The sequence below is a fragment of the Antechinus flavipes genome, chromosome 3 (assembly GCF_016432865.1).
Source record: "Antechinus flavipes isolate AdamAnt ecotype Samford, QLD, Australia chromosome 3, AdamAnt_v2, whole genome shotgun sequence".
Lineage (NCBI taxonomy): Eukaryota > Metazoa > Chordata > Mammalia > Dasyuromorphia > Dasyuridae > Antechinus > Antechinus flavipes.
In genome coordinates this window covers 243,083,027-243,208,505 of record NC_067400.1, presented here as the reverse complement: position 1 = coordinate 243,208,505, position 125,479 = coordinate 243,083,027, and the positions used below count along the sequence as shown (strand labels likewise).

The following is a 125,479-nucleotide window of genomic DNA, read 5'->3' as shown; positions in this document are numbered from 1 at the left end:
TAGCAGAATAGTCAAGGAATCCAGTGTCACTGCATTGAAGAGTAAGTGAGGAGACTGGAAAAGTAGAAGAGGGCTATGTTTATGAAGGTCTTTGAATGTCAAATAGAGCATTTTGTATATTCTCTTAGAGACTTCTCAGAATAATAACTTTGGGTAATTCAGGATTCAGCCCCAAGGATCTGTTTAATCCTTAGGCTCTGGGAAGAAAAACAAAGATTTACTTTTCCAGCAGAAAATACCTGAGATAACCCCTTGACCTTTACTCAACTGCTTAGAGAAGAACCTGACTAATTATTTAATGGCCTGGAGATATTTGAGAAGCCTCCAAACTGGCTATCTCTATTTGTTGGTTGAGAAAGCCTGAGGTAAACAAAGTCTCCTTAATTATTTTAGAAACCTTTAACCCCTCTGGCTTAATCAATTACTTACCTCCAAATAAATTTCCTTATTGTGAGAGATTATGTGGTTTCTCATAAAATCATTAACTAAGGTAGATTGAACCTATAACCTAAATTTTAGTATATGAAGGTCTGATGGGTTTGGGAAAAATGAAATTCTTTGTACAAACATCACAATAGAGTGCTCATATCAGCTCAAGCAAGCATGAGCAAACTTTATAACAAGCTAACCACAATAAATTTAGGCAAACACACCTGCAATAAGTCAATTTTATAGGCTTGACTAGAATTTAGCAAACCTTTGTTACTTCCACTTGAGCAAGCATTGAGCAGATAGTGAAAATTAAATGGATAAGGGGAGGGGGTCATGGGTTCCTATGGTCTACTATTTAATCGCTTCTAACTCTGTAATCATTGGCCACCTCTCTGAATTCTCAGGGCATGGACTGCCCACTTCTCTCAAGATTCTAATAAAACTTCTAATCTTCACTTTGAGAGATTTTTGGTCAGAGGTCATACTGTCCCACAATATGATTAGGAAAATCACTTCAGTGACTGAATAGAGAATGAATTGCAATGGGGAGAAATACGATGGAGGCTTATTGCAATAATTCAGACCTGAGATGATGAGGGCCTCTCATAGAGTGATGGCAGTGTCAGAGCCACAGAGAAGAGGGCACATACAAGAGATATTGTGAACTTGAGATAGGCAAGCATTGGCAACAACCTGGATAGGAGGGAGAGCAGAGGGAGGTGAGATGGGAATCTAGGAGGCTTTAGGGGAAAAGGTAATGAGTTCTGTTTTGGATATATTGAGTTTAAGATATTTACTGGACATCCAGTTCAAGATGTCTGAAAGGCTTTTAGAGATGAAAGGCTTTTGGAGATGGGGTATTAGAGATCAGCAGAGTGACTGGGGAAGGAAAGGTAGATTTGAGAATCATCAATGTAGAAATAGTAATTAAATCTGTGGGATTTAATTTGATCTCCAACACTGAGAAGAGGATCCTTGGGATTTGGGAGCCTAGTTTTCACATACTTTTTCTTTTCAAAGAGCTGCTTGTTAAACATTTGCTTTCAAATAGAATTTTGAATTTTTCAACAACTTTCCAAAACTCCATAAAAAATTGTAGAGAAGAACAAAGAATAGGTTTGAAAATACTTGTTGGGAATCATAAATCATTATATATCATAAATAAAAACTATGACCAATTTATGCTGTATCTTGCTTGGATGTGTGTGTGTGTGTGTGTGTGTGTGTGTGTGTGTGTGTGTGTGTGTGATTTTCCTTTTTAGACTATGAGCTCCTTGAGAGTAGAGATGGTCTTGAGGAGGGATGAGTAGGGATCTCCCAAACTCACTTAATGAATGCTAGTTGATTGACTGACTTTGTAAATTTCTTTCAGGGGAGATATTTTTATCAAGGATTTCAGGGAAATGTTTTGTAACAACTATTTCTCCTATAATGCCTTAATAAATATTTGTTTCTAAAATGTAATTAAATCTGGTTAATTGATATCAACTGATAATTATGAGATAAGTGAATCAGGGAGATTTGCATGTTCCATTATTAGAAAAAAAACATTCCTATTTTCTCAGGCTTACCTTTATAAGCCTGAGGGGAGATGTAGAATCTGGCTTGTGAGGACCCAGATTTTGAGTACAAGTTGGGAATTGGGAGAATGGCTTCAAAACTTGTCTTACAACAGGTTAACATTGATCAAGAGTTCAGGGAATAACCAAAATAAATACAATGCCTTTGTTCATGTGTAACCAAATTAAGGGGTAAGGAAGGAAACAAAAGGAGTTTTTAAAAATTATTATTATTATCAAGAAACCAAAACTGAATGTTAACAGTAAACATTACTCAAATAATGATTTGATGATTTATCACACAACTTTTGCCTAACATCATTATTTGATAGTGATGGTACATTAATCATCTTTCCTTTTTCCTTAGTTGAATGAGTATTATAGTGTTCTCAGACATAATTTAAGACTTATTTAAATCTTTTTCTTCACTAAAGTCCTTCTTTTATGCCTCATTTGTTATGGAGCTGACTCTTTGTTCTTAAGGGTTAAACCAGTGGAACATAAGCTCTTGATAGGTCCTATCCATCAAGCTGGAAGAGCTTGGAACTTACCTGATAATGTTTTGGGTATTTGAGTGGTTCAAAGAACAGCCTAATTAAATTTGGAGAGACACTTCATCTGGATAGTTGAATTGTAACACATTTTTTAGCTACAGTATATTTATGCATTCCAATTTCTTTAACTTCTCCAATTGAAAGTTATTTACTTTGTTTCCAATTTTAACCATCACAAAAGAATGCTTCTGTAAATATTTTGGAATATTTGGGAACTTTTTTTCTTTTACCAATGACTTCCTTGGGGTATAATAAGACTTCCTCAGCAATGTGACATAACTTTTGTTATTGCCTCCTAGGAGTATAATACAGGTGACTTGGGGGTGGAAGAACTTTTAGGTACCACCACTTAAAAGCATCCCACCTGAATCGTATATGTAATTTGGGGTTAGCATCAGACTGAGATAATTTGTTGTTACTATATATATTGAAGATTCCCTTGAAGATGTTCTTAAGTCAGTTCTGTGCCCTAATGTCCTTGGTCCCATTTTCTAGGACTTGCTTAAAAATTTGAATAGATGAAAAATTGACTTTCTAGAGAAGACACTCAGTCTATATTTAAATTAGAGTTAAATTTTTATAAAAATAAAGCTGTACTGGGGACTGTTTTATGAGTTTCTGATAATTTTGAAATATTATGTAAAATTTTGGATCATGCCCAGAAGTTTGAAAAGTTATATATATTGAATATATTTTTAAATGACCATATAAGGAAACCTTTCTTGAAAAAAATCTTTTTAAAAATTACATTTGAGAAGAGTGAAATGATATAGCAATATAAATCTTGTTAGTTTCCATGTTTTAGGAGAAACATATGCAAAGGTGAAAAATTATTGGACTCTGGAAACAGGCAAAAAATAGGGTTATTCAAAAGAAACTTCATAGCATGATGGCATACTAAATTTCTTTTTAAATGCCAGGAAATTTTAAATTATATTATTTAAAATAGTTATTTATCCAGAAATAAATGTGATAATACATGTCCTTTAACTCAAATCTAGTATAATACTACCAGTAAACACACCCTTCCTCATGACACTGGAGCTTCCTGGGCTTTTTCAACACCAAAATAAACCTCTCTGTCAAGTCCTCCTCCTCCTATATTTGCATAGTATTTTCTTATTGGTGTATAACTTTCCCTTGCCTTTTAGGGAGTATTGCTGGTCAACTTAAAGTGTTTTGGATGGGGTCTAATGCAATGTCTACATTTACCAACCAATCATATATTTGCTCAAACGATTCCCCAAAGAATTTTTAACCAATGAAGAGAAAAGCTCTTAATGCTTTGACTAGTAAGAGACAGATTTTCTTACTGAGAAGGGGGAGGGAACAGCTGCTGCTTCTATCAGCTCATTTAGAATTTGCCTAGTGACTTTTATTTCACTGAGTATTTTAGAGGGAGATTCTTCTTTCTGACTCTCAAAATGGTTATCAAAGTTTTTATTGCCACATCTTCTGGGTCCATAGCGGTGAGTTTTTGATGGCATTTATGAGACTTTCTTCTTATTTTTCTGAATTACTCACAGAACTATAGAGGCTGTGAGTATGAGGAGACTGGATTTGGGCTTTAGGTTCATACCGAGAGCTATGAAAGGAAAAGGGGTAAATGGGGCATAAGAGCTGTGCATTTGGCTTGTGTTTTTATTTTATTTTTCTAGGTTTTGAAAGAGAAATGTCTGCAAAATGTGGTTCTCAGATAACTCTATATGTAAGGAAACTTTGAGAAAAGGTTTGCTGATGAAGAATTTCCTACATTTAGTATGATTAACATATTGTATTTTCTGTAGTATTTCTTTCATTGATTTTTTTTAAAGAATCAAACATGTTTGAAATTGCAGATAAATCACACTTGTAAAAATATTTGAAGCAGACTATTACAGTGAATTCTGGGTATAATTTCTTTTTCATAGTTTAAAGAAATTGGAAATATTTCACTGTTGTGTCATATAATTGTTTATAGGTCATAAAAAACAAAAACCTAAGGCCTCATTCTCATACTTTATGATATCTGAGTAATGCAAGTCAAAATCAATAACATTGTAATAATTTTGCTTAATATACTTGCACTAAGGCTTGAATTATAAAGCCCTACTGCAAAATTTTCATTTTTCATTTAAAATAATTTAGAATTTTTTGGTTTTAATCTCAAAACTACCATATTTTCATACCAGCATTTCAAAATAAGTCAGAAATGCTGTGAATGTAAAACAGGGTTGCAAGTTCCCAGGTTTTAAGAGCCGAGAGGAGCTTGTTTCTTTTTATATCCAGTGTCTTGATGATCTCAGATTGCAGCAGTTAGTGATGAGTCTTGCTGAACAAACTACATGCTTTGTGTATATAGTTCTTAACTATAAATATTGAAAAGTCCTACTTCCACCTCCTGAAACTTCAATATTAGAGTGAGAAAGGTGAGACAAAAAGAAAGTAGCTCTATATAGAACAGTGGTCTCTGAAATAGGGCTGGAGTCCCTCAGGAACCATTTTACTTTAGGAATTATGGACAAACTCCATGTCCAAAAGATATGGGATAAATCAATTAGAAGATGAGAAAATCTGTATCATAAGGTTTATCTCTCACACAAATATACCTACTCGCATTCCCTAGCCTTCCTCATCTCACCTCTCCCTTTGCTATGGAAACACTAAGCCTTTCTCAACAAAAACTTGCTGTGCCTCTCAGGGAATCTAGGTTTCTTCAGAAGCTGTTGTGGAAGTGACTTGGAAAAATTCCATCCTCTTCACCTCCAGACCATTGGAATGTGACCAACTTGGACTCTGCACTTAGGGATGGTGACCAGTGATTAAAAGCTCTGTCTCCATCTTTTTCATTTTGGCTGGGATACCATGATTTACATGGAATGGGCAGACATGGATGAGTTGTGATCTTCATTGCAGATCTCATTCCATTCATTATTTTTCTTTCAAAATATATTTATTTTTCTTCCAAAATTTCCCGTTACTGTTAAAGGCATGACCATCCCTCCATTCACCAGGGTTTTGACAACTTGTTTCATCGTTGACTCTATATTTTCTTTACCTTATATATTCAATCAATTGCCAAATCTTGTGGTTTCTATCTCCACATCCTTGATATCAGTCTCCTTTGCTATGTTATTAAAGCATTTCCTCATCTTTTCCCTGGACTTGCAATAGCCTTCTAATAGTTCTCTGTTCTTCCAGTCTCTCCCTTTTTAAATTCTTCCTTTGAATAGTTGCCAAATGATTTTCTTAAAAAGCAGATCTGACCATGTCACTTTCTTACTTTGCTAGGGAGGGGGTGAAATTCTGAAAAGAAATAGGTGCCTTCAGGAGGTATCATTCACCTCTGTCACTCCTACTCCATTCTCAAAATACTCAAGCTGCAAGTGTCCCTGACCTCTTGCTTGAATTTTAGCAGTTGATTTATATACACACTTGTATATTTGTGTGGTGGAGGAGATAAATAGCTAAAATCTAAAGTCATTCTAGTTGAAGCTCCACCCTCAAAGAAGGATCTAATCATTCCCGAGATGGACTGGTCTTCCAGAGTAGCAGGCTGTTGGAGGGGAGGGGTAAGGGGAAACATGGAAAGGGGTAAATTCTATTTGCTATACTTTTTCCTTAGGAACTTCATCCCTTCCTTAGCAGAGCCCCTAGGGTACTTGGCTGTAATGCAGACTCATCTTTATGGGATCAAGTGGGAATGACTACCTATTTCAACCATCTAAAATGGGCTCTGAAGCCTTTAATAGATTTAGCTGACTTTGTAACAATAAATCCTTAGCTCCTCAAGCCTTTGGAACTCAGCCGTTTGGAGTATCTCAGCACTGGATCCTTTAGATCATGTCCTCAGGAGCCATTGCTCTAGTGATTCATCAGGTTTTTGTTTGGATTTCTCATAAAACCTTTTGTATTTCTTGATGGTGAAGACTCCTGAACCCCCTGCTCCCTCATAGAAGGAAATCATCTTCCTTCAAGAAGTAATGGTAAGATAAATGTGGAGGTTTCCTCTGAATGAATTCTGTAATTACTTTTTGAATTCTATGAATTATCCCTTTGATAATTTGTTCTAATATTAAAATTGTTAATTTACTTGGTTAATATTGTCACTTTTATTGTATTGGCAAAACCCAGTAATGAGCATTGAATGTTCTCCCATTTATTTTTAGTTTTTCATTCTTAAAAAAAATTTTTTTTACATTTAAATGTATACATGTATATGTATATGATACATATTTAATGTTTTTTCTTTACTAATCACATGTAAAAGCCATTTTTAATATTCATTTAAAAATTTTTGACTTCCAAATTCACTCCTTCATTTCCTTCCACCCACTGAGAAGGCAAACAATTTGACATATTATACATCATCACATCATGCAAGACATATTTCCATATTAGCCATGTTGGAAAAGAGAACTTAGATTAAAAAGAAAAAAAAACCCAAAGGAAATTGAAAAAGTATGTTTTCATCTTAATTCAGACTTCATCAGTTCTTTCTCTGAAGATGGAAAGCAGTTTTCATAATAAATTCTTCAGAATTGTCTTGGATTATTGTTTTGCTGAGAATAACTAAAATCTTCACAATTGATCATCATACAATATTTTGGATATTGTGCACAATGATTTCCTAGTTCTCCTCACCTCATTTTGCATCTGTTCATATAAGTTCTATTCTGAAACTATTATGCTCATCATTTCTTATAGCACAATATTATTCTGTCACAATCATATACCAAAACTTGTTCAGTCCAAATGATGGGAATACCTTCAATTTCCAATTCTTTGCTACCACAAAAAAGAGCTGCTTTAAATATTTTTGTATATATAGAACTTTCCCCTTTTTTCTTTGATTTATTTTAGACCTAATAATGATATTGCTGAGTCAAAGGGTATGCAAAGTTTTATAGCCCTTTGGGCATAATTCCAAATTTCTCTCCAGAATGGCTGAACCATTCTTTCCAACATTCGCAATTTTCTTTTTCTGTTACATTAGCCAATCTGATGTTCTGGAGTGGGACCTTGAGTTGTTTTAATTTGCATTTCTCTAATCAATAGTAATTTACACCTTTTAAAATTTTGACCAAAGATAGCTTTGATTTCTTCTGAAAACCACCTGTTCACCTTCTTTGACTATCAACTCATGTAAATTTGACTCATTTTTCTATATATTTCAGAAATGAGGGCTTTATTAGAGAAACTTTCTGTAATTTTTTTTCCAGTTCCTCTCAGAAATATTAAAATACTTAGAATTCAGATTAAAAAAAAAAAACACAAGTATCCAGGAAGAATTCAAGTATAGAGGAGCTATAGAAAGCAAAGGATATAGGCTCACAGCAAAGAATAACTTACTGAGCAAAACTATATATAATGTTTGAGAGGGTGGCTCTTTAATGAAATAGAAGATTTCTAGACATCTCTGATGAAAAGACCGGGATATATAGAAACTTCTTAAGTTTTAAGTTCAAATATATTAGGTAAGAGAAACACAAAAAGATAAATGTGAAAAAACAATAAAGTACTTAAAATGCTGTTTTCATTCAAATATGAAGAAATGATATATGCATGACCTCTGAATCTTATCATAAAAGGTTATAGAGGAAATCTAATTAGACAAGACCTAGCAGTGATTTTGTTATGTCTTGATCTAAAGAGAAGAATGGAAAAAGACGGGCAGAGGAACCCACAATAGGAAAGAGGAGAAGGGAAAGAAAATTAGGAAAAAATATTTTATATGATCAGGTACAGAGTTAAACACATCAAGACAAATAAGGAGGCAGTGAAGAGAGTTGTCGACACTTGAACCTCCCTTTTCTCCCAACTGTCAAAAGAGGGAAAATTTACATACAAAGTTGGTAGGGAAATACATTTCACTAAGCAGGGAAATAGCAGGAAAAGGGGAAAAGCAAGAATGAAGACTAGAGAGAGGGTAAGTTAAGGGAGGAATAGGTATTAACTGAAACAGATTTTAAGGTTGAACAAAAAGAAAACTCTTTTTTTTTTTCCAGATAACAAAGAATGGCAGTCTGAGGGGGAACCCATCAATTAAACAAAAAGAAAACTTTTTTTTTTTTGAGATAACAAAGAATGGCAGTCTGAGGGGGAACCCATAAATTAGGTAATGGCTAAAGAAATTGTGTCAGAGAAATCTGATGGAATACTATTCTATAAGAATTGATAAAGGGGTTGATTTCAGAAAAACTCAGGAAGATTTTTGTGAATTGATGTGAAATTATATAAATAAATTTAGGAGAATAATTTACACTTTCTTTTCTTCCCTTTTAATCTCCCCTTTGCAATCTCCTCTCTAAATTTAAGGTTTGTTTTGCTTATGACTAATCTTTCCTTGAACCTAACCTTCTTCTTATATTGCATTTTTCCCTTTTCCCATTTTTGTGTCTCTGTTGGGGGCAAGTGTATTCCTATTCCAAAATCTGTGTTTGTACTACTATGTTAATTCTGCCATCTTTTGACCAGTTTAGATGAAAATGAAGTTCAAATGATTCCTGCTTTCCTAGTCCTTCCATTGTTATAAAGAATTTCCCCATTTTTCCTCCTATTTTCCTCTGCTACATCTTTCTTTTCCCCAACCTTCTTTTTTTCTTACAACATCTTCAAAACAAAATAAAACTATTTATAGGTCTTCAATTTTGATTGATTATATTTATGACTCCCTGTGACATTCTGGTTCTAAAAAAAATTCTTTTAACATCCCCCTTCTCCTAATTAGAATATAAACAATTCATCTTTTAAAGTCCTTGTATTTATCTTTTTATTTTTCTCCTGATTCTTATATTTATATTTCAGAGTTTCTTTTCAATTCTGTTTTTTTTCCCATCAAGAATGTTTGAAAGACCTTTATTTCATTGAACATCCATTTTTCCCTTGTTAGTTTTATATTCAATTTTACTGAGTAAATTATTCTTGGCTCCAAGCCTTTGTTTTTTATCTTTTGGTCTATCATATTTTATATTTTTGGTTCATTATAATGATGGTTTCTAAGAGTTGTAGAATTCTGATTATGTTTCCTTGATTTTCAAATTCTTTCTTTATGATTGCTGGTAGTATTTTTTTTTTTTTAAATTTTATATTGAAGCTCAATGTCATGGCAGTGATTTTTTGGAAAGTTTTGTTTTGGGGTGTCTTCCAGGAGGCGTATTTTTACATCAGAATAATTTTCTGTAATGATTTCCTGAAATATTTTAACAATGTTCTCTTTTTGATTCTATATTTCAGATAATTTTATGATTCTTGAGTTTTCTTTACTTGATCAGTTTTCCAGTTTAGTTTTTTTTTTAAGTATGAGGTATCTTACATTTTCCTTTATTTTCTCAATCTTTTGACTGTATTGTTTTATAGATTCTTGTTTTCTTCTGGAATCATTACTTTTCATGTTGTTCTTTAAGGCAGTTTGTTATTAAAGATTTCTTTAATCTCTTTTTTAACTGTTAAGCCATGCTTCTTCTTCATTTCTTTTTTAATGTCTTTTTTAAAAAAAAACTCTTGCATTATTTCTTTGAAGAATTCTAATTGTTTTTGGAGGAAAACTTTTTTCTTTGAAGTTTTGATTATAGAAGTTTGTGACTTATTGCTTCCTCAGTTTGTATTCTAATCATCTCTGGCAGCATTAATGTCCATTAGAACAGCAACAACAGCAACAACTCATTTTGTTTTCTTCTTTCCAAGGAAAATGAGCTCAACATTGATATGGGGCTCTTCACAATAACTGAACTGCCCTTGAGAGAGATGGCAGCATTTTCTGGGATGTCAACAGTCTGATTACTAGAATGGTCTTCGTTCTCATCACGGACAGGCCAAGAAACAAAAGTTTGTTTTTAAAAACTACATTTTTTGGGACAAAGGAGGGATCAAAAAGGTGTTTAAATTGTTTCTTGAGGTGGATGAATCAGTGGCAATGACAGATAAAAGTCACTATGGTTCATTTTTGTATTCTCTGCTTTAGAGTTAGATTTAAAAGACTAAAAATAGTTTTAAAAGGATTGAAACAATACAAAAAAGGAAATTTAATATGCACCTATTGGTAAATTCAAAGTATTGATTCATAAATACTTAAAGAACTGGCAGTAGGTGAACTGCATGATTCTTAAAAGATCATGAGAATGTAGTTTGGGTTTAGAAAAGGGTGAATCTTATCTACTTTAAAAAAAATAGTAAGAACTTTGATGACAGTTGAAAATTGTAGGCCAATACACTCAAATTCCTAGAAGATTTCTACAACATATTAGTAAAGTAAACAAGCATGTGTAGACTAGGAAGTGGCTATCATAGAGACTTAGCATAGCTTCATTAACAATAGATTGTGCCAGAATAATCTTTCTCTTTTATTTAGGGTTACTATTCTGGTAGACATAGGTGAATGCTATAGATGTAACTTTTTTTTTTTAAGTGAAATTTATTGATGTTTTTATTTTTATATCACAGTCATTTCTGGATGTTGTCTCTTTCTCCTATTTCTCCATTCTTCCCACCTCCTCTCCCCAGTATTGAACCCTCCTTTGTAACAAAATAAAAACAACAGATAGTGACAATTTATGCAATATCTGCTTCTGTAGGCATCCCTTTTTTGAAGTGGGAGGTGTGTTTTGTTATTGGTTCTCTGGGTCTAAGATTGGTCATTGAGATTACCTAGAGTTTGATTTCTTTTTGTTATTATTTCTGTTTTTGTCTGTCTATCTTCTTTTCCTGGTTCTGTTTTTTTTTTAATTCTTTATCAATTCATAGAAGTCCACATTTTTTTCCCATTCTTCATATTCACCTCATTCCTAGTGTCCAATCATTCTCCAAGCAGTAGACACCAACTTTTTTTTCAGTTCTTTGATATCACAAAAATAATATTTAGATATACATTAGATTTTTATTTCTGTCTTTGAATTCTTTTAGAATATATACTCAATAGTGGGATAGATCAAAGAGTATGAGAAATTTAGTAACTTTGCTATCTTAACAGCAAATTTTCCCCAAAGTTGTTGGATCAATTACAATTTGTCAATTGTATATTAACGTGCCTGTCTTCCAATATCACTCCCCTCAAGTCTTTTTTGTTGTGTTGTTATCTTTGCTAATTTGCCAAGTGTGAGATGAAACCTCAAAATTGTTTTAATTTATATTTTTGTATTAAAGATTTTGCATACTTTTTATTATAGTTATCAATAGTTTGCAGTTTTTGCTTTAAATTTTTTTTTTTATATCCTTCAGTTACTAATCTATTGGGAAGTGGTCCTTGGTCTAATATATTTGTATTATATATCTTGTTTACACAGATTTTAGTAAAGCATTTGATAAAAATCTCCAGTGCTATTCTTGGGAACAAGATGGAGAAATATGGATTTGAACCATTGTATTGTAAATAGCATTTGTCTGAAGTTAGGTGGGGTGAGAATTGTTGACTTCTGTGGTTTGAATTGTGTATGTTCTTGCCAGAGAGTGGTGGCTGATAAATTGTGAGATGCTGAACAATCACATTAGGAATTAAGGATTAGCCTTCTTTGTAGTTTGTTCATTGGATTGTTAACTTGTTAGGATTTTTGTGTCTCATAGAGAGAGGACATGGGGGAACAGTTGATAAATTTTAGCCCTTAGGCCAAATGTATCCATTGTTCATTTTTATATGCCCCTGAGCTAAAAATCGTTTTTACATTTTATGGATCAATCAATCAGTAAAGATTTATGAAGTGTTTGCTATGTTCTGGAGCTATGTTAAGCACTAAGGATACAAAAAAGAGGCAAAAAGACAGTTCTTGTCCTTATCAATTTGGAGACACAAATATATTTGAATACATGAAAATAAATATATACAAAGTGAGTTATAGACAAGATAAATAGGAAATAACAGGGAAAGTACTGGAATTAGGACAAGCTGGGAAAGAATTAATATAAAAGATAAAATTTTAGTTTGGACTTAATGGAAGCCAGGAAGTCAGTTGGCAGAGTTGAGGACAGAGAACATTCTAGGCAAGGGGGAAATGCCTGAAAAATACGCTTAGCAGAGAGGATAGAGTATCTTGTTAGTGGAACAAAGAAGGCAAGAGGAAAGTGTTATTGAATTGAATACAAGTCAGGGAGTTAAAGTATAAGAAAAATGGAAAGGTAGCAAGGGACTAAGTTATGAAGGGACATGTTGAATATCAAACAGAGCATTTTTTATTTGTTCCTAGAGGCAATAAAAAGCACTGGGATTTATTGAGTGTGTGTGTGTGTGTGTGTGTGTGTGTGTGTGTGTATGTGTGTGGTGATCAGACCTATTTTTTTAGGGAAATCATTTTAGTGCTTGAATGGAAAATGATTTGTGGTGGAGAGAAGCAGAAAGACTCACCAGCAGGTTATTGCAATAATCCAAACCTGAGGTGATGAAGGCCTGCACTAGAGTAAAGGAAAAATTGGGGAAAGAAATGACAGTGATGCAAAAAAAATCATGGAAAAAAAGAGTCAACAGCTTGGGAATACAAAAATACTGAAGAAAAATAATACGTAAAAAACAGAAAAGGGAGAGGATTCTGGGAAGATAAACAAGTAGGTCAGAAAACTCCAACCTCTCCAGATTTCTCCCACAAACGAGACAAAAATAGCACTTCACGGCAAAGTTGAAGCAGGTAAAAATAAACAAGAGTTGAGGCAGAACAGTATTCCTTCTGGGACAACTAGAGAAGATCCAAAAAAGGATATCTGGAAGGAAGTTTGCACCCTGTGAAGTGTAAACCCTCTAGAGTAAATCCAGTAAAAAGCCCTGGAGCTAGCTAGGTAGGGAGGTAGTCTTGGCTCCAGCCCAAAGGAATGTTCTCCTTCCCACAGTGTGGGGAGTAAGATGTCTGAGTCTGGGAAGATTAAGAGAACCTCTGCTGATAAGGGACATCAGGTTCAGCCATGCTGCCTAAATGCAGTCCTGGGCAAGAAGGAATTAGCACATTCCTGTTAAATGCAGGAGCAGTGGGGAAGGGACACTGTTGTCTGAGTGAGTGTTGTCTCACTTACAGGAGAGCGGAGTTCTTGGTTTCTATTCCAGGCAAGAGGAGAAAACTGAAGGAGGACCCAAGGCCAGAGGCACCATCCCCCACACCCCAGGACTAGAGATGATTACACTAACAAGCGCTATAAATAAATTTTTAAATAGAGCAGACAAAGAAGAAAGAACCTAACCAGAGAAAGTTACTATAGAAATAGAGAAGACTGGGGTTCATTTTTCAGAAGACAATGCCCAAGAAAAAAAAAAGCCTCTTCTAACCCCCAAAAATTAATGTCAGATGGTCACTTGCCCAAAAAACAATTCATAGGAGAAACCAAAAAAAACCTCTAAAAATCAAAATAATTCATAAAACTCAAAAATACTCTAAAAATAAAAAAATTAAATAATACAAATATATTTTAAAAGTGCAGATTAATGGGAAAAGGGATAAGGTGTATAGATTAATGGGAAATGGGATAAAAAGAGATGGGGTTGAGAGAAAGAGTATAAGAGATATCCTTGGAAGGATTTCATACATCCTAAATTGGATATTCAGTTGAAATATTAATCTAAACATGCCTAAAACAGAATTCATTCTCTTTTTTCCTAAATCTTCCCTGCCTCCTACCTTAGTACTATTTTTTGATGGCTCTTCTGAATCATTTGATAGATTCCTAGCTTAGTTCCATTGTCTTTTCAGGAATGCTGATGTAAAATGATGCTAGAGGAATCCAATAGGAAATACTCAATAACCTAGCCCAATGATCTCAATCCTGTTTTTTTTTAATTTTATTTTCTCTCTTTTTCTAATCATTTTTTGAAACTGTATTATGCTCTCATAAAACCTATGATCCAGTAGGGGAAAAAAAAAACTTTACTAGACTTTACCATTTCTTCAGGATATCTTTATATTTCCTTTGTTCAGCAAACTCCCAGGAAAAGCTGTGTTCATTGTTTCTACTTCCACTTCTCTCTTTGCCATTTAACTTCTAATCTTAATACTCAACCAAACCTGTTCTCTCAAAAGTTATCAATGATTTCTTATTTTTTATTATCCTTGAACTAAAACAATGAAGAAACATATTCATTTACAAACACAAAGAAAAACAAAATAAAAAGAATTGTATATAAAAGCACAAATCTTTACTATGTAAAGCTTATAGGTTTTTAAAGTATATAAAAATTCAACACAGGAGTCTCAAAACTGTCCTTGTCTGTGTCTCCCTTTAAGATTCTTCTAATCTTTCATTTGCTTTCATTACCCCTCATTAAGCATTAAAAATCTCATAACTAATATATATATATAAAAGCAAAACAAATATATGCAATTTTTCAAATTTTGTGGAACAATTCTATTGATCATTTAATTGTCAAATCCATTATCTTTTCTCAGTTCTAATCCACCTCAATCAATTTTCTTCATTTGACATATAATATTTACTCTTGTCTCTTTAGAGTAATTTTTCATATTTGGGATTCAAGTATTTTAATGTGGTTGTGTTCTTTTACTCTTGTTCTTTATTTTCTTTCATTATTTCTCATTGGGTCTTTGTGACTTTCCATTTGAATTCCATTTATCTTTTGTATTAAATTAATTAGTCTTTCATTAGAGTGGTTGATTTCTTAATTTAAAACTAATTTTTAATCTTATTTTTTCTGAATTTTTTGATGGCTTTTCTAAACCATTTGATAGGTTCCTAGCATGACTCCATTATCTTTTCAGAAAGACATGCAGAATTGATGAGCTCTTCATCTACTTAAGGGATTTTGAGTGAAACTACTTTTTTTCCCTTTTCTTTCTTTTTTTTTCCCCAAAGAACTCATCTGGTTCTTTTTCTGAGTGTTTTTTAGAATTTTTTTTCCTGTTTTTTTTTTTTGTCTACTTTTATAACTATCAATTTTTTCTATGAGGTTCTTGATTAAAATATTCAATCCTTTCCTTTCAAAAGGTCCAGAATAGCTATATTCCTCCCCTGAATCCTTAACTAGAGTTGACCAAGATCTGTTATGTTACCCTTAGAGAGTGAGAGTGACCAATTGGGACTTGGCTGGAGGAAGACTGTGTAATTTGATAATCATCAAATTACTCTGTAGAAAGACTTATTATCTACCTTAATTAGTCCTATTCTCTTACCTTTATTGATCTTCCATCTCCAACTGCTTTTCAGACATCCCAAATTAGATGTACAGTTGAAATATTAACCTAAACATGCGCAAAACAGAACTCATTCTTTTTCTTCCTAAATCTTCCCTGCCTCCTACTTTATTACTGTAGAGAGCAACACTATCCTCCCAGTTCCTTCGGTTCTAAATTTAGGAGTTATTCTCTACTCCTTATTTAATATTTTTCAATCTCTACATCCACGCTAGTTCCTAAGGCTTGTCAATTTTACCTCTGCAACATCTCTTACATATGCCCCTTATTTAAAGTTGTTTGAAAGGAAATTTGGGAGAGCTAAAATGAGTCCCTCCCTTTCCTCTGCCATCCTGGCTTTGCCTCTCAGAAAGAAAGACTCTTAAGAAAAAGCTGATGTGTTACTGGGTTACCTTGATCAGATTCCAAGCCCCAGCTTACAATATCTGACACTTAATGAATTCTTCCTTGGGAAAATACTAAACTCTCACTCTCTCTCTCTCTCTCTCTCTCTCTCTCTCTCTCTCTCTCTCTGTTGAGCTAAATTATCTTGTTCCCAGTGGAGAGCTCATTCACACTCTATGTTGTCTGGTAAATTCTTATCTTTATTACTTCTCTGATTTCTATTTGCTATGGGCTTGGATAAATAGGTTTATTTGCTATTTATATTCTTTGAAGAATTGGAATTTGGGTGCACCATTCTTCTGAAGGGTTAGTGTTTAGAAACTAGATTTGAACCTAGATATTATTTTCTATAGATTAACAATATTTAAGAGGGCAGATGGATATATAATTCTAGTCTGGAACACTTTTCCTCTTTGAGAAGAGTAGAAAGGCCAACCTTATGGCTATAGTATTCTGCTTTCCTTTCTGGCAGAAATCAGTCTCCCTTGGAGAACAATAGTCAGAAAAGATTCTAGAGATAACTAGTCATCTCTTCTTTTGAGCTAAATCTAGAAAGACCCATATAAATATATATAATCTACAAGGGTAACTCATAGCATCTATATGCCCTATCCGTGGTATTATTTAAAAAACTAAAACATATGACTATTTGTCAATTGAGGAATGATTCATATTCTTTTTTTTAACTTTCTAGTATTTTTATTTTTAATTTAAAATTTTTTAAATTATAGCTTTTTATTTACAAGTTATATGCATAGGTAATTTTACAGAATTGACAATTGCCAAACCTTTTGTTCCAATTTTTCCCCTCCTTCCCCCCATCTCCTGCCCCTGATGGCAGGTTGACCAACACATGTTAAGTATGTTAAAGCATATGTGTCCTAACAGTTATTTTGCTGTACCAAAAGAATCGGAGTTTGAAATAGTGTACTGTTAGACTGTGAAGGAAATCAAAAATGCAGGCGGACAAAAATAGAGGGATTGGGAATTCTAAGTAGTGGTTCATAGTCATCTCCCAGAGTTCTTTCACTGGGTGTAGCTGGTTCAGTTCATTACTGCTCTATTGGAACTGATTTGGTTCATCTCATTACTGAAGATGGCCATGTCCATCAGAATTGATCATCATAAGTATTGTTGTTGAAGTATATAATGAGCTTCTGGTCCTGCTCATTTCATCCAGCATCAGTTCATGTAAGTTTCTCCAGGCCTTTCTGAAATCCCCCTGCTGATCATTTCTTACCAAACAATAATATTCCATAATATTCACAATAAATATTCACAAAAATACCACAATTTGGAATGATTCATATTCTTATAGGTTGACAAAGTTCTCTATATATTTGATTTATGACACCTTTATCTGAGAAACTGTCTGTAAAACTTTTCTGCCCCCAGTTTTCTGTTTTCTTTCTAATGTTGATTATGTTGTTTTCATTTGTTCAAAATCTTTGTGATTTAATGTAAGCAAAATTATTCATTTTATATCTTGCAATGTTATCTCTTATTGATTCATAAATTCTATCTATTCATATAACTGATAGGTAATGTGTTCCATATTATTCTAGTTTTCTTATATCTCTTTTTGTATCTAGGTCATGAATTCATTTTAATATTATATTGGTAAGTGGTTTAAAATATTGATCTATACCCAATTTCTGAGAGATTGCAATTTTCCCAACAATTTTTTAAACCACATATTGTATTCTTATCCCAAAAGCTTAAATATTTACTTCTGTCAAACACAAGGTTACTATAATTATTTACTGTTATATATTGTATGTCTTCTTTGTTCCATTAATCAGCTTTTCAGACAGTTTTAATAATTATTGTCTTATAATATAGATTATTATCTGGTACTTCTAGATTCTTCTCTAGCCTTTATAAATATTATTTATTCCTTTTATATTCTTGACCTTTAGTTCTTTCAAATGAATTTTGTTGCTATTTTTCTAGCTCAGTAAGTTTTTTTGGGGGGAGTAATTTAATTGGGACAATATCAAACCAAATAGATTAGTTTAGGTAGAATTCTCATTTTCATTATATTGGCTCTGCCCACCCATAAACAATTAATATTTCTTCAATTATTTAAATCTGAATTATTTGTATAAAAAGTACTTCATAATTATTCCCTTGTAGTTTCTGTATTTGTTTTGGCAGGTAGATTCACAGATATTTTATGTTGTCTTTGGTTATTTAAAGGTGGGTTATCTCTTGCTATCTTTTCCTGCAGGTATTTGTTGGTGATTTATAGAATTGCTGATTTATGTGAGTTTATTTTATATCCTACTACTTTGCTAAAATTATTGTTTCAACTAACTTTAGTAGAATCTCTAAGATTTTATAAGTATATTATCATATTGTGTATAAAGAGAAATAGTTTTATTATTTTATTGTTAATTCAGATTTCTTCAATTTATTTTTTTCTCTTATTGCTACTACTAGCATTTCTAACACAATATTGAATAATTTGGTGATAATGGACAACCTTGTTTCAGTCCTGATCTTATTGAGAATGTTTCTAGCTCATCCCTATTATAAATAATACTTGTTGATAGTTTTAAGTAGATGCATATTATTATTTTAAGGAAAAATCTTTTTATATCTGTGCTTTGTAATACTTTTTAATAGAAATGAGTATTATATGTTGTCAGCAGCTTTTTCTGCATCTACCGAGACAATGATATGTTTTTGTTACTTTTGTTATTGATATAATTAACTTTGTAATAGTATTTCTTATATTCAGTCATACTTGCATTCCTGGTATAAAACCAATTTGGTCACAATGCATAATCTTTGTGATATATTGTTATATATCATCATATGTGGTCATTTTTGGTAATCTGTTTATATCTTTTAATTAAATGTATTTTAGCTTTAACTTTGTCTGAGATCATGATTGCTACCCCTGCTTTTTTTTTTTTTAACTTCAGCTGAAGCATAATAAATTCTACTCAGTCTTTTATTTTTGTTGTATTTTAAAATTTTAAAATGTGTTTCTACTAAATAATATTTAGTCAGATTCTGGTTTATAATCTATTCTGATGTCATTTATTTTATGAGTGAGTATTCACATTCAAAGTTATAATTACTAATTGTGTATTTTCCTCCATCCTGTATTTTCTCACTATTTATTCTTTTATCTTTCTCTTTCTACCTTCTCCCTCCTCAAAAGTTTAATTGACTTCTAACTATTGCCTCCTTAAGCTACACCCATTTCTTAGTTTATACAGCAAGTCTTTCTCTTGCTTATTTTCTTACTTTACTATTTCTCAGTAAGGTAAGAAGATGTCTGTACCCTTCTAGAAGCATATATCATTCCTCTTTCAACCCTATTCTGTTTAGAATAAAGTTGTAGCACTACTAATCCACCACTGCCCTTCTTGTCATCCATAGTGAAGGTCTTCCATTCATGCCTTATATGAATGAGAAAATTGCTTTGTTTTACGTCTTACTACCCAATTTTATTCTTTAGGATCTTCCCACAATATTCAGCTGAACTCCAAGTCTTCTATCTATGTATCCTTTTTCAAACTACCCTAGTAATATAACATTCTTGAATTACAGATTATATTTTCCCACTTAAGAAATAAAGTCTGATCTTATCAACTCTCCTATATCTGTCTTTCATTCTTAATTTCTTATGCTTCTCCTGATTATTATAGGTCATATTTTCTCTTTTGTTCTGGTGTTTTCTTCACAAATATTTTAAGTTGCCTTTAAGTCATTTCATATCTATTCTATTCCTTGCAAGATTGCACTCAGATTTGCTGGGTAAATTATTCTTTGTTTAGAACCCAGCTCCTTGGGCTCTTTGGACTATTATATTCCATGCCTTTTGGTCCTTTATTGTAGAAGCTGCTAAATCTTGGGTTATCCTGACTTTTGCTCAACAATATTTAAATTGCTTCCCTCTCTCCTCAGTTGCTTGTATTTTCTCCTTGATTTGGGACTTAGATAAAATTCCTGTGAATTTTCATCTTTCATATTTCTTTCCTGTAGTGATCAATAGGTTTTTTTCAATTTCTCTTTTACCCTAATTAAAACTTCAGATTAATTTTTTACTAGCCTCTTGAAATATAATGGCTAGATTATTATTTTGATCATAACGTTCAGATAGTCTAAGAATTCTTATATTGTTTCTTCTCAATCTCTTTTCCAGATCAGTTGTTTTTTTGTACTGAGATGGCTTCCATTCTCTGTTATTTTTTTCATTCTTTTGATTTTTAAAAATTATTTCTCAGTTTTTTATAAAGCATTAGCTTCCCCTTATGGAATTCTAATTTTAAAGGAGTTATTTTCTTTCATAGGATTTTGGATCACTTTTTCCAATTTCTTTACTTTCTTTTCACAATTTTCTTAATTTTCTTGCATTATTCTTATTTTTTACCTATTTTTCCCCAACATCTTTTTTTGATTTTAAAAATTCTTTTTAAGCTCTTCCAAAATTTCTTTTAGGGTTAGTGACAATTTTAAAATATTGTTTTGGAAAAAAAAGTATTGTTTTGGAAGCTTTAGAAGTGACTGTTTTGATTTCACAGTTTTCTTCTGAGTCTGAACCCTTATCATTCTTGAAATAATAGCTATCTGTTGTCAGGTTCTTTCTCTTTGGCTTAGTCATAATTTTTTCTTATTTTTTAGAGATTAAATTTATATTGGAAGCATGCTCTAGTCCTCAGGTGTGGGGGGTAATGCTTCAGATTTCAGGTTTTTTTTTTTTTTTTTCTATTGTTTTCGGAGCTCTGAGACCTGACCTCCATTATTCCTTGCTACCCTTGATCTGACACCATAGTCCCCAGTGATTTTGTCATATCAAATACTGTTTTTTTCTGTAGTCTCTCCAATGGCTGCAAGCTTTGGCTTACCCCTTTGCCCTGGATCTCAAAGCAGGGACCTGCTTTCCTGTGAGTAATCATAACTATCAGGGTCCCCATCTACTTACAACTATACTCACCAGTGTATCTTTAATACTTCTTGCCATGATCATACCCAGGGATCACTCTTGGGAAGTATAATTGGGCCCCACATCCAGTGACAGCAAGTGGAGGGTCCTGAAATCTGCCTGATCAATTTCCAATACCTACATAGTCTGGGTACCCAGGTCTTTCCTAACCTCCTCCCAAGTTGTCTTAGGCTTGATTGCTGCTTTACTGCCACTTTATTTCTACTACCTTAACGTTCATTTTGAGGCATTATTTTAAATTATTTTGAGGGAATTTGGAAGAGCCAATTAATTCTCTGCCTTATTCTACCACCTTCCTAGAATCCCCTTCTTTAATAATTTCTAATAACATAATAGTGTCCTATCATATTCATAGGCCACAGTTTGTTCATCTATTTCTCAAATGACACATATTTAGTCAGAATCAGCAAAAAAAAAAAAAGCCATAACATAAATAGTATTGTAAATATGTGTCAACTTCCTCTTTCTGTGAATTCCAGGAGTATTGACTTAGAGATATTGCTATGTCAAAGAGTATGTACAATTAATAGCTTTTTGGGTATAATTTCAAACAATTTTCTAGAATTACTAAATGAGTTCACACCTCCACCAATAGTGGATTAATGTGTTTGTTTTCCCACAAACCATCTAGCATTTATCATTTTCATTTTCTGTAATTTTGCTAATCTGATAGATGTGAAATAGTATCTTAGAAATGTTTTAATTTTCTTTTTTCTAATTATTAATGACTTAGAACATTTTAAAAATATGGCCTTTTATAGCTTGAATTTGTTCTTCTGAAAACTTTACCATATCTCCCAAATTTGGTATGTTTTTGTCTTCTTGTCATCTCCAATGATATGTATAGCTTCTAATTTATTTAATTTTTGAGATTAAATTAGTTATTCAGTCAATAAAGATTTATTAAAGTCCTACTATGTGTCAGACTTTGTGCTAAAAAAATATTAAAGTCCTACTATGTGTCAGACTTTGTGCTAAATGCCAGAGACAGAAAGAAAGGTAAAAGGCAGTCTTTGTCCTCAAGAAACTTAACGGGGCAGAAAACAAGTGAACAAATATGTACAAATCAGCAGTGTATTTGGATAAATAGAAAATAACAGAGAGAAAGCACTAAAATTAAGATTGGGAAAGACTTCCTGTCCAAGATGGACTTTTTTAGGGATTTGAAGGAAGTCAGGAAAGCTAGGAGACAGATGATGAGAGAGAACATTCTAGGAATTGGGGATAGCCAGAGAAAATACTTGGAGTGAAGAGATACATTGTCTTTTTTGTGGAGCAACTAGGAGGACAGTGTCACTTGGTTGAATAGAATATAGGGGTGAGGGACATATGGGAAGGTAGAAAGTATAATAAAACTGGAAAGATAGTGGAGATCTAGGTTATAAATGGCTTTGAATGGATTTAAGATATTGTATTTGGTCCTGGAAGTGATAGGGAGGTACTAGATTTTTTCTTTTTTTTAATATGGAGTGATATGATTGGACTTAGACTTTAAGAGAATAATTTTGACAGTTGAGGCTGGATTGGAGTGAAAATAGATTTGTGGCAGGCAGAACAACCAACCAACGTCTTTTTATCTCATTCATATATATTCTGATTAGAAGATCTTTGATATCTTTGGAGAAAGTAGTTTCAGTTGAATATTGAAGTCAGAAACCATATTTTAGAGGGTTAAATGAGAGAATGAGAGGAAGTAGAAGTTACCTGTTGTAGATACCTTTTCAAGAAATTTTGCCTCTAAGGGCAAAAGAATTGTCATATAATAGTGATATAAATGGAAATATAGGAATTAAATGAAATTTTTTTGAAGATGGGAAGGCATGGGCATGTATATAGGTATGAAGGAATCACTAGACTGAGAGAGATTAAAGATACCAGAGGCTGGTTAACAGAAGGGACAGTCTATTAGGGAAGACAGTATGGAATTAAATCACTTGTATAATTAGAGACATTTGCCTTGGTGAGGCATAGTGTCACCTCTTCATATAAGACACAGGTGAAGGAGGAGTTGAGTTGCAGAAGGTATCTGAATGATGTGAGATGGAGAGAAGAAAAGTAAATAAACTTGGTTTTTTTCTTCTAAAATGATTTTTAAAATTTATGATGAAGTTACTCAGTTTCCACTTAATTTTTAATTTTTTCTTCAAAGATCCTTTATTAATGTAATTTTTTTCTTTTTTTTTTTTGGCAAGGCAATCAAGATTAAGTGACTTGCCCAAGGTCACATAGCTGGTGAGTGTTAATTGTCTGAGGCCATATTTGAATTCAGATCCTCCTGATTCCAGGGCCAATTGTATCTACTGCACCATTTAACTACCTATATACAATTTTTATAGCATCATGGTCAGTAAAATTTATATTTAATACTTCTATATGTGTGTATTTGTGAGATTTTTACATCCTAACACATTATCAATTTTTGTAAAAGTGAACTACACAGGTAAGAAATATATATATATATATTCCTTTCTATTTTTATTTGTTACTCTCCAGAGGTCTTATTTCTAACTATTCTAAACTTCTTGTATGTACTTCATTTTTTTTTTGGGTTATGTTTTGGCTAGATTTTTCTAGGTAAGTTGAAGCACGCCCTATAACAATTTTGTTCTCTATTTCCTTCTTTAAGTAATTTAACTATTAAGATTTTAGTTATGACAGTAGATGCATATATTAGTAATAATGATATTAATTCATTGCCTAGTACCTCAGTACTTCAGTACTTTTCAGCAAAATATAATTCCTTGTCTCTCTTTTAATTTGGCCTTTCTATATTATGACTTTGAGATCGTGATTGTTATAGATCTCTATGTATCTTTCTGTTTCAAGTGTATTTCTTATAATCATTTCTTTTCTGTTCTGATCTTATTTTCTGTTTTATGGGTAAATTCATTTCATTCACTTTCACAATTATAATTGTTGTGTATTTTTCTTCATCTCATTCTTTTGTACTTTTCTTTCTCTTTGTTTTCTGTCCTCTTTTCAAAGAGTTTGTTTTCTGACTAACCCTTCCCTTATTCTACCCGCAAGGTAGTACAATGGATACAGGCCTACACCTGGAATCAAGAAGACTTTAGTTCAATTCCAGCCTCAGACATTTGCTGATAAACCTGGGCAAGTTACTTAACTTCTATCTTCTTCAATCTCCTCAATTGTGGAATGAGGTTAAGAATAGCACCTACTTCACAGTATTGTCATCATTTGTTGTCAGATTTGTTGTCAAATATTCCACTCAGCTTGGGTCTTTTCATCAAAAATATTTAGAATTCCTCTATTTTATTAAAAGCTCACTTCCCCTTGCAAGTATATATTTAGTTTTGCTGGATGAGTTATTTTTAGTTGTAAGTCTAGACCTTTTGCCGTCTGGAATATCATATTCCAATTTCTTTGCTTTGGGTTTCTTTCAGGAGATATCTAGTGAATTTGTTTTTATTTATATTGTGCCCTCTAGTTCTAAGAGAACTGGGCAATTAAAAAATTCTTGAAGTATGATTTTCTGGATTTCCTAATGCTTTTCAATTCATATCTACTTAATCTATTTTTCAGGTTGGTTGTTTTTACTGAATTTTCTTCTATTTTTCCCCCTCAGTATTTTGATTTTGTTTTAGTATTTCTTGATGTTTCATGAAGTCATTAACTTTTCATAATTTTTGAGAGTTATTTTCTTGTAAAGGATATGTGTCTCATGTCCAAATTTTTAAGTTTCTTTTCATATCTTTCCCCCACAATTCTTATTATCCACCCCTTTCTCCTCTATTGTTAATTTGGTTGATTTCAGCTTAACACCCTTCCCCCCCACCCTCACAATTCATATCTTTTGGAAATTTTTGTTGGACTTGTGTCCAAGCTTTATATTTCTTTGAGTTTTTTAAAAAGAAATAAATGTTTTAGATTTATTTTCTTCTGGGCTCATGTCTTGAGATTTCCTGTTACTATTATGTTACAATATATTTTAAACTTGCTTATTTTTTCCATCCTACTTCTTGACTTTGGACTTATTCCAGAGCTCAGCACACTCCTGGGCTATATGTCTGGGCTGAACCTTTGACCTTCTAGGTTCTTCTGTTGTTTCCTTGATGGTATCAATTAGTATTTTATTCTAGGATTTCAGGGTTAGCTCAGTCTGGGCACCTGTAAGATGTTAGATTCAAGAGTGATATATATGATCTCAAAGCAAAATTTTATCGTCCTACCCCTTTTTGTTTCTTGACCTAGATTTAAATTTAAATTTAAAAGAGTTCTATCAGTTCTACCATGGTTGGAAAGTTAAGTAGACTGTTACTAGATTCAGACACAAATGTCTGGCCAGACATTTTATCCAATGTCCTCAGAATTCTGTTTTCCTCTGCTAACTTGAATTGGAAAAATGACTTGTGTTTTTGTATTTTGTTTTTTTTCTCTTGGATTTCCCAATCATGATTCAGTCTGGTGTATTTTCTAGATTTTTGTAGAGGATTTGCCATTCTGACTTAGTCCATAAATTCCTTAGTCCATTTAGGGGCCTTTAAGTATTAAATGATTTGTGGGAGGTCACCACCTAGAAGTCTGACTTGAACCTAGAGTTTTCGGACACTGAATCCAAAATTCCATTTTCCACATTGTCTATCTTATAAGATATACATTGACAAATAAGCTAAAATTTTAGGGGAAAAAATAAATTAATATCTTTGGAGATCAAGAGGTCAAATGATTTGTCTATTGACTTTTAGTCAGCTTCCACTATATTATGCTGCCTATAATTTACAGGTTTGACGTTGCAGAATAGGCTATATTTTCTATCCATTTTAACTTTGTCTTTTGGAATTTATAGATGTTTATTTTAATCCTTATAGCTCAAAAGGAATTGCATTTTTTAAATAATTTTTTATAGACAGAACCCATGCCAGAGTAATTTTTTACAACATTATCCTTTGCACTCACTTTTTTTTTCCGATTTTTCTCCTCCTTCCCTCCACCTCCTCCCCCAGATGGCAAGCAGTCCTATATATATATGTTAAATATGTTACAGTATATCCTAGATAAAATATATGTGTGCAGAACCGAACAGTTCTCTTGTTGCACAGAGAGAATTGGATTCAGAAGGTAGAAATAATCCAGGAAGAAAAACAAAAATGCAAACAGTTTACATTCATTTCCCAATGTTCTTTCTTTGGGTGTAGCTGCTTCTATCCATCATTGATCAGTTGGAATTGAGTTAGATCTCTTTGTCAAAGAAATCCACTTTCATCAGAATACATCCTCATACAGTATCGTTGTTGAAGTATATAATGATCTCCTGGTTCTGCTCATTTTACTTAGCATCAGTTCATGTAAGTCTCTCCAAGCCTCTCTGTATTCATCCTGCTGGTCATTTCTTACAGAACAATAATATTCCATAACATTCATATACCACAGTTTACCCAGCCATTCTCCAATTGATGGGCATCCATTCATTTTTCAGTTTCTAGCCACTACAAACAGGGATGCCACAAACATTTTGGCACATACAGGTCCCTTTCCCTTCTTTAGTATCTTTTAGGGGTATAAGCCCGGTAGTAGCACTGCTGGATCAAAAGGTATGCACAGTTTGATAACTTTTTGAGCATAATTTCAGATTGCTCTCCAGAATGGTTGGATTTGTTCACAACTCCACTAACAATGCATCAGTGTTCCAGTTTTCCCACATACGCTCCAATATTCATCATTATTTTTTCCTGTCATCTTAGCCAATCTGACAGCTGTGTAGTGGTATCTCAGAGTTGTCTTAATTTGCATTTCTCTGATCAATAGTGATTTGGAACACTCTGTCATATGAGTGGAAAAATTTCAATTTCATCATCTGAAAATTGTCTTTTCATATCCTTTGACCATTTATCAATTGGAAAATGGCTTGATTTCTTATAAATTAGAATCAATTCTCTATATATTTTGGAAATGAGGCCTTTATCAGAATCTTTAACTGTGAAATGTTTTCCCAATTTGTTGCTTCCCTTCTAATCTTGTTTGCATTAGTTTTGTTTGTACAAAGGCTTTTTAATTTGATGTAATCAAAATTTTCTATTTTGTATCAGTAATGGTCTCTAGTTCATCTTTGGTCACAAATTTCTTCCTCCTCCACAAGTCTGAGAGGTAAACTATCCTATGTTCCTCTAATTTATGTATAATCTTGTTCTTTATGCCTAAATCATGGATCCATTTTGATCTTATCTTGGTATACGATGTTAAGTGTGGGTCCATGCCTAATTTCTGCCTTAGTAATTTCCAGTTTTCCCAGCAGTTTTTGTCAAATAATGAATTCTTATCCCAAAAGTTAGGATCTTTGGATTTGTCAAACATAGATTGCTATAATTGACTATTCTGTCTTGTGAACCTAACCTATTCCACTGATCAACTAATCTATTTCTTAGCCAATACCAAATGTGTTTGGTTACTGCTGCTTTATAATATAGTTTTAGATTAGGTACAGCTAGACCAATTTTTTTTCATTAATTCCCTTAGATTCTTTGTTCTTCCATATGAATTTTGTTCTTATTTTTACTAGATCATTAAAATATTTTCTTGGAAGTCTGATTGGTATAGCACTAAATAGATTAGTTTAAGGAGTATGGTCATCTTAATTATATTCGCTCAGCCTATGCAATAGCACTTAATATTTTTTCAATTGTTTAAGTCTGATTTTATTTGTGTACAAAGTTTTTTGTAATTTTGCTCATATAATTCCTGACTTTCCTTTGGTAGATAGATTCCCAAATATTTTATGCTGTCGACAATTAATTTGAATGGAATTTCTCTTTGTATCTCTTGCTGTTGGATTTTGTTGGTGATGTATAAATATGCTGAGGATTTATGGGGATTAATTTTGTGTCCTGAAACTTTGCTAAAGTTATGAATTATTTCTAATAGCTTTTTAGTAAAATCTCTGGGGTTCTCTAAGTATACCATCATATCATCTGCAAAGCGTGACAGTTTGGTTTCCTCATTGCCTACTCTAATTCCTTTAATCTCTTTCTTGATGCATTGCTGAGGCTAGTGTTTCTAATACAATATTGAATAATAATGGTGATAGTGGGCAACCTTGCTTCACTCCAGATCTTACTGGGAAAGGTTCCTGTTTTTCCCCATTGCATATGATTCTTACTGATGGTTTTAAATATATGCTCCTGACTATTTTAAGGAAAAGTCCATTTATACCTATACTCTCAAGTGTTTTTATTAGGAATGGATGTTGGATTTTATCAAATGCTTTTTCTGCATCTATTGAGATGATCATATGGTTTTTGTTTGGTTATTGATATAGTCAATTATGCTAATAGTTTTCTTAATATTGAACCAGCCTTGTATTTCTGGTATAAATCCTACTTGGTCATAGTGTATCCTAGGGATGATTTTCTGTAATCTTTTTGCTAATCTTTTATTTAATATTTTAGCATCAATATTCATAGGGAGATTGGTCTATAATTTTCTTTCTCTGTTTTTAGCCTACCTGGTTTAGGTATCAGTACCATGTCTGTGTAAAAGGAGTTTGGTAGGACTCCTTCAATCCCTATTTTTTCAAATACTTTATATAGCATTGGAGTTAATTGTTCTTTAAATGTTTGGTAGAATTCACATATAAATCCATCTGGTCCCAGGGATTTTTTCTTAGGGAGTTGGTTAATATCTTGTTCTATTTCTTTTTCTAAAATGGGACTGTTTAGGATATTTACTTCTTTCTCTGTTAATCTGGGTAAGCTATATTTTTGAAGGTATTCTTCCATTTCATTTACGTTGTCGAATTTATTGGTATAAAGTTGGGCAAAGTAACTCCTAATTATTGCTCTTATTTCCTCTTCATTAGTGGCAACTTCTCCCTTTTCATTTTTAAGAGTAACAATTTGATTTTCCTCTTTCCTTTTTAAAATTAGATTTACTAAGGGTTTGTCTATTTTGTTGGTTTTTTCATAGAACCAACTCTTATTTTTATTAATTCAATAGTTTTTTTACTTTCAATTTTATTGATCTCTCCTTTTATTTTTAGAATTTCAAGTTTAGTGTTTGACTGGGTTTTTTTAAAATTTGTTCCTTTTCTAGCATTTTTAGTTGCAAGCCCAATTCATTGATCTTCTCTTTCTCTATTTTGTGCAAATAGGTCTCTAGAGATATGAAAATTTCCCTTATTACCTCTTTGGCTGCATCCCACACATTTTAGTATGATGTCTCATTATTGTCGTTTTCTTGGGTGAAGTTATTAATTATGTCTATGATTTGCTCTTTCACCAGTCATTCTTTAGTATGAGATTATGTAGTTTCCAATTATTTTTTGCTCTACTTTCCCCTGGCTTTTTGTTGAATGTAATTTTCATTGCATTGTGGTCTGAAAAGGATGCATTTACTATTTCTGCCTTACTGTATTTGAGTTTGAGGCTTTTATGTCCTAATATATGGTCACTTTTTGTATAGGTTCCATGAACTGCTGAAAAGAAAGTGTACTCCTTTCTGTCTCCATTTCATTTTCTCCAGAGATCTATCATATCTAACTTTTCTAGCATTCTATTTACCTCTTTGACTTCTTTCTTATTTATTTTGTGGTTTGATTTATCTAATTCTGAGAGTGCAAGGTTGAAATCTCCCACTATTATAGTTTTGCCATCTATTTCTTCTTGCAGCTCTCTTAATTTCTCTTTTAAGAATTTAGATGCTACACCACTTGGTGCATATATGTTTAATATTGATATTGCTTCATATCTATGTTACCCTTTAGCAAGATATAGTGCCCTTCCTTATCTCTTTTAGTTAGATCAATTTTGCTTTTGCTTGATCTGAGATCAGGATGGCTACCCTTGCTTTTTTGACTTCACCTGAAGCATAGTAGATTCTGCTCCAACCTTTTACGTTTACTCTGCATGTATCTCCCTGCTTCAGGTGTGTTTCCTGTAAACAACATATTGTAGGATTCTGGCTTTTAATCCATTCTGCTAACCGCTTCCTCTTTATGGGGGAGTTTACCCCGTTCACTTTTATGGTTAAAATCACCAATACTTGCCATCTTGTTAACCTCTGTTTATGCTTTTCTCCCTTCTTTCATCCTTACCCCCCTCCCCAGTATTAAACTTGTGAGCACCACTTGCTTCTCATAGCCCTCCCTTTTTAGTATCCCTTCCCCCGCCTTAGAGTTCCTCCCCCTATCTTACTCCTTTTCCTCACAGTTTCCATATTCCCTTCCACTTAGCTTATTCCTTCCCCTTTCACTTTTCCCTTCTCACTTTTCAATGAGGTGGGAGAAGTTTCACCATGAATTGAATATGTCTAAAATTTTTCTCTTAAAGCCAATTCTGATGGCAGTAAGATACCCACTATATTCATCCCCTTCCATTCTTTCTCTCAGATATAATAGGTTTCTATTGCCTCTTTGTGACATGTAGTACCCTCACTTTACCCTTTTTTCTGGTACAATGTCCTTTCCACCTCTAGTTTCTCGAAAAAGGCATACATATATTCTTTATACATCTTTATAGTAGAAATATAGTTCCCAAGATTTCTTTTTACCTTTTTAGGTTTCTCTTGAATTCTATATTTGTAGATCAAACTTTTTGTTAAGTTCTGGTTTTTTAATCAAAAATAGGTGAAATTCACTTATTTTGTTGAATGACCATCTTCTTCCCTGGAAAAAGATGCTCATTCTGGCTGGGTAAGTTATGTTTGGTTGCATACCAAGTTCCTTAGCCTTTTGGAATATCATATTTCAGGCCCTTTGATCTTTTAATGTGGATGCTGCTAGATCCTGGATAATCCTTACTGTGTCTCCTCTATATTTGAATTGGGTTTTTCTAGCCACTTGTAGTATTTTTTCCTTTGTCTGAGGGTTCTGGCATTTGGCCACTATATTTCTTGGTGTTTTGATTTTAGGATCCCTTTCAGTAGGTGATCAATGAATTCTTCCAATGTCTATTTTACCCTCTGTTTCTATGACTTCTGGGCAGTTCTTTTTGATAATTTCCTGGAAAATAGTGCCCAGGCTCTTTTTTTCATCATATTTTTCTGGGAGTCCAATAATTCTCAGATTGTCTCTCCTAGATCTATTTTCTAAGTCTGTTGTTTTCCCAAGAAGATATTTCACATTTTTTCCATTGTTTGAGTTTTTTTGGTTTTGCTTGACTGATTCTTGTTGTCTCCTCGAGTTGTTCAATTCCATTTGTTCAATTCTGATTTTCAATGAAGTATTTTCTTCACTCACTTTTTAAATATCTTTTTCTAATTATCCAATTAAGTTTTTAAGTGAGTTGTTTTGTTCTGTGGAATTTTTTTCCATTTTGCCAATTTTATTTTTTAGAGAGCTATTTTCTGTTTCCAGTTCACTAATCCTATTTTTCAAGGATTTGATTTATTTATCTATTCTGTCTTTAAATGAGTGGGATGACTTCTCCAGACTCTCTTGCCAAGCCTCCCTTTCCTTTTCCCATTTTTCTTCTAGCTCTCTTGTGATAGCCTTTTAAATTTCTTCTATGAGATTCATCTGTGCTGAGGAACAGATGATCTCCTCCTTTGGGGATTCGCCTGGGGACATTCTGTTTTTAGTCTCCTCAGGGTTTAGAGTCTGCTCTCTATCTGTATAGAAGCTGTCAAGGGTTAAGGTCCGTTTCAATTTTTTACTCATTTTGTCAGAGAAGAATCAAAGACAAACTAGCAAAGAAAAAAAGAAAAAAAAAACCCCAAAAGGAATCTGCTTTATTTTTTGGGCTGGGTGGTGTTACTGAGCTTCCACTACAGGCTGCAGGGGGGATGGGGAGGTGGGCAGCAGCGAGGCACTAGCAGGACAGTGATGGCTGTGCTGCGCCTACACTCTGATACTCTGAGAGTGTGCTGAGAAACTGTTGGGGAGGGGTGGCTAGGTCCCGAGAGACTCCAGCTGTTCGGGGTTGTATTCTTCACGCCCTGTGCTTTTAGCTTCTTTGCTTGCCTGCTGGCTTGTTGCCAGGGCAAAATATCCAATCCTGTAGCTAAACTCTCCCTGCAGAGATGGCTGAGAAGACATCCCACCCCCCTCCGGTTTGCTCGGCTGTGAGCTGCCTGATGGGCTCTCCTTGCCACTGCCTGCCCTCAGCCTGTGACCAATCTAAGATCGTCCCTGCCCTCAAGCAAAAACAGACCTTTCCTGGTGAATTTCAAGGATGTTTTCTCTGGGTAACTATTTGTGGGGTTTTTTTCAGTCAAGCATTAATTCAGAGGCTTGTAATGAAATAGATTCTGAGAGAAAACACGGAGCTTACCCAGCTGTGTGCCTCCTCTCCACCATTGTGGCCGGAAGTCTAAGGAATTGCATTTTAATCTAATAAATAATTCCTTTTAAATCATATTTGTAGTGAGTAACCTTAGGGCTGGGAGACCGGGATGGAAAAAAGGACTTTTTTACTTTGAACTATGTTATGATAATTTTTTTTTTTTGGCTGAGGCAATTGGGATTAAGTGAAACTTGCTTAGGGTCATACAGCCAGAAAGTGTTGTGTCTAAGGTCAGATTTGAATTCAGGTCCTCCTAACTTCAGGGCTGGTTCTCTATCTACTGAACCATCTAGCTACCCCTGACAAATGCTTAAAGATTGCATTTATTTGGTTTCATATGTTGTTTTGTGTTCTTAGGTGTCTCTCTAATTATCTTTATTTTACTTTATTTACAGAATTAAATGTGTGAATTTTATCTTTATCACATTTTATCAGTAGTTTAAAAAAGCATCAGGTGGGCTTTATAAAGCATATTTTGTGTGAAAATGTCTTCAGGATTTCAATAAACAGATTTCATATTTTATTCCTTGTTGACCTAGAAGAAGTTGTTTCTTAAAACCTCTCCCTAACTGGCATCTATGAATCAACTGGTCATAGAAAGTAATCTGAAATAAATGTAAAATTTTAACTTTTGGAATAATATGGTAAAATAATTGGAACATTAATTTATCCTTTGAAGTTCTTGAACATCTACCAAATTGATAAGCCTTTATTAAGTTCCTCGTAGGTACTTTGCCAGGGCCTAAGAATGTAAAAATAAACATAAAATTATCCTTTTCTTCAAGAAACTTACTTTTCATGTGGAGAGATAACATATAAACATGGAAGTACATAGCAATAGGAAGCTAATGGTGTTTACTGGAAAAAAAAAAGAAGGGTGTCATAGTCAGGCCTTTAGGAAGGTCAGATCTTTAGGAAAATCAATTTGGCAGCTGAGTGGAATTTGTATTGGAATGGAGAGACACTTGAAATAGAGACACCAATCAGAAGACTTATTGCTTAAATCAAAGGGATCTTATGGAGATAGAATTGTTAAAATTTGGCTGCTGAAGATGACTCTGAATTTGCAAATTTATATGTTTGGAATTATTATGGTATTCTTGACAGAGACACAAAAGTTTAGAGGGGGGAGGATTATTTATTAGAGAACAGAGAGTGATAAGTTGCTCTATACATTTGAGCTTGAAATTTCTAAGGGGCTTGTACAGGTAAAAATGTCTCTGCTAGGAAGTTGCTGATGTTGGACTAAACTCAGGATAGAGACTAAGGTTGTATATATAGATGTAGAGGTTATGTGCAAAGAAATATTTGAACCCATAGGAAATAAAGAGATCAACAGAGTCTGTGGATAGAAAGTAAAAAAGACCTGGGATAGAGTTTTAGGGTATACTCTAAAAGGGAAGGTCATGGATACCCGAAAAGGAAACTGAGGAGTATTCAGAGAGGTAGTTGAATCACATAGTACATTGAAATGAAAATGAAGAAGGAAAAATATAGACCCAATATTTGGATAATTTTCCTTTTTAATTTAGGTGTTTTCAAAGTAGAGACATGTAAATCATCTTGTATTCATATTTTTGGTTTCTTCTTTTCTATTTTATATTTTATGGCACTAATATCTATTATGAAAATAGTCTTCTTTACCCAAAGAGATTAAATCCAGCTGGAATGTCTACAAAACAGAACAGAAATCATTATATTCTGCTCCAAAGACTAGTAGGGACTCTTATTACTCCAAGGAAAAGAGAGTCCACTTCTCCTCTTATCCTGAAAGAGGAAGACTGAAATCTCAGAAGAGAATTATAATTAGGTTTGTTGAATACAATGTCTAGAGCTAGAGAGATAAATCCTGCTAATATATATATATATATATATATATATATATATATATATATATATATATATATATACACATAATATATATATATTAGAAAAAAATTGCTGCCATGAGAGCAAGAGAACTGTTGCAGGTCTCTGCTGTACTTCCAAAGTCGAATGGATTCAACTGTGATGACACAATGCCATGCACTTCAAGTGTGAAACTAACTAGAGGGAGGGCATGATGTCTCTCTGCAGCATGATGAGGAGAGAGAAGATGGGATAATGGCATGTTGGGAGAGTGTTCAGTTTCATAGCTGCTGTTGCCCTCACTGCTACTACTACAGCCATCACTGCCTCAAATTGGGGGTGTATTGGAATAGAAGGTTGAGATAGTGAGAAAGGATTATATTTTTAAAAATGTAGGGACAAGCCAGAAAAATTATTACTGTTAGTGTAAGACAGTAATCATGATGCTAGTTCTCTCCTCTTTATTAATTATAGTTTTTATTGTGTTAGGATTATTTTGTTTTTTTTTTTTGCATGTTTATGAGGTTTTTATATTCTAGTATATGATGTTTTATAAAGGTTTCATGCTCAACAAAGAAGTGTGTATATTCCTTTCAATTTCTACTTCAATTTAGTTCTTCTTCAATTTAGTACTTGCCAGATAGATATCTAAAGCTAAAAAAAAATCTATTCAAGTACTTTGCTACTTTCTTATTCATCTTTTTGTGTAGATGTGAAGGTTTTACACCAAGGTCTCTAACTATTAAAATTTTGCTCTATAATTCTTTTAGGACTTTTAAAGTACTTAGATGCTGATAATTTGGTCCCTACATATTGAGTTTTGATATCATTTCACTATCATTGGCTCTTTTAAGCATAATGTTGTTTCTCTGGTACTCTCTCTTTTTTTTTTTAACCCTTTCATTTTTACTATTACATTTTCTAAGGTCATAGTTGCCATCCCTGCTTTTTTTCAGTTTGACTGAGGCAAAATAAATTATTCTCCAAACCCTGCTTTTAATTCTCCGTGAATCATTATGTTTCAAGTTTATTTTTGGAAAACAACTTTTTTGAATTCTACTTTCTAATTGTGCCTCCTTCCCTGTTTTAATCTTCTTCCTATTCTTTCAATGACATCCTCAAAATTTTTTTCTGTGTTTGACCCTTATGCTTTTCTATACAAAGAAGAAGAAATCATGGAAAGAAAAAAATTGAATGAGTACTAGTAATCTGTAAGTGAAATAATGTATTTGCACTCTAGTGTTCCTCTTCATTTTTACCTTAATACCTCAGTCTTTGGTTCTTGCATTTCTTTTAATGACCTCCTGCTTTATGAAATAGGTCCTTAATTAAAAAAAAATTGTTTTTATATCATCTAAATTTCTGCCTGTATTTCTCTCCTCTCTAATTGAAATCTCTAGAGCATGTGCTTGATAATAGAATTTCTAAGTTGAAGAACAGAAATATTTTAGTCCCTTTATTTACCTCAAAAATGGTTATGCTAATGCATAGTAGTAGAGAAAAAGGTGAAGGAGAAGGGAAGTGAAACAGAAAGGAGAAAACAATAGAAAGTCTTGTTTGTTATGGTTTTAAGTCTCTAGGTGCTTCTTTATATCTTTTCCCTTTACTATAATCTTATCTGTTGTCTTTTCCTTTTCCTTTATATATATATATATATATACCTTTAGCTAGTTTTCAGTTCCCATGACTTGAGTTCCTATTCCAAGGTCTTTCCAGAAGCACATTTCCATTATGTGTGTAATGTATAGTGTTTGCTTTATTATATCAACTTTAAATAATTTTTATCTATTCTAATCCTTCTTTCATTTTTCTCTAGGCCATATTGCTAACATAACTTCTAGTTGTTAATTTATTTGATAAGGAATGTGTACAAATATTAGGTTCTAAAAATTTGACATAAAACACAAAGTATTATTATTATATTATTAAGTGATTTTAAAAAATTACAGTCATTTGAATTCAATAAACCTTATTAAAAGGCATTTATTAAATACTTACTCTGTGCAAGACATTGTGTTTAAAAATTTAGAAGTTAAAGTATTGCTATATTAAAGTTCCTGAATAGGAAGAAATATTATTTCATTATTTTATACATTAAAAATTAAACAATTTTATATGATGGCTAAATAAAACCAATATAATGCTTATCTTTCCCTCCCTACTTCTAACCAGATTAGGAAGAAACAGCAAGAAGTGGTGGGCTTTTTGGAAGCCAATAAAATTGACTTTAAGGAATTTGATATTGCTGGTGATGAAGACAACAGGAGATGGATGAGAGAGAATGTACCTGGAGAGAAAAAACCACAAAATGGGATTCCTCTTCCTCCACAGATCTTTAATGAGGAGCAGTATTGTGGGGTAAGAAATCATTTTTGTCTTTTGATGGATGACAAAATTCACAAAGTTTAAAATTCTCCTGCATGAAAATTAGAAGTTACCTAAAAATAATGCATATGCATGCATACACATATGCATATCATATTACTAATTATCACTGTCAATGTATTATATATTGTCTTTGTAAAGCAAGTTAAGGAGATATAGTCTCCTCTTATCCTTCTAATCAGTTTAGGAAGAAACAACAAGAAGTAGTAGGGTTTTATAGCATTTTCATAGTGAGTTTTTATAGGAAAAAAATGATGGAATTAGCCATATACATGGGCACTGTGGCAATTTGTTTTGCTTGACTATATATATTTGTAACCAAATTTTTTATTTCCTTTTTGTTTTTCATTTGGGAAAGGCAGGTAGGAGCTAGAGATAGGATGCCCAAAAGAAAGAAAAAAAACTCATTTAAGCTTTTGAAAAAATTCACAGAAGAGAATTGAAATAAGACAAAAATACAAATAGGTAGGGCAGCTTTGAAAGTTATATATTAAAGTTACTATATTCTTAAGAGGAAAAACAAGTTATACTTAAGAGGTACAGTTTTTATATATCATTCTCTTTCATATGCATATCACTATTATGTTAGCTATCTTAATATATAAAGAGTAAATTTCTTCACACAGTGCAACTGTTTTATATTGGCACAAAGGGGTATGTGCCAGGAATTCAGGGTAATTTTTTATGTGACCCTGCAAGGATTGCTCAATCACAAATAGATAATGAATTTATTTAACAAAAACAAAAGTAGCAGTTTCGGCTTTTAACTCTGAAGTGGGTTAATAAGATCTGAAAACTAAATTTCTTTTGCTCCTATACCTTCTGTGTCTATGTTCCCCAAAGAATCACCCGCAGGATTTTTCTAGTGAACTTATATTGCCCTGGGCACCTTATTTCTTTAAGGATGACTAGGCTGCTAATTATATAATTGAAGTCACTCTTGCTTGGAATTAAAAAATGAAAGCAAGAGAACAAGAGTGATACAGATTTAGAAAGAAATGAGCTGAGTTGGCCAGAGTGGATGAACACTAGTTGAATACAGTCTTTGGTTTCTGGAGGGAAATCTGAGTAGCACTTGAGCAGTTGTGGGCAACTTCTTGAATTCTTGAGATCAGAGAACTAAAGAGCCCCACAGGTGGCAATGCATGGAACTGATAGTGGATTATGGAGGAGTTATTGGATTAGTTATACAACTATGGAAACAAAAACTGACAATAGTAGAGTGGTAGTGATGTAGTAAAATAGGAATTCATGGACAAATGGAGGATTTTTAATGACAAACCTCTTGGAAACAATAGGAAAGATCGTAGAACAAGTCCATAGACAAATATTCTTTATTCATTCTCATTGGTGAAATAAGCAAGTGTGCATGCTTTTTGAACAATTTGTCCAATTGAAAGGCATAACCATGTCTTTTTACACACTTTTTCAAGGTCAAATAGTAAATTCTCAAAACAATCAATGCTGCATTGTTCTTTATAAGTCACTCATATACAGATTATAAAGTTTTTTGCATACACTCTCCTCATGTATAGATGATAGTTTTTCATATTCAACAAGACAAAAACTAATTTCACAAAATGAATGAAATATTTCTACTTGATTAGCCTTTGCCTTACAGGGCTTTTCTCAAGCCACAAACAAAAGAGAGCAAAAACAAAACGGGCTTCCCATCTCTAGCAGAACCTATGCTACATTGAACTTTCCAAATTACAAGAAAGTCTTTCAATAGGGAATTGTTATTTGATCCTGGAGTCAACTAAGTGTCAGTCCTTTGTCTGATGTGCATAAGATTGTAGTATGGATCCAAAACTGTCCCTTTTTACACAAGATATGTTAGAATTCTAGAAGTTTTTGTTTCTTTGAAGCCAGGCAATTTTCTCTAGGTCCTTGTAATTCCCCTAATAGATCCTTGCCACTGCAAGGTTATCTATTGAAAAGAAGGCAAATAGGTTCAGTTAGAGCAGGGCAAATAGGTTCAGTTAGAGCTGGGGTTCTTAAACTTGTTTCACTGGCAACCACTTTTTGCCCAAGAAATTTTTATGTGATAGAGAATATGTAGGCATATAAAGTAGGTATACAAGTCAAACATTTACTGATATAATTATAATTTGTGATCCCCACATTCAGTTAGGAGACCCCATATGGGGAAAGCTGAGTGTAAAAGAAGTAGCAAAGTTTTATAGACATTCTTACCCCCCAAATTCATAGAGCATTTTGCTTTCACAAAAAGTAAGGCAGTCTAGATCTAATTAAATACAAAAATAACTAAGGACATTTCTACTAGACAATAGTAATCTAGTGATTCTTGACTTCCCACATTAAACAATATCAATTATAGACTTCAATAATATAGAAGGCATAAATAATTGCAACAGAAGGGAACACACACTGAGTAAAAACTGACTGTTATGATTATAACCTAACTTTTTTTGGCCAGTTTTTCTAGTCTTTTAGTCTAAGGCATCCAGAAGTGAAAGGGGGATTAGGTCTACAGTTTTAGACCTTTCTCTATATAGCATAATCCCAAGTTCGAAGTTCATAGTTTTCATTAGGCTTGAGTCTTAGGCATTCTGACTTCTCAAGATTTTTCTGCTAGGTAATCTTGCCTCAAAGGTTGCTGTGACTTGAAATTGTAGTCCAGTGGGGATTCTACCACTGTTACTTAGAAGTGAAAAAGATAAACAAAAAGACCAAAATCCAATGTCAGCCATTTCCTGGGTCCATGGGATAAAAAGGGAGCAAGACTTAGTCCTACTTATTTTCAGTTCATTTTATAGTACCTGAACCATGAGTGAACTTGAATTTTTACCCTTTTTGACAGGAAAGAGTAACATCATTGTTTGATGTAGAGTACTTGTATTTAATGTCAGAGCACCTAGGTTCCAATGCTACTTAAATTACTAGTTATGTTGGTGATTATTTAATTTCTTTAAAAAAATTTAATTTAAAACAAACACAAAATAAGAAAAAACAAAATAGAAAAAGAAAAATAAGAAACATTGTTCTGTTTTCAGAACATCAGGGATGATTCAAAATAAGTAGCAATAAATTACCATTTCAAGAAAGCATATATAATAATAGAATACATTGTATTCATGATTGTGCATCTTTTCTTTGCTTCCTTGTAAATTTTCTTTTGTTATCTACTGTGTATTTTTTACTTTATTTTTCCCTCCTTCTCCTCTCTATCTCTGCCAAGTAGGATACAACTAAGCACAGATATATTTATGTCTATATACATACAGATATACATACACACTTGCCTGCACACCTATCCACACACATGCATATATACTTATACTTACATACCTACACACATACACAAATATGTACATATGCATATATACATGCATCTAAAATGATATTAAGATAGCTGACATATAATATATATTTCTCTCGAGTAAATTTTAAGTTTGACTTTGTCTGAGATCAATGATTATTACTCCCATTTTTTCTAATAAATTCTACTCCTGTTACTGTGTTTGTGTATTTCTCTTAGTTCCTATCCCTGCAAATTTTTCTACTTTAGTTCTGCTTTTTAACTTGCCTTGCTATTTAACCTTCCTATGCCCCAGCCCCTATCATGGATTCTTCCCTTATCTTTTCCTCCCCAACCTTTCTCTTCCTTTTTATCCCATCCCCATTAATTTATATACTTTGTCTCATTACTATACATTTGCACATTCTTGTGCATCCCATTTTATTCTATTTTCTCCCCTCATATTTATTTATAGATTTTGGAGGGTGCTATATACCGTTCTGGTATATTTATAATTTTGCTTGATATGATATTTTCCTCCACAGGCCTAGCTCTTTTGATTTTTAAAAAATATATATTTTATTTTATTTTATAATAACTTTATATTGACAGAATCCATGCCAGGGTAATATTTTTTATACAACATTATCCCTTGCACTCGCTTCTGTTACGGTTTTTCCCCTCCCTCCCTCCACCCCCTCCCCTAGATGGCAAGCAGTCCTATATATGTTAGATATGTTGCAGTATATCCTAGATACAATATATGTTTGCAGAACTGAACAGTTCTCTTGTTGCACAGGGAGAATTGGATTCAGAAGGTAAAAATAACCCGGGAAGAAAAACAAAAATGCAAATAGTTCACATTCATTTCCCAGTGTTCTTTCTTTGGGTGTAGCTGCTTCTGTCCATCCTTGATCAATTGAAACCGAGTTAGATCTCTTTGTTGAAGAAATACACTTCCATCAGAATACATCCTCATACAATATCGTTGTCGAAGTGTATAATGATCTCCTGGTTCTGCTCATTTCACTTAGCATCAGTTCATGTAAGTCTCTCCAAGCCTCTCTGTATTCATCCTGCTGGTCATTTCTTACAGAACACTAATATTCCATAACATTCATATACCACAATTTACCCAGCCATTCTCCAATTGAGGCATCCATTCAATTTCCAGTTTCTAGCCACTACAAACAGGGCTGCCACAAACATTTTGGCACATACAGGTCCCTTTCCCTTCTTTAGTATTTCTTTGGGATATAAGCCCAATAGAAACACTGCTGGATCAAAGGATGTGCACAGTTTGATAACTTTTTGAGCATAATTCCAGATTGCTCTCCAGAATGGTTGGATTTGTCCACAAGTCCACCAACAATGCATCAGTGTCCCAGTTTTCCTGCATCTCCTCCAACATTCATCATTATTTTTTCCTGTCATCTTAGCCAATCTGACAGGTGTGTAGTGGTATCTCAGAGTTGTCTTAATTTGCATTTCTCTGATCAATAATGATTTGGAACACTCTTTCATATGAGTGGTAATAGTTTCAATTTCATCATCTGAAAATTGTCTGTTCAGCTCTTTTGATTTTTGATATACTTAGTATTCCAGTAACTATGGTCTTTTATTGCAGCTGCTGATAAATCCTATACAAATTAATTGTAACTTCAGCATTTTTGAAATTTTTGTTTGTTTCTTGAAAAATTTTCTCTTTGATCTGGGGACTGTGAAATTTAGCAATAATGTTTCTATATGTTTTCTTTGTATATCTTTGAGGGTGTAATTAGTGGATTTTTTTTTCTATTTCTACTTTCCCCTCTTTTTCTCTCACCTAGGGATAATTTTCATTGATTATGTCTTACATTATTGTGTCAAAATTCTTTTTTTATTACAACTGTTCAGTTGAATTATTCTCATATTTTCTCTTTTTGCTCTGTGCTCTAGATCTATTGTTTTTCTTATGTTTCACATGCTGTCCAATTTTTGTTCATTCTTCATATTTTGTTTTGTTATTTTGTGATATCTTATAGTTTCACTGGCTTCCCTTTGTTCAATTTTAATTTTCAAAGAATCAGTTTCTTTTTTAAGATTCTGTATCTCCTTTTCTAGTTGCTTGACTTTCTTTTCATGTCTTCTAGTTTTTCTTGGATAATTCTTAGTTTTAAAAAATTTTCCTTGACTCTCTCTCATTTTATTACTAAGGACTTTTTGAGTTCTTCTATAAATTCTTCTATAAATTTCTGGGCAGATAGTCATTTAATGTCCTTCCCTGGGGTAGTTGAAGTTTTTTTTTTTTTTTTACTTTAATGTTTTCCTCTGATTATGAACCCCAGTCTTCTCTACTCTTATAGTAGCTTTCTGTAGTTGAGTTTTTTCCTCCTTTGTCTGCTCTTTTTTAAAAAATGAGAACTTAATGGTGTAACTACCTCTAGTTCTGGGGCAGGAGAGATAATTCTTCTGGCTTTATTTTGATTTTTCCCTCTGTGATCCAACTTCAAACCAAGAACTCTGCTCTCTTGTAAGTTCCAGAAACTAGCAGCTTCCCTGCCCCAATACTTTTGCATTTAACAGAAGTGTGGTAGTTTCTTGTCATCCAGGGCCACATCTCAGCAGTACAAGTGAACCTGGTATTCCTTTTCAGTTGATGTTCCCTTAATCTTCTCAGACTCAGACTCCTGATTACCACTGGGGAGGTGAAAGTTCCTGTGGTTCAGGTGGAGGCTACCTCTGAGCTCAGCTTCCCTAGGGTTTCCTGCTTGCTTTTTGTTGTAGAGCTAGCCTGGAGGTGTTATACTTCACACCAGTTAAAGCTCAGTGATGGGGTCTGTGTTTTGGTCTTCTCAGGTTATCTCAGGAGGACCCCAAGTCTTATCTGATTTTCACTGGTCTGTGTTCATCCTGAGATGCAGTTTTGTTTTGTTTGTAGGGAAAATCTGGAGAGCTTGGAATTTTCTGACCTACTCTGTCATCTTCCCAGAATCCCCATAATTATTTAATTTCATAGAATCTCAATCCACAAATATGAAAAAATGCATGTACTTCATAAGATTTTTTGTGAGGAAACCACCTTGTAGATCAAAAATTGTTACATAATGTGAGGTTTTTTATTTGGCCCTGTGATTTCATTGGTGTGGAAAATACCAGAGAGAAAATTTCCTTTGGCAATATAGATTGACAATTATTCAGCAATTTATATTTGAAGAGCAAATATTTCTAAGATATTTGCATAGGATACTACTCAAATTGCAAAGAACCAAATAATTTGAAATTTTAAAAGGACTTCAGTAGCCTTTTAGTCCAACCAATACACAAAAGAAACCAACTGACAAATGGTCATCCAGTTTCTGTTTGAAGACCTCCAAGGAGGGGTGAATATACTACCTTTCTAGGCAGGCAGTGTATTCTACTTTTAGATTGTTCTAATTGGCTTTGCTCTAGGCAGAGCTTGAAACTTAGGCCAATTCTCTGGTAGATTAGGTTCTCTCTTTTACTTATTGTACATACCTAATCAAATGTCAGGACGTGCCATTTCTATCTCTGTAATATCTTGCACATCTGTCTTTTCTGTATTTAGTTAGCCTAGCCATCCCCATACTTTAGGTAATTATTCAGTTCCTTTTACTTGGATTATTGCAATAGTTTTCTAATTCATCTTCTTGCCTTCACCTCTCCTCCAATTCATATTCCATTTAGCCATCAATGTGATTTTTACTGAAGTGCAAGCCTAATAATACCATAAATACATTTCAATTATATATTTTAATCTCCTTTTTTGTGTTCTATAGTTCAGTCAAATTGCTCTTCTTGCTGTTCCTCACTTTAGCCCTCTTCTTATCCCTGCTATATATTCATTCTTTAACTCTGTCTTTTACAATCTTTTGTCTCTCTTGGGATTTAGCTCTAGCACCACTTTTAACATGAAGCCTTTCCTAATTCCCCCTTCCCTCTCCAGCTTCTCCTTAGATGCTTGATCATTAAACCTGATTGTTACAGCTATGAAAGCATAATAAACTTTCATTCCTTACTCCTCACCCCCTTTACAAAATAATATTAGCATAATAGTCTGAAGTTCTTAGTCCCACCTGAATGAAAATCCGATTTTTTTTTTTTTTTGGTTGTTGTTCTGAAATGTCTTGCACTGAAATCTTTATACTTATACTTATTGAAAGCTTGAAAATTTGTAAATAGAGGGACCTGGTTAGCCCAGGAAGGGGACTACTCCCTGAAATAGAAGGTATAATAAATCTAAGAGAAAAAATCTTTTATTAATTTAGTCAATGGAAATATCTCTTGGGTTTAACTCTGATTAAATTAAAAGGAGAATCCTAGGTGAGAATGTTTAAATAAAGATTTCATGATCCAGCAATACTACTACTAGGTCTGTAAAGAGATCAAAGAAAAAAGAAAAGGATATATATATAGCAGTTTTTTTGTGGTGGAATCAGAAACTGAAGAAATACTCATTAGTTGGGGAATGGCTGAATAAGTTGTGACATGATTGTGATGGAATCTTATTTTCTATGGGAAATGATGAGGGGGATGGCTTCAGAAAAACATGGCAAGATTTTTACGAACTAATGCAAAGTGAAATGAGAAGAACTAAGAAATTATTTTATGCAGTAATAGCAATGTCATAATAATGATAAAGGCACCTAATATTTCTGAAGAAAACCCCAAATGAGGTTAGATATATCTGAAAACAACTGAATAGCAGCAACAATGATGATCAATGGTGAAAATTTGGGCTACTTTGATCAATACAATAATCCAAGGCAATTCCAAAGGATTAATGATGAAAGAATGCTATCTGCCTCCAGAGAGAAAATTGATCAACTCAGTATAAATTGAAGAATAATTTTCTTACTTTATTTTTCATGCTTATTTTTTGAAATATGGCTAGTGTGAAAATATTATTTGAATGATTTCAAATGTATAATTGATTTCATATACTTGCTTTCTCAAGGAAAGAGTTGGCTTGAAGGAAGAAAGTTAAGAATTCATAATTTAAAAATAAAAAAGTTAATAAAATTAATATTTAATTTTTTCTAATATATACATATAAAACATATAAAAAGAATTATTCACATTTTATTTTTAAAATGTTGAGTTCCAAATTCTCTCTTTTTCTCCCTTTCCTTCCACCTCTTTGAGAAGGCAAGCAATTTAATATGGATTTTATATATATTTTTGCATTAGTCATCTAGTGAAAGAAAACAGGCCAAAAAAATCAATAAAAAGGGGCAGCTAGGTTGTGCAGTGGATAGAACATCAGCCCTGAAGTCAGGAGGACTTGAGTTCAAATCTGGTTTCAAATACTTAACACTTCTTAGCTGTGTGACCCTAAGTAAGTCACTTAATCCCAACTGTCTCAGAAAAAAAAATCAATAAAAAGAAAAAAAAAAAAAAAATGCTACTCTCTGCATTCAGACTCCATCACTTCTTTCTCTGGGGGAATAGGATTTTTCATAAGTCCTTCAGAACAATCTTGGATTACTGTATTGCTGAGAATAGCTAAATCATTCACAGTTGGTCATCTTATAATGTTGCTGTTATAATGTTCTGTTTCTACTCATTTTATATCATCAGTTCATATAGGTCTTTTCAAGTTCTTCTGAAAGAATATTACTTGTCATTTCTTATAGCACAACAATATTCCATCATAATAATATACCATAACTAGCTCAGCCATTCTGCTATTGATAGCTTTTCCCTCAATTTTCAATTCTTTGACACTATAAAAAGAAATGCTATAAATATTTTTGTACATAAATGTTTTTCTTCAAGTCAAAGGGCACGAACTTTGAGTTTGTAAACCTTTGAGCATTACTCTCCAGAATGTTTGGTTCAGTTCATAACTGTGCATTAGTGTCCAATTTTTTCCAAATCCTCTCCAATCTTTGTCAATTTCTTTTTCTGCCATATTAGCCAATCTGATAGGTGTGGAGTAATACCTCAGAGTTGTTTTAATTTGCAATTCTCCAATCAATAATGATTTAGATAATTTTTTCATATGATTATAGAGAGCTTTGAGTTCTTTTGAAAAACGCCTATTCATATCCTTTGTTTATCAATTGGGTAATGACATATATTTTTTTAGATTTGATTCTATTCTCTATGTATTTGAGAAATGAGGCCTATATAAAAAAAATTGTAAAATTTTCCTCTTAATTTTCTGCTTTCCTTCTAATCTTGGATGCATTGGATTTATAGAAACCCTTTTTAATTTAATGTAATATGAATTATCTCTTTTACATTCCTTAATATTATTTATTTCTTCTTTGCTCATAAATTCTTCCATTATAGATAGGTAATATATTTCATGTTCCCTTAATTTGCTTATTAGATTACTCATTTTGTCTAAATCCTGTACCTATTTTGATTTTATCTTGGTATATATCATGAGATGTTGGTCTATAACTAGTTTCTACCAAACCACTTCCCAGTCTTCCCAGAAATTTTTTATCAAATAGTGAGTTCTTTTCCCAAAAGTTTGGATCTTTGGGTTTCTCAAACATTGTATTACTATGGTCATTTGCTATTATTATATAACTAATCTATTCCAGTGGTCCACTACTTTATTTCTTAGCCAATAACAGACTATTTTGATGATTTTTGCTCTTGTAATATCATTTGAGATCTAATGCTTCAGGTTTCCTTCCTTCATATTTTTTTTTTCATTGATTCCATTGATATTCTTGACTTGGTAGTTTGTTTGGTATGGAACTGAATAAATAGATAAATTTAGATAGAATTGTCAGTTTTATTATATTATATTGGCCTACCCATGACTAATTTAGATCTGACTTTATTTAGATGAAGTGTTTTGTAATTGTATTCACATAATTCCTGGGTTTGTCTTGGCAAAATTCCCAACTCTTTTATATTTCCTACAGTTACAGTAAATAGAATTTCTCTTTCTCCTACTGTTGAACTTTGTTGGTTATAAATAGAAATGTTGATGATTTATATGGGTTTATTTTTTATTTTCAATCTTATTGAAGTTATTAGTTATTTTAACTATTTATTTTAGTTGATTCTCTAAGATATCATTATATCATCTTCCAAGAGTGATAGTTTTATTTTTTCCTTGCCCATTCTAAGTTCTTTTATTTCTTTTCTTCTTATTGCTTTAGCTAGCATTTTCTAGTATAATATTGTAGGGAATATTAGTGAGGAATCCCAGTGAGTCTTGGGAATGCCTTTGTGTAAATATTTTTGCTGGCAACTTCGAAATGCTCTCCTAATTATCATAAATCTCAGAAAGCATCAGGAAAATTGGTCATCCTCCTGGCATCTTTATTAATGAATATCCTTCATGGCAGGCCTATGTTAACTGGCCAGTTCCTCCTAAAGGAGTAAACAAATATTTTCTGTGATGGAACTCTTGCAGTAGAGCTTGAGTGGGGCTGCTCTGTCTCAAGGGTCATGCATCAACTGAGAATATTTAGTTTAGTGCTTTATTTGCTCTTAACGTATAAAAAAGCTGCATAGAGGAAAGAGACTCAGAGAACTCAGTAGGATTGGTACCATTTTCCTAACAGCCAACCTTGTCTCACTTGAGATTCTGGATAGATGTGAATTGGGTTCTCCCAGCTGTTGGAATCCAGATGTTGGAGCTTCCTTGAAGTGGTAAAGATGTATGTTTTTTTTCTTTTGGATCTTTGAACTCTCCCAAGATTTATGTCATAAAAGAAATTTAATAGGAGTCCTTTTCCCATTTTCCCAAATGGTTTATATAGTATTAGAATAAATTGCTCTTTAAAACTTTGGTAGAATTCACTTGTGAATCTATCTGGTCTCAAAAACATGTCTTAGGAAGCACATTGATGGCTTATTCGATTTCTTCTGCTAATCTGGGCAATTAATTTTTGTAAATATTCACCCATTTCATATAGGTTTTCAGACTTACTTATATAATCAGGCAAAAATGCTCCTAATAATTGCTTAATTTCCTCTTCCTTTAGTGGTGAATTCATCTTTTTCATTTTTGATATTGGCAATTTGGTTTTCATCTTTTTAAAAAATTAAGTGAACTGGTAGCTTAAAATTGTTTTTTCCTCATAAAACCAGATCCATTTTTTATTTTAGTTCAATGGTTTTCTTACTTTTGCTTTTATTAATCTCTCACTTGATTTTCAGGATTTTTAATTTGTTGTTGAAATGGGAATTTTTAATTTGGTCTCGTAAAGGGTTGGAACTCTGAAAAGGGACAAACAGAAGACAGAAGAGTACTTAAGGCTAAGTACCTACTCAATGTGATATAATGATTCTATATATATATACTTAGATGATATGGTGATGTGATGGCTCTCCTCACAATTGGCACCTGCTGAATGTGTTGTGATGAGGTAATTGTAGGGAAGGAGTGGTGAGCTGAGGGAAAGTGTCAGAGTCTCTCTGCCTCAGTGCACTCAGCAGGGAAGACTTCAGGCTCAAGACTCCAGGGTTCAGGATCCATCTTTGACAAGCCATGTGGCAGCTTGCCTGCCTCCTTTACTTTTCCTCCTAAAGAACAAGGACTTTGACTGGTCCTGACTCTGACTGATTCTGAGGCCTTCCCGAGAGCTAGCCCAGATATTACATATTGGTGCCCAACGTGGACTAAGGACCTGCACACAGCTCAATTGATGTGATTGTAAATTCTGTGGAGAAGTCCTTGTGACACAGAAATAGAGTGAGTATTAAAATAGACAAGCAGGAAACTTTGTTAAGGGCTAAACTAGTAACTTTCGTTTCTTAGCTGAAATGGGGCAAATACCAAGAAAAGAGTTTCCTCCACCCTAAAGAAAATGTGAAGAAAGCATAGTTAGGTTAATGAAGAGCCAAGATGTGTTGGTAACTTGAGATCAGATCCTTGGACTTTTAGAAACATCATCAGAGTGCACATCCCCTTGGTTCTCTAAGGGAGAAGGATTAGAGCCAGATAATTGGAAATTCCTGGGAGAGCAACTATTTGAATATTATGAAAATAACGGTCCTGATTCAATCCTGAAGAAACATTCTATATATACAATATAATATAATTGGCTTTAAGGAATTGCATAAGTTTTAGAATAAGGAAAAAGAAGAAAGAGCAGGAAGGGGAGGGTACTGAGCAGTTGAAAAGTTTGAAGAATTAGATCTTGAATACCATAAACACAGCTAGACAAGGAAGTGTGAGGAGAAAGAAGAAGAGGGGGATGGGACTGCCAACACAACTGGATTGCATAACCAGGCAGACCAAATTGAGTACCATCTCTCTCCCTCCCTCCATCTCTCATTTCATCTTTGACTATACCATAGCAGACACCCTTACTGCATTTCCTATCTTACCCTTCTCCATCAATTTTGCCTTCCTGGGTGGAGGGAGGGGGAGGAGTGGGAAGGGCAGTGATACCATCACCACTGCCCATATAGAAGCCCTGCCCAACCCCTATGACTTGATTACAAAAGGCACTACTTAAAGCCCAAGAAGAAGGACAGGATACATCTGATTTGAGAATAGAAGCACACCCTGTGATTGAAGAGTTTAACTCCTTTTACTATAGAAATTATCAAAGATCTGAAAAAGGCTTGCACACTTTATGAGTCTACATCATCTTATATTAAAATGTTATTAAAGAATTTGGCTTTTCAAGTTTTAACCCCTAATAATTGGAAATCTATAGCAAGGACATGTTTAGGACCTGGACAAAACTTGTGGCTTTCTGAGTATAGTGAACTCTGTAGGATACAAGCCCAATGAAATAAGCAATCTGGAGTTAATATACCAGTCACCTTTGGCCAACTAACAGGTTTAGGTCTGTATGCAGACACTTTAGTGCAGATTAATTGCCCTTTGACAGCATATGAGTGTAAAGGGCTGAGGCTTCAGTTGATGCACTGAGGTCTCAAGCACATGAGGCTAAATAGTAATTGGACCATACTCTATTAATATATAAGCTAGGAGAAAGAATGGCCCCGCCCACTCTTTGTGCAAGTCCTGATGTGTTGTATAGGAAATGATGATTTTGGTGGGTGGAGGCAGGGGAGTGGAAAAGGAAGGGGAAGGAGAGACTGCTTGCATTGCCATTGCGATGACTTTTCAGCTCAGATCCTCCTCTGTTAGCTGGCTTCCTGTCGCAGCTGCCAACATTGCTATTGCAATCTTTCTTGCCCATATTGCTATCGCAATCCTTATTCACCTCTTCACTTCAATAAAGATTGAAGATTTTTCTCTTAACCTGAATCCCTGACCCCGGCTGATTTTAAATATGTGGTCATTACATATGAGCAAATTGCTTCTGCTGCTATGAAAGCATGGGGCATCCTCCCAGGAAGAAAAGATAGAGGGGAAACTTTCACAAAAATAGCCCAAGGTCCAAATGAGCCCTTTGCTATTTTCTTGGGAAGTCTGCAGACAACTATCATATGAACTCTTGGTGAAAATGTAGCAACAGAAATTATGATAAGACAACTTGCTAAAGAAAATGCTAATGAAGTTTGTAGAAGAATTATACTAGAACTACACAAGGATGCTCCTTTACATGAGATCATAAGATGCTGTGCCACAGTGGGCACAGATACCTTTTATACTCAGGCTATGATGCAGACTTTTTAAGATTGGAACATGGGAAGACAGGATCTCTTTTGGCAAGGGACTTCCAGAGAGACTCATCAATGCTCTCAATGTGGTAAAGTAGGACATCTGAAAGCTCAATGTTGACATTAAAGATAGAGTGAGAAAACAAGGTGGGAGAACAAGATTCAAAACTCATGTCCAAAATGCAACAGAGGCTTCCATTGGGCATCAGAATGTAGACTGATTCAGGGAAATGGTATGGCGGGATAAGCCCTAGGGCCCCAAACAAAAAAATACTTGAGGCATGATGACAGCTGATGTTACACCCAGAGAGTCTTTAGAAGTTCAGTACTCAGATATGACCAAGCTGCTAAGAAGCAATCTGATGGGAGAAAGGGATTACATAATCAATCAGCTGAGAAGCAACTTAATGGGAGAAAGGGATTCCAATTGGGCAGAATAGAATTGTATGTAGCTGGGACTACTGAGATACCCCCTGGAGAGATGAAATCTGTCCCTGTCCGGCCTATAAATTCTTTGCCTCCACACACAGTGTAGGCTTGACCATTTCACTTCCTGAGAGTGCTTACAAAACAGTGTCCATTCATACACTGGTGTGGGAAACTGGGGAATGTGTAGATAATATCCCAGTCACTAATACAAGTAGACAATGTGTGACTTATCGACCAGGAGAAGTAGTAGCATCAGTTTTACTGATACAGACTCTTAATAGGCTTAGATTCTGATTCCCAGAAACAGAGTCCAGGAATATTCTGGACAGCAGCTATGACAGCTGAGCATTCCATGCTTATTATCTATATAAATGGCATACCATTAGTAGGATTGGTAGACACAGGTGCAGATTGTGCAGTCATTAGAGTCACTGGCCCAGTCACTGGCAAAAGATTAAGGCAGATACCCACATGTCTGGCATAGGAAGATCAGTAGCAACTGAAGTTAGTGCTACCCCTTTGAGATGGACATTTGAAGGTGAAACAGGAGTTTTTACTCCTTTTGTAGTTGAAAAGATCCCCATCAATCTGTGGGTAAAAGACATTTTACAACAGAATTACAAATGAGTACTTGAGCTTTTTAGGCAGGGCTGCTGTTGAAGGCCTGACAACACTTTCACCTGTTCCTATTCAGTGGAAAACTGATACACTAATGTGAATAAATCAGTGGCCCTTAGCTAGTGAAAAAATTCAGGCCTTATTGGATATAGCACGGAGCAATTTGACCAAGGACACTTACAACCTTCTCTAAGTCCTTGGAATTCCCCTGTATTTGTTGTAAAAAAAGAAATCTGGAAAATGGAGGATGTTGACTGATTTAAGAAAAGTAAATGAACAGAACTATGGGAACTCTTCAGCCTGGACTTCCATCTCCTACTCAGTTGCCTAGAGAATGGCCTCTTTGGGTTACAGACATTAAAGATTGTTTCTATTTTGTCCCTCTAGTTAAGGAGGATATGAAAATATTTGTCTTTTTAGTGTCCAGCATTAACTTAGCTGAGCCTTATAAAAAGATATAAATGGACAGTTTTGCCACAGGGAATGAAAATTAGCCCTACTATGTGTCAAATGTATGTTGCTGCTGCTCCTACTCCAGTAAGAAAAGCATTTCCAAAAGTAATATTATTACATTACATGGATGATATATTGGAGACTTGCACCTGAGGAACAAATGTTAGAAGCATGTCTACAAAAGACCATGGAAACACTAAGGAACTACAACTTGCACATAGCTCCAGGAAAAATTCAAAGACATGCTCCTTTTCAATATTTAGGATATGAAGTATACCCTAAGGTGCTTACAGTACAAAAACTTTCCTTAAGAACAGAGAAGCTAAACATCTTAAATGACTTTCAGAAAATGATAGGAGATATCCAATGGATGTATCCAGTGTTAGGCTTGACTACCTATCAATTGCAACCATTATATGCCATTTTAAGGGGAGACAGTGCTTTAAACTCACCATGCCAGCTTACAAAAGAAGCTCAAGAGGCTTTGAGAGAAGTTGAACTGGCTTTATCCAATGTGGTTGAAAGAATCACTCAAAAACCCTTGGAAATATCAGTTTTTGCTACACAAGAGGCATCCAAAGCTGTCTTTCATCAAGGAGACAGTGTGATGGAGTGGGTGAACCTCCCAGCACAACCAGAACAAAGCCTTACTCCTTACCCAGTGCTTGTGGCTAGAATTTTATTAAAGGCCATTAAGCGAGCAGTGCAATTATCTGGGATAAGAACTGACAAGATATATACCTTTTATATCAATGCACAAATTAATGTATGCTGTGAAACCATCCCAGGGTGGCAAATTTTACTGGCCACGGCTCCAAATTTTATGTACAGCTCTCCATTAAAGATAACTTGACTATTACATAATTGGTGATGGATTCTTGAAGAAAAGGTTTCTAACATTCCTCTGAAGGATGCATCCAAACATAACATTTGTGCTGTATACTCTCGTGACTTAACTATAAAGAGAGCAGTCAGAACTCCTTTTCAGTCCATTCAGCAGAATGAATTGTATGTAATCATGTTAGCTCTTACTTATTATCCAGGAGATGTAAATATAACATCTGATTCAACTTATTCAGTACATATATCAGCTCTTTACATATATCAGCTCTTTAAGGAACTTCAAGAGCAAGTAAGAAAGCATCCAGATAAAATTTATATCTTATATGTCCACTCTCATAGTGGACTTCCAGGTCCTATTTTTGATGGAAATTCAAAGGCAGATAGCCTTCTAACTATGTTGGCCAATACTCCTTTATTTCAGGCAGCCCAAGAATCTCATTCTAAATATCATCAACTTTATGTTTGCAATTTGGGATAACAAAAGAGGAAGCTAGGAGCATAGTAAAAGCCTGTACAGCTTGCCTTCCTTTCCATGCTCCTATACTCCCTCAAACCCTTGTGGTTTGAGACCCAATGAAATTTGGCAAATGAATGTGACCCATTAAAAATCTTTTATATTTATCTTTTTATATTATATCTTTTTATATCTTTTATCCATGTTGTAGTAGACACCTTTTCAGGATTTACTTTTGCAATACCAGCAGCAAAAGAGACAGCCCGACTAGTCACTGAATTCCTTATATAAGCCTTTGCAATTATGGGTGTGCCACAAGCAATAAAACAGATAATGGACCTACATATACTTCTAAACATTTTGCACACTTTTGTGCCCAGTATTTTACATACCACTGGCATACCCTTTAATCCTCAAGGACAGGCAAGAGTAGAGAGAGAAACAGAGACATTAAGATGCTCCTCCAAAAACAAAAGAAAAGAGGAGCCACAGGTAATCCTAGAGAATTTCTAAATTTAGCTTTTTATATAATTAACTTCTTGATTTTTTGATAAAGATGCACTGGCTCTAGCAGATAGGTTTTATAAACCATCGGAAGGGCAGTGTCCAGTGCGAACAGCTCCACTATCTTTAAATAATCAGCAGGTGATATGGAGAGATCAGGAAGTGGTGAATGGGACAGACCAGATAGGTTAATTGCTTGGGGAAGAGGGCTTGCTTGTATCTCTACCAATGGAGAAGGAATCAGATGGGTGCCAATGAGCTGTATTCACCTTGTCCATTGGAGAGAGATGGAGCAGACCCTTGATATGAAGGAGAAGACCTAAGAAACATCGGGTGGTTCTGTTGCTGATTGTGCCCATAACTGAAAGAGTGTGGCAGTTGTGGTATTTGACTTATGGACATCAAAAATTGTTTCAAAACCCTTTGGAATCATTGGAATCTCTGAGACATGATAAGACTGTTGCAGGACTTCAAAAACTTGCAGGAATCATTGGATTCCCTGACATGTGAAGTAATGCACAATAGATTGGTTTTGGACTATCTCTTGGCTGCTGAAGAAGGCATATATATGATTATTGTTTTCATACCCTCCTTCTAGGACTTCTGGCAATCTTTTACAACACCATGTTGATTCATATTGTTTGTTATACCACTACTTGCATGTACAATTCATGTTTGTTACACCACCTCGAGCCTGTGCTGGCTCTGGGGAGAGTCATCACCACTAGCCTGTGCTATATTGCTATATGCTTGTATAAATATTCCCATGCTGATGGATTTATGTATAACTGTTTCTCGTAAGACCTTTCAGCCCAGAAACCTGCTAACAATATCTGATTTGACTCCCTAATTCCCTTTGGTGTTTTTCCAAGAAAAACTTCCTGAGAAGTCAGGGAGGGCATGATCATCTCCTTTTTGGTGTTTTCACCTCCTTTCCTGAGAAGTCAGGGATGGCATGACCACCTGTGTTCTAAAACAAGAAAGCAAGAGAATTTATTTGTATGTAATGTCCGGGCTAGCTCTCTAGAGGGCCTCAGATTAGTCAAAGTCCTTGGTCTTTAGGAGGAGAAGTGAAGGAGGCAGGAAAGTTGCCATATGATTCGGTAAAGGTGGATTCTGGACTCTGGAATCTGGAGCCTGAAATCTTCCCTGCTGAGTGCACTGAGGCAAAGAGACTCTGACACTTTCCCTCAGCCCTCCACTCTTTCCCTACAATTACCTCACCACAACACATTCAGTAGGTGCCAATGGTGAGGAGAGCCATCAAATCATCTAAGTATATGTATATAGAACTATTATATCACATTGAGTAGGTACTTAACCTTAAGTACTCTGCTGGCTTAGATTCAAGTACACCTTTTCAGAGTTCCAGCCCTCTGCAGTCTTTCCAGCCCTCTACAATTCTCTTTTAAGTTTTTTTTTTAGTTGCATTTCCAATTGATTGATCTGTCTTTTCTCTAATTTATTGACATAAGCCTTTAGATTTTTTTTCCCTTTAGTACTGCTTTGGCTGCATCCCATAAATTTTAGTATGTTGTCTCATTGTTTTCAGTCTCTCTGCTGAAATTATTGATTTCTTCTATGATTTGTTCTTTGATTTACTCATTCTTTAGGATTATATTTTTTAGTTTCTAATTAACTTTAATTTATATTTTTAGAGCCTTTTATTGAATGTAATTTTTATTTCATCATCATCATAAAATATATTTAATATTTCTGCTTTCCTGCATTTGGTTGTGAAGATTTTATATCCCGATACATGGTAAGTTTTTGTAAAGGTGTCTTGTATCACTGAAAGGCCATTTTCTTATCCTCATTCATTTTTCTTCAGAGTTCTATCATATCTAACATATCCTTAACATCTTTCTTGTTTATTTTTAAAATTAGATTTATCTAGTTCTGTGATAGAAAAGTTGAGCTTTCCTTGTAATTTTCTTTTATAACTCATTTAACTTTTTCTTTAAAAATTTTACTGCTGTACCATTTGATGCATATATATTTAGTATAGATATTACTTCATGGTCTATGGTACCTTTTAGCAAAATATAATTCCCTGCTTATCTCTTTTGATTAGATCTATCTTTACTTTTCCTTTATCTGAGATCATGATTTTATTTTTTAAACATGAGTTGAAACATAATAGATTCTGCTTTAGCCCCTTACCTTTCCTCAGTTTGTATCTCTTTGCTCATATGTCTCTTTGTAAACAATATATAGTTGGATTCTGTTTTTTAATGTACTTTCTATTAATATTTACAGTTATGATTACTAACTCTGTATTTCCCTCTTTCCTATTCTCTAATTCTACTTCTTCACCCCATTTATCCTTCTCTCTCTCTCTTTTTATCCTGTCCCTCCTCAGAAGTTTGTTTTGTTTTGGACTACTGCCTCCCCGATATTCCATTCCTTCTACCCAGCTCCATTTCCCCATAGACTTTGATCTATCTCTTACCCTTCCTATTTTTCTGTAGGGCAAGATGGATTTCTAAACACAATTGATTATGTACGTTATTCCCTCTTTGAGCCAGTTCCTATAAGAGTAAGTTAAAAGTTACTTTGATTTTATGAATCCCACTACTTTATTTTCCCCTCCTCTGTGAAAGCTTTTTCTTTCATGCCTCTTTTATGTGAGAAAAATTTCCTCATTTTACTTCTTCCTTCTCCCAGTTCATCTTTCTTTCTCATCCCTTCATTTTATTTTTTGAAATTATCCCATCTTAGTCAACTCACATCCATATCCTCTTTCTATATGTACTTCTTCTGTGTTAAAATATATTATAATAAAGGTAAAGTTTTTAGGCATTACATGTAGGAATGTAAGCATTTTAATTTTATTAAAACCCTTATGATTTCTCACCTTTTTATCTTTCTCTTATGTATTGAATTTGAAAGTCAAATTTTCTCTTCAGTTGTACTTTTCATCAGGAATGCTTGCAAGTCCCCTATTTCATTGAATATCCATTTCCCACTCTAAAGGATTATATTCAGTTTTGCTGGATAGGTTAATCTTAGTTGCAATTTTAGTTCTTTTGTTCTCTTGGAATATCACATTCCAAGCCTTCTACACCTTTAATATAGAAGTTGCTAAATTTTATGTTATCCCTATTATGATTACATGATATTTGAATTGTTTTCTTCTGCCTGCTTGTGATATTTTCTCCTTGATCTGGGACTTCTGGAATTTGGCTATGATATTACTAGGATTTTCATTTTGGAGTCTTTTTCAGGAGGTGATTAGTGGATTGGTATTTTACTTTCTGGTTCTATGATATCAGGACAGTTGTCTTTCATAATTTCTTGAAATAGGCTTTTTTTGATCATGGATTTCAGGCAGTTTAATAATTCTCAAATTATCTCTCCTGCATTTATTTTCTGAATTGGTTTTTTTTTCAGTGAGATAACTTATATTTTCTTGTGTTTTTCATTCTTTTGTCTTCATTGTATTGTTTCTTGGTGCTTTATAGAGTTATTAGCTTCCAGTTGTATGGTTCTAATTAAAAAAAAACAGAAGAAATCAATAATATTTAATTTTAAACATAAAAGTAAAAAGACACTAAAACAACCTCTAGACCCGAATGAGACATCAGGATTTAATTGAATATTTTAAACTGAAATTCATGAATTTGCATTTATTGCAGTTAAAATTTCATATTATTAATTGAATTTTGTTATACCAATTAATATACTTTGTAGCAGGATCCTGCTATTCAATTTATTTTACCTCCTACTTCAATATTACATTAACTTTTTCCTCCTTTAATTTCTTCCTAGGATCTTTAATAGGAATTAGGTGAAGAATACTGTAGTTCCCTTTAAGAAACTATCATTTCATTGTTCTATTAGTTGATATATCAAAAAATTTTTTATTAAAGCCTTTTAGTTTCCAAATATGTGCATGGGTAATTTTCCAACATTGTCTCTTGCAAAAATATGTGTTTCAAATTTCCCCTCTTTTCCCCTACCCCTTCCACTAGATGGCAAATAATCCAATATATGCTAGACATGTTAAAATATATGTTAAATCCAATATATGTATACATATTTCCACAATTATCATGCTGCACAAGAAAAATCAGACCAAAAAGGAAAAAAAACGAGAAAGAAAACAAAATGCAAATAAACAAAAAAAAGAGTGAAAATGCTGTGTTGTTATCCACACTCAGTTCCTACAGTCCTCTTTCAAGGTGTAATGGCTGTTTTCATCACAAGATCCTTGGAACTGGCCTCAATCATTTCATTTTTGAAAAGAGCCTTGTCCATCAGAATTGATAATTGTATAATCTTGTTGTTGCCATGTACATTGATCTCCTGGTTCTGCTCATTTTACTCAGCATCAGTTCCTGTAAGTCTCTCCAGGCCTCTCTGAAATCATCATTGTTCATTTCTTACAGAACAATAACATTCCATAACATTCATATGCCATAACTTATTCAGCCATTCTCCAATTGATGGGCATCCACTCAGTTTCCAGTTTCTTACCACTACAAAGAGAGCTGCCACAAACATTTTTGTACATGTGGGTCCCTTTCCCTCCTTTAAGATCTCTTTGGGATACAAGCCCAGTAGAAACACTGCTGGATCAAAGGATATGCACAATTTGATAGCCCTTTGGGCATAGTTCCAAATTGCTCTCCAGAATGGTTGGTTCAGTTCACAACTCCAGCAACAATGCATCAGTGCCCCAATTTTTACACATCTCCTCTAACATTCATCATTATCTTTCCTGTTATCTTAGCCAATCTGAGAGGTGTGTAGTGGTACCTCAGAGTTGTCTTAATTTGCATTTCTATGGTCAATAGTGATTTAGAGCACCTATTAATATGACTAGAAATGGTTTCAATTTCTTCATCTGAAAGTTGCTCATATTGTTTGGACCACTTATTAATTGGAGAATGGCTTGAAGTCTTATAAATTTGAGTCAATTCTCTACATATTTTAGAAATGAGGTCTTTATCAGAATATGGTTCTAATTTTTAAGGAATTATTTTCTACAATCACTTTTTTTCTACTTTTTCCATTTAGTCCATTCCACATTTTGATGAATTCTTCTCTTCAGTGGATTTAATGTATTATTTAACATGTTCTTTTCTTTATTTCTTTTTTGTGCCTCCTTTACTAAGCTATTGATTCTCTTTTCATAATTTTTTTTTTTTTGCCCCAGTCTTATTTCTTCGTTTTCTCTTTATCTCTTCGGTTTTTCAGTTCTTTTTTGAGCTCTCCAAGGAATACTTTTTTGAGCCTGTGACTAATTCACATTTTACTTTGAAGTTTTGCATTTGTATTGACTTCATTATCTTTGTCTTTTTTTGTGGCTTGATCTTCCTTGTCACTATAAGAACTTTCTGTGGTCAGGCACTTTTTGTTTATTTGTTTGCTTTTTTTTCACTCTGCATATAATTGTCAATCAGCGTTGAGATTTTAGAATAAATTTATATTATAAACTAATATTGCTTTTGGCAGACATTTCTTTTAGTTTGGTAAGTCAAACATTTGATGAATAAATCATTTTTGTAACTTCTTGTTGCAACTGGTTTCATTGGTTTAACTTTTGGAGAACATTATAGTTGGTATTTATGTCATTTCTAGGTTCATTTAAAGTTTTTGATTTTCAATAAATTGCCTAAATAATTCATGTCTAAATCTTAGTTTGGTGGCATAATTTTTTTCCTCATACTATTCCTTTTTCTTTTATCATAAATTCTGATCTTAGCTCTAATGAGCCCTAATGATTCAGGATTACCTCAGTCTTTATAATCAATTTCATTCTTTGAATATAAAGATACAGAAATATTGAAAAGCTGTGAGACTTGCTGTTGGGAATCTTGATGAGTAATTTCCTCCACCCAGTCAAAGCGGTACCAATCTACTCTTGGATTTATAGTTTTAGTGAGTTACCTGGGACACCAAGAAATTAAGTGATTTACCTAAAGTTGCCTAGTCATTTTATGACAGAGCTAGAATTTGAAGTCAAATCTTATATCTGAAGCCATCTTTCCCCCACAGCAAACTACCTCTTTGATTGAAGACATTTGTTCATAAATATTTGAATAAATTTTGACCAATTTTTTTCTTTTATTTAAGGATTTTGAATCTTTCTTCTCTGCAAAAGAAGAAAATATTATATATTCATTTCTTGGTTTGGCACCTCCTCCAGGCTCAAAGGTAGGATTTTTATGTTTTATTAGTGCCTGATAAATTTAAACATGAATGAAAGGGAATTGTTCGTGTAAATATTAAATAATAAATAATGATCAAGAGGCAAATAAGATATTTGTAGACTATTGTTGAGTAATTATGATGAGTATGATAATTCAAAGATTTCATAAGAAATTGTTTTCTTTTAAAATTTATTTCTGATTTTTTTTACCTTACTATTCATTCTTTTCCTAACAAATTTTACTAGATTTACATTAGTAAATAGTATTTCACTAAACTTTTTTTAAAGGATATTAGTTCAAAATGTGAACTTTACAATTAAAAGTACGATTCTATAATTCTTTTTTTTAATATATTTTATTTAATAATAACTTTATATTGACAGAATCCATGCCAGGATAATTTTTTTACAACATTATCCCTTGCACTCGCTTCTGTTCCGATTTTTCCCCTCCCTCCCTTCACCCCCTCCCCTAGATGGCAAGCAATCCTATATATGTTAGATATGTTGCAGTATATCCTAGATACAATATATGTTTGCAGAACCGAATAGTTCTCTTGTTGCACAGGGAGAATTGGATTTAGAAGGTAAAAATAACCCGGGAAGAAAAACAAAAATGCAAATAGTTCACATTCGTTTCCCAGTGTTCTTTTTTTGGGTGTAGCTGCTTCTGTCCATCATTTATCAATTGAAACTCAGTTAGGTCTTTTTGTCAAAGAAATCTACTTCCATCAGAATATATCCTCATACAATATCGTTGTCGAAGTGTATAATGATCTCCTGGTTCTGCTCATTTCACTTAGCAACAGTTCATGTAAGTCTCTCCAAACCTCTCTGTTTCCTCCTGCTGGTCATTTCTTACAGAACAATAATATTCCATAACATTCATATACCACAATTTATCCAGCCATTCTCCAATTGATGGGCATCCCTTCAATTTCCAATTTCTAGCCACTACAAACAGGGCTGCCACAAACATTTTGGCACATACAGATCCCTTTCCCTTCTTTAGTATCTCTTTGGGGTATAAGCCCAGTAATAGTACTGCTGGATCAAAGGATGATTCTATAATTCTATCATATCTAATTGTTTTGCCATAATTTAATTAGGCCAAAGAGTTCCCCAAAATGGAAGTGTTATACATATTATACATACAGCATACCTAGGTTTTAGAAAAGCTTTTGATAAAGGATGTAATGCTATTATTGTGAAGAATAATGCTATTCTAATAATAATGTTTATGAATACATACTATTGTAAGAACTGGATGGTTGAGTAGACAAAAAGTAATCATTAGTAGTACAATAACAATATAGGTCATAGATTTAGGGTTGGAAAGGGACCCTGAGTCCAGTCTTTATCTTTCTTCTTTCTTCTTCTTCTTCTTCTTTCTTCTTCTTCTTCTTCTTCTTCTTCTTCTTCTTCTTCTTCTTCTTCTTCCTTCTTCTTCTTCTTCTTCTTCTTCTTCTTCTTCCTTCTTCTTCCTTCTTCTTCTTCTTCCTCTTCTTCTTCTTCTTCTCCTTCTTCTTTCTTCTTCTTCTTCTTCTTCTTTCTTCTTCTTTCTTCTTCTTCTTCTTTTACAAATGATTTTCAAAGAGGATAGGTGAGAAAAATGAATTTTAGGATTTTGGAATAAATATATGTAGGATAAATGAAGAAAAAATAAATATAATTAAATTAAAGTTAGGAAGGGAGGGCACTAGCAGTTGGGGAAATCAGGAAATCCTCATGTGGAATGTAGTACTTAGAGTGTGTCTTAAAGGAAGTGATGGCTCACCAAGCTCTATTCTCTTAGCTAAGGATCTTGCCTCATAATTTACTGAAAAAATTGAGGCCATTTGCCAAGATTTCATTTTCTTTCTTCTCTAATTATATATCACTCTTACATACCTTTTGCTACAATCTCCTCTTTCATCCTTATCTCACATGAAGAGGTATTCCTACACCTTGTCAAGGCTAACTAATTTACTTACTTAATTACCCATTTGGTCTCATCTCTTCCAGCAGAGGAGATGAGCAGAGGTCTCATCTCCTCCACTCTCTCACTTATCTTCAGTCTCTGTATCTATTAACTTCTGACATTACAGCCAACAAATATGCCCATGGCTCTGCTATCCTAAAAAAACCTCCTCACTTGATCTTTTCTATCCCTACTAACTATTAACTCATATTTCTTTTCCCCTTTGGATTAAACTTATTGAGAAGGTTACCTACAATACATGTTTCTGTTTCCTCTTTAACTTTTTTCTTAACTGTCTTCATTCTATCTTCTAATTAGATCATTCAACTGAAACTATCCTTCCAAAGCTTCCAATGAATGCTTAATTGCCAAATCCAATGTTCTTATTTTTAATTCTTATCTTTCCTGACCTCTCTGCAGCCTTTGACTTTATTGTCACCCTCCTCTTCTCTTTAGGTTTTTCAGATACCATATTCTTCTGGTTCTTATCTACCTGTTTGATCATTCCCTTTCAGTTTCTTTCACTGGATCCTCATCCAGATCATATCTCATCTACAAACTGGTGTTGTCTCTCAGGTCCCTGTGTTAAACTCCCTTCTTTTTTCTACTTCACTTGTTGATCTAAGCAGTTCCTATTGATTAAATGCTGATGATTCTCAAACCTGATTATCCAACCTTAACCTTATAGTTGACTCAAATCTCTAGCTGTCTATTGGACATTTCAAACTGGATATATAACAGATATCTTAAACTAAACATTTAAAAAAAAATGAACAAATTATTTCCCCCCCAAAAACCTCAGTCCTCCCTAAACTTCCCTATTCCCTATTCAAGGACATCACCTCCTTTCAGTCTTCCAGGCTCACAACTTATGTTTCTTCTATGATTTCTTATTATCTGTCAACCCATCCCATCACCCCTCACAATATCCAATCTCTTGCCAAGGGTTGATGGATGGTCTGCTTGGCACAGATCTCTCTTCACTTTAGTCTATCTGCCAAAGTTTAGCTGCCAACGTGATTTTCCTAAAGCCAAGTCTGAGCATATCACTTCCCTACTCAATAAAATGTGGTGACTTCTTATTGCCTCCAAGTTCAAATACAAAATCCTGTTTGGCATTAAAATACATTCATAATTTGGTCCTCCCTAACATTTCCTGTTTTCTTATAACTTACTTCTTCTTTCAAATGCAATCCCTTGCAATTCTATGAATAATATACTACATTTCTCAGCTCCGGGAATTTTTAATAGAGAGTCATTGAAGCTTATCAATTAGGAAAAAAAATGACACCATCATTGTCCATAATTCTAAATGGATTTTGGATTTAAACTACTTCATAACTCCACCAACAGTATATCAAGGTGCATCCCTCTGACTTTGACTGACATTTTTTGTCATCTTTTTCACTTTGCATGACTTAGATAATCCCATCAGATCCTATGTAGATCTTTATGCAGATGATTTATACTTTGAGGCGTAGTCTTTCCCTTCAGTTTCCTTAGCCTTACATCACCAATTGCCTAGTAGATATTTCAAATAGAGATGCTTTTTTGGTATCTCAAGTCCAAAACATCCTAAACTGAATTCATTAACTTTCTTTCTAGATCAGTCTCTCTTCCACATTACCCTATTTCTGTTGGAAATGCCACTAATATTTCATTCATCCAGATTTTCATCCTTGCTATAAACTTCAATTTTTTATTCTCATTTACTCTATATATCTTGATTTCTCTTTTTATAGAACCATCACACTAGTTTAGGCCTTTGTTACTTCATCTGAACTATTGAATTACCCTCCTAAGAAGTCTCCCTTCCTCAAATTTCTCCCCTTTTTACCAAAATAGCTACCAAAGTTGCTAGTCAATAAACTTTAGTGGCTCCCTCTCACTCATAGGATCAAATATTTACTTAAAAAAGTTAAAACTTTTTGCTATTCCCCACACAATGGCTGTTCCCCATTCATTTCATATTCTTTTAAATCACCTTTTCTTCTTGAAATTCTTAGTTTCCATCAAAATTCAGCTTCAACATTACTTTCTAAATATGTTCTTTCTTAGTTTCCCCAATTACTAGTGCCTTCCAGTCCTAGCCCAGATTTATATTTCATCTGCTTTATGTGTATTTGTATTTACCTATACATATGAAAGATCCAATATTTCTCTAATATAGCATCTTTCTTTTCACCTATAACATGAGAAGACTTTACCCAGAAGAAGACAAAGCTTTCCAGTGACCTGAATGGCCTACTTAATTGATCCCAGATTCTCTGAGACAGCTTCATTCCCACCCTTCTTCTCCCACTGCCATTGGGTAGTTCTAGGGCAGAATTGCCTCACTTGATTGACCCTGCTTCCCTGACGGGAGGAAGACTTGGTGTATTTTTGAAACCTACCAGTAAGGTTATTCACATTTTTATATAGAAACCATCGGTGTTTTGCTGTTGTATCCTAGAGTTGGCTTGAACAATTTGAGAGAACTGATTGTTAAATTTTCAGTATGAATATAACTGGAAAATCACCAGACACTACAATTGAGAGCTTGATTTTTTGTTTGACTGATAGTCTAGACTCAATAAAGTGATGAAAAAATATCAATAATGAAGATTAAATTTAAAAGCTTTTAAGCAAGCATTTTTTTCTGCTTTGTAGAGTCAGTTTTAAACATTTACCAGCAATTCCTCAGGATGACTTTAGAGAAACTAAGTGCCCCTGTACCCTTGAGTTAAATATTCAGTGACTTCCAAGTACTTCATTTTGCCTCAATTTCAAACATGAATTAAGAGAATTTTGCCCTTAGAGTTGCTACTCTGACAGATGTACATCACAACATAAGCTCCTTGAAATAGTGCTTAAATGCCTGTTAATTGCTTGACTTTTAAATTTCAAAATTGCTTTAATTTGTATTTCTTTTACTATTAGTGATTTAGATTATATTTTTGTATTTCATTCATTTGTTAAAAATCTTTTGAAAACATGTTAGATAACAAACTATAGTTTTTCTTTTAATTCTATTTTCATTGATTTTATTTGTTCAACAAGTGTTTAATTGCCAAAATTGTCTATTTTATCTTTTATGATATTTTCGATTTTATAATTTTATAATTTTTAAAAAAATGATGTGATCTTTTAAATTCAGGCCGGTTATCTAGTTTGAATTTATTTTGTTGTAGAGGTAGAGATTGTACTTATAATTTCATTGTCATGAGGAACTCCCAGATGAGGAAACTTTCTCTATCAATACAGATAGGTATCTTCATTGTAATCCAGGATTACACAACCAGTTTGTGTCAGAGATGGCTCTGAGGCCAGCCACGTCATGCTAAAATGTGATAATATATGAAGATTCTGGATCAATCTATCAGAGCAATACCAACTCAAACTTAAAGCATTTCCTATACACCAATAGTCCCATCAAATTCATTTCCAGATGTAGCACATTCAGTGGATGGATAAATTTGTATCTCTGCTACTATTTGATTGGGTCAAGCTGGTTATTTGGGTCTTAACTTTTCACAACTGGCTTCCTACAAATCCCATTGTAAACTGAAGCTCCTGGACTTCTGATGGCTTGCTTGCTCTTTTTACCTTTTGAAGCTCACAAGATCATAACCATCTCTAATATCTATCATCTAAAATAAGAAAGAATAGACACAAGAGAAACCACTGCAGAACCTTGCACTCCTGCACCACATTGTGTCATCCTAGAGGAGACATAAAAGCATGAGGGCTCTCTTATCGCTGAAAACTTTTTGCACCTCTTTCTTGTCTTTTTTTTAATGGGAATATGGCCAGGTAGGAATAAAGGTGAGACTTTTATTAGTGACTTTTGAATGAATGCTAGGAAGGGTGTGTAGATTGATGGGAATGGCATAAAGAAATGAAAGATTGAGAGAAGAAGATATGGGAGGGATTCTTTTTTTGCTGGAGAAATTAAGTAACAGTAAAGCAAGCTAATGAGGAGAAATAAAGTAGAAGAGTTAGTAGGGATAAGAAACAAGAGATATATATAAACACAATATTAAGGATCAGGAGTAGATTACTATCCCAAGGAAAAAATAGGAATAGTAATCATTTATCTTAGACAAAGTCAAAGTTAAAAAAAGATTCAATCAAAAGAAATAAATCTATATTATATGTCAGCCATATTAATGTTGTTTTAGACTATTCAAAATAACTACTAGTAGAAGGTTGAAATATTGCTATGGCATAGGAAATGAGGAGTTGGTAGATTTAGAAAAATATGAAAAGACTTGAATCTAAGAAGGATGATGTTATCAACTTTCAAAGAAAAAGAGGGCAAATACATTGCACAACCTTACACAAATATATATGAATGTACATATGTATAAGATCATAGAAATATATATATTTGTTTGTGAATATGGGTATGTATAGATACCTATATGTATGATGTATGCATATGTATATGTATACATAAATATATCCATGCTTAACTGCATCCTGTTTGGGAGAAGTGAGGAGGAAGAAAAGGGAAAAAATAGAGTTAAAAGTGCATAGGAGAGAACAAAAGAAAACTTACAAAGAAGCAAAGAAATGATGGATGATTCTGAATATAATATGTTCTATTATTACATGTGCTTTCTTGAATTGGAAATTTATTATTACATATTTTGAATCCTTTCTTATGTGCTGCTATGCACATGACATTTTTTCTTTTTCTGTTTTTTCTATATTGTATTTAAATTTTAAATAAATGCATTTAAAAAAAGAGAAAGAAATGAATAATTCATATCTAGGGTTTTCACAAAAGGGGATTAATAAAGTCTTTTTAAAAAAAAAGATATTCAGTCTACAGAGTGGTAGATATCAGATGCAGCTATTTATTTCCTCTACCAAAAATTGAATGCTTAAAACACAAATGACTCATAAATTCACACCAACACATATTTGAAATATTAACTATAATCTGCCACCTTTATTATACTTTTCTAGGAGGTAGAAAGAATTTTCGAGAGACTTTTGGCACTGTTGATTAGATTTTATTTTCCTCTTACCAGTACTGTCCAAACAGTATCTCAGAGTTCTGCTCTTCTGTCCAGCCAAGGGTATAAGCTTGGTCTTGATAGTGGTTGTTTCATTCTCCAAGAAGAATGAAGTTGTAATAAGAAATCTGTTGTTAGTTATCACTCAACTCTAGAGCTTTCTCACTGTATAATATATAGTGCCCTTTAAGGCAAGGAAATCGGATTATTCTTTTATCATCTATGGTTAGGGAAATCTATTGCTTAGGTAGAAAGCAGAATAAATAGTTAAGGACTAGAGATCCATTCTCAAGTTCACCTAGGAAAACACATGTTCTTCCTGCCATATGCTAATAATCGTTACAGCTGCAGCTAGAGTAGAAGAGATAAAAATACTCTCTTCCCTAACTGGGATGTCTAGTAGTGAGCTGGAAGAGTGTCAAATGACAGAAAAGAAAGTAAAAGGGATGAGACAAAATCTTTCTGAATAGGAGGCTCTTTCTGACTGCCAGAAATCTTAGCACCTCACCTTATCAAAGGAGTTTGAAAGCTAGATTGTAGAGTGGTAAGAAGGGAATGAAAGGAAAGGAATTGGAAACACAGATTATAGATTGCCTTTTTACAGAGATTAGCCACAAAATGGAGAAAAATATGGAATAATGGCTAGTGGGAATGCATAGATTAAGAGGTTTTTTGAGAATGGAAGAGATATGAACATGTTTGAAGGTAGTAGAGGAAATAGCCAATAGACAGGTGAAGATAGGTTAGAGAGTGGGATGAATGAGAGAACGAGCTGCTGAAGGTGGTATAAAATGGGTTTGCTTCAAAAAAGAGTGTTATGGATGAAAGAAAAGATAGTGTCAGAAGGCTTCTGCATAATGTGGGTTAAAAAGGGTAGGAGAAAAGGGAAACGAAAAGAACTAATTTTTTTTCAATGAGATGAAGAAAGGTTCATATTTGACTAGGGTGACAGAGGGAGAGCCATCACTTCAAGACAAACACCGGTAGAGCTAAAATGGCATATTAGAGGCAGCGACTCAGCTGAAGCCTCAACATTCTCCAAACAAATTTAAAACAATGTCTCAAATAAAAATTTTGAGTGACAGAGCTAATAGGAAGTCAGGGTGAATTTTTTCCTACCAAAGAAAACTTGGTTATTCACAAGAGAGGTCAGGACTGGAGGCCAATCCAGAATGCACATACCCAGTGGCAGCAAAGATGGCTACAGTAGCAGTAGCAACTTCAGGAGCTCTTAACTTAGAGATGTTAAGAGGATCAGCAACTGATTAGAAAGAGTATACAGGGGACCTGTTGCTGGCATTGAATAACTGGTACTGATTGGCAACTATGTTGCTCATATGCAGTGCTGGGACACAGTTGACAATGCACAGAAGGGTACTTGTGGTTAGTCACAAAGGAGCAAGTTCCAAGGCAAAGAGGAATATAAAAGCAGGGTCCCTTCCTGGGTAAAGACAGATTAGGAAGGCAGTGAGTGACCAAACTCCTCTATAGATCACAGCATTTTGGAAGCAATGAAAATTTGTAGCTCCCCAGAACAAGCTCTGAAAATAGCAGTATGCAAAAGCCTGAAGCTTGAGAGATTATCTCACTATCCCCAGAGGAACTGAACAAACTAACACAAAGATCAAAGGTAAGAAATAGCCTGGGGAAATGAGCAAACAACAACAAAAAGAGAACGTGACCATAAAAAGTTACTAGGTGACTGGGAAGACCCAGACACAAACTCATAAGAAGATAATGATGGGAAAACAGTTATGACCAAAGCCTCAAAGAAAAAGTCAATGATGCTTCTTACGAGTGTGACCATGGGCAAGTCATGTACTTCCCTAAGCCTGTTTCTTCATCTGAGGACCCTTCCAACTTTAGATTTTTCATTGAAAAATCCCTTAATTGTTGATCTCATCAGCTCCAAGGTTTCAGTTTTCATCTCTACACGGATTACTTTCGGATCTACTAGTTTGATACTAACCTGTCTCAACATCTAGACTCATAACTCCAGCTATCTATTAAGTAGCTAGGTGATGCAAGCCTGACTCTCAAGTCAGGAAAAATTGAGATCAAATCCAATCTCAGATAATTGTTTGATGTGTGGTCCTGGTATAAACTATTTAACATATGTTTTTGTTAGTTTATTTATAAAATGAGGATAATCATCCTACCTCTCAGGTTTGTCATGAGGATCAAATGTAATATTTGTTAAATGTTTAGCACAGAATCTGGCACATGATAGGTACTTAATAAATGGTTGTTCATTCTTACACATTCCTGTCCATCTTCTGATCTTCAATCTCACATCATTCTTCAACTGCCTATTAGACATCTTGAATTGTTGAATGTATTGTAGACATCTTAAACTCAAAACATCCCAAAGTGAATTCATTAAATTTCTCCCTCTCTTTCCCTTTTCCTAACTTCCCAATTACTATTGAGGGTACTATTATTCTCTCTATTACTCAGGCTCAACTCCTCACTCTCCCCTCTATTCTCATATTCAATTACCGTATATACTCGAGTATAAGCCGACCCGAATATAAGCCGAGGCCCCTAATTTTAACCCCCAAATCTGGGAAAACTTATTATATCAGTAGGTTTAGGTAGCACACCAGTGCCTGCAGAGGAGGAGAGCGGGTGCTGGTATATGTATGTAGAGTGGTTGCCAGCATTAGTATACAGACCGGTTACCGACTGTGATACTACAGGAACAGCCACATCACGTAGCAACGGCTGGCCCTGTACTATCACAGGCGGCACTCGTGCTGTATACTACACAGCAGGGGGGCATTCAAAGGGATATTTACACATGTTGTATCTAGTGACTTGAGGATAAGCCGAGGAGAGGATTTTCTGCCCAAAAATTGGGCAGAAAAACTCGGCATATACTCGAGTATATATGCTAGTTGTAAAATCCTGTCATTTTTACCTTAAGAACATCTCTTGTATAAGCCGTTCTTTGACATAGCAACTATAGTGGTACAGACCCTCATCATCTCATGCCTGGACTTCTGAAATAAGCTAATCTCTCATGACTCCAATTCAACTGTCATTTTTATCTTCCTAAAGTTCATGTCTGGTCATCTCTCCTATTCAGTAAATTCTATTGCCTTCCTATTGCCTCCAGAATCAATACAAAGTGTTCTGTTTGGCTTTTCAATTCTTCAATAATTTTGTTGTTTCCTATTTTTTCAATATTTTTCTTATGCCTTAGTTTTCTTCACATACTCTGTGGTTTTCTTTTATATTACACTTCTTTTATTTTGCTTTTTTTATATTGTACTTCATTTCTCAATGCTGAGCATTTTCTCTGCCGTTCTCCATGCTTGAGATGTTCTCCTTCTAGGTTCACTGGTTTCCTCTCAATTAAATTCCTTTCTTTTGCAAGAAGTCTTTCCAAACTTCCTTAGTCTTAGTACCTTACTTTTGAACTGCCCTTAATTTAGTGTGTGTGTGTGTGTGTGTGTGTGTGTGTGTGTGTGTATCTATCAAATCTATATCTATCTTATTAGTATGCAGTTGTTTGCATGTTATTTAACTTCTTAGATTGTGAGCTTCTTGAGAACTAGGATTATTTATTTCTCTATATTTAGTATAGTGGCTGGGATAGAGTAGACTATAAATGCTTATTGACTTGCCATTGAGGGATCAGGAAAGGCATCATAAAATAGGTATAATACTAATTGAAGGAGTATAGTGGAAAATGTTGAAAATTCTGTTTTGGGATTTAGAAACAAAAGAAGATCAAGGGATTGTAGATTATTAAAAAAAACTCATGAAAAAGTAGTAGGTATACTCTTGTCAAGAAGAGAATTGATAAGTACTGAAAAATATCACAGAAAATGAAATTGACTATATCTCAATGAAGTGGAAATAACCAGTTATTGAAAAAGGAGTTATTTCTAAATCAACTGCATCAGTACTGAAATAGGAGTTATTTCTAAATCAACTGTGTCAGCCAAACCATTGACTCATTATAACAGATCTTCAAGGTAAGCATCAACTTAGGAGGATAAAGCTGAGAAGACACTGTGTCTGTTTACAACAGCCCCATAGTGATTAAAATGGAAAATGAAACAAGGAAAAGGCTGATACGGATAATCCCAGGTTTCTTTGGAAATTAACAAATGTTAATTTGTTACAATATTAAGGCCAACAGAGTATAGAAATGGACTTAACCAGTTTATATTTCCCAAATTGGAGGGAAAAAATAAATTTTTGGAAAGCTTGACATGAGACCTAGTAAAACTAGGACACTGCAAGAACATTTAATGATGGAACTGGAAGAAAGACATCAAGCAGATTAAAAAGTGAAACAGATATGTCAGCATTTCTATAACTATTTTCTGAGATAGTGAAACCAATCCATCATCTCGCATCCTGATGTGTTAAATGTAGAAGTGAAAATAGTTGTATAGAAAATGAAGATGGGAAGAAAAGCTGATCCTGAACTAGAAGAAAAATATTCTGGAGATGAAACAATTTTGAAGTTTTGATTGGTTAATTCTTTTTTGTTTTGTTTTTGCATCTTGCATTAATTTTCATTTTTTTCAATTATCAAGTAATAATTATTCTTCTTCCTACTTGCTTCCTTAGGGATAAAAAACCAAAATCCTGTAAAAATATGTATCATCATGAAAAACAAATTCCAAAATTGTGTTGTCTCATTTTGCATGTTTAACCTATAATCTTCTGTGAGGAGGTGAATAATATTCTTCACCCTTGGTCCTATGGATTCATGGTTGATCATTTTAATGATGATTTGAAAAAGTCTCTTAAAATTTTTCATTTTTACAGGATTGTTACTATTTAGATTGTTCTGGTTTTGTTTATTCAGCATGAGTTAGTCAATAAGCATTTGTTGAATTATCTACTATATGCCATAAATTCATATAAGTCTGTCTATATTTCTTTGAGATTCTTCTTTTCATCAGTACAATTTATAGCAGCACAATTGTATAACGTTACATTTCTCTATTAAAATTTGCTCAGTCATTTCTCAGTTAATGAGCATCTCATTAGTTTCTGGTTATTTGGCATTATAAAAAACATGCTATAAATATAATATTTTTATAAATATAAAATAAAAATAAATGTATAAATTATGAATATAAGTTATAAAATAAATTTATAAGTAAATGTAAATATTTTTGTATATATAATCTTTTTTGAAGCTCTTTGGAGCTGTTGATCTTCTAATAGTATCACTGGTTCTAACAGGAGTCATGTTTTAGTGACTTTTGTGATATAGCTCCATGTGCTCCCCAAATTTTTCAACATTTGTCATCTTACTTTTTTTTGTCAACTTTATCAGTCTGATAGGTGTAATATAGAACCTCTGATTTCTCTAAATAGTGATTTTGTTCATCTTTTCATATGCTATGGAAAGCTTAGATTTCTTCCCTTAAGAACCGTGTTTTCTTATCCTTTGATCATTCTTCAGTTGGGTAATTTCGCATATTCTTATAAATTCGAATCAATTTCTAATATATCTTGGAAATGAGACCTTTACCAGAGAAACTTTCTGCAAAGATATTCCCTCTCCCCTCAGCTAATTATTCCTTTTAATCCTAGCTGTATTAAATTAGTTATGTAAAAACTTTAAAATGTTCTATAATAAAAACTACCATATTTATTTTTTGTGGTCCTTTCTATTTCTTACTTTTGGTTATGAACCCCTTCTCTTGCTATATCTTCACAAGGTAATTTCTTCCTTGTTCCCTTGATTTGTTTATGATGTAACCTTTCAGATATGGGTTATGTATTCATTTGGAACTTATCTTGGTATGTATATGGAATGAGATTTTAGTCTAAACTTGATTTATTTTTTGCTAGACAACTGTCTAGTACTTTTTCCAGCACTTTTTAATAGTGAGTCTATAACCCAGTATCTAGGGCCTTTGGGTTTATCAAAGGGTATCAATTCTTAAAATAGCTGAAAAAAAAAAGAAACTGAATAATCTTATGATTTTAAAAAAATCACAGATTTAAAAAAAAATTATTATTATGGAAGCAATGGAGAAAAAACGAATAATTACAGACTCTATGCCTTATTCTTTCATCTCTCTATAAAGTTTATAGGAATGATCTATACATAAATTAAAGTTTATAAGACATTGACAAAGCTATAAAAAGGGAATGAGCATGCTGCCAAAATCATATTCTTTTTTTTCTTATAGTTTTTTATTTACAAGATATATGCATAGGTGATTTTTCAGTTGCAAATTGACAGTTGCAAATCCTTTTGTTTCAACTTTTTCCTTCCTTCCCCCCCATCCCTTCCCCCAGATGGCAGGTTGACCAATACATATTAAATATGTATACATGTCCAAACAGTTATTTTGATGTATAAAAAGAGTCAGACTTTGAAATAGTGTACAATTAGCCTGTGAAGGAAATCAAAGATGCAGATGGACAAAAATAGAGGAATTGGTAATTCTATGTAGTGGTTCATAATCATCTCCTAGAGTTCTTTCCCTGGGTGTAGCTGGTTCAGTTCATTACTGCTCTATTGGAACTGATTTGGTTCATCTCATTCTTGAAGAGGGCCATGTCCATCAGAATTGATCATCATATAGTATTGTTGTTGAAGTATATAATGATCTTCTGGTTCTGCTCCTTTCACTCAGCATCAGTTCATGTAAGTCTCCCCAGGCCTTTCTGAAATCATCCTTGCTGGTCATTTCTTACAGAACCATAATATTCCATAATGTTCATATACCACGATTTATTCAGCCATTCTCCAATTGGTGGGCATCCACTCAGTTTCCAGTTTCTGGCCACTACAAAGAGGGCTGCCACAAATATTCTTGCACATAGAGATCCCTTTCCCTTCTTTAAAATTTCTTTGGGATGTAAGCCCAGTAGTAACACTGCTGGATCAAAGAATATGCACAGTTTGATAACTTTTTGAGCATAGTTCCAAATTGCTCTCCAGAATGGCTGAATGTATTCACAATTCCACCAACAATGTATCACTGTCCCAGTTTTCCCACATCCCCTGTAACATTGCGCATTATCTTTCCCTGTCATTTTAGCCAATCTGACAGGTGTGTAGTGGTATCTCAGAGTTGTCTTAATTTACATTTCTCTGATTAATAATGACTTGGAGCATCTTTTCATATGGCTAGAAATAGTTTCAATTTTTTCATCTGAGAATTGTCTGTATTTATCAATTGGAGAATGGCTTGATTTCTTATAAATTAGACTCAGTTCTCTATATATTTTGGAAATGAGACCTTTATCAGAACCTTTGACTATAAAAATTTTCCCCAGTTTATTGCTTCCCTTCTAATCTTGTCTGCATTAGTTTTGTTTGTACAAAAACTTTTCAATTTGATATAATCAAAAATTTCTATTTTGTGATCAATAATGATCTTTAATTCTTCTTTGGTCATAAATTCCTTTCTCTTCCACAGGTCCAAGAGGTAAACTATCCTATGTTCTTCCAATTTATTTATAATCTCAGTCTTTATGCCTAGGTCATGAACCCATTTTGACCTTATCTTGGTGTACGGTGTTAAGTGTGGGTCAATGCTTAGTTTCTGCCATACTAATTTCCAATTTTCCCAGCAGTTTTTGTCAAATAATGCATTCTTATCCCAGAAACTGGTGTCTTTGGGTTTGCCAAACACTATATTATTAAAGTTATTGGCTGTTTTGTCCTTTGAACCTAACCTAGTCCATTGATCAACTAGTCTATTTCTTAGCCAATACCAGATGGTTTTAATAATGCTGCTTTATAATATAATTTTAGATCTGGTACAGCTAGATCACCTTCATTTGATTTTTTTTCATTAATTCCCTTGAAATTCTTGACCTTTTGTTTTTCCATATGAACTTTGTTGTTATTTTTTCTAGTTCATCAAAGTACTTTTTGGGGAGTCTGATTGGTATAGCGCGAAATAAATAGATTAGTTTAGGTAGTATTGTCATCTTTATGATACTTGCTCACCCTATCCAAGAGCATTTAATATTTTTCCAATTGGTTAGATCTGACTTTATGTGTGTGGAAAGTGTTTTGTAGTTTTGCTCATATAGTTTCTGATTTTCCCTTGACAGATAGATTCCTAAATATTTTATACTATTGGTAATTACTTTAAATGGAATTTCTCTTTGTAACTCTAACTGTTGGATTTTGTTAGTGATATATAAGAATGTTGATGACTTATGTGGGTTTATTTTGTAACCTGCAACTTTGCTAAAGCTGTGAATTATTTCTAATAGCTTTTTAGTAGAATCTATGGGGTTCTCTAAGTATACCATCATATCATCAGCAAAGAGTGATTATTTGGTTTCCTCATTACCTACTCTAATTCCTTTAATCTCTTTCTCAACTCTTATTGCCAAAGCTAGCATTTCTAATACAATATTGAATAGTGTGATGAGCTTTTTCTTCTCAAAACGCAGCCAGGTGATAAAAGTTCAGATCTTTTATTATCTCCAGTATAGCCCGGTTAGCTTAGAGACCTATCTCTCTGCTTGGTTCCAAGAGCTCTCTCCGAATGTCACCAAATCCAAAGGTCTGGTCCTTCAGCCTCTGCCTCTGCTTTCTTCAGCCTCCAGCCAGCTCCAACTCTTCATGTCATTCCGCTGAAATCTCGACTTGTAGCGTCTTCACTCTGAAGAACTTCGACTGGCCCATTGGCCTATTTATGCTCCTTCCAGAGAGAGGGATTATGGGTTTTCTCCCATAGTGCTCTCTGGCCCAATGACTTCAAGGGAGGTGTGAACTCATTGAACTCCAATGAGTAAAGGTGTGAACACAAGCCTTGTATTGATTAGTTCTACTTAGTACCTTGTTTCAGGTTCTGGCCAAAACATCTTCTTGTAAGATTAGATCAACTCTAATTAGTTAGCAGTTAGTAAGGATTCCAACAGAATAGTAATGGTGATAGTAGGCAACCTTGTTTCACTCCTGATCTTATTGGGAATGGTTGCAGTTTATCCTCATTACATATGATGCTTACTGATGGTTTTAAATAGATGCTACTGATTATTTTAAGGAAAAAGACAATTTATTCCTATATTCTCAAGTGTTTTTAATAGAAATGGATGTTGGATTTTATCAAATGCTTTTTTGGCATCTATTGAGATGATCATATGATTTTTGTTAATTTGGTTATTAATATGGCTAATTATACTAATAGTTTTCCTAATATTGAACCAGCCCTGCATTCCTGGTATAACTCCTACTTGATCATGGTGTATTGTCCTGGTGATCAAAATCATATTCTACAATAGATCTCATCTATGGTCATTCTGATGGAAAGATTCAGAGAATACAAGATACCAGTGTGCTTATTTTTATCCAATTACAGTTGTCTTTTTTAATTTAGTAGAGCAAAACACAGTTTTAGAGCCCTTTTCTAATAAAGTATTTCTCAAACACAGATCAAGTATGTTCAAAATTAATCAATAACTGCAACAATAGAGATATATTGTTCAGTAATATTCTATTAATTTTTAAAACTCTATTGAGAAATTTTGTCTTGACACAGTAAACAGAATGAAAGGAATTGTCACAGGCCATCAAGGTCATCATAATAAAACAAGTATAACTGCATCTGTCAATTGATCATTCAGTCTTTGAAGTTTTGAAGACTTGTAATCAGCTGACAGGTGGCAAAACTGGAGAGGATGACAAAGGACTAATGTGTGGATGCAGATGGACTCAGAGCAATCACTATATTATTAGGCTTACAGTTTTGAGGATAATGTGATTTTTTTGTGTCCTCAGTGCCCTTACATAGGAGATATCTGGGTGCATAATAATCTCATACTGAAAGGAGAGCTCTATGTATTGTGCTCAGGGCTGAAATGTAGTTTCAATTACTAAAAAGAATGTGTAGATTCAGCCCCAAGGCTACCAGTCAGATAGTAAGAGAAATAAAACAAGTGTGTGGAAGAAAATAAAAGGCAAATTGGGCTTAGAACAAATTTTGGGAAACCCTTGTACAAGTGTTAATTCAAAGCATTCAGGTGTCGAAAATAGATGGTTCAACAATGAAATGAAATGAACCGTATGTAGCTGTATTTTTCCCAGAGTTCTTAGTTTGTCATTTTCTTTGCCCTGAAGACATTTCCTGCTTCAAGTGTATTAGTTTGAAATGAAATGAAAATCCTGTTTAAATTCCATTTTGACTTTTTCTTTTATGTGTATGGAATAGGAGGGAATACACTTTTAGTCCCAGTGCTATAGATGAGACTGAGTAGCTCAGAAATGTGGGAACTGAGATTTGCTATTGCTCCTAAAGTCTTCTGGTATCCAAGCAAAGACCTAGGTAGTAATGAAGTGATACAAGAGAAGGACAGTGGAAAAAAGTTTAGGACTGATGGGGGTGGGGAGGAGAATTTCCCCAAAGAAATTGTAACTCTAGATATGAAATCTATTCTCTCAGCATTTGCTGAAGAAATTTCTGTGGGTCCTAAAATGGACAATTCCTTTCCTTTTTGTCCCCTTCTTAGGAAAAGGTTTGAAGTAAAAGAATTTGATCCACACTATAGTGAATCCTGCAAATTGGAGTTTGAAATCCTCCCACAATTTTCTTTGGTGTTTGCACAATCAATACTGATTGTTTCTATAATTCACATAATATTTAAAAAATATGTGGATGTAAGTGCCTTGATTAAGGAAAGAAGAGTTCAAACATATGTTGGGAGCTTGAAGAGTGGAATAAGAGGAAGTTCTCATTTATTTATTTATTTTGCTATTTTGAAGAGCAAATTGCAAATTATAATTTATCTATCTCTCCATAAAAATCTAGGAACTAATTGCAGTTTGTAGGTGGAAAAAGAATATAATATATTCTCTTATCTGCAAATTAGTTAGTTATTTGTAGGAATATCTCTTTTCTATAAGTAAGAAAAAACAGGAAATGAGCTGGTTCAGATAAATACATATTACCTGTTCCAGCACCACCATGTGGAATTTGAATACCTACCATGCAAACCATTTATTAAATACTCATCTGTTTTCACTCTGGTTGTCATTTTCTATATTCTTTTGGCTCTCTTTCTTAAATTGTATTATTTTACACTTACTCATATTATCAATTCATATGATACTATAATAATTATTACATTTATGTGCTACAATTTGTTTAAACACTCATCAGGCACATACTTTCCTTACAGCTTTTTGCTATTACTAACAGTATAGCTGGCAATAGTTTTGGAATTAAAGTTCTTTTTCTTACTATTAATAATAAACTCTTTGCAGAATAAACTCAATAATTGGATCATTGGGTCAAAAAGTATGAACAATTTAGTAACTTTTCTTCTGTCTTCCCATAGAGCTCCAAAATTTAATACTTTCATCTTTTATCACCTTCGTCAGTTTGATAAGTAAAAGATAATATATCTTAGGGTTTTTATTTGCATTTATTTGATTTTATTAATGATTTTGTTTGTAAACATTTTGTTGGGGTTTTTAATAAATTTAGATGATTATTAATAGTTTGAATTTTAAAATAATCCTTATTGTTTGCCTAATTACACATTTATCATATAAATTTGTGCTTTTTTCCATATTAATTTTGGATGTAAAATATTTTAGTGAAATGTTTAAATGAAAGTTTATTCATGTTCTAAAAATACTGGGTTAGTATATAAGCTTATTTATAAAATTTATATTAATTATATTATTGTATAATTACATTATAAAAATTTATTTAAAATCTTATAAAGAAGAATAACAAATAATTGATATAAACAGTATTGTCTTATGGAACAGAGAGAAGCAATAAAAAGATTAAGCAATTTAAAGAAAGGTTGGGAAGACAGTCAAATAAGCAAAGACATCCTCAAAGAATTTGTGATGAAAATGGAAGAAACACAGCAAACAGAATTAAATTGGAAAGGATTTGTAAAAAACATTACAAACTTTCTTCCTTCAAAGACAATAGAATCACCACATTTGGAATATAACACCAAAATTTCAGATACAGGAGATTAAAATATCACAAAGGAAGCAATGATGGGAAAAGCAGCCAGGTTATTTCAAGTATATGTAGAAAATCTTTGTAGTGGAAAGGATATAATTATGTGGGCACTGAGAGAATGATTTCTAAGACATTCAAAGGAGAACATGCAGGAAAAAAAAAGATGTGAAGAAAAGACATTCAAAGGAGAAGATGCAGAAAAAAAAAGATGTGAAGAAATCCCAGATGATATTAATGTTGAAAAAAGGCACCTGAGAGAACAGCTCAATTCAGTTTTCAGGATTCCCATCTTCCTATGTATATGTGAATAAAGAACATTCTTGATTAAAGTATTATGAACGATAAGTAGGCTGTCTCAAATGATATTCAATAATAATCACATTTTTACAATTAACCTGAAAGATGTAGGGAATAAAAAAATTTCTATTATGCTTATTGTTTGTTAATTTTGAAAAAAATATATGATTTGGTGGAACAAGTCAATGCCTCATAAGCTGTTTAATGATATGTCTCTAATTCAAACATAAAATCATTCAAGATTCCATAGAAGATAAGAAAATAGAAATAGTTGTGTTCAGTGATCTAATTACAAACAAAACATGAAACATACAATTAGGAGATACATAGTTCCTAAATATATTTAACATTATGAGAGAGGAGATCATTAAGTTTAAGAGCGATTCCCTATGACAAGGTCTTCCAAGTGCTCCTGTTTAGCATGACATTTTGATTCCAACCGCATATTGGTTATGTTGCCATTGACAAGTCAATTTTTTCAGTGCCTCAGGAAAATCTCCAAAACTAAGTTACAAATAAATTGTCGATTTATATTGGTAGAGGGAGGGAGTTTCTACATTGGTGGTTCCCCCATCCATAAAAATAATAGCCTGAATCAAATAAAAAATTGTGTTGGTGATAAATTTATTCTTTATTCACTTTTTTGCCATGACATCTTTATTTAGATGATCTATTCATTGGAAATTTATTGTAAAATAGGGAGTAAGCTGCACAAAATTTTACTATAATGTCTCTTCGTATTCTAAGAACACTGAAAAGCATTTTTATCCACCCCAAGCACCACATGGACATAAAGGCACATTTTTTCAATAGTAATTTTATAGTCAGTGTTGCTGTTTCAGAAAGAAGACAATGGAGAAGTGGGTAGGTATGGTCATGGTAAATCATAAAACAAAGACCTCTGAGAAGAAATGATAATAAAGGTTGTCAATATATATTTGTTTGGTAGAAAATGATAAATTAGTCATGTGTCAAGACAAGGCGTTGGTGTATAGCCAAAGGGCTCTGCTGATCCCTTAGGATATTGGGAAAAAGCAAAGAAAGTTTTCAAGCATGTTGCTTGTATCCCCTGGGATGAACATGGAAAAACATGAACAAGAAATACACATGATAGACATGAATTATAGTCGGCATCATTTGAACAGCATTCCTGAATTACTGATTATAGATCCATTTGAACAGAATGGGTTTATAGTATAAGGCAGGACTTCTTAAAACTTTTTCCACTTGCAACTGCTTTGCACCTGAGAAATTTATATGTGACCTCAAGTATATAGGTATATAAAATAGGTATACAAGTCAAACATTTGCTCATAATAAATCATAATTTTGTGACCTATATATTCAGTTATGAGACCCCATATGGTGTTACAATCCACAGTTTAGGAAGCTTTGGTCTAAGGTGTGGGTTTCAGTCATTTTCAGCCAAACGATCATCTTGTTTTCCTAGGCATTATTAAGTAGAGAATCTTTTCCCTAGTAGTTTGTATTGTTGTCTGTATTTTTCAAATAAAAAAAATTAAAAAAAAAGTTTTGACCTTCAAATTTTATCCCTGTCTTTTCTTTCTTCCCCTTCCCTGAGATAGTAAGCAGTTAGATATAGATTATATATGTACAGTTATGCAAAACATTTCCATATCAGTCATTTGTACAAAAATATTCAAATAGGAGAAAAATAAGAAAATGAAAAGTAGCATGATTCTGTCTATATTCAACCAATGTTATTTCTTTCTTGGAGGTAGACAGTATGCTTCATTAGTCCTTTGGGATTGTCTTGGATCATTGTGTTGCTGAGAATAATTGAATCATTCACAATTCTTGAGTAAAAAATGCTTTTGTTACTGTGTGCAATGTTCTCCTGATTCTTTTCACTTCACTATGCATCTGGTTATGTACATCTTTCCAGGTTTTTCTGAAATGTTCCTCTTTATCATGTCTTATTGCACAATAATGTTTTACTACAATCATATACTATGACTTGTTTAGTTATTCCCCCAAAATTGGAAATCCCTTTGATTTCCCATTCCTAGTTACCACAAAAGGAGCTGCTATAAATATTTTTGTATAAATAGGCATTTTCCTTTTTTTTTGGTATATCTTTGGGATATAGATCTAGTAGTGATATTGTTGGATCAAAAGGTATGTACAATTTTATAGCACTTTCGCCATAGTTCCACATTTCTCTTTAGAATGGTTGGGTCATTTTACAGCTCCATCAACAGTGTATTAGTGTCTCAGTTTTTCCACATTCCTTCAAACATCCAACATTTTCCTTTTTTGTCACTTTAACTAATCTGCTAGGTGTGAGGTGGTACCACAGAGCTGTTTTAATTTGCATTTCTTTGATCAATAGTGATTTAAAGCATATTTTCATATAATTGTTGATTCTTTTGATTTCTTTGTTAAAAAATTGCCTATTTCATATTCTTTGATCATTTATTGATTGGAAAAATACTTGTATTTTTATAAATTTGACTCAGTTTTCTATGTAATTGAGACACTATGTATTGGAGACACTTCTTGCAGAAATCAACCCCCCGCAGTTTTCTGCTTTCCTAATAATTTTGGTTGCATTGGTTTTGTTTGTGTAAAAACTTTTTAATTTTATATAATCAAAATTATATATTTTATATTTTGTAATGCTATCTCTTCCTTGATCCTAAATTATTCCCTAATACCTACATTTGACATATAAACTATTCAATGCTCTCTACTTTGCTTATAGTAGCAACATTTATATGTAAAAAACATACCTCTTTTGACATATGGTATGAGATCTTCATCTAGATCTAGTTTCTGCCATATTGTTTTCCAGTTTTCCACGGAGGTTTTTGTCAAATAATGAGTTTTGTTCCAAAACTTTGGATCTTTGGGTTTATCATACACTACATTACTATGGTTATTTACTATAATGTAATTTGTACTTAATCTATACCACTGGTATCCATTACTTTATTTCTTAGCTAATACTAGATTATTTTTATAATTATCCCTTTATAATACATTTTGAGATCTTTAACATTTTCTTTCACATTTTAATTGATTTTATTGAGTTTTAAAAATTCCAAATGAATTTTGTTATTATTTTTTCTAGCTTTATACAATAACTTTTGATAGTTGATTGGTGTGATTTTGAATAAATGGATTAATTTAAATAGAAGTGTCATTTTTGTTATATTGGCTTAGTTTACTCATGAGCAATTAATATTTTCCCCATTGTTTAGATCTGATTTTATTTGTGGAAAAAGCATTTTATAGTTGTGTTCACATAGTTCTTGGGTTTGTTTTGGTAGATAGACTTCCAAATATTTTATATTGTTTACAGTTATTTTAAATGGAATTTCTCTTTCTAGCTGGTGGACTTCGTTGGTAATATATAAAAATGCTGATGATTTTGTGGATTTATTTAATATTCTGCAATTTTGCTAAAGTTGTTAATTTCTAGCAGTTTTTTAGCTGAGGCTCTTGGATTCTCTAAGTATATCATCATATCATCTGTAAAGAGCAAGAGTTTTGTTCCTCATTGCCATTGTAATTCATTTAATTTTTTTTCTCATTGCTATAGCTAGCATTTCTAGTATAGTAAATAATAGAAGTGATAATGGGCATCCTTGCTTTACCCCTGATTCTATTGGGAAAGATTCTATCTTATTCTTATTTCAATAGTGCTTACTGATAGATTTAGGTAGATATTACATATTATTTTAAAGAAAGTTCCATTTATTCCCATGCTCTTTAATGTCTTCAATAAAAATGGGTACTGCATTTTATCAATGGCCTTTTTTTTTTTTTTTTTTTTTTTGGTGTCTACTGAGATAATATAATTTCTATTGGTTTCCTTATTGATATGGTCAATTATGCTGATAGTTTTCTCAATATTGAGCTAGCTCTGGATATTTGGTATAAATCCCACCTGATCAGAGTATATGATCCTTGTGATATATTGCTATTATCTTTTTTTCTGGTATTTCATTTAAATTTTTTTGCTTCAATGTTCATTAAAGAAATTAGTCTACAATTTTCTTTCTCTATTTTGGCTCTTCCTGGTTAAGGTATCATACTGTCATAAAAAAAAATTGACAAGATTCCTTCTATTTTTCCAAATAGTTTATATAGTATTGAAATTAATTATTATTTAAATGTTTGGTAGAATCCACTTGTAAATTCATTTGCCTCTGGAGATTTTTTCTTAGAGAATTCCTCACGGCTTGTTCAATTTTTTTTTTCTAAAATGGATTTAGTTAAGTGTTTTATTTCCTCTTTTGTTAATTTGGATAATTTACATTTTTGTAAATACTCATCCACTTTGATTTGATTGTCAGATTTATTGGCATATAGTTGGTCAGAATACCTCCTAATTATGTTATTTTCTCTTCATTGGTGGTCATCCTTTTTATTTTTCATACTGGTAATTTGCTTTTCTTCTTTTCTTTTTCTAATCAAATTAGCCAAAGGTCTTTTTGTGGGTTCTGTCACTCCAGAATCCATTTAGAGAATTTAATGTTGTTTCTATGAGAAATTGGGAGAGCTCAGACAACTTCCTGATTCCTTATCTCATCTTCAGTATTCTTTACTTTTAAAGAACTGTCTAGGTTTTAAAGTATGAAATCTTGTAAGATTCTCATAAGATAGTTCACTTATAAGATTTTGAATTTTTTTGACAGTTGCTCCTTTTTTTTTTTTTTCCTGTTCCTTCTAAGCTTTTATCTATTTGATATTCATTTGATAATTACAAATATTTATTTATCTGACCTGGCTGGTTTATTTCAAATTTGCTTATTATTCTAAAATCTTATTTAAGAGGGTTTTTAAGGTGATTTTTTTGCTTTGGTTCAGACATTACCTTTCATTTTAGAAATAGATTTGACTATGGGAAGAGCTGTTTTTCAGTGTTTTTCAATTAAATTAAATATAAATACTCAAGACACTATATTGGAATTAAAATAGTAAATTGACAACCTCTCTCCTTAAAGACCTTAAATTCTCTTGGGGGAGGTAATAAAACACATGTCATAAGGGATATAAAGCAAAATATTATGGGATAAAGGAAAGATATAGAAGAGAAAATGAGCTAGAACAATTTGAAGGTAAAAATAATCCATTCATTTTGAGGATTACTTTGAGGAGGCTTTTTATTTTATCCCTCTTTTATTATTCAGTTGAAAGAAAGAGGAAATGGAAGTATCATATAGTAAATAAATAATAGTAATATTAAATAATAAAATAAAATAATAAATATAGTAAGTAAATAAATAACAAAATAATTCAAGTGACTCAGTTTTATAGAATTGTTCATAATAATCTAGTGTAAAATAAATTATAGTTAACACCCCAAAACTAAGAGTAAAAATAGACACCTGGTTAGATGCACAAACTCATAATCAACTGATTGTACTTCACACTTATTAATTACATTAAATTATTGCAGATCAATTAAAAAACCCTTTTCATTCATATTATTTATTCTAACCAAACTAAAATGGCCACTGCATTGGTTTATACTATGTGCATGATTAGCATTGAAAAAAAAATCAGTGATGAAATGTTTGTTGTGTTGTTTGTCTACCTTATTATTTATAGAAACCCTTGAACTATTTAGTGGAACTAAGGGTTCCATGGGACAAAATTTTGACAAATGATATTTTAAAGCTGAGGGCACTTTCCTTTTTATTGTTTTAAATATATATTCATTACCTTATGCTTGAAAATTATTAAGCTAGAGATGAAAAACTGGGTACAAATTCAGTTGACTTTTAAAAGACTGTTACCTTGTTATATAATCATCACAATGACAAAATGTGTTTCCTGAGTATCATGTGAATGTGCATTATGGATATGTCTTTAAACTAAATTGAAAAATGGATCAGTTGTTTTGAATTGGTTAAACATAATCTTTCGTGGTTTTCCCCATATATAAAAAATGAATTGTAATATGAATTATAATGAATTATAATAGTTCATTGCCAGTTTTGTGTTGAGGTTTGTAAGCCAGTATAAATCTTCTAGGTCAGAGAGTACTCAAAAGTGTTTTGTGGATACTGACAATTCTCTTAATCAAATTGTACCAAAATAAAATAGAGGAGAAAAAGAGCAATACTTAATTATGTATATGTTTTAATATGTATCAATGACTTCTCAGTTTTGTGGCATATTTCTAGGTCTAGAAAGAGCATGATGTAATAAAAATAGCAATAAGTATAGACTAAATTCCTGTATGCCTACTAAGTAGATCTATGAGTTGTAGCAAATCATTTTACCCCTGCTATTTCAATTTCCTTGCAAAATATGGATAATAACTATAATACTTATCTATCATCTAGCACTTTTATGATGAAATAACATGATAAAAGTAAAAATATTTTGAAAAAATATTAAATGCTATATAAATGTAAGGTATTAATATTCCTTTTTAGAGTTTTCCTTATTTTCAAGTGTTCTTGGTTTTATTTGTGATGCAGGTGACAGAAACAACTGAGGAAACATCAACTGTTCCGAATGGTGAACTTGTGGAAGGGGAACAGAATACTGCAGAAGTAATGCTTTTTTTGTACCCTCTCTCCCAAGCCTCAGTCTTTTCAGAAACTCTTATCCTAATCTTTTTATTTATTCAATTTCAAAAATTTCTGTAGTTGTGATGTTTCTAACCAAACTGGTTTCTTGGACCATATCAGTTTTCCAAAGATTTATTTCCTTGTCTTCAGGATTTCCTGAACTATCTTAGGATAACCTCATTTAAAGTCCTGAAAACTCTTTTTACCCTTGATTTATCTTCTCTGATCTGCTTGATTTGATTAAAATAAGTACAGTGGCTTAGTTTTCTATCTGGTAAAGTTTTAACATCTCCACATATTACTTTAGACAAAAATATGGGCACTTGTATATTGTCCCACTCCCATCTATACTCCTGTTCATACATTCAGAAGGCTATGTGTTCCAGAACTCCAAGGCAGAGGCTTCCATCATCCCCTTTCATGAACTGTGAAACCTGGGCAAGTTAGTTAACTTCTTATTCCTAGAGGTGCCTCTGAATAAGTTTTAGAACAAATGCTGACTTGCAATGACAAAGGGATTTTCCTCATCAGGACTACCTTGCATCAATGAAATAAAAAACCAGATAATAAAAAATACAAATAGTTTCCTAGGACAAAGAACTATGTACTCTGTCTCAGGTAGAAACTATGTACTTTACCTGAAACGTAATGATTAAGAAGAAAAGATTTAATTTTAGCCAGATAATCCTTTATGCCTGGAAACTATTTATTTAGTTACCAGTTCCCAAGATCTTCTCTGGCATGATATGCAAATCAAGTTGAGACAAAACAAAAGTAAGTAGAGGAGGTAAGACCCGCAGGCCAAATTCCTTCCTTTGTTACATATTTCTGTCAGCAGCAAAATTCCCTAGTTTTTTGGTGATATATTTTAGACAGAAAAAACTTTACTGTCATCCTAATCATATAATAAATGAGAACAGAACATTTCTCAAATAAGGGAAGGGGCATGCCACGAAATACAGTTTTCTGGTTTCTTAATTAAGTGTAACTATTCTGTATTGAGAAAGAAAAGATCAATGAATTGGGCATGCAACTAAACAAGTTAGGAAAAGAGCAAATTAAAAGCTTCCAATTAAATATCAAATTAGAAATCTTAAAATCAGTGGTGAAATTAATAAAATTAAAAGTAAGAAAACTATCAAACTAATAATAAAACTAAGAGTTGATTTTATGGAAAAAACACCCAACAAAATGACAAACCTTTGATTAATTTGATAACTATACTGTGTGTTTCCTTTGTTCAGGGAACAGACAGTGCTGAAGTAAGTGATAAAAATGAGGTGCCAAAAGAAGGCACAGAAGATGTAGACAATACTCCTGAATCAGAAGTAAAACAGGCAAGTGGTTTCCCTTTCCCCATTTTTAATTTTCATTTTAAAAATTCATATTGATATGGGGCTATCAAATAGTTTTTAATTTTTAAAACTTTATTTTCTGTTAGGTCTATGAATTCTTTCAAATTTGGATGCTGCTTATTGAGAAATTGTAGTAAATTAGAATATCTAGGGTTTCTGTGTTGATTATATAATCCCAGTTCTGACTTGAAACTGAGGATTGTGTTTCATGGTGATATATACCTTACTAATTTCAACGTGAACTAGATCTTACTTTCAGCACGTACACTGGCACTTCCCTTCCTTTCTATCCTCTCCTAACCAAAAACCAAATATGTGGAGTTTGGTTTGTATAAAACTTAAGCATAGTCTACAGTTATATTGTTAGTATCATAGGTAAAGAAACCATGATTAAAGGTGAGATTTTTGTAAATTTTGACGTGTATATTTCAGTAATTATTCAGTAGAGTCAACTGTCTATCTAGCTGAGTGTCAAAGTAAATCTAGAAGATTGTTACATGCTTTATTTTATTTTATTTTTGTGCTAGATTTCTAAATTCATTGAAATAGACAAGTTTTAGTGAAGTGACTCCCTCTGCCACTATAATTTTATAATTATAAAGAGAAGAAAATACACTTGTATTTTTATAAAGTAATTTTATAGTCCTTAGAGTTGTCTGGGGACACTGAAATTTAAGTGACTTGTTTAGGGTCACACAACTTGTGATTATCAGAAGGAAGATCATTCTGAACCAAGGTAGTTTTTGACATTGGTAAAATTACCAAGAGTAGTGTACAGAAGAAAAAATATCTCAGACTGCCATTATTAAGCAAAAACCATTATAAATGTCTGAACATGATAGAACAAAAAAGAGACTAATGAGTTTGTTTCCCTCTGATTAGAGAAGGTGGAAGGTAGATAGTGATGAGGTCCTCTCAAATTCTGTACTTGAGGAGATTGTCAGTGATGACCATCTCATCATTTCCACCTGTCTGCATTTTTTGTACTTCATTGTTAGGTGACATAGTGGATAGAGTACTGGGCCTTGAGTCAGGAAGACCCAAGTTTAAATCCAGATTTAAGATACTTACTAGTTGTGTCTTCCTGAACAAAACACTAACCTTGTTTTTGCTTCAATTTCTTCAACTCTAAAATGGGAATAATAATAGTACCTTCCTTGAAGATCTGTTATATTACATGAGATGATATTTTTGAAAATGTTTATTGTATTTGATAGAATGCATTGTATGTTTACTGGCTATCCATCTATTCCCATATCAAAGTGTAAGCTTTCTCTTTAGGCAGAAAAGTGTATATACTATATGTAACTAGCTGATTAAAACATTTTGTTTGTCATGTTGTTTTGAATGGAAAAGACTCCATATCCAAACAAATTGCAAAAATATTGTACATCAGTTGGGATGTCCAATCTATATTATCTTTCCTCTCTCCCATTAATCTCCTTCACTTTTTTGTGGATGTATTGGTGTCAGGTTTAGTCCTTTGTTTCCTACCGTGAACATCTAGTGAAAAGATATTGTAGGGGATAAACATAATGGATTAAATTTTGGAGGAGGATTCTGGTTGGAAGGATAGAAGGATAATTATGTTCCTAAATATAATAAATATCTAAATATTATATTCTAAATATAAATCCACTACATTATTATATAAAAAATATATGAGACAACTTGTTGTCCATTGTGATATGACATATTGTTTTGTATTATTTATTCCAAATGTCATCTTTTTTTTTTTTTTTTGTAAATGAAGAATAATCAAAGAATTACTGGCCTAAAAAATTTCTCATACTGCTTAGCTTATAAATAGATTTATTCCCTTCCCTTGCCACTTTCATTTTCTCCTCCCCTTTCTTTTATCTCAAGGTAATTTCCCTAGCTTTCCCTCTTCTCCCTACTCCCCCTTTCAGCTTCCTTACATATCTTTTCCCATAAGACTATGAGCTTCTTGGGAAGAGACACTATCCAGGATTTCTTTCTTTGTACCACCAGAGTATAGCGCAGTGCCTAGCAAATAGTAGGCACTTATTAAATGTTTATTGATTGAATGATTTGCAAAGCTTCTTGTCATTTAATCATAAATCATTAAAGCATTGAGAGGTTAAACAATTTGCTTAAGGTCTCACAACCAGTATGTATGAGATATGGGACTTGAATTTATACATTCCTGACTCTAAGATCTGCTCCCTAAAAAAAAAAAAAAAAGAAGAAAAAAAAAGAAATGCTCTAATTATACCAATCTTCAAAGGAAAAACCAGGAAGAAGCTCCTTGCAAAAAAAGACTAAAATGAAATACCCATAAGATAATTCTGCCAAATTTTAAAATAACAAATTCTTCCTAAGTGAAAAAAATTTCAAAACATAACTATTATAGAAAATAATATAACACCATAGTGAGTCACTTCCATTCAAATCATTTATATTACTAGTCTTTATAGCTGTCATTCCCATCCTTCTAAATCCTGCCTCCAATATCGTTATTATCAGTAGCTTTCAATTAACAGATTATTCTTTTATGATCAGATATTTAAATAACTATTAGTTCTTCACTGAGAATTACTCAAACTAAGACTATCAGTAACTATTTTAACAAATTATTCCTAACTAACTACTATCAGCCAAGGCCCCTCAGAAATATACAGCGGGGTTTCTGAATGATATTATTTATTAGTAAATACATTTAAATTTGATTAAATATCTGACTAAAATTACAACACTCAGCTAGGTCTTCAAGTATTAACCTTTCTTACATGAGAAAAACTTTGCTTAGTATGGTTTATTCAAGCTCTTCCTTTTGAAAACAGCAAATATGAAACCAAGGAATGTAATTCAATATTTTGATGTTACTATGAAAATTTATAAATGCCTAGGGGATATTTACAAGTGAAGTTCAATGATAATTTGATATAATAAGGGCAATCTGTTTTTAGAAGAAGTGATCTTTGGCTAATCTCCTCTCACACCCCAGAAATCATATTACATTTGTAATTATGAAGTATTAAGAAGCCCTTTATGATATGTGAATACTTTTCTCTAATGGAATTAAAGGGATCAATTGTATTGGACAGTAAAAAATTATTGAAACCTATGCAGATTTTTGATTTTTAGGCATTAGTTCAAGGCAGTGCAGGTTCAGGAGCTTTGTGTAAGACACCCCAAAAGAGTGGGAGGAGGGGGCAGCTAGGTGAAAGAGCACCAGCCCTGAAGTCAGGAGGCCCTGAGTTCAAATGTGACCTTAACACTTCCTAGCTGTGTGACCCTGGGCAAGTCACTTAACCCCAATTGCCTCAAAGGGAAAAAAAAAAAGGTAGGAGGAGAGGATTTTTTGTTTTTGCCAAAGTGCTCAGTAGTTATATAGTACCAGAGAGATAATACAATCAGCAGTTTAAGAGTTAATCAGTTGGAGAAATTTGATGCACAATTGAGGGAGCAAAGACTCATAAATTGAGGAGGCAAGACAAATACAGATACCAAAAAATCAGTCAATTTAGAGAGGAAATAGCTTTGAGGTATAGGAGGAGGAGGAAGCCATGGAGAAGGGCAGATGTTGGGAACAAAGTTGAGAAATCTGTCCAAGAAGGATTCACTGTGAGGACTCTACAAAGACAGAAAGTACTTCCATACCTTTTAGTAGCAGCAGTTAGGATTACCTTTTCCGATATGTGTTTGTTCATGTGTGTTTCATTATCATTATATTCTTAGTTTAAAACCATTTTGCTGATAATGGGAGTGTGTATTTATGAGATAGTATGCCCCAGGGTTATGGGGAGAATATTTTGTTTTACTAACCTTCTGAGCAAATGCATGTTTTAAGAGCTAATTATGAGTACTAGCTTATTATTGATGAAAAACACACTAGTGGTGGCTTATGAGCAATTGTTTTAGAAAAGCAGCTCCATAAGCTACCTCTAGAAATTTACAATAGAAGCTTTTCTTTGGATAACCAGCCTGAATGTTAGTGTGAGTAGGAGAGACTAGCTCAAGAAGAGTGTTACATAATAGATTGTGTCTATAAGAGAAAAATCAAGTCTACACAATTATCTTAGATGAAGAGAAAAACATTTTACAAAACCTTTTATAAAAATCCATATGAGGAGTGCTTCAGATGTTCATGATTTGTGTGTGATCATTGACAAGTACCCTATTGTATTAATCCATATAAAATTTTTAAATAAAAAGTAGTTTGAGAACTAAGACACTAGAAATTTGGAGGATTAAGAAAAACTTAATGTAGAAATTGGTGCTTAGGCTTTTTCTTGAAAGAAGAGAAGGATTTATTTAACATGTATAGGACTGCTTGCCACTAGAGGAGGGGATGGAGAGAGGGAGGGGAAAAATCGGAACAGAAGTGAATGCAAGGGATAATATTGTAAAAAATTACCCTGGCATGGGTTCTGTCAATAAAAAAGTTATTAAAATTAAAAAAATACAAAAAAAGAAAAAAGAAAAAGAAAAGGAGAGAAGGATTTTTTGAAGCAAAGCTGAGGAGGGCCTAACCCAGTCATGGAAATGGTTAATGAGGGACCCATTGGGATGGGGAATTGAGTGCTATATAAGAAAGAAGACCAGTTCAGCTGGAGCTCAGAATGCAGGTGTGAGAATAATGCTTGAAAGAGGATTGTAGGACCATACTATGAAGACTTTAACAACTATTTTTATTTTATCCTAAAGGTAGTAAGGAGCTAGTGAAGTTGATTAAGTTGGAGACTGACATGGTCAGATTTGCACATAAGAAAAATAATTTTGGGGGCAACATGAAGGAAGGACTGAATTGTGAAAAGATTAGAGACAGGGATACCAAACAGGACATTGTAAAAATAATCCAGACAAAAGGTGATTAGAGTCTACACTAAGGTGGCAGATGTGAGACAAAGTCAAATGTCATAGATACCGTAGAGGTAGAAATTAAAAGATTTGGCAACTGGATGTGTGGAATGAGGGAGAGTAAGGAGTCACAGATAAATAGAAATTTATGGCCCTGGGAGACTAGGAGAATGGTGATGTCTTCTACTGAAATAATGAAGTTTAGAAGAGGGGAGGAATTTTGGGGAAAGATAGAGTTCATTTTTGTACATATTATTTGAAATGTCTTTGGGACATTTGGTGGTAGAGAGGAAGATAGAGAGAGTTTTTATCAACTTGCCTTTTTCTCAGGGAAGTAAGATGTTAGGTCATCTGTTATTAGTGTTCTATAAGGTTCTTAGAGAATCAGTAAATATGAAATTGGGCTGCCATGAGATAAATTCTAAGGGTGATGAATTATTGACTTCAGTACTTCAAGAATCCATGATTTCCTTGAATTGGAGATGTCTACTAATCTAAGGAACAGGCAACAAAGAATTGCATAATATTGGTTACCTAGTAAAATAAGGATTAAGAATTCTGGAGTAGTAGAAGATGGGTGTGACTGAGGCTCTGGCATTATAGATACTGAATCAATAAAGTGATTAAGACTAGATGGAGAATGAGAAAGAAATTGAAAAAAATAAGAATAGGTTTTATGGGAAAGGTGACTGAATTGAAAGGTACAAGTAGAAAATTTTAAACTCCTACCTCATTTTTGAAACTGGCATAATTCTGTGAAATGATGAAGGCTATAAGTATAGGGGTGGCTATGTTGGTTGTCACAGAAGTAGTGTAGGTGACTTGGAATTTGGATTTGACAAGGCTGAGGAATTATGTAGTCAGAATGTTAAAGTTATTATAAACATTAATATTAAAGTCTGCAAATTTTATGGCAGGATCATAAACAATCGTAATAGTGCTAAGCAAACTTTAAAATGTTAGGACTAATTTTTTACTCTATAGATTATTGATAACTTTCTTAGCTTTTTGCTGTAGAATATAGTAGATCCTAAATTGGACATGCTTTATCAAGCACAAAAAATGTTAAATTTCTGTTATTGCCTCCTATTGGTTGCTTAGTCTTCTACATTTAATTTTTGATTTTTCTTTTTTTTTTGAAAAAATTTTTCTTCACTTACATATAAAATTTTTTAAACATTATTTTAAAAAAATTTTGAATTCCAAATTGCTCTCTTCCAGGCTTTCCTCCCTCCTTATTGGGAGGACAAGCAATTTGATAAAGGTTATACATATATAGTCATACTAAACATATTCCCACATTTGTTTTGTTGTGACTTTAAGATTTTTCTACAAATGTTCTGGATAAAATAATTCTCTGACATATTCTATTTGTTAACATTATAAGTCAAAGATATATTTTAAAGAAAAACAAATAAAACACACTGGATTTATTTATCTTGGAAGCATTCTGCTACACTCCCATCTAGTAAAAGTCTATGCTGTAGAATATTATTTCAAAGGATAGAGAGACTTATTTTTGTACTTTTTTGTCAAAGTTTTTTTTAGTTCCTTTTAATAATTTAATTTTGATGAATATCTATAAATGATATTATTATCATTTGTATAAATAAGGAGGGGACTACAGAAGAGGAAGAAAAAGAGGAAGCAGAAGAGGAGGAAAAAGAGGAAGCTGAAGAGGAAGAAAAAGAGGAAGCACAAGAGAACGAAGAGGCAGAAGATTCTTAGTTCTTTTCATGCTTCATTTATTCAAGTTTCTCAGGTAGGTATTGTTCTTGAAAAATATTATTCCAGGAATGATTGTGATGAGCCATTCATTAATCTTAAATTTCTAGTTTCAGAAAAACAAGTCTCAATATGGACCATTTGAATGTGTCTTGGTCTCTTTTTCCAAGGCATTGGTTCTCAAATTTGAAAGGATGCATGATCATATTAATTGGGTTCAATACAACTTTTTGTTACTTAATGTCAACTGAGCTCTCACTACAACAAAGTAATTCTTTTATGCCTCCCTAACTGAATCCCTGTAACATTCCCTATAACAGCTTTTCCTAATTTTTAGCTTCTCTCCTCAATCTTCTATACTTCCTTTTGTCTCCTTCCACTCAGCAGACCTTGCCTGAAAATATACTAAGAAAAGATGTTTACAATTGTCCATCTCAAAACTTCTTATCATTACCTATTTTCTCTTTTACTCTATTCTTTGAAGTAGAGGTTTTCCTTCTCCTTGACAAAACTTCTACTTGTAGCCTTGATCCTACCTACTTTCTGCTTTTTTTTTTTTAGCAGACTATTCTTTTCCTCTCCTTCCCTTTTACCTTTTCTCATTTTTCTCTTCCCACCCACTCTCACTTACCACTCTCTTCCTTTCCCTCTCTACCTTGTGTCTCTCACTTTCACCTACTCTTCTTCTTCTTTCCCCCTCTTTCTCTCTCCCTCCATCCCTTCCCCTATTTATTCTTCCTGCAGATATGTCCAAGTCTTCCTCATTCTTGAAAAAATTCTCTGATTTGATCTTATCCTTTCTTCCAGGTTTTGTTCTTTCTCTCTCTGTTCTTCTTTTCTGCCGAACTATAATAATTGTCTACACTTATTGCCTCTTGGCAGTTTTTCATCTAAATTTTTTCAACCCTTTGTAATCTTGTTTCAGACCTCATAACTCAACTGAAAATATTCTCTCTGACATTATCAGAGGTCTTTTAATGGACAATTATGAGAATCTTTCTTCAATTCTTACCTCTCTTGAATTCTCTGAATTCTTTGATACTGCTGACCACCATTTCCTCTTGGAGACTCTCTCCTCTCTGGGTTTTTATGATATAGCTGCCTATTGGTTTTCCTTCCTGAAAAGGAAAATAATCTGACAACTTCTTTTCATTCTCCTTTGCTGGACCAGCATCTGTATCACATACTATAAATGTGAGTATACCTTAGACTCTTTTCTTCCCTCTTCTCTATTCTCGCCCTATCCTCTCTCCAACTTATATGGATTCAATTTTTTCTCTATGTAGATTACTCTCAGATATCTATCCATCCATCCATCCATCCCTTATCTCTTTCCTGAACTGCACTTTCACATTGCCACCTCTTACTGCACTTTTAAAACTATATGTTATTTTAAACTCTGTATATCCAAAACAGAACACATAGTCTTTTCCTCAAAACTTTATTCTCTTCAGAAATCCCTTATATACCTAACATATACTTTCTAGCTATCTAATCAATTGACAAATTGTTGATAACCCCACATATATCTATCATTTGTGCCTTTCTCATTTGTGCCTTTCTCTGTATTCCCAAAATGATCACAATAATATAGGCCTTCATCCCCTTTTGTCTGGCCTTTTCATCTGGACTTTTGCAATATCAAATTACTATCCATATTTGTCTCTACCCATTTGGATCCATCCTCATCACAGATACTAAGTGTTTTTCCTAAGGCCTCATCACATTACTACCCTACTCTATAAACTCCAGTGGTTCTTTTTTACCTGTAGGATAAAATATAAGCTCTTCTGTTTATCATTTAATGTTTTTAATCACTTGGCTACACATTTCTTTTACACTTTTGTTAAATACAGCTTTAATAGTATAAAACTATGCTAATACTTTTGGGATACCTTTTATTATTCTGATTTATGCATACTTCAGACAAGCCAAACTGACCTCTTTACTATTCTTTATATATGGATTCCATCTCTCATAACTATGCCTTAGCACTAGTTATACCCCAATCCTAAAATACATTACCTCCTGAATTCTACTTCTTAGAATTCCTACCTTTCTTTAAAGTTCAATTCAAATCTAACCTTCTACATGAAATCTTTCCCGCCTCCTTCATCTGCTAGTAGGGAGGGAATAAACATTTCAGGAACTGTGCTAAGAGCTTTTAATACATATGTCATTTGATCTTTACAACAAACCTGTGTTAGATGTTATTATTATCATTTTATACTTGAGGAGACTGAAGAAATAAAGCTGGAGTGATTTCTCCAGGGTAACAGTGTCAGAACCAACTGTTCTGGGGTCAGAAGTTAGATTTGAACTTAGGTCTTCCTGATTCTAAGCCCTGTATTCTATCTATTATACACCAGCTTTCTCTAGTATCTACATTCCAAATTTACTTATATTTATTTTATATCTGTATTTTTTATACCTTGGTAATAGAGTTTTAAAGACCTTTTTCATGGGTAACCTAGGTAGGTAGCCTAGAGATTATACTGCAAATATTATACAACTACATCAGACCTTCACTCTTTAGCTTGCTATGTAATAAACCACATTATTTATTCTCCCTTAGGGTAATCATTGAATACATCTTTATATTTACTCATAAATTAATAAAATAATAGCATCCCCTCAATTAGTAGCTCTGAGATACCCTCCAGTTTATTAACTATTAATAATCAAATATACTTGAGAAATTTTTTTTACTATAAATCTTTTTTTTTAAACTATAAACTTTTACTCATTTCTTTCTACATTGAGCCTCTTATTCTCCTAAGCTTAGCTAAACATCCAATACAAAAAATAATAAAACAGACATAAATAATTATTTATAGTGTGAACCTCCTGTGCTAAAGAAAACTATTTTCAGGTCTAAAATGACAAGAAGCCGGGGAGATATCCAATCATGGAAAGATAAGAGATATTGAGAGTCATGCTTAGCTAAATTTGAGATGCTAGGACCAGGATTCTGTGACCAAACAATCCCAAAGACATCAAGACAATCCAGCAAGCATTTATTAAGAACCTGTTTTATGCTAGGCATAGTGTTAAGCACTGACAATAAAAAGAAAGATAAAAAACTGTGAGCCTGCAAGGAGTTCACAGTCTAATAGGACACAGGAGGTACTAAACAGAATGGTGTTAGTAAAACCATTTGGACTGCTGAGATTGGAACTGTTGATTAATTATGTGTCCTTCCCGTCCCTCTGTTTCCCAAAGGGGCATGTCCTGGTCTCCCCAAAACTAATCTTCCTGTCTTGGGAGGTCATTTACCTTTTATGTTTTCTGTATTTAAGGTAAGCTTTAAAGATAAAAATGACTAATCATTTCATTGTTAGCCTAAGTGTGTGATTGCATGAATATGGCAGGAGACCAATAGTGACCATCTAGGAGCAGAGAGGGAGATGCAGCCCTTCAGCATTCCAGAAAAACACTATTTTTCTTTGGCTGGGGGCATAGGAGCAAATTAAAAAGAATTATTTATTCATGTTTACAGCTTGACAGAGAAGAAAGAAAGAGACTCTCTTAAAAGCAAACATTAAAGACAGGTAAGCAGAAAGGGGAAATAAACTTTCCAGGGATGGAGATATATTTCAGGAAGATAAATTTACTGCTCTTTGCAACTAACAGAGGGAAAGGGAAGTGGGCAAGAAGAATCAGTTGCTCCAATGTCAGAAACAATAAAACCCTGACTGGTGACTTATGTTTTGTTTGGTCACACAGCTCCAGTCCTAGACTCTTGAGCTTTTACTTTTCATGTATCTCAATCTCTCCATCCTCCTGCTGCTGCTGCTGGTGATAGTGGCATCCCAGACTGTACATCCCTTTTCCCCTTCCTTTAACATGGATGGGATTGATTTATTTGTCAAAGTCATGCTAAAACTATGCTAAACACATACTTACGTTCCACTGAAAACTGATTTTCATAATAAGCCTAAGACACTGAAAGATTTTGACATTATTTCTGAATCATCAACTGAATTAAATTATATTAATTAAAATTTGAATATTGAAATGTTTTATTACTTTATCACATTTTAAAACTATGTATATGTATATATCTATGTATGTACATATATAGAAAATCTATATTGAGATCCCACTTCTGAGGCCTATTATCTCTATAGCCTTCAGAAAATAACCCGGGGTTATGGACCTTACTGGATTTAACTTTCATCATTTGTAAAGGGAAATAGCTAGTACTATACTAATAAGTTGAAGCTATATCCCTGATTTTGGACTTTATTTGAAAGTAAAGTGTTTAGTTATACATGGTAAGTTTGTGCCACTTTGTGGTTTTAAATAGTCATTTTCCTTAAAATGAAAAATGACTACACCCATTGTTTATAAGAGGAGAAAATTCCTACAGTCATAAGACATATCATTGAGAGTTCGCACTGGCAGAACAGAGAGAGAAGTCAGGGTGCGTTCTGTTCAAGTTCTAGCTGGATTGCTAACCTATAGTAATAGAAGGAATTCCCTTACCAGAAGCTTCCTACATAGATAAAATCACAAGTCTCAATAGCAAACAAAATAGTGTACAAATTTTTAAAGTAGTTCTTTAATTATCAATGACCTAAAGAAATATGTAAGTACTATGAGTTGTTTTCTATCTTGTACCCTCCTGAAATCACTGACTAAAATGCCCATTCACTAGATCATATTTATTTCTATTTTCTTGGCAACACCAAGGTTCTAGTCCATGTATGGGCCATATAAATCCTGCATTTAAAAATATAATTGCAGTTACATGCTTTTGACAACAGAATGAATAACACTTCTGTTATGTTAGTTTGATAAGTGATCAGTTAATCAACAAGCATTTTGCATTGTCCTAGGCTCCAGACAGAGTCTAAAAACAAACAAGCCAAAAAGCAATAGTCCCTGCTCTCAAGAAGCCTACATTTTATTTGAAGAAACATGTATACATATTAGAATAAAACTCATTGCAAGTAGGTATTATTTTATTCTTTGTACTTATATCCCCCATACCTAGTATAATCAATGATACATAGTAGGTGATTAACAAATACTTGCTTATTTGATTAACATAGATATATGCAAAATGAATATCTCATGTAGAAGATGATGCTTGAGCTAAGCTGTAAAAGTAACTCAGGATAAGAAGAGATGGAAATAAGAACAGAATATATTCTAAACGTGGGGATCATTCTGTGCAAAGGCAAGTTTGGGACATGGACTGTTGAATGTGAGAACAATCAAGCAGGTCAGTTTGGCTAGAGTATAGTGTGTATGAAGGTTAATAAAATAAAGGGTAAATAAAGTAAGTTAGAACATCTGAAAGGCTTAAAATGCTAAACAAAGGAGTTCATATCTGATCCTCGAACTACAAAGGAGCCACTATAGTTTATTGATCAGGGCAATGACATGGTCAGACCTGTACTTTCGGGAAATCACTTTGACATCTATGTTGAAAAAACACAGATTTAAGTAAGTAGTATATTTTCTTAGTCATCAATTAAGTGATGATAAGAAAATAGTGATAAGAACCATAATGATTATATAATAGGTCTGCAGAAAATGTTGACTGAATTAAGATGAGGAAAGTATGGAAAGAGCAAAGATAAAAACCAAAAGACTGGTAATTAAAGTTGAGAAATTATGTTAATAAATACAAATTTTGCTAATAAATACTGTCACTTCCAACTTGCTATTTGGCACTTCTTGGAAACTCTATGACATCCTAGGAATGTCACAAACCCATTTTGGAAAACATTATTTTATAGAGAGCTATTATAGTTTCTAAAAATCTTGGAAATTTTAGTGATTTTCTTTTAGGTTATCATTAGGATATTATTTAGGTATCATTAAATATTTTTGGAGGGTAGAGGTAAGGAAAAATAAACATTAGTTCAAGATTTTCATTTTATAGATAGGTAAAGTGAGACAAGGGAAGATAGGTGATTTGCTCGGGTCTTACAACTAGCTACTTTCAGAATTGAAAATAGAATCCATGTCTTTCATGCTATTGTTTAAAATCATATTCTTTCCTACATCAAAATTAATTTCTGGGAAAATAAAAGTTGGCAGGTGACTTGAAGAAATTAAGTGGAGAAAAAATTCTATCACTGTAATGATAATAAAACAAAATGTGACTGTATACTTCATTTCCCCTCTTATCAATAATATAAAATGCAAAAAAATCAACAAAATGTTTATAAATATCATTCAAATCTCCTTAACCAGATATTTTAAATTTATAAAACTGGCATTTCTTTTTAGAATAATATTTACGTAAAATAAGATTTAACATTCATTATAACAAATCATTAAATATTAAATAACATAATTTAATCATAAACTTTAATTTTGCCAAATATTTTATAGCCTAATCCTGGAGAGATTAAAATATAGCCTAAGAGATATAAATCAATTGGCATACCTTTCATCATACCTGTTATCAATAAGAACAATTTGTTACCTCTAATATTTGCTATTTTTTAGCTATATGAAATTCCCATTCTATTCACATATAATATCCATTATAAAGCATACACAAAATAGAAATATGATGAAAAAGTGAAATGAAGTTTTTCAAAGCAATTTTTATTTATAACTAATTCAGAATCCGTTTTTGATGTCACTAAATATTCTTTTCATAAATAATATTAACATTTTTAATGATGACAATGTGATTGAATATTTCATTTTTTAAAAGAATTTTGGTTGACATAATGTGTCATAATATGTCAAATATGTCGTAATGTTAAAAATGAAAGAAGACTTGAGAATACTGTATTCATTTTGTGAAACTTTCATTCTTTCCTCAGGATACACTGAATGACATATATGACATATCTATTTGATGCAATCAATATGTATGTTAAATAGTAATAAAATGTAATTTTTTTTTGCTTTTTATGAGCATTTATAATTTAGTTTTCCAAAATGCTTACAGGAGGTCAATCATACCTTGCTTCTTCACATCTTATTAATCAGTGGCACCTGGTTTTCTGTGAAAAAGGAATAGGGCTAAGTGAAACACTTGGATTTTACTATTGGCCAATGGTACAGCACTTCACTTGTTTAAGGCTGTCAGGTTAGAATTCTAGGCCAAAAAGAACACTTGATTGAAATGGGCCTCTTGGATTCCTCATGTCAATTATTGCACAAAATACCAAAGCAAATAAATTGTAGTAACCGTGGTAGACACTTGATTTTAGTTTTGCTTATAAGATTTTCCTGGCTTTGTTCTATGTTTCCCTCTTTAATTGCCCAGACTTTTTTCTTTTGAAAATAATACTTTCCAGTCAAAATCTTGAGGTTCTTTCTCTGTAAAATTTTTGTATCTATTTCATTGTTCCTTAGATTCCACTTTGTTTTTCTTCAGCTTCACAGAATTTTGTGGAAACATTTTCCTCTTGCATCATCTTCCCATTTTCTTGGGATTTGGGGTCTAGAGATATCTGAGCCAGGTGTAAAGCAGGGTTCTAATACTGTGTTTCTGATTAATAGGTTTCTTTTTGTAATCCTATGCGTTTTGTAATGCATTAAAATATTCTTAGAAAGGGTTCAAAAGTTTCACCAGACTGATGAAGGGATCCATGATTAAAATGGTTTAAAACCTCTGTTGTTCTTTTATAAATCACATCTAAATTTCACAAGTCTAGCTCTTTGTCCCAATGGTCTACGACTAATTGCAATAGGGAGTTAATTTTTCTGACATGAGAAACATGGCCCAAGTTCTCGATGACTAGGTATATCGAAGATCACGTTAGAGATTATCCTCAAAGGCTTCTTCTCTGTATGTTCAGCCATTGACCTTTTCCATTTTCTTTTGTTTCATCTGTAGGATCTCTAGACTCATTCAGCAACCATCCATTTGAAATGATAGAGGCAATTTTTGAAGATCTGGGAGAAAGTTAATTTAGAGGATTGAGATTTGTTTAGGAGATGAGAACTCAGTATTTCACTTTTTTTTCTCCATAGGATAAATCTGTTCTTTGGTAACATGCAGAGATATGGACATTATAATCTGTTTTCTATGATTTTCTAACTTATATAAACCGTTTTTTTGGTGTGTATATCTCTCCTAGTTTGAGATATCCTCTGGGAATAATGGCTCTCTTTTCAAATTTTTCCATTGTTGTATCCTGTTTAGCATTTACAGCCCTTCATCATCTAGTCTCAATTTATCTTTACAGGCTTATTATACATTACTCTCATAAACTCTTCATTCAAACCAAGTTGACATTATTACTGTTCCTTATATACTCTGTCTTCCATTTCTGTCTGTACTGGCTTTAATATGCTTCTTATAAAGCATATTAAAGCTCCCTTCTCCACTTCTTAGAATGCTTACTTACCTTCAAAGTTTAGGTCAGTCCAAACTTCTATAAGAGCTTTTCCTAATCCCTCTGACTGGCAGTACCTTCTTCCTCACCAAATTATCCTCCAGCTATTTTGTTTCTATTTGTAAAATAATCTGCAGGCTTCTAGGAATTTATGAGGTAATTCTTTATGGAGAAGAAATTTTCAATCTTTGGTGTTCAAGATTTAGGGACAAGAAAGTATGAGATTTGGTGGATAGGGAGAAAGAGAACAAGGAATTGAGTGAGAACAATACCTGCTCTCAGGTATTGAGAGCAAGTAGATGGAGTACTAGCAAATATAGCCACAGTGAGACATCCTCATATCCTCCACAGCTAGGATTAGGAAACTATCCCATTATTCCCTCAAGGCCTGAGGAAGGTGCTAAATTCCTCAACATATATTCTGTTTCATGGTTTGTCTTTGTATTTTTGTACCTCGCTGTCTCCATTGTATGGTAGGTGGCTAATAAATGTCTACTGATTGATTGTCATCTTTCACCAATCCAATGAACTCCTGTGACTCGATATAGCTGCTCCCAGAAGAGCTGCACTACCTACTTGTAAAATGTTACCATTGTTAACTTTGTTATTGCCACTTCTTACATCTCTCTTTATATCACTTAGCCTGCCTCTATTCCCACTGCCACTACAACTTCCCTGTCCATGGAGAAGGGGAATGATGGAGGCAGTATAGGGGAGCCAATTGCTATTATCTTTACTGATGCTACTATAACCCACCAGTGAGAGCGGCTTCTATCAGAAAATGGTAATCAGGGGCAACTAGGTGGACAATAGATAGAGCACCAGCCCTGAAGTCAGGAGGCTCAGAAAATGGGAAGGCAGAAAGATACCTTCCCCATATTTTCTTCCTGCCCTCCATGGATCATCTTAAGAAAACTCTGGGGAGGATATCTTAGAAGCCTACTTACTGCTCTAGTATGGTACTTAGTGAAATTCGGTATGATTAGATATAATTTTAGGCCAGTTTTTTATATGAAAATGTTAATTCTTCTCTCTTGTACTTGGGTTAATATTAGTTTATAGCACAGAAGAAAATTTAATGCATGTAAAATAACCAAGACTGTAATAAATATTCAAGGAGTATTCTAAAAGTATTTTTCTCCTTAATGTTTTCCTTTCTCTTTAGGAAGTGAAGGACAAGCCATACCACAGTATTTCATCAATATTGTCCCAGGAAAATAAATTGGCCTGAGGTTTAGAGACATTTCTTAACATATCAGTACTACATTGAGGAGTTGCTGTGCTATTTATATGGGTAGGTGTATATTGTCTATCTGCATATGAAAGGAAATATGGATATATTCACATTACTTTATATTTGGTTCAAATAGATATGTTTACTATGAAAGAGCACCCTTAATATTACTCTGAAAATTTTATTCCAAAGTGTGAAACTAGCTCAAATTCAGCCCAAGAGATTTTAAGGATGTTCCCTGTACCTGTGCTTTATGCTGCTTCTGTCAGAACAATTTTGAGCATGTTATTGTGTACAACAGTCTAAATAAAAGCTTTCAATGTAAAATCATGCCTTTGTCCAGAAAAGTCTCATTTTCTTGCTGCAGTCCCAATCACCAGTATTTTAGTTTACATATTGCATAGCCATACATGAGGTAATATTTTCCATAGATATTATGCTGTTTTTGATTTTTTTATTTACTACTATTTTTATGGATATTTAATGTATGCATAATATCTATTTTAATTTCTTTATAAGTGACTTAGTGATGATGTCTACATGTATAAATGTGGTAGAAAAGACATGTAAATTGTAGTATTTTCTTCATGAAGATCTATTGTTTTACCACTCTAGTTGTAGATTGTACTAGTGGTTTTTTCCTTTCAATATTATATACATACACATATGTGTGTGTGTGTGTGTGTATACATATATATATATATACACATACACATACATACATACACACATATACACATACATATATGTATTTGCACACACATATATTACATCACAATCTTTTTAGGAAAGAAATACAAATTTTGGTCCCTTCTTTCATGAACCCAATTTGAACCCTCTATATCTAATCTGTGACCAAAATTTATTAATTTCACTTTTTTAATACCTCTCAAACCATTTTCTGCCACCAACTTAGTACAGGGTTTCATTGCTTCATGTTTGGAGGCTATTGGTGGATCTATATGCATCAAATCTCTCCCCACTTTAATTTATCTTTTGTTTAGCCACTATAGTGATTTTTCTAAAGACCAAGTTTGATTATGTCTTATATTCCTTAGTGGCTTCCTATCATTTATAGAATTAACTATGAAATCTTCTATTTGACATTCAAAATCCTTCATAACCTAGTCCCTTCCAATATTTCCACTCTTCTTATATCTTACTTTCTGCCACATACTTTTTGATTCAGTGACTGGCCTCCTTGCTGTTCCATAAAAAAGACAGTCCATCTCTTGGTTTAAGACATTTTATCTTCCTTTTTCCTATGTCTGGAATGTTCTCCCTCTTCATATCTCCCTACTGATTTCCTTGGCTTCCTTTAAGTCTCAGATAATATCTCATCAGTTCCAGGAAGACTTTCCCAATCTCTCATAATTCTAGTGCCTCCTCTCTCTTAAATTATTTCCTATTTACATTGAACATAGATTTTTAAAAAATGTATTTGTTTGCTCATTGTCTCCACCATTAGATTGTGAGCACTGAGATTAGAGATTATTGTTCACTTCTTCTTGTATTCCCATCACTTAGCACAGTATTTTAATAAATGTTTACTGATGACATCACTGGAGTGGACAGAGACTTGAAACAAGGATACCCGCCAGTACATTCTTGCAATAGACTAAGTGTGAGATGATGACAGTTTGCCCTAACGTGGTGGCTATGTAAATAAAGATATAAATGACAAAATTTGGCAACAGATTGGATATATGGGATTAGAACAAGTGACAAACCCTGGATAACAATGAACGTATATGAGTGGGAAGATGGTGGCACCTTAGACAATAATTGAAAAAAATTGAAAAGTTTGAAGGGAAAAAAATGAGTTCTGTTTTGATTATTTTGAGTTTGAAGATTTTTGTGAGACATTCAGTTTGAGATATTCAATAGGCATTTGATGATGTGAGATTGGAGGTCTGGAAGAAGATGAGAGTTGAATAAGTAGATCTGAAAATCATCAACATAGAGATGATAATAGAATCCATGAAATTTGATGAGATCACCAAGTGAACTGCTATACAGGAGGAAAATAAGAGGATCCAGGATCCAGCACAGAACATAGCATGGAGGAAGATCCAGTAAAGAAGACTGAAAAAGAATTGTCAGACAACAAGGAAGAGAACCAGGGAACAGTGTTCTAAAAAACTAGGAAAAATGAGTTTGAAGAATAGGAGGAAGACTGACAGTGACAAGAGCTAAATGATTGTGAAAAGTTGTTAGATTTAACAATTAAAAGATCCTTCGTAACTTTTGAGAGGGCAGTTTCAATTGAAAAATGAGATTTGGAAGCTAGAATGCAGAGATTGAGAGGAAAAAATGTGTTGGAACTGTTTGTAATTAGGTGTATCAGGGAGTTTAGTTAGCCATGTAAAGCAGTAATGATATATGAAGATATCTAATGGGGATAGTCAGTTTGAAATCTATGAAGCTGAAGTAGAGTGGAAAAGTAGGTCATGTGAATTTCATAGCTTGAGAAAATGGAAATTTAGGATCATTGAGGTAGTGTCAGTATATATTCTGAAGTCCCGTAGTATTAGGGAATGAATTAGAGATGAGAGAAGGACTATGATCCAGGCCCTTAACTCATTTAGGAAGGAAGGAGAGTGTCTTATATATTTAGTTGATACATAACAGCTAGCAGCATATTGAGTGATTGATAAATTTGAATTCAATGACTCATAAAGAAGGAAAGATCATTAAATGATGGGATAGTAAATAATAAATAATGGGATAGTAAAGATGAAATTAAAAACCAATCAGGAAGTACAACTGAAAGTAAAACTAGTGCTGGAAAGAATGTAATATCAGGATGAAGCCATGTCTCATTCTAAGCCAGCATATAGAAAAATGATAAAAGAAAAGACTCAAAAAAGTGAGTTTGTTAAATAATGGAAGTAGACTGAGATCATGACAGCTCTTGTATTTTTAAGAAGCACTTAGCTAAGTAGAGAGTGAAATGGAGGGGGAAAAACTTGAAGCATGAAAATAACTAGAAGTCTGGTGGCGTAATCAAGGCTTGAGGTCCTGCAGCAGGGTGGTGGCAATGTCAGAGAGCATAAGGTAGATATTGGAAAAGTAAAATCAGTGGGACCTGGAATGTGAGAAAAAATGGAAAATCAAGGATGACGCTTATGAGCTTTGGTCATTTGGTAGATGGTAATATCTTTAATAGCAACAAGAAAGTTAGAAAGGGGATGAGGTTAAGTGAAAAGTTAATGAGTTTTGTTCATATTTTCCAAAAAGCAATTGGTTATGTGAACCTGATTAGGTATATAGATAGGAAAATTATCAGTGCAGAGGTAATAATTGAATCTATGGGATCTGATTAGAATACCAAATGAAATGATATAGAGGGAGAAGAGATGAAGACCAAGAATAGAGCATTAGAAGACACCTGAAGTACTATTTGGAGGAAGATCCAGTAAAGATGGTCAAGGAAGGTAGGAGAAGAACCCAAAGTGATCAATGTCAGAAATATCTAAAAGGAAATATCCAAGAAGAAGTGATTGACAGTGTTGTTTGGTCAGTACATAGAGGCCAAGAAGGGCAAGGATTGCAAAAAGATTATTATATTTTGTGAAATCAAGAGATTCTTGACAATCTTGGAGAGAAAAAATTCAATTGAATAAGAAGGTTGGATACCAGGCTACAGAGGATTGAGAAGAGAGTGAAAGAGGAGGAAACACTGATTGTAGATGACTTTCTCAAGGAGTTTGACCCTGAAAAGGAGGAGTTATAGAGAATGATATGGCAGGGATGGACAGGGAGGGTTTTAGGGGAAAAGATAATGAGTTCTGTTTGGATATGTTGAGTTTCAGAATAACTACAATGAATGATAGCCCCGGGAATAGTGGAGCTTCCTAGAACACTGTCCAGCTCCATAGCTATCATTCTCAGGATCAGTCCTTATAGAAAAGGGGCTCAACTTCTTTGCCACCAGCTGCTACTGATGGGCAAATAATTCCGAGACTCTGGGAATATCAGTGTCTCCTAGACCACTGATTCTGTTTCCATCACAGCCCTCATACCTATTATTCCAGGAAGCACTTTTTTTAAAAAATCAAAATGTGATCTGGCAACTGCTTCTGCAGATCCTGATGACCCCAATTTCTCAGCAAGCAGAGATAATGAAGACCTAGGAAAAGAAATTCTTCATATCAAAAGTTATTAGAACTAGCAAATAGTTTAAAATTAGAAATAGATGATTTTATAAGAGGAAATGATGCTGAAAGAATATGCATTAAAATTTGCTTTGCTATTTTACTTGAAGGACTGTTGAACCTTTCCATCTGATTGACCACTAAAGTCTATATATAAGTTACTTGGAGGCAGGGACTGTCTTTTGCCTCTTTTTGTATCTCCAGCACTCAGAATTGTGTAGGAATATAGTAGGTGATTAATAAATGTTCCTTGGTTGACTATCCCCTCCAAAGGTTGAGAATTCCTGGAAAGCAGAACTTTTCTTATTGGCATCTCCAATGCTTAGAGTGCTCTGCATATAGGAAGTACTTAATATCTTTACTGGAAAGGTTTGTTTTAACTCTGGGAAATGACTACTCTCCAATGATAAATTACTGCTTCTCCTGTGACTATAGCTTCTAATTGAAACTGGAACTTGAATAAAAGTTATAGATTTGTTTTTAAACTTGGGCTATGTGATATTATACAAAGAAGTTGAAGCTTTTATTGTTATAAGTCCTCTAAATATTAGTAGGTAAAAGAGCTATATGAGAAAAAATTATTCAGAATAAAAAGCCCAATGTAAATAAAATATCTAAAACATTAAGAAGAAAAGTAATACAATAGTAGGATAATTAAAGGAATGAAATGTCGTCAAAGCAACAGATAATGGAGCAAGACATCAGATTTGATTTATAAGTAATTGACTAGTCTAAAGTTATTTAATTTCTTTACAAAATAAAATAAACTATTCTTGTGTATTTTTTTCTTTAGCCATTTTAAAAATATGTTCAAAATCCTAATAGGTAAAAGTAAATAAATATTTGTTTCTCCAGTGTCCTTGACTCTGAAATATTTGAAAAAAAATTTTTTTTCAAATTCTTATTGGTATAAAGATAAATGATTTATGATGATAGAATATATTTTTGAATTGCTTAAATAAGTTTTCTTGATATATGAATGTGTAATGAGATGGACTGGTGATGGTGGTAGTGGTGGTGATGGTGGCAGTAGTAAGTAATTCTGGCCAATGAGAGCCCAGGCTCATGAGTATTCACAGTAAGTGAATTAGTGCAGTACTCAAGATGAACTTTGGAGAAAGTGCAGGTATTGCTATTTCTGAAAGTGTCTTTCCAAAATAAGAATGATTCTAAAAGATGTAAATGTAGACATGAACTGTTTCTATTCTACAAATCATATATTTTTGATTGACTGGATTTTGAGCCAGACCTGGTATGTTATACTGTTAAGGGGTAGGTCAATTCTCCTAGAGCTTCCATAGCTGGGGATCATAGCATCTGAAGGAGTTGCAAAGCAGTCTTTGCTGACACAGGTATTGCAGGCTGGGAATGAAATAAATTGGAGGCAGACAGAAGAAGAGAGAAGTCAGACAATGCAATTGCCTCTCAGTCAGAGAGGTCAGAGAACAGCAACTGCTTCTCAATCTCCTTGTATCATCCTCTCACAAAAGGAGATCCATTCTGGGTTGGACCTTCAGCAACCACTGTCAGATGGCTCCCATATATCCCAATAGCTCCTGTGTATTCCAACATTATACAAAAGATTATAATAGAAGAAACCTGACTCTTCTCTAGTATCTATCAAGGAAAATAATTTGTTGTGGCTTCCAGGTGTGGGAGGGCCTTTGAACTGCCATGTATATGGTATATGGTCCTGCTTTTTGCTTAGAGATAATACCAACAACTTACTTTCCCCTTCCAAAAGTCATAGGCACACATCAAAAATTCTCACTTTTGTCCGTGTTGTATCTATTCTTTCTTGCCTTAGGTGAAGGAATATTAGAGGTGGAATCAGCTAGACTCTGATCTTATGAACTTTGAAAAGTTGACAGTCACCAAAAGCCTGTGACCCAGAGTTTGTGACAGTTAATCTTGTTCCATTAGCAAAGAGTGACCAAAGACACTATTTTGCATAGTAGATTGACCCCACAACCAAGATGACAGATTCTATAAATAAAGAATTGGCTATGCTGCATTGGCTGTGCTGCATTTGAAAGTGAACTGGGTGGGGGTGAATGCTTTGTGTGTACCATTTAAGTTTGAATGTATTCTTTCTAGGGAAGGAGATATTAGTGGAGAAAGCTTTGGAGGGAAATGGTTTGAACTTCTATTTTAGCTCAGGAAATATCCCTTTATAAAAACTTATATTAGATGATACTAGGGTACTAATCACACAATTGATATTAGGGAGAAACACTAGAGTGGAGGCTTCAGCTAGTAGCTTACTCAGCAAGTCATAAGCATTTATTGAGCTCTTATATGTTCCAGGCACTGTGCTAAATTTTTAGCATACAAATACCAGGCCTAAAACTTGTCAATTTGTAATTTCAACAAAGGTTGTTTAAACCTATAAATTATGCTTTATTATATAAAAGGGTAAAATAAATCTAATTTATGATATGGTTAATTATTTTTCCAGGATCTTAGTTTTTAGTCCTAATATAAAAATATTTGAGAAGAAAAGTTGTCATGTCCTAGGGAAAAAACAAACAAAAACATAAAGACTTACTCTCTTCAGATACTGAGACAAATTTATTAAATGAAATCATCAAATCTCTGAATTCTTTATATATCTTTATGTATCAACTATGCTAAAGACTCTACTCTATCATCCATCCCCTTTATAGATGACTAGGTCACTTTCCTTTATACCAAGAATGAAGTATATGTCTTTTAGAATCACTCTCGTTTTAGAAGGATACTTGTAATCAGTATATAAGGTTCAAATATATTCCTCTTTCTGTATGTTCCAGACTCTGTAATAGTTGCTGGGGATATAAAAATAAAACAGTTCATGACCTAAAGCAACACATACTTATATAAGTATATAAAAATTATGCTTATATACAAATTATATGTAAAATGAAGGCAAGATGAGTGTGTAGATGCTCTTCCAAAATGAGAAAAAGGTGGCAGAGGTATTTGAATCAGAGTTGTAAAATAATATCTTTTAATTTTATTTTTTATTTAAAGTTTCTTATTTTTAAAACATAATGCGGACTTCCGGTTAAGATGGCGGAGAGGGGCTCACAGCTGCATAAGCTCCACGCTTTCTCTCACTATCCATTTCATAACAAGCCTCTGAATCAATGCTTGACTGAAAAAAAACCCCACAAATAGTTACCAAGAGAAGCCATCCTTGAGATCCGCCACGAAAGGTCTGTCTTTACTGGAGGGCTGGGGCAGTTTTAGATCGGGCGCAGGCGGCGGGCAGCGGCAGTGAGAGCACGGGAGCAGACTGGAGAGGGGGTGGAGAGTGATCGCAGCCATCTCTGCGGGAGAGCTTCGCTACAGGTTTGGAACCTGCAGCAAATCAGCAGCCCAGCAGAGAAGCTAAAAACACCGGGGCTGAAGAACACAACCCCAAACAGCTGGAGTCTCTCAGGACCTGGCCGCCCCCCCCTTCCCCCCCCTCAGTGACTCAGCTCGCTTTGGGATCTCAGAGCGCAGGCGCAGCACAGTCCTGCTAGTGCCTCACTGCTGCCCCCTGCAGTCTGTAGAGGAAGCTCGATAACACACCCAGCCCCCCCCCCCCCCCAAAGAAAGACTCCAGTTTTTTCTGTTTTTCTTTGGTAGTTTGTCTCTGATTAATAGACAGAATGAGCAAGAAGCTGAAGAGGACTTTAACCCTTGACAGCTTCTACACAGATAGAGAGCAGACTTTAAATCCTGAGGAGACTAAAAACAGGCAGTCCCCAGGTGATTCCCCAAAGGAGGAGATCGTCTGTTCCTCAGCACAGATGAACCTCATAGAAGTGATTAAAAAGGCTCTCACAAGGGAGCTAGAAGAAAAATGGGAAAAGGAGAGGGAGGCTTGGCAAAAGAGCCTGGAGAAGTCAGTTAAAGAGAGAGTGGATAAAGAAGTAAAATCCTTGAAAAATAGGATTAGTGAACTGGAAACAGAAAACAGCTCTCTAAAAAACAAAATTGGCGAAATGGAAAAAAATTCCACAGAACAAAAGAACTCAATTGGACAATTAGAGAAAGATTTTAAAAAAGTGAGTGAAGAGAATACTTCACTGAAAATCAGAATTGAACAAGTGGAATTGAATGACTCGAGGAGACAAGAAGAATCAGTCAAGCAAATCCAAAAAAATCAAACAATGGAGAAAAATGTGAAATACCTTCTGGGGAAGACAACAGACCTGGAAAACAGATCCAGGAGAGACAATCTGAGAATCATTGGACTCCCAGAAAAACATGATGAAAAAAAGAGCCTGGACACTGTCTTCCAGGAAATTATCAAAGAGAACTGCCCAGAAGTCATAGGAACAGAGGAAAAAATAAACATTGAAAGGATTCATCGATCACCCACTGAAAGGGATCCTAAAATCAAAACACCAAGGAATATAGTGGCCAAATGCCAGAACCCTCAGATGAAAGAAAAAATATTGCAAGCGGCTAGAAAAACCCAATTCAAGTATCAAGGAGCCACAATAAGGATCACCCAGGATCTGGCAGCATCTACATTAAAAGATCGAAGGGCCTGGAATATGATATTCCGAAAGGCTAAGGAACTTGGTATGCAACCAAAAATAACTTACCCAGCGAGAATGAGCATCTTTTTCCAGGGAAGAAGATGGACATTCAACGAAGTAAGCGAATTTCATCTATTTCTGATGAAAAAACCAGAACTTAACAAAAAGTTTGATCTACAAATATAGAACTCAAAAGAAATCTAAAAAGGTAAAGATTAATCTTGGGAACTATATTTTGACTATATAGATGTATAAAGAATACATGTATACCTTGTTCTAGAAATTGATGTGGAAAGGTCATTGTACCAGAAAAAGGGTAAAGTGGGGGTAGTACATCTCATGAAGAGGCATAGGAAAACTATTATATCTGAGAGAAAGAATGGAGGGGGATGAATATAGTGGGTATCTTACTGCCTTCAGAATTGGCTTTAAGTGAAAAATCTTAAGACATATTCAATCTATGGTGAAACTTCTCCCATCTCATTGAAAAGTGAGAAGGGAAAAGTGGAAAGGGAAGGAATAAGCTAAGCGGAAGGGAATACGGGAACTGGGAGGGAAAGAGGTAAGATAGGGGGAGGAACTCAAAGGCGGGGAGAGGGACACTAAAAAGGGAGGGCTGTGAGAAGCAAGGGGTGCTCACAAGCTTAATACTTGGAAGGGGGGAAAGGGGAAAGAAGGGAGGAAAGCATAAACCAGGTTAACAAGATGGCAAGTAATACAGAATTGGTCATTCTAACCATAAACGTGAACGGGGTAAACTCCCCCATAAAGAGGAAGCAGTTAGCAGAATGGATTAAAAGCCAGAATCCTACAATATGTTGTTTACAGGAAACACACCTGAAGCGGGGAGATACATGCAGGTTAAAGGTAAAAGGTTGGAGCAAAATCTACTATGCTTCAGGTGAAGTCAAAAAAGCAGGGGTAGCCATCCTGATCTCAGATCAAGCTAAAGCAAAAATTGACCTAATTAAAAGAGATAAGGAAGGACACTATATCTTGCTAAAGGGTAGCATGGATAATGAAGCACTATCTATATTAAACATATATGCACCAAGTGGGGTAGCATCTAAATTCTTAAAAGAGAAACTAAGAGAGCTGCAAGAAGAAATAGACAGTAAAACTATAAAAGTGGGAGATCTTAACCTTGCACTCTCAGAATTAGATAAATCAAACCACAAAATAAATAAGAAAGAAGTCAAAGAGGTAAATAGAATACTAGAAAAGTTAGATATGATAGATCTCTGGAGAAAATGTAATGGAGACAGAAAGGAATACACTTTCTTTTCAGCAGTTCATGGAACCTATACAAAAATTGACCATATATTAGGACATAAAAACCTCAAACTCAAATGCAGTAAGGCAGAAATAGTAAATGCATCCTTTTCAGACCACGATGCAATGAAAATTACATTCAACAAAAAAGCAGGGGAAGTAGACCAAAAAATAATTGGAAACTAAATAATCTCATACTAAAGAATGATTGGGTGAAACAGCAAATCATAGACATAATTAATAACTTCACCCAAGAAAACGATAATAATGAGACATCATACCAAAATGTATGGGATGCAGCCAAAGCGGTAATAAGGGGAAATTTCATATCTCTAGAGGCCTATTTGTATAAAATAGAGAAAGAGAAGGTCAATGAATTGGGTTTGCAATTAAAAATGCTAGAAAAGGAACAAATTAAAAACCCCCAGTCAAACACTAAACTTGAAATTCTAAAAGTAAAAGGTGAGATCAATAAAATTGAAAGTAAAAAAACTATTGAATTGATTAATAAAACTAAGAGTTGGTTCTATGAAAAAACCAACAAAATAGACAAACCCTTAGTAAATCTGATTAAAAAAAGGAAAGAGGAAAATCAAATTGATAGTCTTAAAAATGAAAAGGGAGAACTCACCACTAACGAAGAGGAAATTAGAGCAATAATTAGGAGTTACTTTGCCCAACTTTATGCCAATAAATTCGACAACTTAAATGAAATAGAAAAATACCTCCAAAAATACAGCTTGCCCAAACTAACAGAGGAAGAAGTAAATATCCTAAACAGTCCCATCTCAGAAAAAGAAATAGAACAAACTATCAATCAACTCCCTAAGAAAAAATCCCCAGGACCAGATGGATTTACATGTGAATTCTACCAAACATTTAAAGAACAATTAACTCCAATGTTATATAAACTATTTGAAAAAATAGGGATTGAAGGAGTCCTACCAAACTCCTTTTATGACACAGATATGGTACTGATACCTAAACCAGGTAGGCTGAAAACAGAGAAAGAAAATTATAGACCAATCTCCCTAATGAATATTGATGCTAAAATTTAAATAAAATATTAGCAAAAAGATTACAGAAAATTGTCACCAGGATAATACACTATGACCAAGTAGGATTTATACCAGGAATGCAGGGCTGGTTCAATATTAGGAAAACTATTAGCATAATTGACTATATCAATAACCAAACAAACAAAAACCACATGATCATCTCAATAGATGCAGAAAAAGCATTTGATAAAATCCAACATCCATTCCTAATAAAAACACTTGAGAGCATAGGAATAAATGGACTTTTCCTTAAAATAGTCAGGAGCATATATTTAAAACCATCAGTAAGCATCATATGCAATGGGGAAAAACTGGAACCTTTCCCAGTAAGATCTGGAGTGAAGCAAGGTTGCCCACTATCACCATTATTATTTAATATCGTATTAGAAACACTAGCCTCGGCAATAAGAGTCGAGAAAGATATAAAAGGAATTAGAGTAGGCAATGAGGAAACCAAACTATCACTCTTTGCAGATGATATGATGGTATACCTAGAGAACCCCAGAGACTCTACCAAAAAGCTATTGGAAATAATTCATAATTTTAGCAAAGTAGCTGGCTACAAAATAAATCCCCATAAATCCTCAGCATTTTTATACATCACCAACAAAACCCAACAGCAAGAGATACAAAGAGAAATTCCATTCAGAATAACTGTTGATACCATAAAATATTTGGGAATCTATCTACCAAAGGAAAGTCAGGAATTATATGAGCAAAATTATAAAAAAGTCTCCACACAAATAAAGTCAGACTTAAATAATTGGAAAAATATTAAGTGCTCTTGGATCGGCCGAGCGAACATAATAAAGATGACAATACTCCCTAAACTAATCTATTTATTTAGTGCTATACCAATCAGACTTCCAAGAAAATATTTTATTGATCTAGAAAAAATAACAACAAAATTCATATGGAACAATAAAAAGTCGAGAATCTCAAGGGAATTAATGAAAAAAAAATCAAATGAAGGTGGCCTAGCTGTACCTGATCTAAAATTATATTATAAAGCAGCAGTCACCAAAACCATTTGGTATTGGCTAAGAAACAGATTAGTGGATCAGTGGAAAAGGCTAGGCTCACAAGACAGAATAGTCAATTATAGCAATCTAGTGTTTGACAAACCCAAAGCCCCTAACTTCTGGAAAAGAATTCATTATTTGATAAAAACTGCTGGGATAATTGGAAATTAGTATGGCAGAAATTAGGCATGGACCCACACTTAACACCATATACCAAGATAAGATCAAAATGGGTCTATGACCTAGGCATAAAGAACGAGACTATAAATAAATTAGAGGAACATAGAATAGTTTATCTCTCAGACTTGTGGAGGAGAAAGAAATTTGTGACCAAAGATGAACTAGAGACCATTACTGATCACAGAATAGAAAATTTCGATTACATCAAATTAAAAAGCCTGTGTACAAATAAAACTAATGCAAACAAGATTAGAAGGGAAGCAACAAACTGGGAAAACATTTTCACAGTTAAAGGTTCTGATAAAGGCCTCATTTCCAAATATATAGAGAACTGACTCAAATTTATAAGAAATCAAGCCATTCTCCAATTGATAAATGGTCAAAGGATATGAACAGACAATTTTCAGAGGATGAGATTGAAACTATTACCACTCATATGAAAGAGTGTTCCAAATCATTATTGATCAGAGAAATGCAAATTAAGACAACTCTGAGATACCACTACACACCTGTCAGATTGGCTAAGATGACAGGAAAAAATAATGATGAATGTTGGAGGGGATGCGGGAAAACTGGGACACTAATGCATTGTTGGTGGAGTTGTGAACGAATCCAACCATTCTGGAGAGCAATCTGGAATTATGCCCAAAAAATTATCAAATTGTGCATACCCTTTGATCCAGCAGTGTTTCTATTGGGCTTATATCCCAAAGAAATACTAAAGAAGGGAAAGGGACCTGTATGTGCCAAAATGTTTGTAGCAGCCCTGTTTGTAGTGGCTAGAAACTGGAAAATGAATGGATGCCCATCAATTGGAGAATGGCTGGGTAAATTGTGGTATATGAATGTTATGGAATATTATTGTTCTGTAAGAAATGACCAGCAGGATGAATACAGAGAGGACTGGCGAGACTTACATGAACTGATGCTAAGTGAAATGAGCAGAACCAGGAGATCATTATACACTTCGACAACGATATTGTATGAGGACATATTTTGATGGAAGTGGATTTCTTTGACAAAGAGACCTGAGTTTCAATTGATAAATGACGGACAAAAGCAGCTACACCCAAAGAAAGAACACTGGGAAACGAATGTAAACTATCTGCATTTTTGTTTTTCTTCCCGGATTATTTATACCTTCTGAATCCAATTCTCCCTACGCAACAAGAGAACTGTTCGGTTCTGCAAACATATATTGTATCTAGGATATACTGCAACATACCCAACATATAAAGGACTGCTTGCCATCTAGGGGAGGGGGTGGAGGGAGGGAGGGGGAAAAAACCGGAACAGAAACGAGTGTCAATATAATGTAATTATTAAATAAAAAATTAAAAAAAAAAACATAATGCATGGATAATTTTCAACATTCACTCTTACAAAACCTAATGTTCCAAATATATATTAAACATGTACAGTTCTTCTATATACATTTCACAAATATCATGCTGCACAAGAAAAATCATATCAAAAAGGAAAAAAAGGAGAAAAAAAACCAAAATGCAAGCAAACAACAACCAAAAAAGTGAAAATGTTGTGATCCACACTCAGTTCCCACAGTCTTTTCTCTGGGTAAAGATGGCTCTCTTCATCATAAGACCATTAGAAGTGACCTGAATCTGAAGCATCTCATTATTAAAAAAAAGTCATGTTCATCAGAATTGATCATCCCCTAATGGTGTTGCCATGTACAGTGTTCTCCTGGTTCAACTCACTTCCTTAGCATCAATTCATGTAAGTCTTGCCAGTCCTCTCTGTATTCATCCTGCTGGTCATTTCTTACAGAACAATAATATTCCATAACATTCATATACCATAACTTATTAAGCCATTCTCCAACTGATGGATATCTACTCTAATTAAAATAATATCTTTCAAAAGGGAGGCAGTCATAGAGAATCTACTGCTAGGCATAAGCTCTAAAGAGCTCAAAGTCAGAAGGACTTTGTATATGTGTGTTTGTATGTGCGTAAATATTCATTGTCTCCTAGCAAAGAACAAGCTTAGATATTCTAAGCAAATCATAACACATCAGTGTAATGCAGTACTATTTCACTGTAAGAATTGATGTAGAATTCACAAAAACATGGGAAGATTAATTATGAACTGGTACAAAGTAAATAAAACCAGGAAAGCAATATGCACGATGACTGCAACAATTTAAAAGGAAAGAACAATAAAATGAATCTGAACAGTGCATCATAATGTCCAAGTACGGCCCTTGAAAAGAGTTGAAAAAATAGACTTCCATTTCCTCACTGGATGGGGGACTATATGTGTAAAATACTGCATGGGTATGTTTGATAATTGACTTTCTTTAACTATGTTTTCTTTCTTCACAAATCTTTGTTACAAAGGAAAGTTAACTGGGAAAGAGATAAGGATGGAGAGATATAATTAATGTGACATAAAGACAAAAATAGTTGCGGGCACTTTCTCAGGGGATCTCCAGGTATTAAGAAGTGATCTCTTCCCCCCTCCCTCCCCACCCCGAGGCAATTGGGGTTAAATGACTTGCCCAAAGTCACACAACTAGTAAGTGTTAAGTGTCTGAGACCAGATTTGAACTTAGGTCTTCTTGATTTCAGGGCTGGTCCTCTATCTACTGTGTCATCTAGTTGCCCCAAGCTGCTTTCATTTATTTATTTATTTGTTTACTCAATCATTCATTCATTATTTATTTTTTTATTATAAGTTTTTATTTACAAGATATATGCATGGGTAATTTTTCATCATTGACAATTGCCAAACTTTTTGTTCCAATTTTTTCCCTCCTTCCTCCCACCACCTTCCCCCAGATGGCAGGTTGACCAATACATGTTAAATATGTTAAAGCATAAGTTAAATACAATATATGCATATATGTCCATACAATTATTTTGCTGTACAAAAAGAATCGGACTCTGAAATATTGTACAATTGGCCTGTGAAAGAAATCAAAAATGCAGGCGGACAAAAATAGAGGGATTGGGAATTCTAAGTAGTGGTTCATAGTCATCTCCCAGAGTTCTTTCACTAGGTGTGGCTGGTTCAATTCATTACTGTTCTATTGGAACTGATTTGGTTCATCTCATTGTTGAAGAGGGCCACGTCCATCAGAATTGATCATCATATAGTATTATTGTTGAAGTATAAAATGATCTCCTGGTCCTGCTCACTTCATTCAGCATCAGTTCATATAAGTCTCTCCAAGCCTCTCTGTATTTATCCTGCTGGTCATTCTTACAGAACAATAATATTCCATAATATTCATATACCACAATTTATTCAGCCATTCTCCAATTGATGGGCATCCATTCGGTTTCCAGTTTCTGGCCACTACAAAGAGGGCTGCCACGAACATTCCAAGATGTGTTCTTAATAAATCGTGGAGGACACAGTCTTCTATCCTAGTGTAATTGTGATTCAACTCCAGTAGCTGGGAACAAAACAAGGAATGGTACAGATCTTTAAGGATTGTGAATTCTTGGAGCAGCAAGGCAATGCAGTGGATGGAGCACCAGCGCTGAAGTCAGGAGGACCTGAGTTCAAATATGACCTCAGATATTTAACATTTCCTAGCTGTGTGATCTTAGGGAAGTCATTTAACCCCATTTGCCTCAAGTGCATTCCAGCTGAGTAGTGCTGGTGAAGTGATAGGAAGCTGGACAGTTAAGTTCTCCTCCACAAAATTCTTTTAAACAAACATAGAAAACGCACCAAATTGTTTACAGATGGCAAAATATAGAAAAAAGTCGCAGTGAGTCATTTGTTCAACCAAGCTAGGTATAGGGAGACAGAGAAGGAGATCCGTGTATATACTGGGGACATGTTTGGACCAAAAACCATGCGGCCTCTGGAGCAATCCAGTGCCCTGATAGAGATTGTGTAACAAAGTAAGAGGAGATTCAGACCTCTATCATGGTACCAGTAGTTAGTCCTGCCAGGTCACTGTAATAGGGATGGATGCAAAAGTAGCTTTGTCATGTGCTACTGAGTTCTGAGTCACAAATCTAAGATAAAGTGAGAAGAAATCTGTATAGGAGAATATCTCTAGGTAGAGAATTGGTAGGAATATGTAAATGAAGTCTAGTTGTAGTCTGTTTTTGCATTGATCCAAACCCATATCAGGACCTTGAAAAATTTGCACTCCACCTCCTCTCTGGAATAGGGGAGGACAGAAAGTGGACTACTTTTGATGCCACTGAAAGTTTGCAGCTTCCCAGGTTGTGCTTGAGATCCTGGAATAACACAAACCTAAACCCCCAAAGAATGCTTTTATGTTAAATTATTAGTATAATGACTAACCACAATTCTAGACAACTAATGGTGAAACATGCTATCCATCTCTTGATTAAGAGGTGAAGAATTCAGAATGCAGAATTGAATATATTTTGGACATGGGCAATGTAAAAATTTATTTTGATTGACTTTACATGTTTGTGTAGTGTTCTTTATGGAGAGAGAGGGAAGGTGAAGTGGAAAAGTGAGAAGCAAATTTTGATTGATTAAATTTTTTAAAAGAAATATACAATACAAGATAGTTTTAGGAAGGATGGCAACAATAGCTGGAGAATCAGGAAAGATTTCATGTAGAAAGATTTCAGGAAACTCTGAGATAGAATAGTGAATTCTAGGCATCAGGGACAAGCAAGTAAAGGCATGGAGATGGGAGATGGAGCTTCATCAAGGGGAAAGACAAAGAGGCCAGTGTGATTGTACATAGAATACATGAAAGATAAGAAAGTCTAAAAAGACTGGAAAAATAAGAAGGGCTCTTAAGAGCTTTAAATGCCAAACCAACATTTAGGTTGTTCCGAGAAGCACTGTGGAATCGCTGGCGTTTACTGAATATTAGTTGAATGTTTAGACCTATTCTTTATTAAATCACTGTGATAGTTCTAATGAAGGATAAATTATAATGGAAAGAGATTGGGGACAGAGAGACCAATTAAAGGGCTATTTTCATAGACCAAAGTAGAAGTGAGGAAGACCTGAATTAAGGCTATAACTATGTGAGTAAAGAAAAGGGTACGTATACAAGAGATATTGTAGAGAAAGAAATTACAAGATTTGATAACTGATTGGGAAAGCTGTGTTGTTGATAATGAAAGCACTTAGAAGAATCATGGTGCTCTTGATAGTAATAGGGCAGTTTTGTAAAGGCTTACATTTGGGAAGTAGGGACACACTAACGAATCCTTCTTTGGAAATATGAAACTAAGATGCCTGCAGGACATCTAGTTTGAAACATCCAACAATCAGTTCATGATGTGTGATTAAATCTATTTGTGAATGTCAACTGAATACAGATAATGATTGAACCTATGAGAATTGATAGGGAGAAAGCATAAAAAGAAAAGGAAAAAGAAAAAGTAAATGGTGTGCCATGATTGATAATCTAGCAAAGGATACAGAGAAGCAGCAGTTAGACAAGAGAAGAACCAAGAGAGCAGTGTCATGAAAACACAGAGTGGGGAGGATGTGGTAAATGATGGCGTATTTTGAGGCCCGGCTTTATGTTGGTCTCAGGTGGAGAAGTCCTAAACATTCTTCCTTTATAGCATTATCTTTTTTGCCAGTCAGTCAAGAAAAAGTTTGATCAAAGGCCAGACCCTGTTGTATTAGAGCTTTTGAATGCACCTAATTCAAGATACACAAACAAATCAATAATCCAGATTCTTATCTGGCTGAATTAGAAGGCTGAATCAATTATAGTCTACAACTTTGGGAGTACATTCTTCAATCTTGGGAGCAAATTATTTCTATTACCTATCATTACGTCTTTATGGAACCAAGGTCCCCAATCTCTTTCATGGGAAGAATTGTAATCAGCTTCCTCTCCTAGTATTATAAACTTGCTTTGTAGCTACAAATTTCAATGCTTAAAATATAAGTTATTGGTAACTTCTCCAAAATTTTCATGAGGTATGACACAAGCTTTATATAGGCCACAGTGAAAGGGATGAGTTAGGATTTGGGGGTAGGAAGATTAAGAATGATGGTAATAAAGAATCAAAGAGTAAAGGATGAGAAATGAAGTTTGGATAATGACTGCAGTATCAAAGGGATTTGGAGGGTATGACTAGGTGGGAGTATGTTAATCATTAGGTAGAAGCTCTTGTTCCTCTTCCTAGAGAAGGCTGGAGATCCGGCAGAAGACAAGTGCAACATAAACTGGAAAGCAAGAGTTGCTATAAGGCTCCAATCCCCCACCTCTTCCCTCTGGATATTAGAAATCAGGAACCAGATAGTACAATAGGAGACTGAAGTTGAATCCTTATACTAGGCGTTGGAAATCTGACAACCCAGTGATTAAAAAGATGGAAAGTCTATGATTAGATAGAAGAACCTTGGTCAAATGGAGGGTCATATTACTTCAGAATTAGTAGATGCAGATGAGAGAAAGTGAAAAGCAGTGCAAATCAAAATAAAGCTGTTACTGGGGTCATCTTTCCTTTCCATACTTTTATGTCTGACCCCTTCTCTCTACTAATTTTGGTAGTTCATGTACTTATTATCTATCACATGGACTATTGTAATAGTTTCTAAGTGGTCTCCCTGCTTCAAATTTCTCATCACTTTAGACTACCCTCACACTAAAAGTTTTGTTTTGTTTTTTTTTTTGCTGAGGCAATTGGAGTTAAGTGACTTGCCCAGGGTCACACAAGTAGGAAGTGTTATGTGTCTAAGGTCAGATTTGAACTCAGGTCCTTCTGACTTCAGGATTGGTACTCTATCCACTGTGCCACTTAGTGGCCCCTAAAAATATTTTCTTTAAGCACAGATCTGATCATTTTACTTGAGCCCAAAACTTCAGTTATCTCCCTGTTACTTTTTTTTTTTTTTAAATTTTATTTTATTTAATAATAACTTTGTATTGACAGAATCCATGCCAGGATAATTTTTACACGACATTATCCCTTGCAATCACTTATGTTTCGTTTTTTTCCCTCCCTCCCTTCTCTCCCCCCCCCAGGATGGCAAGCAGTCCTATATATGTTAAATATGTTGCAGTATATCCTAGATACAATACATATTTGCAGAACCGAACAGTTCTCTTGTTGCACAGATCTCCCTGTTACTTCGAAGATAATATAAATTATTAAGCACTTCACAATTTGGCCCCATCTTATCTTTCTAAACACATACATAAGCCAGGAAGAGCCAAAAAACAAGAAGAAAACCATAGACCAATGTTTCTTCTTTTGTGTTTTATGATGTGGCAGATTGACTCTTTCTTTCTTCCTCACACAAGATACTGTACCATTTATCTTAATACCTTTGTACTGGCTGTCAGGGAATAATTTCCCTCCTTATTTTCATATCATGATATGAATTTAATAAAAACTTCCTTATTAATTTATTGATTCACTTCCTGTATTGTTCACATATAATTTGTTAACCTGCATTATTGCTTTGTTTGTATATGTAGAATTTCTACATATGCATTATGTTTGCTTGCTCATGTGCCTATGATTATGTAGATGGGGTATCCCTATACTCCTAGCACAGTTTTAAGCTTTAAAAACTTACAAAAACATTTTATAGGTAAGTTTGTAGATAAAGTTAAAATTTTAAAATATTGACATGTTTCTTATTAAAATTCCAAATAATCATCTTGTGGTATATATATCTCTAGTTGATTTTTAAATTTTGTAAAACCTTTCAATTGCTATTTATTGATTGAAAGGATTGTATTTGTAATATTAACTTTATTATCATCCAAAGATTAAGGTTTTGTTGTGTATATGACAATTTTGATGTGACTACACAAGAAAGACCAATGGAGATAGATTAGGTTCCTGAGATGGCCAAGTAAGAAGACCTCCTATACTGATCCATCAAAGAAAATGTCACTTAAGAACATGAAATGCAAAGTATAGAGGGCATCATTTTGTGAAAAAATATTAATCAAAATTTATAAAATTAAATAATCCTAGAAGAAACTTTAATAATTAAAATTTCAAATTATGTTTTTGTAAGCACATAGTTTCTAAAGTTTCTGAGTTTCTGAGGGTTTAAACCTTAAAATTACATGAAGACTTTTGGGACAATGTATATATTGCCATGAATTTCATTTTATTTATACATATGTTCAAAGTTTTGAATAAGAAAATCTTATTTTATCTTGATTTAATTTAAGTTATTTTGATTATGTATATTGTGTACATCTGTTGATCATGACACTTACGGGACAATGGAAAGCCTTTTTTAAATAATAGCTTTTTATTTTCAAAATATATGCAAGGATAGTTTTCAACATTTATCCTTGCAAAAACTTGTATTCCAAATCATTCTCCCTCTCTTCCTCCCATCCTCTTCCCTAGAGAGCAAATAATCCAATATGTGTTAAATATATGCAATTCTATACCTTTTTCTACATTTATCAGGCTGCACAAAAAAAATCAGATCAAAAAGGAAAAAAAAAGGAAACAAAAAAAGTGAAAATACTATGCTGTGATTCACATTCAGTTTCCGTAGTCTTTACTCTAGGAGCACATGGCTGTCTCCATCACAAGTTTATTAGAATTGGCCTGTATCACTTCATTGTTGAAAAGAGCCAAGTCCATCACAGTTAATCATCACATAATGTTGTTGCTGTGTACAATGTTCTCTTCGTTCTACTTACTTCATTCAGCATCAGTTCATGTAGGTCTCTCCAAGCCTCTCTGAAATCATCCTGCTGATCGTTTCTTATAGAACAATAATATATTGTTCTATATATTATCTTTCTAAACACATACATAAGCCAGGAAGAGTCAAAAAACAAGAAGAAAACCATAGACCAATGTTTCTTCTTTTGTGTTTTATGATGTGGCAGACTGACTCTTTCTTTCTTCCTCACACAAGATACTGCATCATTTATCTTCATACCTTTGTACTGGCTGTTAGGGAATAATTTCCCTCCTTATTTTCATATCATGATATGAGTTTAATAAAAACTTCCTTATTAATTTATTGATTCACTTCCTGTATTGTTCACATATAATTTGTTATATATATATGTCCAAACTTCATTTCTCATCCTTTACTCTATGATTCCTTATTACCATCATTCTTAATCTTCCTACCCCCAAATCCTAACTAATTCATCCCTTCCACTGTGGCCTATATAAAGCTTGTTTCATACCTCATGAAACATAAAATTTCTATACCATAACTTGTTTAGCCATTCTCCAACTCATGGGCATCCACTCAGTTTCCAGTTCCTTGCCATTCCAAAAAGGACTGCCACAAACATTTTTGCACATGTGGGTCCTTTTCTCTTTTTTATGATCTCTTTGGGATACAGACCCAGTAGAGACACTGCTGGATCAAAGGGCACGCACACCTATATAGCCTTTTGGGCAGAGTTCCAAATTGTTCTCCTGAATGATTGAATCAGTTCACAACTTCACCAACAATGTATTAGTGTTCCAGTTTTCCCACATCTCTTCCAACATTTATCATCTTTTTCCTGTCATCTTAGCCAATCTGAGAAGTGTGTGATGGTACCTCAAAGTTGTCTTAATTTGCATTTCTCTGATCAATAGTGATTTGGAGCACATACAATTTGTAAGACTCTGTTCAGAAACAAAAAAAAGGGGAGACTCTAACAAAAATGCCTTAAAGGAATCAGAAGCCATGCAGGAAAGGAATCTTTGATAATCACCAGGAGCAGCAGTAAACAGTTCAGGAATGGTATGCTTACAGAGATATTCCAGAACTCTGGAATGCTTAGCATTCTGTCCTGAAAAGTTACAGGGAACTCTTAAAGACCAACGACTCTAAACCTCAAAGATTCAGGAGGACTCAAACCAGAAGTTAGAGGGCAATACAATAACCTAAGTGGTCCCTATCCAAAAGCACAAAGCCCTTTAATATATACCTGCTCCAGGTAAACCGAGCAATTTAAAGATGTCACTCATCATTACAAAGAATTATTATAAATCGAGAAGGGCCCAAAAATTCAGACAAGACACAAAAAGTAATTCTACTCTTTGAGTAAAGAGTAAAACTACCACAGAGAGTCAAAGAAAAAAAATGGACAAGGACTATATAAATATTTAGAAGTAAAGCAAGAGAGAGAAAAATTACATAAAAACTCTGGTGGAAAGAAACTTAGAACAGAAAAGAGTAAATTAGTGCAAAGTTATGAGGACTGGAGAAAATGTCTATTTTGGTTTATTGTTGATCATGTGATTCCCCTACCCAACTCCTAGAAAAGCTCCAAGTCCAGTCCTTGGGGAAGTTTAGCTACTCATATTTGGTGATCCCAATCTATGATCTAACCCAATTGATTGATGACCAGAGATGTGCAAACCAACTTACTTAGCTGATTATACCTACCTACTGGCTGGCCATAGACATCAGATTATGCT

At 33.7% G+C, this 125,479-nt stretch overlaps 1 protein-coding gene across 3 annotated transcripts; it reads left to right on the top strand.

Annotated features, from left to right (window-relative positions):
* The first annotated feature begins 3,857 nt into the window (after positions 1–3,857).
* SH3BGR (SH3 domain binding glutamate rich protein) lies at positions 3,858–103,257 on the top strand. Of its 3 annotated transcripts, XR_007951826.1 has the most exons (9): positions 3,858–4,014; positions 36,238–36,423; positions 59,652–59,732; positions 85,379–85,453; positions 86,716–86,808; positions 93,265–93,412; positions 96,875–96,926; positions 98,217–98,330; positions 102,859–103,257. XR_007951826.1 is itself a non-coding variant. In XM_051984774.1 (7 exons), the coding sequence occupies exons 1-6, from the start codon at positions 3,970–3,972 to the stop codon at positions 93,376–93,378; spliced, it is 594 nt and encodes a 197-aa protein (XP_051840734.1). In that variant the 5' UTR covers positions 3,858–3,969; the 3' UTR covers positions 93,379–93,412; positions 102,859–103,257. The 3 variants fall into 3 exon arrangements, 1 of the variants encoding a protein (XP_051840734.1); XR_007951825.1 differs by lacking the exon at positions 98,217–98,330; XM_051984774.1 differs by lacking the exons at positions 96,875–96,926; positions 98,217–98,330.
* The last annotated feature ends 22,222 nt before the right edge of the window (positions 103,258–125,479 follow it).

Coding starts and splice junctions, on each gene's coding strand:
- SH3BGR (XM_051984774.1), top strand. CDS start 3,970: ATGGTTATCAAAGTTTTTATTGCCACATCTTCTGGGTCCATAGCG. Junction 4,015..36,237: donor CATCTTCTGGGTCCATAGCG/GTGAGTTTTTGA, acceptor ACTTCTAACCAG/ATTAGGAAGAAACAGCAAGA. Junction 85,454..86,715: donor GGGAACAGAATACTGCAGAA/GTAATGCTTTTT, acceptor TCCTTTGTTCAG/GGAACAGACAGTGCTGAAGT.